Source organism: Grampus griseus (assembly GCF_964374135.1).
Source record: "Grampus griseus genome assembly, chromosome: 12".
NCBI lineage: Eukaryota > Metazoa > Chordata > Mammalia > Artiodactyla > Delphinidae > Grampus > Grampus griseus.
This window is the reverse complement of record NC_139006.1, coordinates 1-128,529: the sequence shown is the minus strand read 5'-3', so window position 1 is coordinate 128,529 and position 128,529 is coordinate 1. Positions and strand designations below refer to the sequence as shown.

General features: G+C 41.9%; 3 protein-coding genes across 4 annotated transcripts; all 3 read left to right on the top strand.

The window, feature by feature from the left end:
* Positions 1–11,691: 11,691 nt before the first annotated feature.
* ZNF140 (zinc finger protein 140) lies at positions 11,692–25,188 on the top strand. The gene is made up of 5 exons (XM_082667791.1): positions 11,692–11,832; positions 12,131–12,183; positions 13,764–13,890; positions 14,280–14,372; positions 23,277–25,188. The coding sequence occupies exons 2-5, from the start codon at positions 12,175–12,177 to the stop codon at positions 24,461–24,463; spliced, it is 1,416 nt and encodes a 471-aa protein (XP_082523917.1). The 5' UTR covers positions 11,692–11,832; positions 12,131–12,174; the 3' UTR covers positions 24,464–25,188.
* A 28,718-nt stretch (positions 25,189–53,906) lies between these two features.
* On the top strand, positions 53,907–72,986 carry ZNF10 (zinc finger protein 10; the record flags this gene model as incomplete). Its single annotated transcript, XM_082667913.1, has 6 exons — positions 53,907–53,953; positions 55,089–55,239; positions 62,630–62,716; positions 64,226–64,352; positions 64,701–64,796; positions 69,091–72,986. 6 exons carry the CDS (start codon positions 53,907–53,909, stop codon positions 70,551–70,553), a joined length of 1,971 nt encoding a protein of 656 aa, XP_082524039.1. The 3' UTR covers positions 70,554–72,986.
* Positions 72,987–78,662: 5,676 nt separating this feature from the next.
* ZNF268 (zinc finger protein 268) lies at positions 78,663–116,093 on the top strand. Of its 2 annotated transcripts, none has more exons than XM_082667495.1 (5): positions 78,663–78,739; positions 92,585–92,785; positions 104,885–105,011; positions 105,306–105,392; positions 111,786–116,093. In XM_082667495.1, exons 1-5 carry the CDS (start codon positions 78,707–78,709, stop codon positions 114,260–114,262), a joined length of 2,925 nt encoding a protein of 974 aa, XP_082523621.1. In that variant the 5' UTR covers positions 78,663–78,706; the 3' UTR covers positions 114,263–116,093. The 2 variants fall into 2 exon arrangements, with proteins under 2 accessions (XP_082523621.1, XP_082523620.1); XM_082667494.1 differs by lacking the exon at positions 78,663–78,739 and adding an exon at positions 88,345–88,438.
* The last annotated feature ends 12,436 nt before the right edge of the window (positions 116,094–128,529 follow it).

The following is a 128,529-nucleotide window of genomic DNA, read 5'->3' as shown; positions in this document are numbered from 1 at the left end:
TCCTCGAGAATCTGAGGGGCATCTGAGGCCTGGTCACCGTGCCCTTCTCGTATCCCAGCTGCTGAGTTTCTCCAGGTACCTTCACAAGTGGGCAAGGAAGCCCCAAGAAGCCCCTCGGTGGGTCACCCGAGTCCACTCAGACTCCTCTTGGCCCAGCTGTAGCAGCAGCCTGTTCTCCCCATGGTGTGTCACACACCCCTGCAGAGACCACGGCTTCACTCACCTGATGGTCCCTGGGTACAGGCACACAGTCCCCAGGTCGGTCATGGGCTTCTTATAATTAAGTGGAAGATGCTCTGTCCCTGCGAAAAGTGTGTCCCTTTTGGGGTTCAAGACCTCTAACTCTGCAGAGCCCGGAGTGGACGGTACTGGGAGCACAAAGGCCCTGGAGGGTCGTTGGTAGCGGTGGTAGGTGAGGCCTACGCTCACTTCAGCACCCAGACCCCTGGGTTCTTCTACTTTGAGGACACAGCACCGTATAAAGGGCTTTTGTCCAGTTCATAGGCTGCACTTTGAATGGTGGCAGCCTGTCCTGACAGAATATTGCTTCTGAGCTGGGGCTTCAGCTGTGCTTTCACTAGGCTCTTCCAAAGCTCTCTTGCACAAGCAGCTACAGGTGCACCCAGTGGGTCCTTTTGTGCTGGGCATAGTCTTGCACGCCCTTTGGCTGCAAAGTGGGTCCTCTGGTCTGGTGCAGCGTATGTGGGATCCCATACTGGCTGATCAGACATTTCCTAAGCCTCTGGATAGTGGTGCTGGCTGAGGCCCTGTGGGCAGGAAAGAAACCACATACCTGGAATATGTGTCTCTCCTATGAGCAACACACCAGCCTTTTGAGGGTCAGCATAGTCAAGTGCCAGTTGGTCTCCCCAAGGAATGGTGCTGTACTGGGGCTCAGTCTTGGTCTCTTATTTTAGACACTCTGTAGTGGCCAAATCAGCCATGGTGAGAGAGGCTCTGTGCTGTTGGACGGGGTGGACATTCTTGGCAATTAGAGTAACCCTTGCATTGGATCCCTGGACTTTGGTTAAGGGCCACCATGGTGGGGAAGGCCAGATGGATGGCTCTGAAACTTACTCCCCAGATAAGATAGTAAATAAAAACAATACTGGGACTTCCCTGGTGGTGCAGTGGTTAAGAATCCTCCTGCCGACGCAGGGGATACGGGTTTGAGCCCTGGTCCAGGAAGATCCCACATGCCGTATAGCAACTAAGCCCGTGCTCCACAACTACTGAGCCTGCGCTGTAAAGCCCGCGAGCCACAACTACTGAGCCTGTGCTCTAGAGTCCGCAAGCCACAAGTACTGAGCACGCGTGTCACAACTACTGAAGCCCACGTGCCTAGAGCCCGTGCTCCACAACAAGATAAGCCACCACAATGAGAAGCCCGCGTACCGCAACGAAGAGTAGCCCCCACTCACAGCAACTAGAGAAAGCCCACGTGCAGCAACGAAGACCTAACTCAGCCAAAATAAATAAATTTATTATTTTTTTAAAAAAAAACACTACTGCCTTCCAGGTAGGGGCTGAGAGAGAGGGTGGCAGAGATTAGTGCTGTTCTTAAAGACCTGAAGGGTGCCTGGGGGGGTGTCCCTATCATGTCCCTGTTTGGTTCGGTAGCATAGCCCGGGTAGAAGCCCGATGTATCCTAGAGAATGGCTATAGGCTAAACACTAAGCTAGACCATAGCCAAGTCGTGGTCCAACTTGCACACATGGCCTTGTTTCTATAGCAGATTTACGTGCCCTTGGGTACATGGCATGCAGCCTTTGATTTGACAAGAGCACTCTTTTTATCCTGCTCAGGAAAAAGGATCAGAAAATGTTTGCATTACCATGGAGCAGACAGCATTACACATTCACAGTTTTATCCCAGGGCTGTCATAGTATAGTCTGAAGAGATCCAGACTATCTGGACGTGCATAGAACATCGGCGTGCTCCACTGAGGCAGTGAAATCACTCCAGTCAAGCAGGATGCACATGAGGTGGCCAGCAGCCTGGGAACCTGATGCACTACACGCATCCCAGAGGCTGTGCGACGCCCTGTGAGCGGTTAGCAACTTACCACAAAGGTAGCATAGGACTCACTTTGCTACACACTACTTTATAGATTATTCAGGAAGTTTGGGGAGGCTGGTTTTCTAGTCATTTACACATTTATTGACATCAAGTTACAGGTATTTTCTTACTAATTTTGGAATCTTTGTATCTAGTTATGTTGATTTTTCTTTTTGAAAAATTCCTCTTTTTTTTTTTTTTTGGCTGCGTTGGGTCTTTGTTGCTGCACACAGACTTTCTCTAGTTGCGGTGAGCAGGGGCTACTGTTCATTGCGGTGTGTGAAGTTCTCACTGTGGTGGCTTCTTTTGTTGCGGAGCATGAGCTCTAGGCGTGTGGGCTTCAGTAGTTGCGGCACGCGGGCTCAGTAGTTGTGGCTCATGGGCTCTAGAGCACAGGCTCAGTAGTTGTGGCGCACGGGCTTAGTTGCTCTGCGGCATGTGGAATCTTCCTGGACCAGAGATTGAACCTGTGTCCCCTACACTGGCAGGCGGATTCTCAACCACTGCGCCACCAGGGAAGTCCTGAATTTTTCATTAACAATATTTGTGAATTCCCTTTTATTCTTGTTCCATCTTGGCAGAAGTTTATTTATTAGCTTTTACAATGAACAAGATTTTGATGTCGTTGATCTGTCAGTACCTTTGTTTCTGTTCAGTTAATTAGCTGAAAGCTGGACATGGTAGAGGCCAATCCTAAGGCAGCAGAAATTCCTTGCATAAGTATTTAAAGAAATATGATTGTTGATCTAGATTTATCACGAATAATTCACTCACCAATTCCTCCAATTTTGACCCCCAAGAGGGACCAGAAGACACTTCTTTTACCCGGACACTGAGACACTACGGGGAGATGGGAGTCCCAGCATCCTGTAACAATGTGCTTGTTTTCCAAGCCGCCCCCATACCAGCCCTAACCACGCATCTGCTTGCTTTAACGTTATGCCAGGTCTAGAATTTTTGATAAATTGAATCTTATAAAAGAAAATGTGCTTATCGGCTAAGGGTGAAGAGGGAAGATGCTGCCGCTGAAGTGAGACCCCTGCTATCAGAGGGGAGTGTAGGATTCTGCGAGGGAGCAGTCCTGGTAGCAGAATTTAGTTTTGAGAAGCCAGGTGGGCATGGTTACTGTGTCACCAAACATAAGTCAATGTACCCGACAGCACAGTGAGGCCAAACAATAACAAAACGTCAGAATTTGGAGCAGAGGAAGGTTTATTGCAGGGCCAAGCAAGGCGACGGGTGGCTCATGCCTTAAAAACCCTGAACTCCTGGAAAGCTCTCCCCAAAGCCCTTTTACAGGAAAGGTGAGGGAGGGGCCTGGGTAGCTGTTGCAGACTTCTTGGTGTCAGACCCTTTGTTCTTGAGGTCAGGTCACCGTCAGGTCATGATGTTCCGGTAAACTTCTAACAAAACAGAAGCTAGCTAGTCTCTGTTCTGTTTCTAAGCCTCCTGGCGGCTTTTAACCCTTAACAAATCCCATGAGCAAAGCAACATCATTATCCCTCGTTTACTTGTTCGAAGTCCCAAGGCTTGACTTTCGCCCCCAAGGCCCAGGTCCTGCCTGTGAGCAAAGGGTCCCTGCACGGGCTGGTCACCCTGCCCTGGTGTGCTCGTCCAGCACCCGGTCTGGGTCCTCCCGCCGGTACCCAGGCCCGGCTGAAGAGGCAGATCTCAGCTGGTGGCGCCCTCAGGGCCAGGTCCCCAGACCCTGCCCAGCCATCATCACCGAGGGAGCCAGGCTCCCAGGACCCAGCTGGCCCTCAGCTCACCCACCAGCCCCAAGGCTGGAGGACCCGGAGAGCCCTGGGGAGAAGGCTGCGATCCACTTCTCACCGCACTCTCTGACCCATGACCCCTGCGCGTCTGACTGTTGGCCCAGTGGGACCTCGAGCCGCCAGGCTGACGGTCCCGAGCTAAGGGTCTCTCCGTTACGGTCATTCACTAATGGCTGCTCCCCCACCCCGCCCCTCTTATAACTGCAGTGGGTTCAGGCCATGATGGTAGTCAGAATTGCTGGACCTATAGAGACCTTTGGAAGTGGTTAACTGATCATGGGATCTTAAGGTCCAAAATAAAGGGACAGCTTATGAAGGTCTTATCTTTGTAATAAAAAGTGTAGAAGCTGGATATCCTTGAGGATAGACCCTGTCATTGGGTCACAAGTACATACTGTAAAACTTAGGAACTGTCCACAGGCCATTTTACTGACTTTCTGTGTAAGCAGATAAATGTTAATACTGGTGGACTTACCCGTGATCACCATCCCATTATTACACTATCTTTGCTTAAAATGGGCCATTGGATCTGCACAAGATGAGTCACCCTGTCCCATTTTCTTTCTCTGCCTCTTCTCGGCATCAGTGTGAAACACAAAACCGCACATGCTTGATGTCCACGAGCAAAGTGCCGAGCTCAACCACATGGCCTTTCCCTCATATTTCCTTGTCCCTGCTGTCCCAGTTTTGTTCCTGTTGGGATTCTAACAACCAGCTGAGTCAGTTACTTCTACCAAGCAATTGGTCCATATCCACGTTCCCAGCCACCCCTCCTCCTCCATGAAGCACGGTTCCAAGAGTCCTGCTCACAGCTTTGACCACTGGGAAGTTTTCCCTTAAAACTGTCCTTTAGGGTCTTCACAGAATGGGGGCTGCACATCAGTGGTCCCTTCAGATGGTGCTGATGCATCTGTGAGCCAGGCCTGAGTTGTCTCCTCCTCGGCCAGTGGCCATAGGGAGCCCCCCCACGAGGGACACAGGGATCTGGACTCCCCATTTAAACCTTTTACTTTTGGACTTTCCAGGGCCCGGTCCCAAATAAATCATTTCCACAAAACGATGAATTGCAGCAGCAGTCCACGAACCCGATAATCCACCTGAGGATGGCCGTCACTGGTCAATGACTGCACAGCAGTGAGGCTTGGTGTCATTAGAGCATGCCGGCGTGGCATGCCGGAATCTGTTTCTCCAAGGCAGAGTCGTTCTCTGCCACAGAAGTCATGGCCTTGCTACTGAATCCGAGGGTTTTGTAGCTCTATTGGAGACTGAAGAAGACTCCTCACAGCATCCCATCTGCCTCGGGTCCTAACACAGCAAGAGCTGCGGCATCATGTGGCTTCATCTGGAGGATGAGGCCCTGGGCCTTGCTGCCGAGCTCTTGCTCTGGGCTCCGCTCAAAACTGGAAGCATTCCAAGATACCCACAAATTATTCACATAGAATTTCCAAGCGTGTCCCCAACTGCCTTCCACATTCAAAGTGTTGTGGTGTGGGGTGTGAGTTTTAGTACCTCATCCCTTACTTTAGAGGGCTGTCCCAGCATTGCTGGTTCACTAAACTTCTAAAAACGTCACTGATATCAGGCTCCTAAGTCTTTGGGGGCTTTACCTCCCACCTTTTGGGGCATGTGTGCATTATCAGGGCATCTTGGGTACTTGCTACCTCTTATAAAACACGATAGATCTGTCCTCCACAGGGCCCAGGCTCTGATCAATTGCTGCTTTCTACGGGGTTAGACCTGCTATTTTAAAGATTGTCCCTTTAACAAATTTTAGTGTATCCATCTTCATTCTTTCTTCAGAACCACATTTTTAAAATAAATTTTATTGATAAAGTGTACCTATTTTAATGTAGAGTTCAAGTTCCATGCTTTTTTGTTCTTTTTTTGCTGCACCACGCGGCATGCAGGATCTTAGTTCCCCGACCAGGGATCAAACCCGGACCCCTTGCAGTGGGAGTGCAGAGTTCTAACCACTTGACCACCAGGGAAGTCCCAAGTTCCATGCATTTTGATAAATATCTGTGCCTGTATAACCACCACTCCCACCAAGATGTAGAACATTTCCATCACTCAAAACGTTCCCTTACGCCTCTTCCCAGTCAGATCTCACTCCCACCGCTGACCCCAACGATTGATCTCTCATCCAACGCTGTAGATTACTTCTGTCTTTTCTAGAATTTCATATGAATGGAACTATACAATAAGTAAGCCTTTGTGTCATCCTGATGTTTTTGAAATTTGTGTATGGTGCTGTGTGTGTTGGTAGTCTGTTTTTGTTTGTTTGTTTGTTTGTTTTTTGTTTTTTGCGGTACGCGGGCCTCTCACTGTTGTGGCCTCTCCCGTTGCGGAGCACAGGTTCCAGACACGCAGGCTCAGAGACCATGGCTCACGGGCCCAGCCGCTCCGCGGCATGTGGGATCTTCCCCGACCGGGGCACGAACCCGCGTCCCCTGCATCGGCAGGCGGACTCTCAACCACTGCGCCACCAGGGAAGCCCCGGTAGTCTGTTTTTTAATTGCTGAGTAGTCCACTGTATGGTTATGCCAGTTTGTCCATCCATTCACCTATTGATGGACATTTGGATTGTCTCATGTTTTTAGAAGAAACAATTAAGCTGAGAATGGCCAGACATAAAAGACTCCAGTACAGAGTGTTGGCAGTGATGTGAGGAACCAGAACGCTCATACATCGCTGGTGGGAACGTAAAACAATGTACAACCACTGTGGAAAAGAGTTGGGCAGTTTCTTAAAAAGTTTAATGTGTACTGACCACAGGATTCAGCAGTATATGCCCAAGGAAAATGAAAACATGCGTCCATAAAAACGTGTACACCGTGCTCATAAGGTTTGGTTTGTCTCTTGCTTCTGATCCCTGCTGCTGAAACTATGGCCATAGAACAGGAAAAAGTTAGTCAATAAAAGGAGAAACCTGAGGGGGATATATTTATATTCTTATTCTTAAAAAATATGTTCAAAAGTTAGCTTCATGTGACAGAGTCTGGGAGCCCGTTTGAACAGAAGACTTCTGGTTTGTCCCTATGTGATCTCTGGGCCACTGAAGAAATTTGATTTAAAAATTAAGAGCAGGATGTTTTATTCAATACATGTTTTGGGGACCTACAACCAAACATTTTGGACAAAACAATAACACAGCATCCCTACATCACACTAAAAAATAGAAATTCCAAAAGGGATAATTTTATAATTGCAATATAAGAAACAATAAAAGCATCATATACAATTATATGAATACTTTTAATATCATGGATGAAAAAGATTCTTCAAACATATATTGAGATCAACTATAAAGCATAGATTTCACCTCATAAATTTAATGTTATAGATTATAAAATTGTCTTGTTACTTGCCTATAGTTTTATTTTTAACATTTAAGTCTTTTATCTATTTGACTAACCTATGATAAATTGATACAATGCAAGCATGCACATTTACAAAGATACTTACTGAATATATTCAGTTATGCAAAAAATATTTTATGAGCCTATACATACCATGTGCTACCTATCATGTACCACAGTTGTAGGCAATGAGGTAAAGGTCCAAATAGGTTTCTGTTCTCAGGAGCTTATATTCTAATGAGGGGAGGTAGACAATAATCATTAAAAAATTTTTAAAAGAAGAAGATATCTAGTAAAGATAAACACTATGATAAAAACAAAACAGGCCAATATGATGTAGAATAACTTGAGTGTGAGAGAAGCTGCAATTGGATGGAGTAGTTCTGAAAGGACTTTGTGAGAAGATAATTTGAGTGGAGACCCTACAGAGTGCTGTAGGCAGAGGAAAGAGTAATCAGTGAGAATTTTTAGTACGTTTGTGAAAGAGAAGGAAAAACAGCAAAAAATATATAGTATAATCACATCTAAATAGGTGTGTGTACTGTTTCTGTACATGAACATACGTTGGGACTTTTTACAATTTTTGTTTCCTGTTTCTCATACCTCTTCCATTTTCTTGCTTTTCTTTGGGTTACTTGAACATTTTTTAGAATTCTATTTTTAATCATTCAAAGTATTTTTGAGTGTGTCTCTATGTATTGTGTGTGTGTGTGTGTGTGTGTGTGTGTGTGTGTGTGGTTTCACTAGGTATTACAATATACACACCCTACTTAACACAATCTACGGGTATTGACATTTTACCATTTTGACTGACGTGCAGAAACCTTACCTCCATTTAAGTCCCTTTACCCTCCCCATGCATTAATATAACTGTCTTAAGTTCCACATCAGATGGTATTATAATTTTTTGTTTCAACCATCAAATGTGATTTTGAAAACTCATGAGAAGGACAGTCCATTATGTTTACCCTTATTTCCACTGTTGTTTTTTCTTTTGTTACCAGTTCCTTTATAATTGTAGAACCTCTTTAGCCAGTCTTTTACAGTTAGGCCTTCTGGTGACAAATTCCTAGCTTTCCTTCATCTGAAAGTCTTCATCATCTGGACGTCTATATTTTCCCTTCATTTCTGAAGAGCATTTTTGCTAGATAGAGAATTAGGGGTTTACAGTTTTTTTTTTTTTCTTCAGCATTTGAAAAATGTTGTGCCATCTCTTTCTGGCCACCATGGTTTCAGATGAGAAATCCACCGTCATTCAGTTGTCCCCTTATATGGAATGCATTGTTTCTGTCTTCAGATTGAATAGTCACAACTGAATTTCTAGTGAATTTGCATAGGGAATTAGGCAAGATGATTCTAAAATTTACCCAGAGAGGCAAACTCATAACACTAACCTAGAAAAATTAGAAAAGAGAAAAAGAGGGTACATGCCCTCCCAGAAAGCTATAGTAATTAAAACCATATGATATGTACAGGAATAGAAGAACAGATCAGTGGAACAAAACAGAGGAAAGAGACCCAGATATAAGGGGATTTAGTATTAGAAGAGTATAGGGTGTATTTTAAAATTTGGTATGTGGATACCCTTTCTAAATAAGAGAAATTCAAAAGTCAGAAGGGAAAAGACTGATAGATTTGACTGCATAAAAATTTCAAATTACTGCATGTACACACACACACACACACACACACAACCCCAAAGGGAATATACAAGTAATGACTTTTGAGAATATGCTGTATCTGAAACATACATATGAAAGTTATAAAATCCCACCACACTAAGAACTCCTACAAATCAATAATAAAAACACAGGGATCCTAATGGAAAAACAGGCAAAGGACATGAACAGGTATTTCACACAAGATAAATAAGACCTAGTCAATAAACAGTTGTTTAGTATCGCAAAAAGTACATTAAAGCAAGATATTTTCACTCACCATGCAACAATATTAAATTTTGGTGCTGTCCATTTGTCATTCATTGAGCCCTCTGTGGCAAGCAATGTGCTAGCTATGGGTGTATCTCATAGTGCTTATAAGCTAGTGAGGAAGATAATTACTAACAAATAATCATAAATACACATAAATAATTACAAATACAATTGCAAATTATTGTAAATGATAAAGAGAATAAGTATAGGATTCAAGGAGAGTTTACAGTCAAAGGAACCTTATTCGGAGCTCACACTGGGATCAGAGAACACTTCTCTGAGTAAGAGTTGCGTGAGCTGAAATATGAAGGATAAACTGAAATGCACTAATTATGTTATTGTATGAAGGGATAGATAACCTTTTCAGGGTTAGAGAAAATTAGCATGCTCAAAGGTCCTGCGACGCATGGTATATAGGGAAAGAAGGGTAGCACAGAGAGGAGGGAAATACCATAAGAAGAGCTTGACAAGACAGGGGTAAGATCATGCTGAGTACTGAGGACCATGTTAGGGACTTTTTCCTTTACTTCAGACCAATCAAAAGCCATCGTATTATATTAAGCAGAGGAATATATTTGGAATTGCTTTTATAAACATGAGGCTGACTTCTGTATAAAGAAAAGATTTGGAGGAATTTGATGTGAAGTTATAGCAAGATTGCAGGTGAGAAATAATATTTTGGACAAGATTAGTAGTTAAGATTAAACACGGACACGCTGATCTCAACATGTCCCGAATGAATCCATTTCTTCTATCCTAAACTTGTCTTATCCTGTGTTTTATCGTCATAGTGAAATACGATGATTAACCAAAATATCTGGGCAAGTTGTATAAGTGGAAGTTGAAGTCATGAGAGTGGACAACAGTGGTAGAAGCGGTTTTAAAGAATGTACTTCTGGAAGCATTTCACCCAAGCAAGAAACCTAGTTCCTCCATGTATCCAATTCATTACCAGGTCCTTTACAGTCTTCTTTTCAATTGTTTCCTGAATCAGTCTTCCGTAGCCCCAGTTCCCGGGCCCCAGGATACAGAAGCACTGCCTCCAGTGGCCTTCCTGGCTCAAGTCCTTCTTCCTGTTGGTTCACCCTTACCACTCTGCACCACACTGCACATGAGACGTCACAGCCTCTTTAAAACTCTTCATTGTCTTGTCACTTCACAGCATGAACATTCCTTCACAAGGATGCTTACTTTTTCAGTCTCTTCCTTTCAAGCCACCTCTCCTTTGACCTTTTTTCACCAGGCCAGTGAATTTCTTTCTTCCTTTTTTCTCTTCCAGCTTTTATACTGGACTGTAACCAAGCAGGACCCCATGGGGCCTTCCCAGGACAGACTCTCCCCGCCCCACCTCATTCTCCACCTGCCTCTTATTTGTAGAAAAACTTTAGCCTCCTAGGCCTTCCCCAAGTTCCAAAGAACAAATTTAATCAGAGAAGTGAGAAAATGCAGAAAGAAAGGAAAATAGTCAAGCAAGACAAAATAATAATAGTTTAGCTATTCAACAAAGTCAAGGAACTTTAGTTCCTCCTCAAGGGCTGTAGATACTATTCTGAGCCGTGTCCTTTGAGCTGTTTTGCAGCTCTGAAACCCCTACCAGCTGGGAGAAGTAAACTGTAGGCTGCCCACCGTAGACCGAAGAACAGATGGAACCAGAAGGTCAATGATGTTGACTCCTGATGACCTCCCCACCAACCAATCAGAAGAAGGTCCAAGAGCCGATCACACACCCCACAACCCCCCCTCCCTCATCCCGTCTTTAAAAACCTTTCCCTGAAAGCCTTCTGGGAGTTCAGGCCTTTTAAGCACTAGTTCCCTGGACTCCTTCTTGGCGCCTGCAATAAACGCTGCACTTTCCTTCATCACAACCCAGTGTCAGTAGATCGGCTTTACTGCGGGCAGGTGAGTGGACACAAGGTTTGTTTGATAACACATTTTCCTTTGTTGTCTCTAATCTTTTTTTCATAAACTCATAAACTGTTGGCTCCACTTAGAACAATATTCCATGATTCAGCGGGCCCAGTCTCTCTCCTAACCCTTCCATTTCAATACAAAGCTTGCACCCGGCCTCCCATCCCTTGGGCTTGGAGCTCTGTAGGTGCTTAGTCCCCAGACCTCCCCCGTGCTCGGGACCGAGCCACCAGCGCAGGGAGAAGGAAGCCCCCAGGAATCGCGGACTCCCACGGCAGGGCTGCAAGGGGAGCCCGGCTGCCTCCTCTGCTCATGCGGACAGGTCGCCAGTCTGGCCTCAGCGTGCGGGCGGTCGCCGTCCAGGCCGCCATGGCTGGGCCGCCCCGCGGGGCTCCAGGCTCTGAGAGTAGTGACTCCTCAGGGCTGCGGGGGCTGCTACTGCCGTGGCCAGGGCTGGAGGTCCTGAATGGAACGGCTGGGGCCGCAGTCGGTTCTGGGAGTTGTAGTCCGAGCGTGGACGGCTAGGCCTCAGTTTGAGGCCGCAGTGGACCCTGGGAAGTGTAGTTGTCTGAGACCCCCGTTCTCCCTGTTACGGGCGCGGGGTGTCCTGGGAGTTGTAGGGAGTGGGGCGGGCACTCTGCCCGCGACGCGCCGAGGCCGCGGTGGGTCCTGGGAAGGAGAGCTGTCTGAGGCCCGCGGCCTGGTCGCGGTCGGTCTCTGAGGCTCCGGAAGGCGCAGTTTGCGGGACGCTGGTTCGGGGTCCCCGTCGCAGAGCCGAGAGCCTTGCTTGCGCGGGCCGAGGTAGGGGAAGGGCCCGCCCTGCCCGAGCCTGTCCCCGCCGGGGCCCGGGGGGCCGGGGGCGGTGGTCCTGCCCCGAGCTTGGGAAGCCTTGGTTGCCCGGCCAGCAGCGCGGAGGAGACGCCCCAGCTGCGGCTCCGTTAAAGGCAGCGGCGCTGGGGGCGCGGGTCGGGCCCAGGCTCGGAGCCCCCGCCGCGGCGGGGAGGGAGCTGTCGCGGGCGTCCCTGACCCTCGTGACGAGGGCGGTGGATGCGGAGCCCGGGCGCCGGCCCGCGCGTCAGCTTGTCGCTCTCCCCGCCAGCTCCGCCTTCCACGCTCGGTTCTCCGCGGGCCCTGCCGTGAGCCATGTCTCAGGTGAGCTGGTGTTTCCTTTCTTCCTCAGCGCGACTGTGTTTTCCGGACAGGGAACACAGGCTTTCCTCCCCCTGCCGCCCTTCTGGCGCCTAAGAGGACGTGGGAGGGCAGGCGGGGCCGGTCGCGGGGCGGGCGCTGACCGGGCGGCCGGGTCTTAGAGCGGGCTGTCCTGCGCCTCCTTTCCCCGGAATTGGAACGTGGAGGGCTTCACTCTCTGCCCTCGCCCCCGCTGCCGTTCATTCGCTGACTCCTGCTTCCGTTGGGCGTCTCCTTTCACGCCTGCATCAGCGGTCTCAGTGCGTGATCCTGGATCAGCTCTGTCGGCATCACCTGGTAACTTGCTGGACTTGGGTATTCTCGAGCCTCACCCCAGCCTTGTGAACCCGAACCTGTGCGTGTGCGGGTTGGCAGTCTGCACGTTAACAGTCCCTCCACGTGATTCTCCTGCACGGCGCTTCCTAGGTCCTGGGGATCAGCGGGGAGCAAAACAAAATCTCCGAACTCACCGAGCTCATTTTTTAGGCAAGACGTGAAGTTTCTCTAGCAAGGAACCCTGATTATTGTTGTTTTGGTGGAGGCTAAATGCGTGGCTGGCAATTGTGCTTCACAGAGGTCGGGGATAAGAAGACCAGCCCTTCCAAATTAGTCCATCTGGTTTTAGTGTCACTCCTCTGTCCTACTTTCTGTCATACTTGTCTCCAAAGCCAGAGGCTCTTCAACTTTTGCTGGAAGTCCAGTTTCCTTCCGTTCTGGAGAGCCTCCTGTTTACATTAGGAAACAGCTTCTTTTATTAGTCAGTAATCTATAACAGATTATAGGCACTTAAAATGTTTTTAAACTGTAAAATATAACTGTCACACCTCTGGGGCTGTTACTAGTTTGGGACTTTTAAAAATCCCTGTTCGTGCCTAACAGCTACGTGGCTCACTCAGGTGCTGCAAAACCAGGCTGCAAACAGGGGCTTATTACTCATCCTGAACCCAAGGGAGGAAGCTGCAGGTTCCACCCCGGGAGGCCCTTGTACTGTAGCCTTCAGCGTCTTGTTCGGCGACATTGCTAAGTATCACAGCTATTTCTTCAGAAACGGGGTTAGCTGTGGTAAACTTGAATGTGTACCCCTTAATCGGGAGCTGCTGCTGTCTGCTACAGCCAGTTGTGCCTACGAAGAAATTCTTGCCAGATCATATTAAAATAGGCTGGTATTAAGGAAAATATACTCTCCCTATTACACGTAAAGGGATTGTCTTCATTATTCATAAAGCGTGGTGAGATCTTAAGAATTTTTGCAACCAAAGCCAGAAATTCATGTTGTTCACATGTATAGTCCTTTATCTTCCACAAAATTGTAAATTATCTCAGGACAAAGCATGTATATTTTTTCGTCTTTTCTCCAATTATACAGTAAAACAAAACAACTAGTCTCTTCCTTATACTCTTAATAATTACTCAGAATCTTGAAAACTGTCATTGCGCTACTTGTATACACTGTCCACCATACACAGTGGGACTCATTTCATTCCTTGATCAGAGCCTTTGGGAGCATGGGTGCTGGTTGTGCAGATGTCTGTGTGTCATTTCAGGGGTCAGTGACATTCAGAGATGTGGCCGTAGACTTCTCCCGGGAGGAGTGGGAATGGCTCCAGCCTGCTCAAAGAGATTTGTACAGACATGTAATGTTGGAGAACTATGGCCACCTGGTCTCACTGGGTAGGTATTTCTTCTCATCTCCCCTCAGTCAGAATTTGACCTTTAGGATGGCTGTTGCGAATCTTGATTACCTGGCTGAACATTCCCAAGGGAGGTAAGTTTTTTTTGTTTGTTTGTTTGTTTTAGCTTTTCTTTTTTTTTTTTGGCTGCACTGCATGGCATGGGAACTTCCCTGACAAGGGGATCGAACCTGAGCCCCCTGCAGTGGAAGTGTAGAGTCTTAACCACTGGACAGCCAGGGAAGTCCTTTATTAGCTTTTAAGAGGGGAATTAGAACTTCACCTAATCTTTAGAAATCTTTCATACTTACATCTGGCATTTCTAATAACGGCCCCTCTTTCGTAAGGATTCAGGGACTAATTGTGAATTTATTTCATTTCCGCAAGCAGGTCTTAACATTTCTAAGCCACATGTGGTTTCCTTACTGGAGCAAGGGAAAGAGCCGTGGCTGGGGAAAGATGCGAGCAGAGGTCTGTTTTCAGGTGAGTGAGTTAGAAGCTGGTGGGGAAGTTTTTAAAATAACAACCCACCCAGTCAATGAGAAAGCAGTACTTTGTTATATGCTGGATGGAAAGTTTTCCTTTAAAGGTACCGGAGATACAGGGACTGTAAAGTCTTGCCCACAGCAAGGGGACCACTCACACCCACTTACCTGTCTGCCTTCAGTTCTCATCCTTTCCTCACTTTCTCACAGATAGATGTGTCCCTTCTTTTCATTATTAGCTCTGTCTGGACTCTGAATTTTATTTCTCTTTGGTTTCTCTTCCCTTTCTTTTTAAAAATTGACTTATATGTTTCCATTGTCTAAATTAAAAGGTATATATATTTTTCTTTATACTGCTGTTCTAACCCTCTTGAAAAAGTGATTCATTACACTTTGGTTAATTGATGGGTTTATTCTTTCAGTCATGTGTTATTTTAACAATTTTTTAAAAAGGTTTATTTATTTTTGGCTGTGTTGGGTCTTAATTTTGGCATGCGGGATCTTCGTTGAGGCATGTGGGATCTTTCGTTGCAGCACCTGGGCTCATCATTGTGGTGCGCGGGTTCCAGAGTGCGTGGGCTCTGTAGTTTGCGGCAGGTGGGCTCTAGTTGAGGCGCGTGAGCTCAGTAGCTGTGGCGCGCAGGCTTAGTTGCCCCGCGGCATGTGGGATTTTAGTTCCCTGACCAGGGATCGAACCTCACGTCCCCTGCATTGTAAGGCGGATTCTTTACCACTGGATCACCAGGGAGGTCCCTATTTTAATGATATTTATTGAAGTTTTAATATTGTTAAGACTTTCTCTTAGGTGGTATGCCTCAGAGAGTAGAAGGCATGGCATAGTGAGATAAATTGGGTCTGTAAATAACTTTGTTAGAGGTCCTCAAGTTCGCAGTTCAACGATGAGAAGAAAGGAATTTCCAGTTGGTGTTATAGACCTGGGTAATTTGGATAGGGATAGTAGTAATAGAAATATAAAAGACAGGAAAAGGGTCAGTTTAAAACAAAACGTGGTGAATTAGTTTGAGATATGCATGGTGTGAGTAGAGGATGGTATTTCCAAGTGAAGAGGTGCAACAAACCATTGGAATATATCTTAGAAAAAAATTCCAAGTAGGGATGTGGGAATCTTATATTAAGAAAGAAAAACAGAAGCAATGAGGTTGATTGAGAAGGGCTCTGAAAGCCTTCTTCACCTTAGGTCGAAATAAAATTGCTGGTGAAGCTCTTTAAAAATAAATACGGCCATGCACCGTGCTTGAAGATTCTGACATAGAAGGTCTTTGGAGCCTAAATTATATGTGTTTATGACAATTTCCATAAGTTCTATAGTTGATTCTGAAGCAAACCTCTAATGGAAGTATACTGGCCTTTAGGGAGTGGTCCTCTCGAGATAACAGGGGAATACTTATGTTTATGGAGAAGCAACTAATGGTAGGACTAGTGAGGGAGCAGAGGATGCCTTGAAAACCAAGCTCTGGCTGTGAGAGCGAGACCTTCAGGAGGAAGGATGTGGAAAGAGCCCTGTGTGAGCTGAAGTCACGAGGTGGGACATGTGCCCAGAGACTTCCTCGTGAAAGGATGAGTTGAAGAAAAATGTTCTTTTCTAAATGTTTTGAAAGTAATAAAACCCATAAAACTATGTACAAGGGAAGTGAGGTAAAGGGGAAACATGGAAAAATTGCCTCTAATTCTACTACTTTAATACAGCTCTTAGAATTTTTGTGTGTTTCTTCCAGTACCTTTTTGGAAAAGGGAAATAGCTCACAGACAATGCATAAAACGTAAATGTGCAGCTTAAATTATTATAAGGCACCCATGTAACCACCACTCAGGTCAGTCGACACAGCACTGCCAGGTCCCTAAGAGCTCTTCGGGTGCTTGTCCCAGTCACCCACCCCCCCACCTCGCCCCCTGCAAAGGTAATCTTTAATGGTAGTAGCTTCCTTGGTTTTCTTTATAGCTTTATCAACTGTTGGTGTTTCTAGTCACTAGTTTAGGTTTGTATGTTTATGAACTTTATATAGAGGGGATCATAATGTATATATTAATTTGCTTCTCTCAAAATTATTTTTAATATTCATGCATTTTGCATACTCATCTAGTAGTTTGTATCCATTCTGTTATTGATGGCTTCTTGGGTTGTTTGCAGTTTAAGGCTATTGTAAGCAATGTTGCTCTTGTCCTTGGGTCCTGGTACCTCCTGGCACAGGGTTCCTGTGGTTTATGTCTAGGACTGGAATTGCTGAGTCAGAGGATAATGTATCTCTTTCACACATTAGATGATGCCAGAATGTTTTCCAAAGTGCTTTTACTGACTTACACTTCCACAGACACAGTAAGGGGGTTCCTCTTGCTGCTCCCCATGTTTACCAAACGCCCTGTACTGCCAGACATCATGCTCTTCACCCATCAGGAGAGTGTGCAGTGGTAGCTTATTCTGGTTTAAACGTGCATTTCTCCAGTTACTAATGAGGTTGAGCACCTTTTCATATGTTTATTATTTAGATACCCTCATTTATGAAGTGCTTCTTGAAGGTTTTTGCTCATTTATCTATTGGATTCTCCATCTTTTTCTTGTTTTGTAGGAGTTGTATGTTTTGGATACAAATCATTGTAATTATATTCACTACAAACACCTCCTCTTACCTGTGGCTGGCTTTTCTCCTTAAAACCTCTTTTAATGAACAGAGACTCTTAATTCTAGTATAGTCAGATTTGTCAGTCTTTTCCTTTATGATTAGTATTCTTTTTTTTCGGCTGTGCTGTGCCGTGCAGCATGCGGTATCTTGGTTCTCTGATCAGGGAATCACACCCTTGCCCACTGCAGTGGAAGTGCGGAGTCTTAACCACTGGACCGCCAGGGAAGTGCCAATATATATATATATTTTTTTGATCTGTTTAAGAAATCTTTCCCTACCATGAGGTCATGATGACATTTTCCTAGATTTTCTCTTTAAAACGTCACTTTGCATTCACATTTAGATCCATGGTCAACTTTGGATTTATTTTTGTGTGTCATGTGACTTAGTGGTCAGTTTTGGTCTCTTCTGCATGGACATCCAGTTCTCGAGACACCATTTATTGACATGTCTGTCCTTTCCTTCACTGGTTTGTCATAAGTTAAGTGTCAGTTTTTGCGCATGTTTCTGGGTTCTCTAGTTTTTGTTTTTCTATTTTTCTATCTTTGCATAAATCTATACAGTCTTAGTTATGGGTTTAATAATGGATAACATTTTACTGTATTTGCCTCACCTCATCCCTTTTTTTGCTGAATAATGTAATTTACAGATACCTTGATATTTCACTACACAGTACTTCACTATCATGTATAAAGTATAGGGATGTTTTCTACATCACTGAAATATTTTCTCATCAAAATTAAGTTTTGCTTAATTTCATTTTAATGCACTGTCCATATATAAATACTCCATAAATTTGTTTTATAATTGGATTGTCTTTCCCCTGTGGGATGATGAAATTCTTGTTTCTCTCTATGTCCTATAACTTTGACTTGTAACTTTTTTTTTTAAGTATGAAGACTTTGGGTCTTATTTAAATCCTGTTGAGATGTTAACTTTAAGCAGGCTGTCGATATGCATAAGTTGAAGCCACAGTTCTAACCTGTCTTCTGTGAATGTGGTTCCAATGACAGTCCGGTTTTCAAAGCCTTCTCAGGTCTCTCTTATTTGTCCCCATATGCACCTCCTAGTGGTGTTGGGCACTGGGTTCCCCTTAGGCAGCGGGTTCCCCTTTGTTTCAGTTCTCACAGCTTTAGGTGTGCTGTTTAGGGTCAGATCCATGCATGCACAGCTCAGGGAGGAGCCCAGAATTTCATACACAACTTTATGGGATCATCTTCTTGCGCTCCCTTTTTCACCATGTCCCCTTTCCTTTTTGGCTCCCAGGCCCCCTCTTTCAGGCCTTCTGGATAGAAAGGCAGGCCTGTAGGTTCCCCTCTGCACTTCCTGCAAGTTTGTCTGCCTCTGCAGCCATGCAGCGAGGGGATGGAGAGAAAAAGAAAAAAGGGGGGGTATTACCTCTCTGCTCTTGGGACCATTGATCTTTCTGCTGAGGGAGGAAGGTTACCCTGCCTTAGAGGTTTAATTGCCTGTATGGCCACAGCTGCTGCAACATGCTTTGGGTTTGGGCAGAAGAGAATCAGAAATGAACAAACAATAAGATTTCTCTAACCAGTATGGACTCCCCTTTCCCATTCCTAAGAACAGAAATAGAGGCTTCTCATGGAGCTCTTTCTTCTCACACCTGCTGCCCAGTTCCTGCTTTCAGGCTGCATTTGAGTTTAGGCCTGGAGAGACTGGAGGGGGGGAAAAAACCCAAGAAACTCATCACCATTTCAGTGTTACTTTGTGTTCTGGCTTCCTTCTGCAAGCAGCTTGCTACCGTTTACTTTTTTTAAAATAGATTTTTAAAATTTTTTAATTTTATTTATTTATTGTTGGCTGCATTGAGTCTTCACTGCTGTGCATGGGCTTTCTCTAGTTGTGGCGAGAGGGGGCTACTCTTCAATGTGGTGCGCAGGCTTCTCATTGCAATGGCTTTTGTTGCGGAGCACGGGCTCTAGGCATGCAGGCTCAGTAGTTTTGGCACCCGGGCTCAGTAGTTGTGGCAGATGGGCCCTAGAGTGCGCTGGCTTCAGTAGTTGCAGTGCGCGGGCTCAGTAGTTGCGGTGCACGGGCTTAGTTGCTCCGCGGCATGTGGGATCTTCCCGGACCAGGGCTCAAACTTGTGTCCCTGCATTGGCAGGCAGATTCTTAACCACTGCGCCACCAGGGAAGTTCCCCGTTTACTTTTTAGAGTTCTCAGCTAGCTGCTTTATGCATTCTGTTCATGGTTTTCACTTGTATTCAGTGGGAGAGCCAGGTTGGAGTGTACTTACTCCATCTTTACAGGACTGGAGCCATTCATATTTTATAACTGAAACAAAACCGCAAAGTTACAGCATGTATAAAGATCATACTAATAAAATGAGAGTATGAAGTTCAGTCTAGATTGAGCAAAAGTATAAAGTGTAAGGAGGAAAATGGTGGGAATTAAGGATGGTTAGGGAAAGCACTGGTCAGATCATGCAGGTGTTTTATAGGTCCTATTAATGAACTTAGAGTTCATCCGTAGGCTAATAAGGAGTCATCAAAAGATTTTAGGCAGGCAGGCGAGCATTTTAGTAAGGTCATTCTAGCTGCAGTTTGGAAAACAGATTTATTGGAAGTGAGACTAGGAAACAGCACAGCCATTTAAGAGTTGTTGCCATAACCTAGGCTAGATGTAATCATCACCTGAACCTTGGAGGTGTCCAGGGAATGGAAGAAGGTATACAGACGGTAACAACGTAAGGAAGTGGACTCAGAAAGACCTGGTGATTGACTAGATAAAAGACATTAAGAAGATTGAGGAATTGTGGTTGACACCACTCTTTTTGCTGGTATTATTAGCTCCTTAAAAAAAAAAAGAAGGATGAACAAGTTTGAAGGGGAGGGAAAGATTATATCAATTTGTGACTTACTGAGTTTTGGGTCTCTGGGATAGTCGAGTAGCAATTGAGTATCATATTCTGGTGCTTAAGAGAGATATCACAGTTCTTCTCAACGTTTAGTCCTTTGGATCATTTTAAAATACATATCCCCAGGCCCCACTCCAGAAATTCTAAGTTATTAGGTTTGGGGTGGAACTCAAGAATTTACATTTTAACAAGCTCCCAGGTGATGCTGAGCTAAAGTAGGATTTAGGAGTTATCTGCACAGCTTCTTAAGACTTTGAATTTTTTTTGTAAAATCCCTGTACACCTGTTGTTGAATTAATTCTTAAGCAACTTTCTTCAGTTTCTTTTCTAAGAAGTTACATTGTTTTTCTATAGGGATGCTAGTGAATTTGTATATTTATATCTCTCAGTCTTTACTGTAGCAATTAAAATACTCTAAACCTTCCCTGAAAATACTGTAATGATTTTTTTAAATTAATAAACTTTATTTTCTTTCAAGCAGTTTTGGGTTCACAGCAAAATTGAATGGAAAGTACAGAGGGTTCCTATATATCCCCCTGCCCAGTCTTCCCCACTGTCAACATCCCACACCACAGTGGTACATTTTTCACAATTGATGAACCTGCCTTGACACATCATTATCACCCAAAGTCCATAGTTGACCTTAAGTTTCATTCTTAGTGTCGTACATTCTATGGGTTTTGACAAATGTGCAATGACATGTATCCATATGTTAGTATGATACAGGATAGTTTTACTGCCCTAAAAATTCTCTGTGCTCTGCCTATTCATCCCCCTCTCCCCACTAACCCCTGGTAACCACTGATCTTTTTACTGTTTCCATAGTTTTTCCTTTTCCAGAATGTCATATAGTTGAATTCATAGGATATTTGCCTTTTTCAGATTGGCTTCTTTCACTTCATATTATGCATTTGAGGCTCATTCCTTTATATCTTTTCATGGCTTGATAACTCTTTTTTTTTTTTTTTTTTTTTAGTGCTGCGTAATAGCCCATGGTCTGGATGTACCACAGTTTACTTTTCCATTCTCCTACTTAAGGACATCTTGTTGCTTCTAAGTTTTGGCAGTTATAAATAAAGCTGCTATAAACTTCCACATTCAGGTTTTTGTGTGGATGTTAGTTTTAATTCACTTGGGTAAATATCAAGGAATGTGATTGCTGAATTGTATGGTAAGAGGATGTTCAGTTTTATAAGAAACTGACACACTGTCTTCCAAAGTGGCTGCACCATTCTGTGTCCCCACCAGCAGTGATGAGAGTTCCTGTTGCTCCACATCCTCACTAGCATGTGTTGTTGTCGGTGAATTGGAGTTTGGCCATTTTGATAGGTGTGAAGTGGTGTCTTATTTTAATTTACAGTTCCCTAATGACATGATGTTGAATGTCTTTTCATATTCTTACTTGGATCTGTAAATCTTCTTTGGTGAGGTTTCTGTTCATGTCTTTTGCCTGTTTTTAAATTGAATTGTTCATTTTCTTATTGTTGAGTTTTAACAGTTCTTTGTGTATTTTGGGTAATAACTTGTCAGATGTGTATTTTGCAACTATTTTTTCTCAGTCTTCTCATCCTGTCTTCTCATTCTCTTGACATTGGCTTTTTTTAAAAAAACTTAATGAATGAATGAATTTTATTTATTTTTGGTTGTGTTGGGTCTTTGTTGCTGCACGTGGGCTTTCTCTAGTTGTGGCGAGCAGGGGCTACTCTTCGTTGCGGTATGTAGGCCTCTCGCCGCAGCGGCCTCTCCTGTTGCGGAGCATGGGCTCCAGGCACTCAGGCTTCAGTAGTTGTGGCACACAGGCTTAGTTGCTCCACGGCATGTGGGATCTTCCCTGACCAGGGCTTGAACCTGTGTGCCCTGCATTGGCAGGCGGATTCTCAACTACTGTGCCACCAGGGAAGCCCTTGACATTGGCTTTTGCAGAGCAGAGGTTTTTAATTTTAATGAAGTCCAGCTTATCAATTATCTCTTTCATGGATTGTGCCTTTGGTGTTATCCCAAAAAGTCATCACTCTCTAACATCATCTAGGTTCTCTCCTTTGTTAACTTCTAGGAGTTTTATAGTTTTGTGTTTTACATTTTTGTCTGTGATCCATTTTGAGTTAATTTTTGTTAAGAGTGTAAATCTGTATCTAGATTCACTTTTACGCACGTGGATATCTAGTTGTTCCAGTACCATTTGTTGAGAAGACTGTATTTGCTCCCTTGTGATGTCCTTGCTCCTTTGTCAAAGATGAGTTGACCATAATTATGCAGGTCTGTTCTGAGCTCTGTACTCTGTTCCACTGATCTACTTGTCTAGTCTTTCACCAGGGCTGCACTGTCTTGATTACTGTAGTGCTACAGAAGTCTTGAAGTCAAGTGTCAGTCCTCTGACTGTTCTTCTCCTTCAGTGCTGTGTTAGGTATTCTAGGTCATTTGCTGTTTTGTATAAACTTTAGAATCAGTTTGTTGGAGATCTGTGAAATAACTTGCCGGGATTTTGATTGGGATTTTGTTGAATTTATATACCAAGTTGGAAATAATTTTAAACTTCCAGAAAAGTTGCAAGAATAGTGCAAAAATACCCATATGCCCTTTACTCACATTCACCCATGGCTAATATTTTGCCCTGTTTGTTTTGTCATTTGGTATATGATTTTTTTTTCCTGAAACATTTGGGAATAAATTGTATACATCATAGCCGTTAACTCCACATATTTCCTAAGAATAAAGATATGTTTTTTAAACTTTTGTATATTATAAAACTCTGTTCTCCCAAAATGACAAAATCCTTTACTAAAATTTAGCCTGGAGAAAATCCTGTGTTTATCTGTCAAAAGCATCTGATGGAAAGACACTGTTATCCCTAAATTGAGCTTCACATGTCTGTTTAGAAGTTAGAGGTAGAGTGAGGATGCTAGAAGATATTCAGAGAAACCTTTTTATTCATTCATTCAGAATAAGTTACTGTAAGATGTTCCAAAGGCACTAAGTGAACACAATCTCATTTCTTTGTGGGACCTGAGGAACGCTTGTAGTCTATTAGCATCATTATGAAATTGTCATTTTCAAGTCATTCTGGCAGCAAATAAAGTTTACCTGGAGGTGAGGAAGATTAACCACCTATCCTTTACAATTACTTATCTTCCTGATAGTTCTGTTTTTCCCTCACCTTCAGTTTCTTATTCTTAATCTTCTCCTTATTCACCTACAGCTCTCCTCTGTTTGATGTCTTCTGAATTTCTGGATCCACTGCTCAGATTTCAGAGTCATATATGATAACTGTAAAAGCAATGCAATGCTAAGATTTTTTTTTCCAATGTAATTCTCATTTAAAAATGGAGGAGTGGCTTTTATTTTACTCAACACAGAAAATAAGAAACATTTGCTTTGTTTTTTCAGCTTCAGAGTCAAATGGTGAGATCAAAGAGTTTTCTCCAAAAAATGTCATATACGAAGATGATTCATCCCAGTATTTGATAAGATCTTCAAATCTTTCATTTGAAAGATTTCTAAGCCAAGGCCTTGAGTATTCCAATATTAAAGAAGGCTGGAAATGTGAGGGTGATACTGAGATGCTGCAGGGAAATCAGGGATATATCAGGCAAGTGACAGTTTCCCATCAAGAAGCCCTGTCTCAACATATGAATGTTAGTACTGTGGAGAGACCCTATGGATGCCATGAATGTGGAAAAACTTTCAGTCGGCGCTTTTCCCTTGTGTTACATCAGAGAACTCATACTGGAGAGAAACCATATGTGTGTAAGGAATGTGGGAAAACCTTTAGCCAGATCTCAAACCTCGTAAAACATCAGATGATACATACGGGAAAGAAACCCCATGAGTGTAAAGACTGTAACAAAACATTCAGTTACCTATCATTCCTCATTGAACATCAGAGAACACATACTGGGGAGAAACCCTATGAATGTACCGAATGTGGAAAGGCCTTTAGCCGTGCCTCAAACCTCACTCGACATCAGAGAATTCACATAGGAAAGAAACAGTATGTATGTAGGAGATGTGGGAAGGCCTTTAGCAGTGGCTCTGAACTCATTCGCCATCAGATTACACACACTGGAGAGAAACCTTATGAATGCATTGAGTGTGGGAAGGCATTTCGCCGTTCTTCACACCTTTCCCGGCATCAGAGTGTCCATACCTCCAAAACCCCCTATGAATGTAATGAATGCAGTAAAGCCTTCCGTTGCCACTCATTCCTTATTAAACATCAGAGAATTCATGCTGGAGAAAAGCTCTATGAATGTGATGAATGTGGTAAAGTTTTCACGTGGCATGCATCCCTTGTACAACATACGAGAATTCATACTGGAGAAAAGCCCTATGCATGTACTGAATGTGACAAAACCTTTAGTCGGAGCTTTTCCCTCATTCTACATCAGATAACTCATACTGGGGAGAAGCCCTATGTATGTAAGGTATGCAATAAATCCTTCAGCTGGAGCTCAAACCTTACTAAACATCAGAGAACACACACACTAGAGAACCCCTATGAATATGAAAATTCATTTAACTACCACTCATTCCTTGCTGAACACCAGGGAATTCACACTGTAGAGAAAACCTAAGAATGTATGGATTAAAAAAAAAAAAAAAGCAGCTAATGCCTTACTTTGACTTCAGAGAACTCTTGGAAAGAAGCCTTATGTGAATGTGCTTATTGTGATGAAATGTGGTCTCTGCTTTATTCAGTATTCTAGAGAAAAACCCAAGGAATGTATGGGAAAGCCATTAATAGCTGCTCATTCTTTTTGTAAAACCAGAAGATGGAATCAAACAATACTAAGAAGACTCTTCATCTGGTAGGATTCCCTTAATCTACATTTGTAAATTCCTATCAGGAAAGGATACATGTCCAATAAATGTGAGAAAACTTTTAGAGATTAGGTCTCATTCTGCATCTGTCAGCTCAGGACAGGACAGAACACATGGGTAAGGGTGTACTTTTTCCTGGACATCAGAAAATTCATAATGAAGGAAAGTCATACAAACAATGATTTGGGAATGCCTTCATGTACCATGCAATATTTATTAAATTCTTAAATACTCTTCTAAGGAGAAAAAGCAACCCTATAAATGAACTTAACATAGAGTGACTTTCTGCAGTATTTCAAACCTACAGAATTATCCTGGGGAAAAACTACCATTGTAATGAGCGTGGCAAAGTCATAAGAGTTCTGAGAAGTTATACTGGAGAGAATCGGTGTGGGAGGATTTTTTACAGGGGGATGTTTGTTTGGGTTTTGTTTTTTTGTTTCAAAGCAAATTCAGAAAAGCTACGAATAAATCTTGATTCATGGTAAATTAATGTAGTATTGGCTGAATTTTTTTCCTACAGCATGTGTGATTCTGAATATGCAACTATCACAATATTGACATCAACAATGAGGAGTAGCATGCTTTTTTAAAAACATACAGACATTATAGAAACATCTTTAGATATATTATGGTTTTAATTTTGAGACAGAGTTTGGACTTAAGGTTATGCTAACTCATGTTTACCCTTGAATCTGACTAGATGTCTTAGTCTGAAATAAATGTAAATAAGGTACATCACAGGAAAATGTCAAGGTTGTTTACCTCTTTTGTTCCATTTTCAGTAAGAACATTTCTTCTGTAAGCACATATTTGTCCAAATAAATCAGATTGTTTTCATCTCCACATACACCTGCCCAAACTTTATTTTCCCATTGTAAAGGTTATCTTACCTTTAAAGCATCTGATTGCCTCCTTTCAAGAACTTCTCTTGCGTTTAGTACATGAAATATGTAATTGAGAACTTGAATGAGTGCCTTATTTAAGCATATTTTTTCACGCATATATAATTGTTCTTTTACAAAGTGAGAGGCTGGCATATTTCTTTTCCATTCAATGTAACAACAAAACACACAGCTGTTGCCTAATATTTACTTTTCTAGAGCCATTCAAAGCCTCAAACTATCAGAACAACTCCACTGTATAAATCCCCTCTTTCCTATAGTGGTGGCCAGTATTAATAATTTCCCTCACACCCTGTGGCAGTCTTTGGTGAACAAGAATGTATTTGTCATCTCAGAGGTGTGTAACATTCAGAGGTGTGGCCATAGACTTCTCCCAGGAGGAATGGGACTGATTAGACCCTGCCCCCAGTTTTTTATATAGGAATGTAATGATGGAGAACTATGGGACTCTGGCCTAAGGAGTTTACCAATCCTCCAAATTCAGAATCTGAATTTAGGTATCTGCCTTCTCCATAGGAAGTATCAGGGGGTGGGCTGTAAGTTGCCTGGCTGAATTTGTACTCCATGTTCTTGAGGGAATGTTTTAAAATTGGCCCAAGTAGGAAATGGCATGCATTCTTCTGTTTTTGTTCTTCGTGTAATAGCGTCTCTTCCCTAGGGTCTAGGAAAACCATAATATTTTGAATTATCTATTTTCTCCTAGTAAGCAGGACTTTTATTTCGAAAGCAAATGTGACCTCCTTAATGGAGCAGGGGAGAGTGAAGTATGATGGAGAAAAAAGTGGGAAGAGGCCTATGATCAGGTGAGTGAGGGGCACTCAGGAAAGGGAGTGCCTTTGCAGGTAGCTCACCAAATATGTTGCTTGAATCATTTTTATCAAAAATAAGAAATTTCCCCTAAAATTTACTTCATGCAACATCATTCTGAACTATGTAACTCACCAAAAAAGTCCTCTTGTTCATTTGTGGTAAAATATTTCACAAAATAACTATGCTATTATTTTTAATTTAATTAAAATACAGATAATGTATTAAATACACTAAATCAAAATACAGTTAATTCCTAGGCTATACAGTAAAAGATATGTCAAAACACTGTTGCCACTGAAAAAACAAAGTGAATAGTTTGTGGATATTTTCATTTATACAGTATGCTTTCTTTGTCATAGCAAGTCAGTGCTGGCAAGGTTCATAGTTGCTTTCAGTCAATTTCAGCACACAAGTCTGTGTTATATCTTTCCGTATTTAACATTTATAAGCTGTGGCACTTTTCAGAGGTAGCAGAAGACCAAAAGTAAAGCTTCCTGTTTTTCAAGATGAAATTCAGTAGCAATAGCCAGCCAGACACATTAAGGTATAAAAGCAAACAGAATAAAGCATATGATGTACTTTAAATTACTTGTATAATACATTATTTCAGTTCCAATTGGTTTGACAAAGAGATAATGGTGATACATAGTGTGACCATCTCAATACGTGTGAAGGGCTAAACATCCAATTTGAACATTTTGATCTAGGAGTTTATAATATAAACTTACAACAAACTTATAAGGAGTTTGTATTACAGACACACAATTGTCTTAGGTTTGCATATTCAAGTTGTGAAAACTTTGTGTGAAACATAGGAAGGAAACCATGATAGCTCTGAAACAGTTATAATATTTTTATTACTCTGTTGTCATGATTATCTAATTATCCATACTAAACAGAAGGGAGAAGGGGAAAAAAGATGAGTGTAAGACATAGACATTTAGGACAAACTCAAAAGTTCTAATGTGTTTAGTTAGTCTTTTAAGAAGAGGATGACAGAACAAATATTTGAGGAGTTAGTGAAGAACCTTGCAAAGAGATGCAAGATATCAGCCCTCAGGTTCAGGAAGCTCAGCAAGTTCCAAGCAGGCTAAAGTGGGACATCACCACAACTACGCACATTGTAACAAAAGATAAAGCCTGGTTATCAGAAGCTGGTACAGAGTAGGGGAGAGACTACTTTCACAGCAGCAACAGGAAGACTGCAAGTTTCCATCTTAAATGAAACGATGGAAGAAGATAATGAAACAACACCTTTAAAGTGCTGACAAGGAAAAAAAATATTCGACCAATCTAGATGTCTATACCAAGCTAAAAGTCCTTTAGAGATAAAGCAGAAATAAAGATGTTTCAGATAAACAAAAATGGAGGGAACTTGTGTAGCATGCCTGTGCTAAAAGAAACATTAAAGATGAGTTCTTCAGACAGTATGAACTGGTCCTAGATGGAAACCTTGCAGTGCAGGCAGTAAAGAACACAAGGGGTAAATATAAGTCAAGTATTGGGAAACTAAGGCCCATGGGCTATGTCGGGGCCTGTAAGCTAAGAAAGGTTTTCACATTTTAAATGGCTGTTAAAAAGATGACTCCGCAAGAAATACAAATGAATATTGTCAACACAACAATTATAATATCAGCTGGAGTTTAAAATATACATGAAACTAAAGAAGCATGACAGTAACACTTGATAGGAGGGGATGAATGGAGTTGAGTGTAAGATTCTAGTAGCATCAGTGAAAGTACTCATTTCGTTTTCTCGATCTAGGGGCCGACTAAATAGGTGTATTCTATTTGGGGAAATTCATTAAGCTGTACACATTTCTCTATGTATTATGCTTCAATAAAATTTTTACAAGTTTCCCAAAAGATTATTACACTTCAACATTAAAACAAGAAGTTACTATAAATGCAGAAGGATAAGGAGATGGAGCAACAGGTACATTCAGTACTAGTGATGTAAATATTAGTTGTTGCAAGAACAATCAGAATTCTATATTTTCTTAGAAAGCAACAACCGGTGCTTCAGGGGACTTAAAATAAGATACCCACATAGAATTCAGGCTGGGTCAAGTTTTGTTACTGAGAAATGACCCCAAAGAATTTTCTGTTGAATATTATACAATGCGTCTCAGGACAGGAAACTGTTAAATCCTTCTGAAGAGATGGAAGAAATTTCAAAGCAGAGAGGCAGCAAACCTTGCAGATTGGGTGTGAATGACTTGGAAGAAAGAGGTAACACTTTCAAAAAGTCTGCCTTTAAAGCCTGGGAGAGAGAAAAGGTAGTAAAGAAAAGGGTAAACAAATTAGTTACCTGATATTTTAAAAAAATTTTTAAGAAATGAATTTTAAGAAAAGTATTTAAGTTTTAAGAAATTCTGCATCACCAATACTCTCAATATCACAGAGAACAATATTATGTAGAAAAATGGAAATTGATCAGAAAATAGAAATTTCAGATTCAATGTGAAACTTTGCTGATGGGTGAAAAATATAATTTTATCTGTTTGCTATGCCTTAAATTACAGGTGAGTTTATGTCGTGACATTTATTAATCTGTGAATTTCCTGTTCATGTTAAGTAAATATCTCATTTTATTTGTTGTCTTAAAAGAACTCTGTATGCTAAGGAAATGACAGTTTTCTGTAATCCAAATTTCATACATGAACTGCTACAGTAGCCTCCTAAACTGGTCTCCCAAGATTTTTCTATACAATAGTCAGTGTAATTTTCAAAAAATAATCTCTTATGAAAGACTCTTAAAGAGCTTCTGATGGCTCTTCAAATAAAATATAAACTCGTGCTGGAGCTGGTAAGGTGTTTTCTAAATCCGGCCTACTCTCCAGCCTGGTTTCATATATGCTTCTCTTTACCACCTTGCCTGCCCACGTTCCAGCCACTGGCCTAGGACTTTTTTTTTAAACAAACATGTCAAGATCTCAATGAGGACTTTTGTTCTTGCTGTTGTACTTACAAAGCTCTGTGTCCCTCCACCTCTCCAATCCTCTGTGGATGACTCCTTTCCTTCAGATTTCAGCTTGTATGTCACCTTCTCATGGAGGCCCTCCCTGACTGCCTTATCGAACATATGTTCCTCTAATCATAGCACCTTATTTGTTTCCCTCATATTTTGAATTTTGCCTAGAGGTCAGTTTAGATGGAGTCTAAAAAGAGCCCAGGCCCTTTAGCAACATTTTCAAAAAGTGCCTTTAAAAAGCTGTAGATAGAAAAATGGGCTTAAAAAGTGTAAAAAAAAATTATCTGAGTTTTAAAAATGGCTAGAATTTATATATCTAACAATAGCCTGAGCAAATCTATATACAACTTTGAAGATATTAAAATCATGCTTTTGAAAATTATTTAAGTAGTTCACGATGGAATTGTTTACTATTTAAAAAAATAGACAACTTAGCTCTATTTACTATGTAAACTAGAAAATTTAGCAACAAGTAAAAAAATTACGACTCAGAAATGACCACTGATAACGTTTTGGTATATAATCTTCCAGGATATTTCAATGCACACACATACACACATATTTACAATATACATTTTAATAAAAACATGGTTATACTCTGATATTTTATAATTGTATTTAAAAATCACAGTACAGTAAGTCCCCTACATACAAATGAGTTCCATTCTGAGTCCAATTTGTTCGTTAAGTCCAACAAAGTTAGCCTAGGTACCCAACTAACAAAATTGTCCATATAGTACTGTACTGTAATACTTTTCACACAAATACGTAAAAAACAAACACAAAAAGTAGAAGTTTTTAATATTATAGTACAGTACCTTGAAAAATACAGTAGTACAAGCTACATCACTGCTGCTTTTATGCTTGCTTCCGGACATCCTGGGCTTGAAGTAAAGACACTGTTACTGTATTCTATACAGTACTGTAAAGTACACAAAAGCACAACCACTTGTAGAGGATGCATGCACGTGACAATGTACACTAGATACATGAACTAACGTGATTGGATATGCGAACATAGGTTCGTATCTTTGAAGGTTCGTATGTAGGGGACTTACTGTATATTAGATACATCCCCATTTGTCAATAAATACATAATAACATTTTAATGACCACATTACATTCCATTTTATGGTCATACATAATTTTTAAAAACCAATTAGCTATTATTGGGAATTTAGGAATTTTAGTTCTTCACTAGAGTATGAAACTCAGATGACTATTGTTACTTATACATGTTTGAATGAAGGGTTCTTTTATAAAAGCTAAGAAAAAAATTGCTAGGTTAAAGGTTTAGAATATTCTCGCTTTGGACACATACTGCTTACCTGTCCCCCAGAAAGATTGTGTGAATTTATGTTTCCATCAGTAGCCTAAAGAACATGGCACCCTCACCAGTACTGGGTCATTTCACTCCTTTTAATGTAATACACACTGTAGCAGCATATGAACAGTGGCCAAACAAGGTATATGAACTTGAGGGTGGTAGAGGCAGGGCAGGGTATATGAATAATTAAACCTCACTTCTCTTAACAGTCTTAGTTTCTGCATGCCTGTCAATTGTTAGAATATCTTGCTATGCTGAGTGTGACTCCAGCGCTTGGAAAAAATTTTTGATTTTATGCAATTTTTGCCTTATACAATCACTTGAAACCCAATTCTTATTTTAAGTTCAGCCTCCACTGAAATACTAAGTAAACAAATAAAAGGCACAAAAGTTTGGGAAAAACCATACATGTTTAAATAAGTACCTATTATGGGACAAGTACTAGGAATAAGATAATGAACAATTTAGAGTTCCTACCTTACCAAAGCTTAAAGTTTAGAGGGCAAGACACATAATTAACCAGGCAATACTGTGAAGGTGTGAAAAGCATGTTAAAGCAGATGTAGGATACGATACCTAAAGGATGAACAGGCCAGGTTAAGGTCCAGAGAGAGTGAAGAGATGGAGCAGCAAGGGCTGTGGCCTGAAAAGACAGGTAAGAGTTTAGCATGAAGGGTCTTGTAGAACATTTAAGGTAAAAGGAGGGAAGTCCGCTTGAGGATTTAGAAGTGAGATGTAATATAACCTGATTAGTACTTGAGACGAATCACCCTGGGAGCAGTATGGAGAACAGATGAAAGGAAAGCAAAATATATTAACAATATTGCTCATGCAGTGTTCGTTGTTATTATGAAACATCTGGAGGGGAAAATGGATTAAATGTACATTATAGTCCATCCACATAATCAAATACTAAACTATTTCAATGAAAGAATGAAACAGAACGACATATACTGACATAGAAAGATATGATTAAAAAAAGATGGAGGGCTTCCCTGGTGGCGCAGTGGTGGGGAGTCCGCCTGCCGATGCAGGGGACACGGGTTCGTGCCCCGGTCCGGGAAGATCCCACGTGCCGTGGAGCGGCTGGGCCCGTGGGCCATGGCCGCTGAGCCTGCGCGTGTGGAGCCTGTGCTCCGCAACGGGAGAGGACACAACAATAAGAGGCCTGTGTACCGCAAAAAAAAAAAAAGATGGAATGAAAGTTATGACTCAATTTCTGTACAAAGAAATCTATATTTGTATGTACATGGAATGTACATAAAGTGCACTCATCCACAATATTAAATTTCTAAGGCAGGAGGATGACTTTCTCTTGTGTAGGGCTGATGTTGTTTACATTTTTTCTCATATGCATGTATTACTTTTATAAGAAAAAAACACCAAGAGTAATAAAAAGTAATAGAAGGATACTGGGCTAGCTGCACAGGAAACATACTGGAAGAAAGTAAGGTCTGAGTCAGAGAAACCCATCACAAGGCTGCTGCAGTAAAATCCAGGTGAGACACCGGGTGAGACTGCTTGAGCCCACAGCTGCTGGTGTGCCAAGTCACTGGTGAGCCAAAACTAGTGCATAAATGCCAGCGCCCAACCAAGCAGAGCACGCCCCCTTCCTGAATGCCACTCAAGATGATCTCCTCGCACAAACGCCACATGCATTTGGGATTCTTCTCTAACTGCTGCCTGCTACTGCTGTACCCTGGAGGGCCGCAAACACCTAATGAACAATGGGAATATTTGGTGCCATAGCATGACTGCAGGTGCTCCTTTCCAAGCTACGTGTGAATCTTACTAGACTAGGAATCTATCATCTTAGAACCTGCTGGGATTTAATCTAGGCTCCCTCTAAATTTTGTTTTCACTGGTCACAGCCTAGTGTCAGCCCACCCTCAGCTCTGATCTTACATTCTCTGTCAGTACTGCCATCATAAAAATGTTCTGTATTCCTCATATCCCAGCCACAAACCCCAAATTCCTACCCTTGTGGAAACTGTTTCCATGGTGCCCTCTGAGATTTCCCTGAGTGACAAACTCCTTTATGTCTTCAACAACTTCCCTAAAAATTCCCATCATTTCTTTGCACTAACTTAAACTTGGCTACCCCTGGGAAAAAACCTACTCGACAGCAGTCACATCAAAGAAGGGCTGTCTATTCGCATGCACTCCATATCTATAGGTTGGCGTGTAGGATCAATGTCCCCCTTGCTCACCAATATTATTTCTAACCAATTGCAGCCCCTTGTAAAAAGAAACAGAGACTTTCTTTGAGGCTCATACCAGCTAGTTTCGACTTTCCAACTCTCTTCTTCGTTGCTATCTTATATTCAACTGGACTCTCCTTCTTATTCACTTAGACTTTGCTATTTGCTTTGCTGTCTTCACAGGAGGCCCTACCGGTAACCTGGGGGGACTTTCACATGCATAGAGTCTTCCCCAGTAAAACCTCTGACCAGTCTTTTATCCATCTTACTCTTGGCAGATAATCTTAGCATGAAACCTACAGTCTCATGTCTATATTCTGTTGGCCAAGAACAGGGGGGATGACTAATCTTGGCCATGGAGGCTGCCTGGGATAAAGAGTTTTGTAACTGGACACACTGCTACTCTAAGCAAAACTGAGGTACTATTAGTAAAGGAGAAGTAGGAAACATGTATTAGGTTAGCAACTAGCAGTATCTGCCACACTGGGCCAGAAAGTTGCTCTTAAGAAACCAAACAGGGACTTCCCTAGTGGCGCAGCGGTTAAGAATCCGCCTGCCAATGCAGGGGACATGGGTTCGAACCCTGGTCCAGGAAGATCCCACATGTCGTGGAGCAGCTAAGCCCGTGCACCACAACTACTGAGCCTGCACTCTAGAGCCTGTGAGCCACAACTACTGAAGCCTGCACACCTAGAGCCTGTGCTCCGCAACAAGAGAAGCCACTGCAATGAGAAGACCACACACTGCAACGAAGAGTGGCCCCTGCTTGCCGCAACTAGAGAAAGCCCGCGCGCAGCAACAAAAGACCCAACGCAGCCAAAAATAAATAAATAAATAATTTATATTTAAAAAAAAAAAGAGAAACCAAACAAGCAGTATTGTATAGCTCAGATACTCTTAGCTCAAGTAACTTAGATATAAGTAAATAAAGAGGTAATTAAAACCAACCCACACAGTCCTCCTTTCCTTCTGAGAGAATGGTGGAAGTATTCCTTCTTGCAGCAAACATCAGTCCTTCTATTTGTGCTCCAGATACCTCCATCCCCTTCTCAGGAACTTTATGGTACTGACTGTCCCTCTTCTTATGCCTGCACATTTAATCTCTCCATACTGGATACATCACATTAGGATTTAAACATTTTCTAGTTTTTCATTATTTAAAACATATTTTCCCTTGACCAAATCTCTCTCCAGCTACTTCCCCATCTTTCTCCTACTATTCAAGCTTGTCTATATTTACTCTTTACTTCCTCGTCCTTTATTATGAAACTCATCCTAACCTACCACCAATCCTCAACATACCATTATCTCCACCTAAGTTCAGCAATAACCTTCACGTTGCCATACGTCTGCTTTTGAAGACTTCATCTAATTTGACCTCATAGCATTTAAAACAACCGGTTTTACCTTCCTTCTTCAAACACTAGTTTGTCTTGGTTTAGTGAAACTCCATTTTCACTTACTTTAAATACAGGAGGTCTCCATGGTCAGTGGTAGACATTCTCTTTTCACACCATCCATTTTCCCTATACAATCTTACTCACCTCCACACAACCCAGTACAGTCTATCTCCTGATGTTGCTAAAATTATATCTCTGTCCTAGACACCTCTTCAGGTTCAGAACTACACATCAGCCCGTTCATCTAGATATCTCACAACTCTATATAAACAGGACTAAAACTGTGACTATTGCCTTTTTCTTCCATCATAGTTTCTTCCTTCCATATTTTGTTTCTTAATAAATTAGAGCTAATCTCATCAGTATCTGTAAAACCAAGTAGCAAAATCTCAAGGGCTTCATTCAGCATTTAAAATTGGTAATTCCCCTCTACTTGAAGACTCTTTGGTTTTCTCATGCTGAAATGTTGGGATTTTCCTCCTGCTTCTCTGACACCTGCTTTCAATGACCTCAGCTCCATCCTCTCTAGTCTAAGCACAAAAGTTCTATCAATATTCCTCTTCCATTCCTCTCTTTTCTATGTTCTTATCCAAATTTGTACACCCAACGTAAAATATTTAAGTCTACATATCTTGTGATCTTTTTCTTTTTTAAAACGAGGTTACTGTATTGACTGTATTTACATACTGTTTTTAAAAAATCAATAAGCTTATTTTTCTCACATAAAAAGATGCACAGATATAAGCAGCGCAGTGCTGGTACAGTTATTTGAAGATATCTTTGGGAAACCAGGATCTCTTTGACACCATCCTTGTCATCCTCATGGTCACAAGATGGCTCATTCAGCTCCATGAATGCAAAATCCAAAGGGAGAAGACTGGGGAAGGCTGAAAGACAAAGTGCAAAAGGCAAAGAGAAAACACTAGATAGGTCTGTCCCCAGTGATACTATCCACTCCCTACGGGGAGGGATGAACTGGATGCTTGATTGGCTACTAACAATACCTGTCACACCAGACCAGAAAGCGACTCTCAAGAAAATAACAATGAAGTAGTATCATATTGTCCAGACACCTTGAAGATAATGCAATTAACTTAGAAATCCATAAGGTAACTGAAAACATATTTAAAATAACTCTAAACAGCTATGGATCTGAAAGTCATAAAGTCATAATAAATATTAGACAACAGAGTTAAAACAAAATAAATTATCATACACCAAATGTGTTATATAACTAAAGGGGTGTTTATAGGACTATTTATAGCCTTAAATGCTTATTTTAGAGAACAAAGACTGAAATAGTGAGCTTGGAATCCACCTTAAGACACTGAAAAATGCAACTCCATGTTCTTAATAGTTACAAGGTTTCTCTCCCAGTATGAATTCTCTTGTGTATAGTAAGTGAAGAATTCTGACTGAAGGTTTTTCCACATTGAATACAGCCATAGGGTTTCTCTCCAGTGTGAGTTCTCACATGTCTCCTAAGGGAAGAGGAAACACTGAAGGTTTTCCTGCATTCCTTACATTCATAGGGTTTCTCCCCAGTATGAGTTCTCACATGCATTCTAAGAGATGAGAGACCACTAAAAACCTTCCCACAGTCAGTGCATTCATAAAGGTTCTCTCCAGTGTGTGTTTTCTTGTGAACTTTAAGGTGAGAGCTTGTGTTGAAGGCTTTTCCACAGTCATTGCATTCATAGAGTTTCTCCCCACTGTGTATTCTCTTGTGCACTATAAGGTAAGAACTTGTGCCAAAGGATTTTCCACAATGATTACACTCATAAGGTTTCTCTCCAGTGTGAGTTCTCACATGAACCTTAAGAGATGTTTTTTGACTGAAAGCTTTTCCACATTGATTACATTCATAGGGTTTCTCACCAGTGTGAGTTCTTATATGTCTTCTTAGGGTTGAGGAATCATTGAAGACTCTCCTACATTCTTTACATTCATATTGTTTCTCACCCATGTGACTTCTCTTGTGCAAAATAAGATTAGAAATCCTTTTGAAAGCTTTCCCATGCTGATTATGTTCATGATTCTCTTCAGTAGGAGTTTGCTCCTGTTGCTTATGGGATGAATGATGACAAAAGGTTTTGTTTTTATTACACTCATAGGAATTCTCCCCCATATGACAATTGTTGCATATAGGAAGCATATTATTATGTTTAAAGTGTATGCCATGTTCGGAGCATGTGTACTCTTTTTGTGCTGTTTGAGTTCTTTCAAGATGCCACAGAGCTCTGTCATAGTCATGACTTTCACAGACCCTCTCACTTACAGAGTTTTTTTCATAACTGTTTAGGATTGAATTATGCTTCCAACACTCAATATCTAAGTAACACTTATGGCAATGTTTACTGATGGAAACTCTCTTTGAAAAAACAAGTTTTGATCTGAGTTTAGAGTCCTTCTTTAATTCATGATAGTCATACAATCCCTCCTGAGATGCTGCCTTCTTTTGAGTAAATGTCACTTGCCTCAAAATCCCCTCTGGGATCTTGTGCTGTTTTCTGATTTTACGGCATTCCCAGTCTGCTCTTAATGTGGGAGACCAATCATCCGTTGTGAATCTTATCATTTTCTTGCCACTAGATGATTTTCCCCCAAAAATATTCTGGTTAGAAGTTGATTCTTTGGTTTTCAGTTGAATCTCCCAGTCTAGACAGGTGCCTTGGGGAATTCTCCTTTTCACAGTTCTTATGTCTTCTTGACCCGACAGGGAGATCACAGGCTTGCATAACTGATATTCCACTAAGGTGAGATTCATATAGTTTTCCAACATTACATCTCTGTACATACTTCTCTGAGCAGAGTCCAGCATCACCCACTCCTCCTGGGTGAACTCCACAGTCACATCCTCAAAGGACACTGGTCCCTGTAACCAGGTTGCTGGGAATCCAGGCACTATCCTTTCCCCCTCAGTACTTCTCACATAGAAACAGGCAGAGTCCTGTGTAGGTAGAGCCCATATCGGGCATAGGTCAATGGCTGCCATCTTGAGAGCCTGAATGTGACATCCGCCTGCACAATAGGGCTGAGAGAGCTGGATACTTCTTTTCTTGTTTTTCTGATCCAATCAAGTCAGGGATGCATTTCACTGGGTGTCCTTCCTGTAGCCAAAGAGGCAGGTTCAGGTAAAAGAAGAAAGGTGAAAATAGGGCCCCATTGGAGGCAAGGTTAAAAAAAAATTGTAGACCCTCTCTTTTACCTTCCAGCAAGGTCTCACCTGCTTAAAATATTTATTGGGATTTGTACTGACATGCAATATAGTCATCCTTGGCCCTCTACTGTTATCTTGGTTATTCATACTGGCTTCTCCTGTAGACTACTACTCAGCTCTGGGTAGAAAAAGCATGCATTATTTTAAAATACTAAAGTCAAAGAACCAGTTTAAAAAGACAGAGTTGTTTGAATTTCATGCATACTTTGCTACTTTTTCGTTTAGTTTTTAGAATAAAGAATTTTTTTCTAATTACAACTGTTTTAGGTAAATTTATTTGTTGTATATGTAACTTGGTATTTACCCAAATAACCTCACATATAATTAATAGGACTGATGATTTGGCTGCTGCCCTACTTAGAAATTTTATTGGAGTTGTTAAAAGTAAATATGTGACTTTGAAACAAACGTTCATTTGATTACCTGCAATTTAAACTCTATCCTCAAAGTCTGTATTTCCTTATGATGATTCATTCTATCTAAAACTTGAATGGGATCAACAAAGAGGCATGAGCTATGTTCTAAGCTTTGAGACTGAGGCCTTTACAATTTTAGATGGTGTAATACTTTCCTGAATAATTTTCATAATGGCCTTAATATAAATATCAAAACAATTGACACAGTGTGAAAGAAAAGAGGTATGCTTGGAGACTTTAAGGACCACAACAAATCACGCAATAATGTATTACACTAATATTTTTACAGATCTCAATTTTTTAAGATTAGTTGATACCTTCAAATATAAGACTTCTATCTCAGTATTATACTTCAGTAGAGTTCAGGTTTAGTGGACAAAATTAGAGAAATGGCATTACTATTTAGACAAAGATCTTCAACAGGTAGATTTTATGCCCCTAATCCAGAAATGTATATAAGCCTGCCACTTTAGTGTAAATCAGATGGAAATATTTGTCTGATTTGTCCACTGCTTGTATTCTGAATACCTAGAACACTCCCCAGCACATGGCAGACACCCAAAAAATGTTTGTTGAATAAACTGAATGAATCTATGGCAATTAAGGTTTTGTGGAAGAAGTATTTTTTTCACATCTATACTCTACTTATAGAAAACAAAACCCCACAAAATCAGAAAGTTAGGCTTCCTCTTCAAAAAAGAACATTAGTTTGCCTTCTGGTTAAAATTATTAAGCTGAGAATTGTACTCTGGGTTCATTTCTTCATTCCCCATAGTTTTATTTCTTTCTTAGTTACAGAACTAATAAAAAACTGGACAACTTTACCAAACAACAGGAAAAAATATCTGAATAAATGGAGAGATTCACCATTTTAATACCATTCAGTATTAAAAGATTTCAATTTTTCTCAAACTAGAATTGCATTGGGATTTTCATTAAATTCATTCCTTCATGTTCAATAGGAACTTCTTGAAACATGACAATTTGTTTTATAAGTTTTATAGAAAAATTAAGACATGAATAACAAGGCAGTTATTAAAGTAATGCTTTGCTCTACTATATTACTTCAAAATGCATTATAAATCTCTATTAATTTAAACAGAATGATAATAGGGCAAAAAGAGAAAATAAAACAGAATAACTTCATGTACTTCCCTGGTGGCACAGTGGTTAAGACTCCACATTCCCAGTGCAGGAGGCCTTGATTTGATCCCTGGTCAGGGAGCCAGATCCCACATGCATGCTGCAACTAAGAGTTCACATGCCACAACTAAAGAGCCCACATGCCACAACAAAGGAGTCAGCAAGCCACAACTAAGACCCAGTGCAAACAAACAAAAAAACCAGAATAACTTCAGAAACAGATTCATGTGTAGCTAGACATTTAGCGCATGATAAAGGCAGCACTATTAATCAGTGGGGGAAAGGATAAACTAGTCATTAAATGGCATCAGGACAAATGGCTGTCAGGGAAAAGCATAAATCCTACTTCACACACTCACATTCCCAGGTGGATGAAAGACATAAATATGTACCTGATAGGAATTCTAGAAGAGGAAGATAGAGAGAATACAAAAAAAAAAAAAAAAAATTAGAGAAAATGGTTGTTTTTATCCAAAGCTGAAAGATAGAAGTCCTTGATCTGCAAGTGTATACACCACATGTCACACTGAATAAATGTTTTAAATCCACCAGATACACGAGCAAAAGCTGCAGAATACCAGGGATAATGAGTAAATATTTAAAGTTACTGGAAAGAAAAGGCAAATTACCTACAAAGGAATACCAATTATACTGACTACAGACTTCTAAGCTACAACGATACAGGCCAGAAGACCACACAGTAATATATTCAAAGTACTAAAGGAAAACAATATAAACCCAGAATTCAATAGTGTGCTAAAGAGAGCAATAAAAAGACACTGACATATTTCAAAGTAACAATAGCATCCTCAAAAGATGGTCATAATAAGAGAAATGCAAACTGAAACACTGAGACATAATCTAAGGCACACCTTAAATTAAAAGAGGCCTAAACTTGCATAAGCCTTATTTGGACCATGATGTAAAGAAATTGTTTTAAAAAAATAGCCTTGTTGAAATAATAGAAAAATTTGAACACTGTCTATATATTTGATATTAAGGAATTAATCCTAATTTTGTAGGTGTGATAATGATATCCTGGTTATGACTTTTAAAGGAGTACTTATCATTCAGAAATAAATTCTGAAATATTTACAAATAATGAATCATGTCCTAGATTTACTTCAACATACAGTGACAGGTACAAATGAGGTCATTATACTATTCTGATTTTCTATGTTTTGAAACTTTCATAATATAAATTTTAAAATCACCAGAGAGGTATTTCATTTGTAAAACATGATGTTTTAGGATGTTACAGTTTTTTAAATCACAAAATGAGAGTTCTTAGGAAATTTTAGAAAATTTTAAAAATTAGTTATTTATTTTTTTGGCTGTGTTGGGTCTCCGTTGCTGCGTGCAGGCTTTCTCTAGTTGCGGTGAGCGGGGGCTACTCTTCATTGCAGTGCGCGGGCTTCTATTACGGTGGCTTTTCTTGTTGTGGAGCACGGGCTCTAGGTGCGTGGGCTCCAGTCGTTGTGACACACGGGCTTAGTTGCTCCACGGTACGTGGGATTTTCCCGGACTAGGGATCGAACCCATGCCCCCTGCATTGGCAGGAGGATTCTTAACTACTATGCCACCAGGGAAGTCCCAGAAATTTAAAATTTTAATAACAAAACCCAAAAAATGTTGAAGGTTTAAGGATAAAGAACTTTTCCAGAAAGCTGACCTTCCCTCCCCCAAAAAAGATAAGCAATGAGACAGAAAGGATAAGAAAACTATATGAACAATTTCAAAGGTTCAACACCAGATTATTCAGAGCTCAAGAAAGAAAAGAGAAAATGGGAAGAAGACAGAATCAAACACAGAGAAAATTCTTAAAAATAACACTATCCAGGTACTGATCCATCAAATGGGTAATTTCTTAAAAAGACTGGGAATAAACATAACATCATGAAAAATTTGAATACCAAAGATAAACTGATGAATGTAAAGGTTTCAATGATGATAAACAGGTTACATACAAAAGAACAATGGAATAGGATTTCTCAACAGTAACACTGCTCCATTTTCTACCTAGCTCTGCCAGCTTTCAAAGTTCTGAGGGAAAATAATTTCCTATCCAGGAAATTATACTAGTCCACAGTACCATGCAAATATGAGGACAAAGTAAAATAATTTCTAGTCATACACAACCTTAACATACACCCCTTGTCGGAAAGATAATAAGGTTATCATCCATTAAAAAGGGAAAATAGAAGTTTCCAGGAAACAGGAGGTCCAACACAGAGATGAGATGAGGGAATTGGTGAGGAGAAAGGGAAGTCCCAGCATGCCAGTGTGCTGCAGCCTAGAGAATAACTGATCAGTCTACACTGCAGCATGATGGAGGGCTCCTGGGGATGTGTGTTCAGGAAAAGAGAAAAATGATTAGATTGTGTGACAGGTTTGATCTTGAGGAAAATGGAATTGAGAGACATTTTACATAGGTTTAGGGAAAACAAAGCAAATAAATAAAAAGGCAATTATTCAAAACAGGAAGAGTAAAATGTATACAAGAAAGGAACTTATTACGGCTCAGCAATAGAGAATACTTATATAGTCATCACAATGGAAACACTGAACATGAATTTAGCCAAAATTTTTGAGAGGAACTACATTACAATACTTGCAACATAATCACATTGATTTAAGGATGTAGGAAGGCAGGCAGGTATAATAGTCAAGATTCTTATTTAACACCTAAGAAACTAAAAAACGTCTCAAATTGATTAACTGCTTAAAAATTTTAAACTGGTTGCCACCATGAAATTAATAAACAGAAACATGAATTAAATAGAGTTGGGAGACCAGAATGGGGAGCTCTCACGTCCTGTGATCATAGAAGAGCCCAACAGGAAGAAGACAGACTCCTCTTCTTTCCTGGCGAGGACTCAGCCAATGAAAAGCCACAGACTGATTATTTACTATCACCCTCCCAACTTCCTTTTTCCTCTCTATAAAAGCGCTATTCTTCCCTTGCTGTGGGGGATTTCCATGGTAGCTGACCTTGAATTGCAATTCTCTGCTGATTCCCAAAAAGCCATTTTTGCTGGAGAAATACATGGCAGTCTATTTATTTCAGGTCAACACTACGGAGAAGAAACACTCCTGTTTTTATTATGAGGCTTTTAATATCTAAGACTTTTTTAAAATGTATGTACACATTTTTCAAAAAGTAAATAAGTTACAGAGAAAGTAAATAAAGCAATCAAATCAAGTAGAAAAATAGCAAAAAGGAAAGGAAAATTTAAAAATAGAGAGCAGGGCTTCCCTGGTGGCGCAGTGGCTGAGAGTTCGCCTGCCGATGCAGGGGACACGGGTTCGTGCCCCGGACCGGGAAGATCCCACATGCGGCAGAGCGGCTGGGCCTGTGAGCCATGGCCGCTGAGCCTGCGCGTGTGGAGCCTGTGCTCCGCAACGGGATAGGCCACAACAGTGAGAGGCCCGCGTACCGCAAAAAAAAAAAAAAAAGAGAGCAAATGTTACTCTAATTGAAAACCAAAAACAAGGAACATAAGACAAAACCAAAACACAGCACAGATTACCATAACAACCCAAATCTGCTTCTTTGAAAAGATTAATGTAGATGTATATCTTGCAGAGCCAATCAAGAAAAAAGATGGCCCTAATAAATATTAAACTCAAAAAAGAAAAGAATATCTACAATTTGAGCAGTGATTTTAAAATATCACTAACAAACAGCAATTTAAAGAATCACCAGAAGGGAATTCCCTGGTGGTCCAGTGGTTACGATTCTGCGCTTCCACTGCAGGGGGCATGGGTTCAATCCCTGGTCAGGGAACTAAGTTCCCACATGCTGCACAGTGAGGCCAAAAAAAGCAAAAAAAAAAAAAAAAAAAAAAAAAACCAAAAAAAAAATCACTAAAAAAGAATAGTATGAACAACTTTATGTCAACAAACTTGAAAACTTAGATGAGATGAACAATTTTCTAGAAAAAAATGTGCCCCAAATTGACTCAATTAAGAACTACAAACTGAAATTAATCACTACCATTTAAAATGGAATCAGAAGTCAAATATCCACCCCAAAAGATTTTGAGCCCAAAACTTTCAAGGGAAAAATTATTTTACCAGGTAGAAGAAAAACAGTTATGCTTCCCGAATTACTCATGAGACTTGTAAAATCTTGCAAGGATAGTACAAAGAAAGATTAAGATGCAATCTTAAGTCTGAACACTGAAAAAGTCCTAAGTAAAATATTAGTAAATTGAGTATGGCAGCGTATTAAAGTAATAATACAATGTCATATTCAAGCAAGGTTTAACCAGGAACGCAGGATGGTTAAAAAGCAGAAAAACTATTACTGTTATTATAATGTCATGGTATAATGAACACTCTTGTATCCATCACTCTATTTTGAAACAGATCTGGGAATGATGTATTAAGGTTAGCCTTAGAGAAATGATATCTCATTACTGTGATGCAATCCATTAACAGATTAAGGGGTGCAGACCAAGAATGTCGCCTGCCATATCAGTAAAGGATGTTGTGGCCTTCAAGCCACCAGCCACTGCAGCCACTCCGGACTGTGCACCCTGAGGGGATTCAGGATGCAGAAAAGCAGAATATGGCCCTAGATAGTTAAGATGTGTATCAAAGGAATGATTTCAATGAGCCCAGACTCTTGCATTTTCCCACACATAGAAAAGTGCTAAACTCATTAATCTGAGATGCCTGGTTCTCTTTAATGAACAGTCATCTCTTGATGTTCTGACCACCAGGTCTTTGCTGCAAAAACTCCTGTATATCCTGGCTCCCCCATTATGGTTTCAGAGCCGTCCCTCAGAGCTATTCAGAAAGTCCACTGAATAAAACACAATTCTCAACTTTCAGGTTGTGTATTTTTTTTCAGTCGACAGTTTTGGCAAACAACGAAGGGACCCAGAGCTGACTTCGCTCCTTCGCATGAAATCTACAATGAACCAGAGCCTTGGTAGAGGCCTCCTGCATCCGTCTGCCTCCTCAGACAGTTCAGATGAATTTGGGTGAGTCTCTCCTGGATCTTGGATCTCCCAACTATTGATGGATGATCCTGTGTTTTATTTGGTGGTGTATAACAGGTGCTTGGCTCCCCAGGTGACAGATTCTGGGAAAAAGAACCCCCTCACAACAGTTGAAAGACACTGAGCGGTCTGGGCTGAGTGGTTAGGTAGGAGGCTGACCTGGCATTCTTCTTCAAATGGCTATCTTAACAAGAATTTGTCGGGATAAAAGTGAAAATATTACATGAGAGCTTTCAGCACTGAAGAAGGGAATCTCATGGCCAGCAACGGCTTTTTTCTCAAGTTTCTCAGAAACTTGCAGGAGTGGTAAAGGCAAGTCCTCATAACATGCAGCCATCCCTATAAGGAATCCCACTCAATTTAACTTAAAAAAACTTGCTCTGCTTGGGACACAAATAAGAACTGGCCACTCTGTGATCCAAGCACCCACGATGGTCTTATACTACCAGAGGGAGAACCTAGACACATAAGACGAGCTGAAAAGACTCTAGGGTAAAAACCTAGAGAAGTCAAGCTCACAAGCAGCACACTAGGCCACCATGCAATTTCACTAGTAAATTTTATCCCCAACGAATTCAACTTTAAAATCGGAAATAGATTCTCTCAGATAAACTAGGGGCATCAGAAAGCCAACCTCCGACGAACACCCCAGCCAGATGCATGTACGTATAGAGCTCATACTTGCAAGGATCTACTTAATTGGGAATTAAAGGAAATCTCACCCTGAAAATGACTAGGATGGGGCTCTTTTACTGCATACACAGTTAAGTTAGAGAACACTAGCTTGATAAAACATCTTTTCAGAATTCTGATCTTAAAGAAACAAAAGCCCTTCTGGGGGAACTTGCATTTCTCTTCCTGTGCCTTTGAAATGTAAATGTTCTACCTGATCTCCTTGGGTATTTTGTGTGTGTGTGTGTGTGTGTGTGTGTGTGTGTGTGTGTGTGTGGTTTGAGAACTTGGTCTCTGCCATCCAAAAGGTACACATATTGTGTACATTTGGATGCAATCGAATAGACTGGGATTCTGAGCAGTCATTTGTCTGACTATACCAATTCGCAGGGGCTTTTTGCCACCTTAACCTTCATTGTGTCAGCCTGTACAAACGAAGGCCTTTACTTTCTTAAACTATTTTTGGGAGTAAACTTTCTGGGTCTTGTTTAGGTGGCATCCTTTGCACTGTCTTGTGGGGAAGCCTCTTGCATCTTATTGGTTTGAGTCACTAGTATGATGTATCTCATTAATGGCCAGATGATGGATCCTTCAAATGGGAGAAACTTCTAAATTGGTAAATTTTTAGAGAGCATTCATTATAAACAGCTGTTTTGTTGGTACCTATGGGGGGGAAAACACATTAAACAGTGGAAAAAATATATATGTATAATGGTTAATCTAAGAACTCCTTTAATTTAAAACAAACAAAAAACTGGCTTGGGAAGTCTTATTTGTGGTCTATGCTTCCCCTCAATGGGTCTTACAGATGATAATAAAAACATTAGAATAATTAATGTTAATTAGGTTGATTAGCAGGGAAATTAAAAAAAAAACTGAAGGGAAAGTCTAGAGATTTTTTCCCAACCAGGTGGAAATTTTAAAGTGACTCATCCCCAAAAGATAAAGAAATCTCTAGATGGTTATTAAGAAATGGGATAAATAAAACAGATGTTAATAGGATTAAAACAAAAGGTTTTGGTACAATACTACCTAAGGTTGGATGGGCCAAAGGGACCCATACAAGTCCACCCTATTTACCCGAGTTAAAATATATATGTTTAAAGGGCTAAGCCATCCCTGGTGGCGCAGTGGTTAAGAATCTGCTTGACAGTGCAGGAGACATGGGTTTGAACCCTGGTCCAGGAAGATCCCACATGCCATGGAGCAACTAAGCCCATGTGCCACAACTACTGAGCTTGTGCTCTAGAACCCGGAAGCCACAACTACTGAGCCCGTGTGCGACAACTACTGAAGCCTGTGTGCCTAGAGCCCATGTTCTGCAACAAGAGAAGCCACCGCAGTGAGAAGCCCGTGCACCTCAACGAAGAGTAGCCCCCACTTGCCGCGACTAGAGAAAAGCTTGTGCACAGCAACGAAGACCCAATGCAGCCAAAAACAAATAAATTAATTAAAAAATTTTTGTTTAAAAAAATAAAATAAAGGGGTGGAAGAAAATTACACTGAGATAGCTGACCAACAATTACTTGGGGCAACAGTTAGGCCAATTAATCAAGTTAAAAGACTGACAAAAGGGCCTGAGTCCCTTGGTTCAACCCCTCACTGGGGACCCCAGAGCATTTTATACAAAATAGATAAAATGGTTGAGGGATAAATGAAAGGAAACTTTCTAGGACTCCTTATAAGACCAAGACTTGTTGATAGGAGTCCTTTAATGTTGGTAACCAATGAGTAATGCTTCCCCTGCTTGGTATTGGTATTATAAGACAAAGCATGTAGATGTGCCCCTCAGGAAATATTAATTAAACATACAAAAGGAGGGCTTCCCTAGTGGCGCAGTGGTTAAGAATCCACCTGCCAATGCAGGGGACACAGCTTCAAGCTCTGGTCCAGGAAGATGCCAAATGCTGCAGAGCAACTAAGCCTGTGTGCCACAACTACTGAGCTCATGTGCCACAATTATTGAAGCCCATGCGCCTAGAGCCCGTGCTCCGCAGCAAGAGAAGCCACCATGATGGGAAGCCCGCGCACCGCAACGAAGAGTAGCCCTCACTCACCGCAACTGGAGAAAGCCTGCACACAGCAATGAAGACCCAACGTAGCCAAAAATAAGTAAAATTAAATCTTAAAAAAAAAAAAAAATACAAAAGGAAACCAATAGAGCCGTACAATATAAAGTAAAATCTGGGAACAATATTCAGGGGCTAATAAAACTAATAACCGAGATTTTGCTCTGGGTCTAATCTGTGCAATCAGAAAAAGGGCCTTTGTTGAATGCCTTATACAAGCCTTTGAAGATATGATAAACTGAACCCTAAACTTCTGGTACATAGAACTCTTAATTTTCAGTTTAGTTGGAAATCTTCTCTGATATAAAAAAGCAAATTAAAGAAAATATAGTTGGGCAAATCAATCTTTTAATATCGTTTAACTGACAAACCAGTTTTTTTGAGAATTAAAAGCAGCTGTCTTTGTCTTGCAAATCTCTACAAATCAGAAATATAAATACAGCCCACAGTGACCTGAGACTGAGCCCAATTAACTCACTCAGGTAAAACCTGAAACAAGTGAATAAACAAAACAGAGGAATGGCCTTTTTAAACTCAAACCACTGGAAAGGCTCCCTCACCCAAAATCTAATTCATAACCTACTTAAGGACAAATAGAAATTTTTTTTAAAAAATAAATTTATTTATTTATTTATTTTTGGCTGCATTGGGTCTTCATTGCTGCACGCAGGCTTTCTCTAGTTGCAGCGAGCAGGGGCTACTGTTCGTTGTGGTGCGCGGGCTTCTCATTGCGGTGGCTTCTCTTGTTGTGGAGCATGGGCTCTACGCATGCAGCCTTCAGTAGTTGTGGCGTATGGGCTCAGTAGCTGCGGTGTGTGGGCTCTAGGGCACACGGGCTTCAGTAGTTGTGGCACACGGGCTCAGTGGTTGTGGTGCACGGGCTCAGTGGTTGTGGTGCACGGGCTTAGTTGCTCTGCGGTATGTGGGATCTTCCCGGATCAGGGATTGAACCTGTGTCCCCTTCATTGGCAGGCAGATTCTTAACCACTACGCCACCAGGGAAGTCCCAGACGTCGTAGTTTTATTGTACTTGCTTTACCGAAGGTCAGTGTGTTCACGTTATTTCTGTTGCAGTTTGTCAGCAAAAAATTAACTTGGTATGATGATATTTTCATAACTTATAAAATAAAGGTAAATGAGATAAGAGTTTTCAGGTGAACTCTTTAGGAATAATTATGTGTTGGGTACGTCTATCTAAAATAGGTTCTCCAGGGACTTCCCTGGTGGTCCAGTGGTTAAGACTTCACCTTCCAATGCAGGGGGTGTGGGTTCGATCCCTGGTCAGGGAGCTAAGATCCCACATGCCTCATGGCCAAAAAAACCAAGACATAAATCAGAAGCAATATTGTAACAAATTCAATAAAGATTTTTAAAATGGTCTACATCAAAAAAAAATTCTTTAAAAAATATAGGTTCTCTAGATTTTTGGTAACTTGAGTTTTGCTAAGTTAAGTTAAATTATGGGAATTCATTGAACATCCAGGTTATTTCAAATAAGATAAAATACTGGACCATTAACTGCTAAACAGGTCTAAATTTATCTCCTTTTGTCCCCTTACAAGAGGGAAACTAAAGATGTGTGGGTTTATTAGACACACGTCTTGCACCACAATGAAGAAAGAAGTCAGAAGGTGTATGTTACTAGGGGTTATGGAATATTCCTAAGTTTGCCAACCAGGAAATGCTGGTATGACAAACAGTTCACAACTACTTGCTGCTTGTCAGTTTTCACTAGAGATTAAGGTTTTAAGGGTTAAGACTGTAATATGTAATTAAAGCTACTAAAAATATTAAGGGAAATATTTTAATGTGCAAGGAAGGTAGGATGCATGTTTTCAGTAAAAGAAGGTATGCAGAATAGAAGTGAATTTGTTGGGAAAATAAGGGTGATTTTTGTCCTAGAGCTGGCTATTTCCAGATTAAAAATAAGGGACAAACTAATATGGATACAGAAAGTTTTGTAAGTTTTTTGAAAGGGAGCCCTGAAAAAGTAGTTTTGTACATGGTTAGGATTGGATTAAATTTAATTAGGTAAATGGATTTTGTTATTAAAAATAGGCTGGTGCAAGACTTGATTTGGTTCCTCTCTGTTAAGAGAACAAAGTTTTCTTGGAATAGTGCTTTTGGTAACACATTGCGTGAATTTCTTTGCCTTTAAGTGATCTTTATTTGTTTTTGTAATCTTTTGTCACTTTGGTTAAGTGAATAAGTATTGTTTCACAGTGTCCTATGATCCTATTTGACCAAGTGCTTTGAAACCTTTTTGATATTTTTGACAAACTTCCCAAATATCAAATTCTAACTAAAGTTCTTTTGACCTTCAGCCAACTCTGGGATGCTTCAAAGGAGCCCTGAGACAACTCAGAGAGGAATATTAAACTAATTAGTCTTATTTGGTATGTTAAATTACTTGAGAAACATTGTCAAGTGTTTGGAGATAAACCTTAGGTTACATTGTATGGATAAATGTCATTAATATAGATATTCCAAAATTTATACGGAATTCCTAAAAAATGTGATCTGTCCTTGTATAATGTTATCAGTCACAATTCTAGTTATTATCTTAAAATGTTGTATGTCACAGAAATATCCAAGTTTCTTGTCAACTGCCTTGGAATCAGATCTTTGACCATGTCATTTTAAGTCTTTTGTCATTTATAGACAATCATTATTTTATACTGATGCTTTCATAAAATGAAGATCTTCAAGAAGATTCATAAGAAGGATTTTTGACAAATGCAAGTATAACTTTTAAATCATACCACTGAAATGGGTAAGAAATTACAAAACTCTAATGGAAAACCTGATGACTTCATCCAGAATAACAGGAATTAATTACATGGCTGAATGAACTGATAAATATGATTCATAATTTTATGACATTTTAATGAAATATACTGGCTTTTAATCTTCGTTTTCCAGAAAAAACTTTCCTTCTATGCTATGCCCTACAAGTTGATAAGTATGCCTTTGTAAACAAAGATGAAACATTTATCTTTTTCTTTCTACCTGATCCTTCCAGATTTTGGCTTCTCCAGCTGGCTGCACTGTGGACTTGATGGCCTGTGACCAGATTACAACTAGTTATACTAATCATTATTTTAATTTGCTCTCTCTCATTTTCAAATTATTTATGCCTCGTTTCTCTCTCCGCTACACTATAACTTTATTAATGTTACCAGCTGTCATATTCTGTCTGTTTTCTAAGATTGTTGGCTCTTGAATTACCCAATGTGTTAGCAGGCCTCCAACAAAATTAATGATGTCCCAAGAAGTTAACCATATACTTAACTCTACATAGAATAATTGTAATAGTACAACTCTAAATGCGGTTAGAAGCAACAAGGAAAAACATCTACTGGATCATATAAACTAGTAAGACAAGCGATCCAGAGAATTTCAGATTCTCAACAGGGCCTAATCCAACAAACAAACAAAAAACAAACATAAAAAACCCAGCGCATCGAATGGCCTATCAACAGAAACTTTGCCTGATCTAGGAACGAGCCTTCCTAGTGCCATGGGACAAAACTGGTCATGGGCACTTCCCTGGTGGTCCAGTGGTTAAGACTCCGCGCTTCCACTGCATAGGGCACGGGTTCAATCCCTGGTTGGGGAACTAAGATCCCGTATGCTGCAGCGCAGCCAAAAAAAACCCCCAAACCAAAAACTTGTTATGAAATGCCTCCCAAATATTAGCCAAATTTATGACCAAGAGGAGGCACTGTGGAACAAGAATGTCACCTGCCACATCAGCAAACAAAGGATGTTTGCAGCCTTCAAGTCATCAGCCACCGCAGCCTTCCTGACTACACCCTGAGGGGATTCAGGGTGGAGACAGGCAGGATACTGGCCCAGGAGAGTTAAGATCCTTATCAAAGGAATGACTTCAATGAGCCCAGACTCTTGCATCTTCCCACACACAGAAAAGTGCTAAGGTCATTAACTTGAGGTGTTTGGTTCTCTTTAATTGACAGAAATCTTCCGAGGTTCTGATTACCTGGCTTCTGTTGCAAGCCTCCTGTATACCCTGCTCCCCCTTTACCTCTGGGGAGCGGTCCCTCAGAGCTCTGGGAGAGGCTGAGCCCGGGCTACGGCCTCAGAAAGTACGCACAACGTAATGGAATCGTCAACTTCTGGCTTCTGCTTTTTTTTTTTTCAGTTGACCGGGGTTAAGACAGATGCAAGAACAGGTCCTGGATAAAGTAAGACGTACAAGCAGGGCATCCCTCCTCCTCTCACTCACGGGGTAGAGTCAGATTCCCTACCTGCTCCTGGCCTGCTCACCCCCCGGCGCCCGCTCCGCCCCAGGGAACCCACGGCCCCAGGAACACAGCTTCCCGCCCCCGCCCCCGCCCGCTAACACCCACCCCCAGTTGGGGAGAACTCCGAGGAGGACCCACCGCTCGGGTGCACGCTCCCCTCGCCCTCCCCCTCCCGCGTCTCCTCAACGTCCGCGCGCCTGCGCGCTCACCTGTCCTCAGGGTGCCTGCCTCTCGCGTGGGAACGACCGGGCTGCAGCGGGAAGGGAGGCGAGAGCGCGCGGAGCAGGCGGCGGCGCCGAGGGCCCTCAGCTGGGAGGCGAAGAGCAGAGCCGCGCGCTCCCCAGGCCCGCGGAGCCAGGGCCGGGACTCCACTTCCCAGGAGCCTCCGCGCCGCCCCGCGGAGCGATTCTGGGCTTTGCGTCCGGCTGCGCTTCTCGGCGGGTCGTGAGTGGACGTGGAGCGCGTGCGCGTGCGCGAGGGCCCGGGGCGCGGCGTGGGCTGTGGGGACCGGGTGGGCGCAGGAGGCCGGGCGGGGACCGAGCTGTCGCCGCCCGCCCTGCGGACCCGCGCGGGACGCGGAGGCCCGGATGTGGGCGCGCTCGCCGAGCCGCTGCCTTTGTGACGGTGCCGCCCCGTCGGCGACGCTCCCGGTGCTGCGCCTGCAGGTGCCGATCGCAGGTACACGCGAGAGGGCTGGATGTGGTTTCTTCCTAGCGGGAGGCGGCGGCGCCGCCGTTTCCTCGTCTCCTCGCCGAGGCGGACGGTTTTCACCAACAAATGGTTTTTCTTCCCTGCGGTCTCCCGGCCTGAGTGATCCCCACTGCCACTTGGATTCGCTCGCCTTCGCGTTGGTGGGACGGGACCCTGACGCCCGTACGCGCCGGGCGGTGGTGGGGAGTTTGAACCACATATTCTCAGCGATGCAAAATAAGATTTCTTCTGTTCCTGTTTTTTTTTTTTTTTTTCCTTCCCAACTGGGGCCAGATGTTTAAAACTTTGCATATGGCCTTTCCAGCATCTGCTAAACGTGATCATGCTCTTTTTCGTTAGAGTAGGAAATTTCTTTACAGTAAATGTCCTAACGTTCCTAAAAGACATCCAACGTGGTTATACTGGTTTTAAAAAATATATACTTCTGGATTCTATTCCTGGATATTATAGAAGTTATATGCTGCAGACATTGATGAAGTGGGTATACTTTTAAGAAGTTTGGTGGCAGAAAGGGCTGGATTGATTTCTATTTCTGGCTCCAGTCTAAAAATATTCATTAAAAAAACTTCTTACTTATTGAGACTTATTTTGGCAGTTATTTTCCTCAGAATTGCCTGTCTTATCAATATTTTCAGTGTTTAAGATCCAGCAGGTTCGGCATCTCTAGCTCCTGGCTTCCTGATCTTCAGTTGTTGGGTTTTCTTTTTTAATCAAATAGATTAATTGAGGGTGTGTGTGTGTTTAACCAGTTTGACTTTTCAGAGATAGCTCATAATTATTATATTTTTATTTTCTCTTGACAGTTAAATGAATCAAATTTGTACATAATCTAACACCTGGTATGAATGTGAAAGATGAGGTTGACATCAAAATTACCTAGATCCCACCCAAAGTATATGGAGAAGCAGAAGAATTTAAGTTCTATCTTTACTTCATATACAGAATATACTGTTAAAGAAAAAAATAAGAAGTAAAAGGGAAGACAGGTTGTCATCCACAGTGCTAGCTAAAAAATATTAGTCACCTTACCAGTGTTGACTAAAGTTAACCTGGGACATAAGTAGCACAACCCCTTCCTGCCCCTTTTTAAACTACCTCAATACTGCAGTAATTTTCTTCGGCGACCTAACTAATCTCCTCTTCTCTTGTTTCATTAAAATTGTCCCTCTGTCTTGCAAAGCCTCCTGGACAAGTGGATGGCACACATTCCTGCCCTTCTTGAAAATTGTTCATTTGTTCTTTCATTCCCTCTCTCAACACATATTTCTTGAGCTCTTAGCATGTGCCAGTCACAGGGCCAGTATTTGAGATATATATCATAAGTTAAATGATTAAGTCTGCTTATCAGTATTTTATATAAACATCGCAAACTTTTGTTTAGGACAAGATATTAATAGTATTTACATAGATACAAGGTGTACCTTCTGGAAAAGAGATGACAAAGTATCTTATTAATTAACTGCATCGCCAGCATGTACAAGAGATTTAGTTAATATCAATGAGTTTAGTAAAGGGACTGGAAAGAGCATATATATTAACAGATTGCTTAACTGTCCTCAGTAACAAATTTGCAAATACCTTTGTAGAAGAAAGTCTGTTCACAACAGGAAGAAGATACCTAGTAATTTTAACTAGAAATGTATCTGAATAATAAGAGAAAACTTTAATATAATCCTAGAGTCATAAATAAGAATAAAGGATGAGTAGGAATGAGAGCAGTTCTGTTTATGGATTAAATGCACTTGTCAAGAAAATATTATTGGGATTGTTTTTTTAAAGAACCCCATGCAATTTGTTCTTTCTTTTATGTCTCCATCTTCTTAAAAATGTTATGAAAGTGACTCCTTTTCCTTTTAATTAGATGAGAAAATGTTTCTGTTAAAGGAAAAATACTCCTAGAAATGATGAGTTCTCTTGGTTTTCATCACATAATTCAAGCACTGAAAGCTTAGTAGCATATAGTTTAAAAAACATTTTAGCTTTAAAAAATTTTTGTTTTAAGGAAAAAGACGTTTCATTGTGTGATATCTCCGTTTTGCTTACAATAGACTTTCACCTGTAGTTTTCCTTATAGCATGACTCAGATCAGCCAGGGTCTTAAATCTTCTGGCTCTGAAGCAAGGTCAGGACTGGTGTGTCACCGGCTGTATATGCATCTCTGGCTTAGAACCGACACCAGGAGCATAATTTTTGCCTCTTTCCACACAATACCTTTCTGCTGTCTCATCCTTACCTTTTCTGGTCAATATTTTATTATGAAAAAGTTTGAACATACAGCTAAACTGAAAGAAGTTTACAGTGAATACTTGTAACCTCCCCTCCTAGACTCTACCATTAACATTTTACTATACTAATTTGAACATATATCTGTCTGCCCCTTTCTTCATCAGTCCCTCTTTTTTGGGATGCATTTCAAAGTAAATTGCAGCCATCAGTATGCTTTCCTGAAATACTTCTGAATGCATGTGCATTGTTAACCAGAATTTAATGTTTGTTTCGCTTATGCTTTTGATGTGAAATTTACATAAAATGAAATGCACAACCTGAGAGTGTCCGTTTGTTGAGTTTTCACAGATGCACAATCTTTGCGGAGTATGGCTTTGCTGTCTCTGCTGCTGGGTCCTTTTGCTGATGATCCCTTGTCCTTCACAGATGCCAAATACCAGTGAACTTATTCAGAACCTTAAGAGATCTGTTCTCTTTTATTAAGAATTACACACTCCATATGCCCAAGCAAAACGCTATCCCCTAGAAGGTCTCGCCGGTCCCTGGGCTCTGGTCCTCAAGCACTGGGTCTTCCAGTCTCCACTGCTTGCCCTGAGGGCAGACATCTGTACAAACCACAGGTTATCGCCAAGTGTTTGACAAGTGCCGGAGTGAACAAATACAAAGCACTGTGCTGGCCTCTTTCCAGGTTTTGGAGTGAGGTTATCCCAGTTCTCAAGAAGTTCTTCATCTTACAGGGAGGTGGGCAAGTGAGCCGGGCGTTGGAGTGCTAGGAGCGTGGGCAAAAGGCTCCAGGGATTTCCTCTGGGACGATGGGAAGGCTTTTGGAAAAGGTGGCATGCGAATGAGGCTTAGAGAACATGGGGCAAGTGCAGTAGGATTGAAGGTTGAAAGGTTGTCAGGGCCCAGAATGTGGATGGTTGTGATCAGAGCTGTGCCTGGAACCTCTGTGCCTCATATGGTAACTTCCATAGCCTTCTTGCTGGTGCTGGAAGCTTCTTTCAGGCCATCTCTGCCCTGGTGGTTTGCAGAATAGCAGCTCTCAAAAGACATCTGAGTCCTAACTGCCAGAAGCTGTGGCTGTATCAGCTTATTGGCAACAGGAACCGTGTAGATGTGATTCAGCTGAGCACCTTGGAACGCCCTGCCCTGGGTTATGTGGGTGGGACAGGGGGGCAGAGGGTGAGGGTCGGAGGACTTGTGACATCGGAGGCAGCAGGGCACAGGGGGCAGTGACCTTGCTGCTGCGGGCTTCCTGCCTGCAAGTCTGGTCCCTCCCTCCGAGCTGTTGAGCCCACCCCTGCCCTGCTTCACGCCTACAGACACGCCCAGGTCCGCATTTGATCCTACGGCCTCTTCTAGCTCCGCCCTTTCGCTGCTGTTCTCGCCTCCAAACTTTTCAGCCCTATTGTGGAATTTGTCTGCTGTTCCCGCTTTAGCGAACCTTCATCTAGCCAGTCAGGGCACTAGAATCCCTAATTCATCTGAACTCTGTTAATCCTCCCTTCCTTGAAGTTCTCCCTTCTGGCTTCTGATATACATCTCTACAGCTCTTCTACAGATCTGTCTGTAGATCTTCTCATTCTCTGGTGGATCTTTCTCTGCTTCCTTTTTGGGCTTCCTTTTCTCCTCTGTTTTCTTCCTAGATACTAATTTATCCCACAATTTTTTTCCCTTTTAGATCCCCATGATTTTTTAAGATTAATTAATTTATTTTTGGCTGCGCCAGGTCTCTGTTGCTGCGCGCGGGCTTTCTCTAGTTGCGGCGAGCAGGTGCTGCTCTTCCTTGTGGTGTGCAGGCTTCTCATTGTAGTGTCTTCTCTTGTTGCGGAGCATGGGCTCTAGGCGCACGGGCTTCAGGAGTTGTGGCACGCGGGCTTCAGTAGTTGTGGCTCGCAGGCTCTAGAGCGCAGGCTCAGCAGTTGTGGCACACGGGCTTAGCTGCTCCGCGGCATGTGGGATCTTCCTGGACCAGGGCTCGAACCCATGTCCCCTGCATTGGCAGGAGGATTCTTAACCACTGCGTCACCAGGGAAGTCCTATCCCACAATTTTCTGGTCCTACAGTTTATTTTACTCTCCATGGTATCTTTGGTTGATTTTATACACTGCCATGGTGTCATCTGATAATGCTGTTACCCAGCTTTACCAGATGTTCTGTCTCCTGGTGAGCTTTATGGGAATCGTGGCGCAGGGATGTATAATCTCCCTTAGACCCCATCTGTCTCCTTCACCTGCATCAGAGTAGATGAATACGTCACCCCCAAATCTGTGACTAAAGATGCACCCCCACTCCCCGCAAGAAGTTGTTCTGTTTGAGAATATAGCTGTGCAGCTTGAGTAGATCCAGGTAGAGCAGAAATGTGGATGGCGGCTGATACAGCTGGATAACCCTCACAGCTAAACGTGTCCTTCTCCCTCTCCCTTCTCTGGCTCACGCACCGTGTGCACAGCCAATCCTACCCCCAGACATTATTGTCCATTCTGTCACCCAGAAACCTGGGGTCACCTTGAACCCTTAACCTGTATTCCCATTCACATCTAATCAATTCCATTGCTGCGCTCCTTTGTGCTCCTGTATTCTGGATCACAGTTTCCCTGCTGCCTGGTTTCTTTGCAGGTGTTTCATCCCCCTCTAGTCCATCACACAACTACCTCAAAGGCAGACACATCTGTTGTCATTGCCCAGCTGACAGCATGTGGGCAAGAGCCTGTTTCTGAGGACGGCACTTTGGGCCTCTGTGACCTCGACCTGGCCTGTTTCTGGCTGCTCCCTGCCCTGCACCACATTCGACGGCCACACTGAGCTTCTCCCCCTACATCACCGTCGAAGGCCCTGCTTTTGTTCATGATTCCCCACCCTCGCTTATCTGCCTGAACTCAGACGCGTTCTGGACTCAGCCTTAGACCCCCAGCTCCTGCTGGCTGCTGTCTGTGTTCCATGGAGGTTGGTTTCTTCAGCTTGCCTTAGCTGCTGAGGGCAGGGATAAATGCTTCGCTCACATTTTATCCCCTGGGCGTGGGACACAGCCGGGATCATAGTAAAGTGTTCAGCAATGATTTAGAAAAATGACAGAAGATCACAATAGTTATCAGCTTACCTGCTGTTTCCCTAAATACAAATGAAAACCCATCCTGGTGTCCCTCCCCTGGCAATATCTGTTGTTACGTTAGAGAAGTCAGTTTTGTTCAGTTGCATAAGAATATCCTTTGTAAATCTGGTGTCTGATGGAAGGATCTGATTACCCCCAAGAAATGGTAGAAACTGAGAATTAAATAGACTCCATGACAGCTGGGGTCAGTGGCTGCCAACCGTGGTGCGCGTCGCACGTCAGAAGCACCTGCAGTGCTCCCTCCCCAGGGAGTTAAATGAGAAGCTCTTGGTGGGGGAGGGTGGCGTGGGACCCAGATATTAATAACTTATTAATATGGGGGGAAAGGCCAGTGTGCAATCAGAGCTATAAACTGTCAGTTTAGATAAAGTTTTAAGTAAATTATCTAGAAGTGGGCGTTAAGGGAAATTAGGGTGACATAAGACTATTTGCTTTAAATCATAAAACAGGAGAGTCACTGGAATGAACCTTAGATGTCCATGTAAACTGGAGGCTGTATATAGTTGTTTTTTTTTTCTTTTTAAATAAGATCCTATTCAAAGTTTATCAGTGACCAGAAATTTCCTGCCTCTTTCCGTGACCTGATCTGTTACCAGGTGTTGTTTGATTAATGGTGTCTTATTATTGTTGACTTGTAATTGACTTCCTTGTGACTCCACACATTTCTCCTAATTCTGCCCTCTGGAACAACTCAGAATAAATATTATCCCTGTGGACTTCCCTGGTGGTGCAGTGGTTAGGAATCTGCCTGCCAATGCAGGGAACACGAGTTCGATCCTTGGTCTGGGAACATCCCACATGCTGCAGAGCAACTAAGCCCATGCACCACAACTACTGAGCCTGAGCTCTAGAGCCCGCGAGCCACAACTACTGAGCCTGCAAACCACAACTACTGAGCCTGTGCTCTAGAGCCCACGAGCCACAACTACTGAGCCCGTGTGTCACAACTACTGAAGCCCGCGCGCCTAGAGCCCGTGCTCCGCAACAAGAGAAGCCACCGCAGTGAGAAGCCTGTGCACCGCAACGAAGAGTAGCCCCTGCTCACCACAACTAGAGAAAGCCCACACACAGCAACAAAGACCCAACGTAGCCAAAAAAAGAAAACATAAAATGTTTAAAAATATATATATTATCCCTGTTCCACAGGACCTGTAAATGTGTGAAGACCATTCTCTTGCTTCACCCAAGTAATTTCTTATGCAGGCTGGACGTCCGTGGTTATTTCAGCCTTTACTCACCTGAGCTCAGTGAGGGAGGGGCCTGTCTGAACAGCTGTTGCTCTGGGCTCAGCCCCTGGAATAGTACTTGGCATGTGGTTCGTGAGCCCTTGGTTAACATCTGGATCAAGAAGGTGTGAACAAGGAACACACGCGTTCATCCCACCTTTCCATCCTGCTGACTGGATTCTGACTCCTGGAAATGAGCCTGTGCTCCTCTGATGATACCCCACAGAGAACACGTGTCTGCTTCTGTGTCTTAACTCCCACAGCTGGTGTGTTCAGCTAAAATCACTCAAGTTTCTGGGGAAGGGTTAAAAGAAGTAAGGACGGACCTGTGCCTGGCATCAGAGACCTCACCCCAAGCAGACATGACCTTGGGCAGGTAGCTGTGCTCTCTGGCTGTACTTTTGTTCAGTTCATGTTGCTTCCTGTCCTAGGGACTGTGGGAGCACAGAGGTGAAAGAACTAAACCTTCCTGGAGAAGTTAGGGAATGACACAGGAAAGGGTGATGTTTGATCTTGCAGGATGGGTAGGATTTTACCAAGCGGCACGAAAGGGCAGAGCCTTCCTGGCCTAGGACTAGGGCGTGTGAAGAGGTTGGGCAGTTCAGGTGGTGCAGCATGGATGGGTGGGTGGGGGGGTTGCAGTTTGATGGGACATTTAGGGCTAGTGAGGGAGAAAAGGGCCCGCCACAAAGAACCCTAAATCCATGCTGAGGACTTGGTCCATTTTCCTGTGAGTACTGGGAGATCAGCAGAGAATTCTAATCAAGAAGCGCAGCTTACGTGTTTTACAGAGATGATGCTGATGTGGACACTCATCGGAGTGAGAAAGTCCGGAGGCGGAGAAGCCAAGCCCGAGCCAAGGCCGTGGGATCTGGAGGGGTGGGAGCTAGAGAAACGTCTAGGAGGGGATTTACAGGCTGTAGTAACTGATTGGATGTTAAGAGGACAGGGTCTAGAAAGATACTTGTGTTACTTGTCCCTAGATATCGTGTATGTTTTTAATTAACAAGCAGATAATCCTTACCGTGTGTCAGGCGCTGTTTTCTGTGTTTCACAAATATGAACTCATTTAAGTCTCGTAATAACCTATGGTAGGCACTGTTTAGTCCCCACTGTACAGATGAAGAGACCGAGATACTGAAAGGTTAAGAAGCCACCTGTGAGCAGTGGAGCGGGGTCTGAACCTAGGCAGTCTGGCTGCAGAAGCCATGCTGTTAACCACAGTTGGGAATATTCAGTTGAGGTTGGGGAAGACGTAGGGGCAGAGGACAGAGTGATCTGTTCATTCCAGCCCAGCACTGAGCCTGTCGTGAGCCAACAATGGGATGGACCATGGGGTAAAACGAGTAGGTGTGCTCTGTGCTCTGTAAGTGCCCAGGGGGCCATTGAAAGGGCAGAGACTGGGAAAGACAGAGAAGCAACAAAGGGTGACCTACATTTAAGCTAATCATAATTTTAAATTTTTATTAGTATTTTTAATTTTTAAAAGTGGATGTATAGTTGATTTACAGTGTTGTGTTAATTACTGCTGAACAGGGAATTCCCTGCTGGTCCAGTGGTTAGGACTCTGTGCTTTCATTGCTGAAGATGTGGGTTCAATCCCTGGTCGGGGAACTAAGATCCCACAAGCCATGCGACGTGGCTAAAAGACAAAAAAAAGTTACTGCTGTACAGCAAAGTGATTCAGTTATGTATGTGTGTGTGTACATTCTCTCTTTTCATATTCTTTTCCATTATGGTTTATCATAGGCTATTGAGTATAATTCCCTGTGCTCTACAGTAGGACCTTGTTGTCTGTCCATTCTATATATAACAGTTTGCATCTGCTGACCCCAGACTCCCAATCCTCCCCTCCCCCTCGGCCACTGAAAGTCTGTTTTCTATGTCTGTGGGTCTTTTTCTGTTTCATAGCTAAGTTCATTTGTGTCATATTTTAGATTCCACACATAAGTGATATCGTATGGTATTTGTCTTTCTTTTTCTGACTTACTTCACTTAGTATGATAATCTCTAGTTGTATCTAATCATAATTTTTTAAGTCATTAGAGAAGACTAAGAAGTACCAAGCTGTATAGAGGAAAACTAGGTGAGGGGCTACCAAAGTCAGTAAAGAGGTTCAAGAACAATTGAGAGGCCAGCAGTGCCTCTATAACAGGTGTCATTGGTGAAAACCAGTTTAGCACTGGTGAGGGGGTCAGAAACCGTAGTGCTTTTATTCATGTGCAATAAGTATGGGTAGAATTGAAATGGAAATCCTTAAGATCTCCAGAAGACAAAGGGGGCAAACAGTGTAAAAGAAAGCAAATACAAAAGAGCCATCAACATGAACATATGGAAAATATTCAGACCTAGTATTCAAAGGGTGGAAATTAAAGATACAATCTAAATTTAAAACAAGTTAAAAGTGCAGTGTTTATAGACGTCTACTTCTGTCCAAGATGGAGTAACAGGGAGGGGATTTACCTATCCTCTTGCCCGAACAAACAGCAACAACAACAAAAAGACAAAATACATGAAACAAACGTTTAAAAACATTCGATATCAGACCACAAAGGACAGTTATCCCTGAGAGATGGAAAACCAAGCAGGTTAGCCCTCTGACTGCCCCGGTTTATTGCCTTGAGAGGGTTTCCAGGTTACAGCAGAGGTAGGGGAAGCTGAGAGGGGCTGAGCAGACCCTGAGTCCAGAATGCAGAGCTGAGGCTGGGGAGGGCAGGGCAGCAGCCTTCACAGAGTGCAGAGGGTGCCCTCGAGTGATCACACAAAGCACACACGGGGGAGGAAGCTGCAGGGAACAGCATGTGGTGTTCACATGGGGGTTATGGCCATTACTGCTGGCCAGGCTGGAAAGCTCTTCTGATTCCTGGAGCATTGGGAGTGGAGCTCTATGAAGCACTGAAAAGAAAAATACCTGTCTGCGTAGTATCCTATATTTGGCAAAAGTATATTTCAACAACAAAGGCAAGACAACCTCCAGAATGGGAGAAAATATTTGGAAGTTATATTATCTGATAAGTGTTTACTATCCAGAATAGATAAGGAACTACAGTTCAACAACTAAAAGACAAATGTCCCGGGCTTCCCTGGTGGTGCAGTGATTGAGAGTCCGCCTGCCAATGCAGGGGACACAGGTTCGAGCCCCGGTCCGGGAAGATCCCACATGCCGCGGAGCGGCTGGGCCCGTGAGCCATGGCCGCTGAGCCTGCGCCTCCGGAGCCTGTGCTCCGCAACGGGAGAGGCCACAACAGCGAGAGGACCGCGTACCACAAAAAAAAAAAAAAAGACAATGACCCAATTTAAAAATAGGTAAGGTACTTGAACATACATTTCTCCAAAGAAGATACACAAATGGCCAGTAAGCACATGAAAATAATGCAAATGAAAAGCACAGTGAGATACCACTTCACCCCTACTAAGATGGCTATATAATTTAAAAGATGGCACAAGTGTTGGCAAGCATGGGGGGAAGTTGGAACCCTTGTACATTACTTGTGTGAAAGTAAAATGACGCAGCCACTATGGAAAACAGTTTGGTGGGTCCTCAAAAAGCTAAACATAAAATTACCGTATGAGCCAGCAATTCTACTCCTAGGTATACCCGTCAGCAGATGAGTGGATAAAAAAAATGTGGTGGGTCCATACAGCGGATTATTATTCAGCCATTAGAGTGAACTACTGATACAGGCTACAACATGCATGAATCTTGAAAACATGATGCTGAGTGAAATAAGCCTGACACGAAAGGGCAAATATCGTATGATTTCCTTTTAACCTATAAGGGAAAAGAATCTGAAAAAGAATATATATATATATATATATATATATATATATATATATATATATATATATATATATATATATATATATATATGTAAAACTGAGTCACTTTGCTGTACACCTGGAACTACCACAACATTGTAAATCAGCCATACTTCGGTAATAAAAGGGATTTTTAAAAACTAAGAGGATTTGATGTAGTATTAGAAACATTCAGTTCCAAATGAAATTTAGCACGGAACTCTAGAGGCTGCAGGGTGTGGGAGAGGCAGTCTTCGGAGCTCTTTTCTTCCTACTCTCGGGGGTTTCGGGCACTATAGGTGTATTTCTGGAACAGTCAGATGTCGTCTGGTTGTGTGGATATATAGGTACAGCAGTTGGTCTGAGGGAATCTAGACTCGCGATTAATGAGAACCAGGTCACAGCATCTCTCCTCAAGTTTCTGCCTTTTCCGCAGCTTCACCTGCTTGGGATCTCCTGTTACTCAGGAAGCGTCAGGAACGAGGAGGGCATGGAGGCCGAGTTGCTAACTGCCCGGTCCCACGTAAGTTGGGCTGCCTTCATTCTTTTTTGTTTTCCGACTGAGAATCCCTTTTTAGTTAAGGGTTCTTAAGGGATCCGTATCTCAGACACTTCCTCCAATAGACTAGCACTGTTTGTTTGCTTTATTTATAGCTGTAGTTTTATTTCCTTTCATATCAAAGAAACACAACTTGAACAGAAATGTGTGAAATATTGAGGACTCTGATGAGATGCTCTTTCGTCTACAATGAGGAATGACTGAGCACACAGCAAGCTTTCTCCCTTCAAGATGATGACAGAACTAGGATGTTGGTGCCTTTCTGAGGGATTCTCTGGTCCCTGGTGGTCTTGGGTGTGGGGCTGGTGTGTTAATTCCTCCCTGGGGACTGCCTGTGGAGGAGCTTGGGGACAAGTTAGGTAATTATCCAGGAGTAACTGCAACCAAGACAGGAAGAGCCCCGGGAGAGGGTGGGTCCTCTGGGGACAGAGAGGTGGGTGGGGGACCCTCCTTCAGCCTCACTCAGCTTCGCCCCTAGGTGATCCCTCATACTTTACTTCTACGTATTCAAAACCCCACCAGAAAGCACAGTCTTTGCTTTTGGCTGTCCTACATATTTTGAAGGATTTACGGGAAGAAAAGTAGTCTATTGTATTTACCCAGATATTTACCCTTTTTCTTTCTCATCCATCATTCCTGAGATTTAAAGTTTCTCTCTTGTGTCATTTCCCTTCTGCCTGACGAATTACCTTTAGCATACTTTTAGAGCAGGTCTGCTGGTAACAAATCCTGTTTGTTTAACTTTCTTTGAGAATGTATTTTTCATCATTCCTGAAAGATATTTTCACCCAATAATTGAAATTCTGGCATGACAGTTCTTTTCTTTCGGCATTAAAAAATCCCCACTATTCCACTGTCGTTTTACCTTCACAGTCTTTGATGAGAAACGCTCAGTTATTCAAATGGGTTTTTTTCTGTGTCATCTATAGATCCCTTTGATGTGTCTAATAAAGGCCTTGCTTCTGTATCTATTGTTTTATTACTATTAAAATATAATCTCTTCTCTATTTTTTAAATGCCTACCAATATTTAGGAAAAATGTTTTGGAAATTTATTTTAGGTCATAAAACATGGCTAGGTTGGTCTCTTAAGCATAAAGTTGCACTTGAGCTCAAGACTGTTTTTCCCTTCTTCTCCTGCCTTGTATTAGGTTCTAATTATTTTACATAAGTGTAGATTAACTGATTCTCCTTGCTTTAGCTGTTTACAACATACTTGATTTAAATGAAGTGTTTCTGACAGTTTCTAAACTGAAAGCATAACATGGAACAGGTTTCTAGACAGTACGTACTTAATACCATTCCTTTTAGGACTTGTCCAGAATTCAACGTAAATACTACTCACTCCTAGAATGAGTTCTATTGTGTCCTGTTTCCCTACCCAAGTGCTATCTGCCTAATCTCTCTTTCTGTCAATATTCGGGAAAGGGAGGGCAGAGATATACATCAGGCTCAAATTTGCTTTGTGTTGTAGACACTGGTGACCTTCAAGGACATACTTGTGAACTTCACGAGGGAGGAGTGGAAGCTGCTGGACCCTGCTCAGCAGCTCATGTACAAAGATGTGATGTTGGAGAACTACAGAAACCTGGTGTCCTTGGGTGAGATGGACCTCTGTTTGGGGGTTTTGGGTTCCTCATTGATCAAAAGGTATGGAGAGCCTGAAGCATACATTGGAGTGTGAGCTTGGGGCCAGGGACCTAATTTCTTTGGGGCATGGAACAGGGTTTTCGTACTCCTTCTGCTTTTATGAAAAAAAAAATTGTTTTCGTTTGTTGAATTTTAAGAAATGTGTATTTTGCTGCCTCTGTAGCCCTACCTTGTCTACTCTTCAGAGCCCCCCAGGACTATTGAAGGGGCCCGGGGTTGGGGGTGAACTGGGATGCTTCTTTGTGTCCAGCCCAGAGCTCCCAACCCTCGCCCAGTTCTTTATCTTTCACTGGGAACAGGGCATCAGCTTCCCAAGCCAGAGGTGATCCTGCAGTTGGAGAAGGGGGAGGAGCCATGGCTGTTGGAGAGAGGGATTCACCAAGAGACCTATCCAGGTGAGAACCAGACCACCCGTTTGGGGGAGGAGTCCCTGGCGAGAGTGGTCACTAGTTCTCTGCATTTCGAAGGTGAGGACTGGGTTTATTTAGCTTCGGTTTCCCCACTGCTAGTCTGCTTTCTAGTCTTGTCACACTTCCATTTGCATTCATTAAAATTATCTTTCTGATGTTTCCATCTCCGGGCTATTGTATAAAGAAGATGTGGCACATATATACAATGGAATATTACTCAGCCATAAAAAGAAACGAAATTGAGCTATTTGTAATGAGGTGGATAGACCTAGAGTCTGTCATACAGAGTGAAGTAAGTCAGAAAGAAAAAGACAAATACCGTATGCTAACACATATATATGGAATTTAAGAAGAAAAAAAAATGTCATGAAGAACCTAGGGGTAAGAGAGGAATAAAGACACAGACCTACTGGAGAACGGACTTGAGGGTATGGGGAGGGGGAAGGGTGAGCTGTGACAGGGCGAGAGAGAGTCATGGATATATACACACTAACAAACGTAAGGTAGATAGCTAACGGGAAGCAGCCGCATGGCACAGGGATATCGGCTCGGTGCTTTGTGACCGCCTGGATGGGTGGGATAGAGAGGGTGGGAGGGAGGGAGACGCAAGAGGGAAGAGATATGGGAACATATGTATATGTATAACTGATTCACTTTGTTATAAAGCAGAAACTAACACACCATTTTAAAACAATTATACCGCAATAAAGATGTTAAAAAAAATTATCTTTCTGTTTCAGTGCTTGGTTCCAGCCCTGTTCATTTTGCTTTCCTGATTATTACTACTAACTCAAGCATCTGTGTCCTCTTATCTTTCATAGAATTATTCTATTATCTTTGCCTGTCTTTTCCCTGTCCTGTGTCCCTTCCCACAGCCTTTGATCTGCTGCTCTGTGTAAGCTCTGCCATGGGACCCCATCGCCTGCCCCTGCTCTGAGTTTGTTTTTTGCCGGTTAGCAAATTGCAGCAGAGGCATCACCAATCCCTGTTGACTTAACCCTCCTTCCTTTCCAGAATTGCTGCTCTCAAAAACACCTGTTTTCTCATAATCTAGCTCTTTATTTAATTTTTTTTTCATTTTAATCTTAATATCTGTAAAATGCAGACCACTGTGTGGATTTCTAGCATCAGTCCTTTCCCCAGCTCCCCTGTGTAGAGAAGATCAGCCTTCTGGGTTAAGAAATGAAGGCAGTGCTTCATCTTCCTCCTGTTCTGTTCTCTCTGAGCAATGCTGTCTCTGACCCCTGTCTCTAAGCTCAGTGCTCTGATGTCTTTCTCCTTAGCCCAGCCATCTGGGGCGTTGCTGTCTGGACCTTGCTGCTGATGGCCAACTCCATGTGCTAGTGACCCACGTTGACTCCTGGGGACACATGGCCTCCCAGGCCCGGTGCAGTCTAGGCACCTCGTAATCCTCTGGCACTCACGTCCACTCATGTCAGGCATTTCCCTGAACCTCAGGCTGTGAGTGTGATGTGAATGAAGTCGTTAGCGTCTCAGTCGTCCTCTATGTTTCGCCTCCAGTCCTTTTTTGTGAAACCTTTTGGCTTATTAAGTACAGGTTCCTTCTTTTTCTGAGCTTCCACTTTGTTTCTACTTTTAAATGTCATAAATTTTGTTTTTGACTTTTTTTACATTGGGCCTCGTAGGTGACTGTAGCCAGTACCTGTCTCAGGGCAGGTCCCTCAGACACTGGGAAGTACTTGATCAGTCAGCTGCTTTGGGGCCATGGCAGGAAAGACTGTTCTCTGTTTCCTTTCATTTCCCTATTTCTTCCTGTCCTTATTTTTTCCATTCATGTGTTCAGTTTAGCAGGCTTTCCTGGATGTCTGTTGACAAGTATCCAAAAATAACTGACTATAACCAGCAGTTTAAATTTTTAGTGGGAAATTTGTTGTCAAAAGAAATACTGAAATTCCATGTATGTGCTTAATCGACTGGAATTTAAGGGAATCTACAAGCTCTGGGAACTTCATTATCAAAATGAAAAGTATAATGGGTGATGGCTTTAAAAACTCAGTTGATGAATTGATTAATGGATGCTGCAGATTTTGAAGATAACGCACCTGAGTTATCTTCCACATTACAGAACACATGGAAGATTTTTAGGACTTTAATGCGTCTGTGTTTTCTGTCGCTTTCTCCAGACTTGTCTTTCCATACCCAGCCCTACCCCTCATCACACATGTTCATTCTAGAATTTTCCAGTTGGCATTAGTAGTTTGAAAAACTTCTCCATGGGATTCTGATGCACTGGGTGGAGGAGAGGGAAAAGATGGCATATGTCCTGTCAAAACTCATCAAGGTAGAGGTGTGTGTATATGTAATGGAGTATTATTTATCCTTAAAAAGGAAGGAAATACTGCAGTCTGCTACAACGTGGATGAACTTTGAGGACATTATGCTGGGTGAAATAAGCCAGTCTCAGAAGGACAAATAGTGTGTGATTCCACGTATGTAAGGTACTTGAAGTAGCCAAAATTATAAAGACACAAAGTATAATGGTGATTGCTGGGAGCTGGGTTGAGAGGAGATTGGGTCCTTATTGTTTAATAGGTATGGAGTTTCAGTTTTATAAGACGAAAATGGATGGTGGTGATGGCTGTACAACAATGTGAATACACTTAATACTTGAATTGTGCACTTAAAAATGGTTCAGATGGTGCATTTTATGTTATATGTATTGTTTTAATCACAATTTTTTAAAAAAGAAATCAGGGTGGGGAAGAAACTAGCAACTAACAGAGCTGGGAATGAAAATGAGGACTGGGAAAGGGGTTTGGGTTGTACAAAGGAGGCAGTTAGGAGCCTGGCCCAGGGATTGTTTACCAGGGATTGTTTCCTGTGGCAGCCAAAACAAAGTTCCACAAACTGGGTGGCTTAAATCAACACATTTATTGTCTCACAGTTCTAGAGGTCAGAAGTCTCTAGAACAGTGTGGGCAGGCCGTGTGCCCTCTGGGGCTCCAGGGGAGGGTCCTTCCCGCCTCTTCCAGCTCTGGTGCCCCAGGTGCCCGTTGGCTTGTAGACACATCACCTCACCCAGCCTCCATCTTCACATGGCTGCCTCCCCTGTGTGTCTGCCTCTGTATCTTCTCTCCTTTTCTTGTAAGGACACCAGTCAGACTGGATTAGGGCCCTCCTACACCAGTACTACTGCATCTTAACTAATTACATCTGCAATGATCCTATTTCCAAATAAGGTTATAACCTGTGATATTGGGGGTTAAGACTTCAGCATATCTCCTCTGGGGAACACAATTCACCCCATACACCAAGTAAGAGTAGAGTATTGCCCCACTTATGTAGGAAGAGGTGGTATTGGGTAAATAGTGGATTTTTTTCTAGATTTCAGAACCAAACATTTTAGCTGAAAGGCATTGAGAAACAAACGCAGGCTCTGAACCAGGGAAAATAATTTGCAGTAATACGCATGCATATAAACAGAAGGGCGAAAAGTCCAGGAGAATGTGAGTTAGGGTTCAGGTTCTGAGTTAGTGTCCTGCATTAGTCCTGTCAATTTTAATTAAGTCTTGGTGTCTCAGAGCAAAGGAATCAAAGTAGAAGATGGGGATGATGATACCAGTGAGCATTACAAACCGTACTGCTTCGGTGATGAGCTCCCACCTTATATGATACTTAGGATAACCTTATAGGTCCTTAAACGACATAGAAGCAATATGATTTTTGAAAACTTTAGCAACTTGTCTAAATTCACCACTAGTAGTAGCAAAGTGTAGGTTAGAACCTGTATCTGGGTCCCTTCTGTGCAGTCACCCTGCCAGCCGACCCCATGGCCTTTCTGAGAGGTTTGCTCTGTCAGTCACATGTAATCATTCTGTACCGCTTTGGTGGCATAGATAGAAGCCATTTCCTGCCACGTGGCTGCTTTCATGGTTTAGGAATGTGAAGAGATCATGTCGGGGAAGGGCCTGGCAGCAAGGAGACACGTCAGGTTCTTTTATCATTAATAGGTTAGATCGTGGCAGTGCAGCGCTTTCTGGGTTTCCTTAATTGCCACCCCAGCACTGAATATCCTGATCCCATGTGTCGTAGCCAGTCCTGTGGCTTCTCTTACCCTCTTTGCTCCTTTTATGTGCATATTATAGCCCGGCCCATTTCCTGTTAATGGGCCTTCCTTCCCTTTCTCACTCTCTGTCAAGGTTACAAAACCATATTTAAAAGCAACTCTGCATGACTTACATACTTTTTTCTACATATATCCTACCATTCTGACCTTAATACTTTTTTTTAGTTATGTAAAGCTTTTCCATTTCTTTCAGATTTGGAGACTGCAGTTGAAGTTAAATCATCAGCTTCCAGTAAGAGCATTTCTAAAGATAAACACTCCTGTGATGTTAAAATGAAAAGAATGGCAAAGAGTGATCTCTGGTATTTGTCACTGGAAGAAGTCTGGACACGTGAAGGTCAGTTGGACAGGCCCCAGGGCAGCCAGGAGAGACATCTGAGGCAAGTGGCATTCACCCAAAAGAAAGCACTTCCTCAGGAGAGAGTCTGTGAAAATGGGAAATACAGGGGAAACTGTCTTCTTCCTGCTCAGCTAGTACTGCGAGAGTATTTCCATAAACATGACTCACATCCTAAAAGTTTGAAACATGATTTGGTTTTCAGTGGTCATCAGGAAAGTTATGCAAGCAACAGTAATGACTCTGGTCAAACCTTCTGTCAAAACATTCACCTTCTTCAATTTGCAAGAACTCAAGCAGGAGATAAATCATACAGATGCCCTGATAACAACTCTCTTACTCATGGTACATCCCTTGGTATATCAAAGGGTACACATAGAGAGAAACCCTATGAATGTAAGGAATGTGGAAAATTCTTCAGCTGGCGCTCTAATCTTACCAGGCACCGGCTTATTCATACTGGAGAAAAACCCTATGAGTGTAAAGAATGTGGAAAATCTTTCAGCCGGAGTTCTCACCTTATTGGACATCAAAAGACTCATACTGGTGAGGAACCCTATGAATGTAAAGAATGTGGGAAGTCCTTCAGCTGGTTCTCTCACCTTGTTACCCATCAGAGGACTCACACAGGAGACAAACTGTACACGTGTAATCAGTGTGGAAAGTCTTTTGTTCATAGCTCCAGGCTTATTCGGCACCAGAGAACTCATACTGGAGAGAAACCTTATGAGTGTGCCGAATGTGGGAAGTCTTTCAGACAGAGCACGCATCTCATTCTGCACCAGAGAACCCATGTTAGGGTGCGGCCCTACGAATGCAGTGACTGCGGGAAGTCTTACAGCCAGAGGTCTCACCTTGTTGTCCATCATAGAACTCACACTGGGCTGAAGCCCTTTGAGTGCAAAGATTGCGGAAAATGCTTTAGTCGAAGCTCTCACCTTTTCTCACATCAGAGAACCCATACGGGGGAGAAACCATATGCATGCCATGACTGTGGAAAATCCTTCAGCCAGAGTTCTGCCCTCATTGTGCACCAGAGAATTCATACTGGAGAGAAACCATATGAATGCTGTCAGTGTGGGAAAGCCTTCATTCGGAAGAATGACCTTATTAAGCACCAGAGGGTTCACATTGGAGAAGAGACCTATAAATGTAATCAGTGTGGGATCATCTTCAGCCAGAACTCTCCACGTATAGTATATCAAATAGCTCACACCGGAGAGCAGTTCCTAACATGTAATCAGTGTGGGACAGCACTTGTTAATAGCCCTAATCTTATTAGATACCAGACAAATCATATTAGAGAAAATGCATATTAATGTAATAAATATGGAATTCTTCACAAAGAGCAATAACTTTATTTAGCATTGGAGAACTCCTTCTGGAGAGGAGCTGCTTTCAGTCTTGTTACTACCCTTTCGTGCACTAGAGAATTGGTCCTGGAGTGGGAAAAACACACAAATTTCACTTTAGTATATCAGATTGTCTTCTTTTCCCAAATTCCCACAAAAGTAGTTGGACTGGGAGCATTCTTCCCCCAGCATTAAATGCTAAAATCTGAGAAGGAACGATTAAGTAAGTGAGTTACTGATAGATGATCCAGCTTTGTTTCCTTCAAAAAAATAAATGAGAGTGCTACCTCAAAAAGGCAAATAAATGAGAGTTGCTGCTGAGGGGAATAAAAAATGGGTATAGTTATTGTAACAAACAATGGAAAATGATATTCCAGTGAATTAAGATGCCATTTTTTACTTGATTGTCCCTCTCTCCTGGGACACTTCGTAGTGTTTAGTCTGTTTTATGTGTCTGATATAAACCACATTTTGGCTAGCAGCAGGGAAAATCTTACCATGTGAGGCAGAGAAGGAAGAACACATTTACTACTATTAGTATCCAGTTTAAATATATTTGCATGTGGGTAACAATTGAAAATGTATCTATGGATAAATGAACAGAATTGACTTGTTAGATAAGGGAATTATGAGTGAGTTTTATAGTCTATTAGGTGTCACTGTAATAATTATTTGAAGACGCTTTTAAATATTAAAAAAGGATATACGGTTTCTCCTATTCTACTATGAAGGAATTTTGAGAACCTCCTGCTAGCAAACTTTCCCATTAATTCTAAGTTGTTTGGGGTCATAGAGTTGTGGTCCTTGGGACAGGCTGCCAAAGACTCTTGGGAGGTTAAACACAATGATCCTCTGGATGTTGGGACCTAAAGGAGCATTGGATACTTGAACATGCCAGGGAGAGGCTCCATTTGAGTGGGAGCATGTACCCGGGCAATACTTGGAGCAAGTATGCTCCTAAAATAGACACAGCACTGCTTGTATCTTTATGAAGAAAACAGTGGTTAAGAGTATGCGTCTGAGCTGGGGTCCCCAAGTTGAACTCCCACCTCTGTCCTTCCCTTGCTGGGTGAAATTGGGCATGTTGCCTAGCTGCTCTGTACCTAACTAACAGATGTCCTCCTCTGCAAATTAGGGATAACATTACTTACCTCATGGGATCGTGGTGAGGAGCAAACAAGTAAACATATAAAGAGCTTAGAACATGCCTCATGTGTATGAAGTGCTTTATTACATTAGGTGTGATTGTTAACATTACATTATTGCCCCACTCTAGTGTCTGTCATTCACTTTAAACTGCTTGATTGCCAGTAAGAACTGATGGAGTTCTCACTTCGCTTCCAGTCACACATGTTTTCCCCTTTACCTGCATCAGAACTTACCAACCAAGGAAATCACTGACCCATAGTGGGTATATGGATGCATTTCTGAGGATCAGTAAACAGCTTTTAATATTGCATTCAAAAGCATTCTCTTTGTACGGAGGTTTTCCCTTTAAGAGAGAGGAACCTAATCTTCAGATTCTCTGGTAAGTCCATGACCCAAAAAAGATTTAGAAAGAGAATCTGTTTTAATCCTCTGTTTCATTCTGTAAATGGATCTTGTGTGTGTAGGAACTGACCATTATTTGCCACTTTCCAGCAAACAATGTGTATATGTTAGATGCTCACTGATTGTTGAACGATATAAAGATTGTTGAGAATAACAGGACGACGACCTTGCTGTCTCTCCCAGGACTAATCTAGAAATGCTTGTTAGACTCAAGAGACCTGAGAACTGCAGGAGCAAGAGGCCACAGCTCACTCTTCTGGCACAGTTGGGATGAAGGCCTCACGTTTTGAGAACCTCCTGGCGCCTCAGTTATGGCTGAGTAACTCCTCAGTGATTACACACCATTCACGTATGTAACATACTCCTACCAGAAGTGGTTTTCATTAAAAGCAGTGGTTCTCTCTGGGCGTAAAAGACGAGCCCCGTAGCTGGGCCTCTTAGAATTTCCGATAACGTATGGCTCAGTTTTCCTGAACTGTGTAGTGGAGATACTACTGCTGGTACCTATGTCCGAGGATAGTTGTGTGGATTAAGTGAGATACTGTGTAAAGTACTTGAAACAGTGCCTGGCACATAGGAAGTGCTGTATGTCTTAGGTATTAATAATAATAATGTTACTATTATTCACACTCTAAGGAATGTATTTCTGTGGATGATCACTGAAACAGTACTTATAATACTGCAAAATTTGTAATATTAAAAATGTATAATAGAAAAATTTTTATTTATAGACATTAAGGTTACACAAACAGAAAGCTTGGTAACATAAAAAATGTCCTTGTGATGTACAAAAAATGCATGATAAATAATTGTCAATACCAAGTAAGCTCAGATATGTAAAAATAAATGAATTTCAAAAAACGGAAATGAATCTTGCTCAAAACTCTAAGGAGATTTGTCAAAAGATTAATAGCAATTAACCTACATATTGGGAGAATTGGTGTTTGCTTTTCTTTCTTTCTTTCTTTCTTTTTTTTTTTTTTTTGTACTTTTCAAAGTCTCTTCAGAGAATATATATTACTTTTAGGATCAGGAAGACAATCTTTTCAGTGATGGAATGTTTTCTCTTCAAAAATTCTTTTCTACAAATAAGCTACTGGAACTTTAATAAGGGAATTTGGCAAGGTTGCAGGATACAAGATCAATATACAAAAATTGATATGTACAAGCAGTGAACAATTTGTAAATGAAATCAGAAATACAATCTCACAATGATACAAAAATATGAAATACTTAGATATGTTTAATGAATTGAACAAGATCTGTACAGCGAAGGTATAAAACATTGCTGAAAGAAATTCAAGAACACATAATAGAGAGCATGTAATAAATATTATAAGTGAAGAAATACACCATGGTCAAGGATGGACAAACTCAATATAGTAGGAGTGCAATTCTCCGCAAACTAATCTTTAAGTTCAGGGGCATTTGTGTGGAAACTGACAAGCTAATCAGGAAGTTATATGGAAATGCAAATGACCTAGAATAACCAAAGAAATTTTTTTAAAAGGATAAGGTTGTAGGGCTTACAATACCTAATTTCAAAGTTTACTATAGAACTATACTAATAAAATGATGGCATGAGGGTGGATATAGATCAATAAAACAGGACAGATAGTTCAGAAATTGACCTACACATATATTGTCAATTAAATTTTGACATGAGAGCCAAAATAACTCAATGTGGAAAAGACATTCTTTTAAATGAGGGGTGGTGTGACAACTGGATATTTGTATGGAAAAAACCCTCCCCTTATCTCACATCACATCCAGAAATAACTCAAAATGCATTGCAAACCTAAATGCAAAAGCTAGAAATTTTCAATATCTGGAAGAAAACATAGGAGAAAATGTTTATGTGTATAAGAAAAGATAGAACAAAATGCATGAATCATAAAAGAAAAATGATAAATTGGACTTAATAAAAATTTTAAAACTTCTGCTCTTCTGAAAAGAACATGAAAAGGCAATCCATAGGCTGGTATATTAACAATATGTATATCTGACAAGGGCTTGTATCCAGAATACAAAGGATGCTCATAACTAACTCATAAATTATACAGTAAGAAGGTGAACAAAAAAATGTGCAAAATGATTTGCCAGATGCTTCACAAAAGAATGTGTATAGATGGCCAGTAAACCCTTGTAAAAATGCTCGACAGCATCAGTCATTAGGGAAATGCAAGTCAAAACCAGGAGGATATAGAACTTCATATCTAGTAGCATGACTAAGATAAAAAAGATAAGGCTAGTTATTGAAGATTGGAACCCTCACACGTTGCTGGTGGGATTATAGAATAGTACAGCCACTTTGGAGGACAGTTTGGCATGTCTTCAAAAGGCTAAACATACAGTTACCACGTGACCCATCAATTCCATTCCTAGGTAAATAACCAAGAGAAGTGAAAATATGTTCATGCAAAAATGTGTGCCTGAATGTTAAGCATTGTGATCGCCTAAAACCAGAACAAACACAAATACAGTAAACTCAACAGATGTCATGTATAATAATTCACAGCATGTGAGTAGATAAAACACATTGTAGTCTAGCCCTGCAAGGCTAAATGGTTAAATCTTAAAAGCATTCTAAGAATTCAGACACAAAGGAGTACATACTATATGACTCCCATGTATAAAGTTCTAGAAAGCGTAATAGATAAAGGAGAGAGGTCGGGGGTCACCTGTGGCCCGGGTGGGAGAGCAATTGACTGCAAACAGGACCATAAGGGGACCACTGGGGGTGACCTGTGTCTTGGTTGTGGTAGTGGTTCCATGACTGTCTTCATTTGTTAAACTCATTGAACTGGACACTTTAGCTGGATCCAGGTTGTTGTGTGTAACTTTTAACCTCAATAAAGTTGTTTTTAAAAAATCGGAAAACCAAGGATTTCTGCGAAACAAGAAAATCTGCATCTCGAAGCGAACGCTAATAACGAATGTATGGTGGTTTTTATTTTTGTAACGCATCTTCATCATAGACAGCTTGATATGAGATAGCCAATCTGCGAAGCCCCTTAATGCATTAGGTTTTTCTCTGTCTATAGCCCTATGAGGAGCATAATATTATTCCCCTACAGTTAAGGGCACTAGAGTTTGGAAATTTTAAGTAATTTGCCCCAAATCATGTAGCTAGTAAACGGTAGAGCTTCATTTGAAAAACAGCCAGCAGGGACTTCCCTGGCGGCTCAGTGGCTAAGAATCCACCTGCCAATGCAGGGAACACAGGTTCGAGCCCTGGTCCAGGAAGATCCCACATGCCATGGAGCAACTAAGCCCGTGCGCCACAACTACTGAGCCTGCGCTCTAGAGCCCACGAGCCACAACTACTGAGCCTGTGCTCTAGAGCCCGCATGCCACAACTACTGAGCCCGTGTGCCACAACTACTGAAGCCCACGTGCCTAGAGCCCGTGCTCTGCAACAAGAGAAGCCACTGCAATGAGAAGCCCGCGCACTGCAACAAAGAGTAGACCCTGCTCACCACAGCTAGTGAAAGCCCGCGTGCAGCAACAACGGCCCAATGCAGCCAAACAACAAAAAAAGAAAGAAAAACAACCGGCAGATCTTAAAATAGAAAGATTATCCTGGATTGTTGTGTGGGCCTAATGTCATCACACAAGTCCTTAAAGGTGGAAGAGGGAGACAGAAAAGGAGACCAGAGCGACGCAGCGCGAGGAGGACTCAGCCCTCTGTTGCTGGTTCTGAAGGTGGAAGACGGGGGCCTGAGCCAAGAAATGCTCTTGGCCTCTAAAGTCTGGAAAAGGCAAGGAGAGGGTTTTCCCCAGCAGCCTCCAGAAGGGCATGAAGCCCTGCCAACGCTTTGCTTTAGCCCGGGAAGACCTGTGTCGGACCTTCGACGTTCAGAACTGTAAGATAATAAATGTGTGTGGTTTTAAGCCACCAAGTTTGTTTTGTTACAGCAGCACAGAAAACTAACACAACATGAGAACTTAGCAGATAACAGGGATTGGTTAACAAATCAGTGGGCAAAGGATGCTAACTCTACATTTCAACCTAAAACCTGTAGAGCCTTCCTTTCCACGTTTAATATTTAATCTATTTTTTAAAAATAAATTTATTTATTTTTATTTTTGGCTGCGTTGGGTCTTTGTTGGTGTATGCGGGCTTTCTCTAGCTGCGGGGAGCTGGGGCTATTCTCTGTTGTGGTGTGCGGACTTCTCATTGCGGTGGCTTCTCTTGTTGTGGAGCATGGGCTCTAGGTGCTCAGGCTTCAGTAGTTGTGGCACACGGGCTCAGTAGTTGTGGCTCACGGGCTTAGTTGCTCCATCGTGTGTGGGATCTTCCTAGACCAGGGCTCGAACCCATGTCCCCTGCATTGGCAGGAGGATTCTTAACCACTGCACCACCAGGGAAGTCCCATATTTAATCTATTTAGAATTTATTTTAAATATATTGTGAGACAGCAGTTTTTTTTCTATTCTTGTATAGCTATCTCATTGTTCCTGCACAATTTTTATTTATTTATTTATTTATTTTTGGCTTGCACAATTTATTGAAAAGTTTGTCTCTTCCACAATATTTTCCTCCAATATTTTATTATGAAAATTTTCAAACATACAGAAAAGTTGAAAGAGGTTTGCAGCGAGTACTGATATTCCAAACTCAAGATGTTGCCTACTGTGTTGAACTTGCTCTGATGGTGCAAAAGCCACAGGGGTACCACTATGGGCACTCCCCATGCATCCAGGAAGTGGCATCAAAGACATTTATTAGTCGTCATTATGTTCTTCATCATCACATTCACAGTTAAAAAAAGAAGAGAAAAAGACCAATTTTGCTTCTGGATGTCCTTGATGGAGCAGTGAAAACTAACTTTATTAAATCTTAACTCTTGAGTCCATATCTTTTTAGTATCTATGCAACAAATATTCTGTGCTGCATCCTGAAGTTTCGTATCTGTCTCCAGAAAATGCACTTCTGTGATTATGTGAGTTGGGAGCTGAACTTTGCGTGAAAGCAGGACTGAAATATGAGGCAGACGTGGGTGAGGCAGACACATTCTCAACTGCCAACCAAGTAAGCTGTCACACAAGGGGAACAAGTGCCAGCCAGCATTGTCTGCCAATACAAAGCTAGAGTTTTCAAGTGCAAACAGAATTCTGGAATCTTGTATCTGCCACTGTGAACTTCACAGATTCCCAGTACTTAAGATCAATAATGATATTGATGAATACGAGCTTTCATGTTGTATAAGGAGAGGTGTCAGTGTTTGGAAGATCTGCATTAGTCAGTGAACAAATATTTTCCAAATGACCAATGCATGTTGTTACAAAATCATGCCTGATAAAACTATGCATTCAAAGTGCAAGACAGACCAATGGGTTTTAATATAATAGAGTAGAAAAAGCTCACATCTCTGGTTTCAGATCATACACTGAAACTGACCTATTCCTTGTTCAGCTTTTACTGCAAAGAATATGCAGTTATCTAAGTACATTAAAATACCCTGTCCTTTTCCAACTATTGATACATACCTATGTGAGGCCAGATTTTTTCATATATTGATACTTACACATAAGAAACACATGCAACAGAGTGAATGCAGAAGCACATATGAGACTGCAGCTGTTTTATATTAAGCCAGACATTTAAAGGATTCCCCCACCCCCATCCCCAAAGGAAGACAATGCCACTCCTAATTTTCCTGGAAAATAAATGTCACTTATACAACGGAACGAATCTTTGCGTTATTAAATTATAAATTAGGACTTTTACCATTTGGAAAAGCAGGAACCTTAGAACACTTTTAACTGAATTTATATGCCTCCAGCCTTTGCGCTATTGCTGTCAATTATTTTAATCCTCTGTATCACTGAAAGCCTGCGCGTCCTCCCCGCGCCCAGAGGTGGGGCGGGAAGGGCCTGCGCTTCGCGGCCGCAGCGCTCCCTCCCGGCGGCCCTCGGCTGGAGCCGCCCCGCGCAGGAGGAACGCCCGCAGAGGCTTCCGGGAGTTGTAGTTCGTCCTGCCCTCGGGTTGCCCTGACGCATTTCCTGTGCGTCCCTAGCGGCCGCCGTCGGCTCGGCACCAGCCGGGAGAGTCGTGGTGGGTGGTTTGCGTCCCCTGCCCGTAGTGGGGACCTGAGCTGGAGCGTGCCGACCTCGTCTGCCCGAGGGCCGTCGCCGAAGCACCCAGAGCGGGCGCCGCACAGTCGAGAGCGAGGATTGAGCGGCTCTGGCTGCAGATCCGGGAGGTCGGCTGCGGAGCCGGTCTCCCCCGCATCTCCCGCTGCCGATTCAGGGCTTGGGGGAGCCGCGCGCGCCGAGTCCCTCCCGTGTCAGGGCGGCGGGACCGTGCAGACTAGTCTGGCCTCCCCCGCGCCTGCCCTGAGCCGATCGCGTGTGTGTAGGTGGGGGCGGAGCTGGGGAGCCCCGCCGCTGCGTGAGGGAAGGAGGCCCGGCCGTGGGAAGGGAGGGGCGGGTCCTCCGGGGGTGGCAGGAGGGTCCCGCGTGGGCGTGGGAGTGGCGGGGAGACTGGTTCCCTCACGGTTCTCTTCTCGCGCAGCCGTCGGGTCGTGCCACCCCCCTCAGGGCGCACAAAACTGGCCGTGAGGATGGCCACCAGGGTCCGGACGGCTGCCGTCTGGGTGAGTCGGGGGGTTTTCTCTCGTTTATGAAAAGCGCCCTGAACACCGACGTGTGCTCATCCATCTTTTCCAGGGTTGGAGCTTGCGTGGGGCTTCCAAGCCACTGCGCCTCCTTTAAGATGACGTTGAGCCGTCCGGAAGTGCTTCTAGTCGTCAGACTGTTACTTTACTCCTTCTTTCAGTCTCTTTTCTGCCAATTCTGTACCTTGAGCCTTGAGTTAAACGAGGGGTCATGATGCATTTTCCAATTTCTTCGACACATTTTCTTAGTTTTTTCTTTCCGTGTCTTAAGATTTTGGGGCCTCATTTGGGAAGTTATGCATTTGTCCCTTCGGTTATTCAACAGTTTTGTTTATTGTCTTTTGTTGAGCACCCTGGGGCAGGTGCTAAAGGTGCGAAGGTAGGTCGTTCCTGCTTTGGAAGAGCCATGGTCTGGTGGGAATTGTGGGCAAGAAAATGTATGAGCACAATGGCACGTTAGGGGTCCTCCGAGAGTCGGCCGTGGAAGTGTATGGAGACACACAGCACAGGGCCAGTTTTGGAAGTAACGACACCCCAAGAAATGCTTTAGGGATTAATAAGGGAGTCTTAAACTGAGATTTGAAAGGTGAATGAGGTGAACAAGGGACTGAAGGTCAGCCTAGGAAAAGGAAGCAATGTGCAAATTTGAGAGGCTTAAAGTGATGTAGTATGTTGGTGACCTTGGAACACTTTACAGTTGCTGAAATGTAGAGTTTATGGTTTTGTAGGTGACGGTGGTGGTGGAGTGTGTATTAAAAAATGAGGCCAGAGCCATAGGCAGAGATTGGATCGTAGAGGGCTTTGAGGATCACATGAAAAACTTGGATTTGGGGACTTCCCTGGTTGTCCAGTGGTTAGGACTCGGTGCTTTCACTGCCATGGCCCCGGGTTCAATCCCTGGTCGGGGAACTTAAATCCCGCAAGCTGCACGGCACGGCCAAAAAAAAAAAAAACACTTGGATTTTATCCTCTAGGGAGAATAAAGGGTCAGAAGCAATTGGACTTGGTAACTAGTTGGGTGCTGGTGGTGAGCAAGCCAGCAGAGCCAGGCATAAGTGCTGGAGGTCTGCCCTGTGGGCCTGGGTTGGGAGTGGTACCATTACCTGAGTTAGGGAAGACCGTCAGAGTTGTTACGGAGGGCTGGGTGGACATTTCCTTTAGATACGGTGGGACCCTGCGGGTGCTGGTGGGCACATGGGTAGGCATCTGTCTCGAGAGAATGGTCTGGACAGGTATCACTGAGTGGGTATAGCCAGATTAGCTCAAGGAGCACATGTGCCCTGGGAAGAGCACCGAGGGCAGTGCTCGGGGGTGGGCAAGGGAAGGTGGCGGAGGAGGGGCTGGAGGTTGGGCAGCCCCATAGGAATGAGAGAAATGGAGAGACTTGTGTGTCAGAGTCAAAGAAAAAGAAACCTCAAAAATGGTTGCCATGTGAGATGCCCCAGGGAGGTCAAGTACTGTTGCGTCACAGAAGTCCAAATCGGACTTGGTGGTGATGGTAGTGGTGGGTTTTGCTGTGATGTTTCCAGAGCAGAGTGTGAGTAGGTGTTTGCTGGGCAGGAGAGGAAGGAGTGGGGTAGAGGGAGCAGCGGTCCGTCGCAGATATGGGAGTGAGGCAGGAAGCCAGCCATGTGGGCTGAGTCAGTGTGCCCTGTGGTTGCGGGAAGAGAGTGGTAGCCTGAGGAGAATCCAGGAAGATTCCTTGGTACAAAATCAGTCTAAAAGTCGGTGCGTTTCCTGTTTATAAATTGTATCTGTTTAGAAGTTATAATGAGGGAAATTAGCCTATTTACAAATGGCAGTAAAGCAGGTGAAAGTACTAAAAACCTGAGCAATGCAGAGGACTTGTATAAGGAAAACTTTACACCTTCAGTAATACTAGTTAACATTTCTACAGTGTCTCCTCTTCCTAGCCATGGGTCTCAGCACTTTACAGATACAAACTGATCCTCACAGCAGCCTCATAGGAAGGTAGGACTCTTAGCCCCATTTAAAGACAAGGAAAGGTGACAAAGAGAGGCAGGCTGTCTGCCAGGATCATTCAGCAGAAGACAGAATTCAAACCCAGAATGGCTGCGTTGGGTCTTTGTTGCTGCACATGGGCTTTCTCTAGTTGTGGTGAGGGGGGGCTACTCTTCGTGGCGGTGCACGGGCTCTAGGCGTGCGGGCTTCAATAGTTGTGGTACGTGGGCTCAGTAGTTGTGCCTCATGGGCTCTAGAGCTCTGGCTCAGTACTTGTGGCACACGGGCTCAGTAGTTGTGGCTTGAGGGCTCTAGAGCGCAGGCTCAGTAGTTGTGGCACACGGGCTTAGTTGCTCCTCGGCACGTGGGATCTTCCTGGCCCAGGGCTGGAACCCGTGTCCCCTGCATTGGCAGGCAGATTCTTAACCACTGCGCCACCAGGGAAGCCCTCCCTGCTCTGAGTTCTTAACAGGGCAACATGTACCGTCTCGGGCGAAAGAGTGAACTGATAGATACAAATCCCAGGCTTGGTCTTTGAAGTGTTCATCATGTTTCCAGTCTCCAGGTATTTATTGAGCACCCACTCTGTGCCAGGCCCCCTTCCAGGTCCAGGCATGTGGTGGTGAACGAGATTGACAGGATCCATGCTTTGGGGAGTTTGCACTCTGGTGGAGGAAGGCAGATGCCATGTAAATGATGGAGAAACTACTTACAGGTGAACAGGAAACGTCGTTGTCGTGTTGTACATGGAATTAACATTGGTTGATGTGAAAGATTGGGTGTTTGGGGAAGGTCCCATGGAGGAGGTGACGTTTGCAGGTGTGAGTTACCAGAGTAGCCAGACTTGGGAAGAGCAGGTGCATGAACATGCAGGGTGGGAACAGCCATCGCCAAGGACCCGAGGTGGGGGAGGGTCCGTGCCTTTGTAGCAGGGAAGGAAGGCCTGTGTGGCCCGGGTTGGCGGGGAGGGGAGGGGAGCAGACAGACACGGAGGGGACCAGAGGCCCGATCAGGCTGGGAAGTGTTGTGTTAGGAAAGGGGGTTGGGCTTTCCAGAGCCCCTCTGGCTGCTCAGTGGAGAATGGTCGACTGCAGGGGTGCAGACGAGAGGCGGAGGAGGTGTTGCCTGGAGCAGTGGAAACGGAGATGTTTGAAACATGAGTCCTCTTTTCTGACAACCAGCTTATGCTTTTCACCTAGTCCGTTGTCACTTTTTAGAGTGGTTTATCTTGTGTAAGTAGTCGTGTATTTCTTACCATTCCAGCCCAGTGTGAATGCTCAGCGCTCACTGTGCGTGGGGTTCTGTGCTGCATCTGGTGCAGGCATTCATCAGTACCTCTTCTTGGGACCAGGTTACACTGCTGGTTTGTGTAGAGCCAGGATTTGAACCTGCGTGGGATGGCCCTACACCCATTTCCCTGGCCAGTGTACTCTACTGCCTCAGGGTATAGCCTGAGAATTTCTCAAGAGACAGAGATTCTAGCCTCCTGGGCCCTAGGAGTAGTTATTGTTTACCCACAATGGGTCACTGATCAGCTGCTCCTTGGACTCAAGAGTAGTTAAGTCCCTTGCCGTGCCCTGGTCGCAGTGGGGGTGTGTGTGTGTGTGTGTGTGTGTGTGTGTGTGGCCCAGTCCCTGGGGAATGAGAGATGTGGATGACCCCACTCAGGGATGCGCTGAAAGCGGAAAGGATATCATATGCAAGACATTTTAAAACTGTGCAACATAGGGGTCCCTTTCCTGTGGCCGGTGACATCCTCGACCCATATTCTGGGTGTCCCCTCCTGGGTATCCAGGGTGATACCTAGTAATTAGAAGGCTGTAGACGAGTGTGAATTCAGAGCAGAGGGAGGTGGTCCTCGGCGGTGACGTACGTTGCACTGAGGCCTGTGAGCCCCTAAGTCTCTGTTTCTTTCCTCGGAGGATGCTGGGCACTTACTGGCAGGTTTTCTTGTTTCATTTTGGCTACTTTCTGCTGTTGACACTTCCCTCCCTTAAATGTGTCATTACAAATTCACTTCAGGGAGTCTCCATTCCTAGGGGCTTGGAAAGATTTTCTGTGTCCTCCTCTCCTGTAGGAGTTGACTTATTTTATTTATTTATTTATTTATAATTTATTTATTTATGGCTGTGTTGGGTCTTCGTTTCTGTGCGTGGGCTTTCCCTAGTTGTGGCAAGCGGGGGCCACTCTTCATCGCGGTGCGCGGGCCTCTCACTGTCGCGGCCTCTCTTGTTGCAGAGCACAGACGCGCAGGCTCAGTAGTTGTGGCTCACGGGCCCAGTTGCTCCGCAGCATGTGGGATCTTCCCAGACCAGGGCTCGAACCCGTGTCCCCTGCATTGGCAGGCAGATTCTCAACCACTGCGCCACCAGGGAAGCCCTAGTTGACTTATTTTAAACCAGGGAACCTTGTTTCCCTTTTTCTCCAGCGTTGGGCAGGGCCTCTGCTCCCATGGACCACTGCCAAACACCGTCACCACGGTCACCACCACGACATGCTAATAGCATAGTTTGCAGTGCAGTGAGTTGGGGCTTCAAGACTGATGCAAGGGGGTGTGGGAGAGAGAAGGGAATTCTGCCTGACGGGGCCTTTCTGAGGAAGGTTGGCCCGTGCTCCCGTGCATACCAGGCTGGGTGTCTTCAGCTGCGCCCAGACTGACCCTCTTGGCGAATTAAAGGTTAAAATGATAATTCCCTGTTTTTTTTATATAAAGTTTTATTTATTTTATTTATTTATTTTTGGCTGTGTTGGGTCTTCGTTGCTGCGCGCGGGCTTTCTCTAGTTGTGGCGAGCGGGGGCTACTCTTCGTTGAGGTGTGCGGGCTTCTCACTGCGGTGGCTTCTCGTTGCAGAGCATGGGCTCTAGGCTGCGGGCTTCAGTAATTGTGGCTCGTGGGCTCAGTAGTTGTGGCGCACGGGCTTAGTTGCTCCGCGGCATGTGGGATACTCCCAGACCAGGGATTGAACCCGTGTCCCCTGCACTGGCAGGCAGATTCTTAACCACGGCACTACCAAGGAAGCCCCGATAATTTCCTGTTAAAATGTGGCAGTGTTCATGAATTAGTCTTTCAAAACTAACAACCCTCGCGCACCCTTGTTTATATATTCCAGGTACCGGTTAGGCACGGAGGATACACGGGTCAAAGGCAGCCCTGGGAGTTGAGAGAGGGCACAGAGGGCAGGCCGGGTGGCCACGGGATTCGCGCTGGGGCAGAGGGAAGCCCAGGAAGTGACCTTGGCAGCTGCTCTCAAAGGACCTGTGGAATCAGCCGTGTGAAGGCGAGGGAGAAGGAGGCTGCGGGCAGAGGGAGCCCCTGTGTGCTGCCAGCAGTGGGCCGGGAGTGGCCGGCCGCCATCAGCCCTCTGGAGCTGGCTCAGCACTCAGCTCTAGGGTCTGGGGGGGAGGGGTGTCAGGTAACGTGGCGGCCTGTCACCCGCTTGGCTGACTTGGAGCAGGCTGCTCACCCCTTCCAGACAAGCTGAAAACTACCTTGTCCTTGTGACTCGAGCCTTTGATGATTGTGGAGTCACCTTATGTCCAGGAATCCTTTTTTTGTCTCAAAGTCTGTTTTGTATTCTTATAGCTGTAGGAGCCTCCTTTTGGTTAATTGCTTGTCGTATATTTTTCTTTAACTTTTGACTTTTTTGTGTCTTTATCTTTTAGATGTGTTTTTTTAAATAGCATCATTTTTAAAAATCAGTCTGTCAGTCTTTGTACTTAACTCAGACACTTGGTCTGTTATGATTGACGTAATTACTGTTATATTTGAGTTTATATCTACCATCTTACTGTGTTTTTCTATACTGTGTTTGCTGTACCTGATCTGTTTTTTTTTTTTTTTTCTCCTCTCTTGGCTTTTTTTGGACTGATAATTTTTATTCTTTTTCTTTCTGTAAAGATGTTTGGGCATTATACACATTATTTATGCTGTAAATTTTTTAAATTTCACTTATTTTGACATAATTTTAGATCTTAAAAAAGTTGCAGGAATAATACAAAAGTTCTTCTATACCTTCATCCAGATTCCTCAAATAGTAATATTTTGCTGCACTTGCTTTATCAGTTTCTCTCTCACTCTCTGTTCTCAGCTCCTCTCCTCTTTCTCTCTCCATACACATTTTTTTTTTTCCTTAACTGAAACCAATTTGCAGACATGATGTTCCTTTACCCCTAAATACTGCAATACATCTCACAAACAAGAACAGTTTTTTACATAACCACTGAATCAGGAAATTGACATCAATACAATGCTGTTATTTCATTTACAGGTCTTATTGTGATTTTGCCAATTGTTCCTTTATAGAAAGTTTGGAAATACCGTCCTTTATGCGAGAAGAGTAACTTGAATCATGTGTTGCGATGGGCTATGCTGGCTCTTTCATCTAACCCGGAACAGTTCCTCAGTCTTCTTTGTCATGACGTGGTGTTTTCGGAGCCCAGGGCGTTCTGTGGAATATTCCTCAGTTTCCGGTTGTTTGCTCCTCCTCCTGATTCGTTTCAGAAGTGCTGCATTCTTCCCTGCATCACATCCGGGGCACTCGTGGCTGCTGATGTGAACTTGCCTCACTTGGTGAAGGTGGTGTCTGTGTTCTCTCCCCTGTAGTCACTCTCTCTTCCCTTTGTAAGTCAGTATCTGTTGGGAGATACTGAGATGAAATAAATACCTTTTAGTCCTCAAACTTTCACCCACTCATTTAGCCTGCATGGGTGATTCTTGTGTGCGTTTTTATTATGCTAGTTGACAAATGAGTTTTATCTAATTTCATTATTCTTTCTATGTTCATTAGATACCTGCCTGCTGTCGGAAAGCTGTGCCCCACCCCCCATTTTTAAATGTGCTCTGTTGTTTCCTTTTAGACTCTAGTGCAGCTTATGATAGACCTTCTCAGTCTGTGTGTCACTGCTCTCCTCTCTTGCCCATCTGTCTCTCCATACTACTTTCTAGATAATTTCTTCCGGTTTGTCCTTTCGTTTACTAATTCTTCCTAACCTGCTGTTAAAGAGACTTCAGTTGATGTGTTTTTATCATTCCTATAAATTCTTTCTAGTTCTTTTTCAAATATGCTTGCTAAGTTATTTGTCCAAGTCCTTGGCAAGTCATAAGGCTTGCCTTTCTCTCCTTGAATATAATATTTGATTTATAATGAGTGTCCATCAATTGCACTGTCTGTTGGCTACAAGGTTTTCTTTCTGTTGTTTTTCATTGGTTCTTGTTCATGTTGTCTTGTTTTCTGAAAGCTTTATTTTCTTGTGTGGTGGTCACTGTTCTTGAAAAATTCTTCAAAGGAAAAATTTAAGGCGTAGGATAAAGGTACCTTACTCCAAAATACTCTGAAGTATTTTGAAGCAGATTCAGTTCTCATGTTATTTCATCCGTACATCACTAGGCATTAAAAACATACATTTTCTAATATAATTATAATACCACTATTACACCTAACAGAATAATTCTTTGGTATCATGGAATTATTCCATGTTCAGATTTCATTTTCCTTTTTAACATTGGCAAGTTAAAATCAAAATCCAAACAAGGTACACATTTCTTACTGTTACATACTTTAAGTCTCTTTTAATCCAGAGTAACCCATCCTTCTTTCTTTTTTTTCCCCCATTGACTTTTTAAAGATGTGGAGCCATTTGTCCTTTAGAATGTGCTTCATTTTAGATTTATCTCTGTTTCCTTGTGGTCACATTTAACATGTTTTCTGTCACCAGTATTTCTGGTAAACTGAAATTTACCTTTAGAGACTTTAGATTGATTTATTAATGTTTTTGGCAAGAATACTTGATCGTGCTTTGTCTTGTCACCTCAGGAGGCACGTATGTCTCATTGACTCGCTCTAGGTGATGCAAAGATCGATTGGTGGGGTCAGGGGTGGCAGTGTGGTATTGTTGTGAAGTTTCCCATCAGTCCTTCTAATGGTTTCATCAATTATGACCTTCCCCTCGGCCAGTTATTTCACAGCATCTACAAAGTGGTGACTTTCTAACCCTATCATTCTTTCCATTTTTGTAGCAGGAATTCTCTGAAAGAATTTACAGAATCCTTCTCTAAAAAAGAACATTTCTTCATCAACAGAACCATTTGGTTACCCAGAGACACAATTTGTTTAGGGATGGCAGGTCCATGCTTAACTCTTTCTCTTTAATTGCCAGTTTTCACTAAGGAGATGATGCCCTAGTTACATCCATTGGTGACAGCAGTGAGTTTTCATTTGATTTTTTTTCTTTTTGCTAATTTGAGTATGATTAAAAAACTCGTAAATCTTAATACTGTTTACAGTTAGTTTCAATCATTTGCAGTCAGTATTCTTTTAGAGGGTTTCATTGTCCCAGCCTTAGCCAAAGGGAGCCTTTCAGCTTGGCTCTGAGGCTTTTTGGAAAGACTCTGTTAGTCTTAGCTGGCTTCCTGGCTTCCTTGCTTCAGGGCCCAAGAAGATAGTCTCTGCTCATTTGAGTATTTCCCGTCCCAGATCTGGAATCAACCTTTTCTCCAGGAGCCTGTATCTTTTCGTAGGGAGTGTGCTCAGGGACCACAGTTGATACTGGGATGTCATTACTTCTGGGCTGTTTCAGCAGGCAGACCTAGGGATCTTCGGAAAGGAAAAAAGTTTATTATTCATGTTGATATTTCCAATTCAAATTACAGAGTTTAAAAGATTTATTTTTTTGAAATTACTCTTTTTTGGGTGGAAGTAACCCAGTTGTTCACTAAGAGATGAATGGATAAACAAAATGGGGTGTGGGTGTGTATGTATATATTCAGTCTTAAAAAGAAATGAATTCTGACACATGCTACAACATGGGTGAACCTTGAGGACATTATCTTCAGTGAAATAAGCCAGTCACAAAAGGAAAAATACTGTAAGATTCTACTTACGTGAGGTTCTGTTACTGAACCAGGTTTGTTCACCCAACACGCAGCAAGCCAAATGCTGAGACGCTGCAGTTTGTAGCAGAGAAAGGGTTTATTCACGAGACAGCCAAGTGAGGAGATGGGAGAACAAATGTCGGATCTGTCTCCTCGCAGGTGAGGGACTTGAGATATTCACGGGATAAAGAAGCAGGGAGGTCTTAGGTGTGGGGAAGTGATTGGAAGTAGGGAAAAGGTGAGGTAATCAGTTTTCTGTGCAGGCGTATCAGGGTACATGCTTCTTCGTGGGATATGTGTTCAAAAATGGAGACACTTAGCATGATCCGAGGGTGGAGGTTTTGGCCCTCTGACATCAGGCGGTCATTCATCAGACACGTGTGCAGGCCCAGTTTTTAGGGTCAGCGGTCCCAACCGGTCTTGGCTGCCTTGAACTGGACAAGAGCTGACTCTAGGTTTCTGGAAAACAGCTTAAGTGCCCATTGATATAGTGACCCATACGTCCGAGGTGTAACCTATAGGGGACAGTTAGTAACTCAGGCGAAGCTTGGTCACTGAGGGCGGGTTCAGGCGGGGGTTTACCAGGCTGTCCCTGGGCTGCTGCTCTGTAAGACGAGCTCGAGAATTCCTGTTAGTCAACACTGTCTGCCAACCCTATGGAACATGGTTTCCGTTCCTAGAGTAGTCAAGATCATAGAAAGTGTGGTCCATGCTGGTTGTCAGGGAGTCGTGGTAGGAGGAGGATGGGAAGTTACTGCTCAGAGGATATAGAGTTTCAGTTCTGCAAGATGAAGAGTTCTGGAGATGAATGTGACTGCTGGGAATGGTTACACAGCACTGCGAAGGTACTGAATTCCAATGAACTGTAAACTTTAAAATGGTTAAGATACTAAGTTTATGTTACGTATTTTATGTTATCACAAGGAAAAATTTTCTAAGATAAGCTGTGACTCTTACCTCACCCAATACCAAAAGATTACCTCAAAATGGAACATAGACTTTAAGAGCAAAAGCTATAAAATTTCTGGAAGAAATCATAGAGGAAAATATTCATGACCTTCTCTTAGGCTAAAGTTCTTAGAAAGCTCTTTCATAGGTTGTGCTTTTTGAGATAGAAATTGGGCCACATCAAGATTAAAACTTTTGAACTTCGAAGTCACCATTCAGAAAATGAAAACACAGTCCCAGACCGGGACTTCAAGTATTTAAAGTCCGGGAGATAGTATTTGCAAATCATGTACCTGATAACAGGGATATATTCAGAATATATGAAGAATGCTTACAACTCAGTAAGAAGACAGACAACCCAATTTAAAACATGGGCAAAGGATTTGAACAGACACTTCACCAAAGAAGATGTATAGATGGCAAGTAAGCACCGGAAAAGATGTTTAACATCATGAGTCACTAGGGAAATAAAATTCATATCATAACGAAGTCCCACTTTATACCCAATGGCTATAACCAAAAAGGCAGACAGTAAGTGTTGACAAGGATGTAGAGAAATTGGAACCACTGTAGACTGCTGGTGGGAGTATAAAGTACAGTCACCTTGTAAAGGTTTCGGCAGTTTCTTTAAAGGGTTAGATGTAAACTTACTGTACAGAGCAGCAGTTTTACTTCTAGGAATTTACCCAAGATAAAGGAAGACATGTTCACACAAAGACTTGTATAGTAGCTCAAAACTAAAAAGAATCTAAATGTGGATTAAGTGGTGAACGTATAGACGAAATGGAACACTATTCAGCAATTAAGGGGCAAACCGCTGGTGTGTGCTGTAACAAGAATAAACCTCCAAAGTGTTGTGCTGAGCGGAAGAAGCCAGACGCAGTACCTAGTGTGGTCCCAGTCGTGTGAAATGTCTGGAACAGGCAGATCTGTGCACAGGAGCAGAGCAGTGGTTGTCTGGGGGTCGGGGGTGAGCGTGGGCCTCAGCTCCAGAGGAATCTGTCTGAGGCAGTAGGAACGCTGTAAACCTGGATGTGTGGACTGTTGCAGAACTTTCAATTTATTAAAAATCATTGAAGTTAAAAAAATTACTCTATATAGAAGCATTATTGAGGTATAATTTATATACCATAAAATTTACCCTTTTAAGGTGTACCTTCAGTCATTTTTAGTATTCACAGTGTTGCCTAAATATCACCGTATCCAATTTCGGAACATTATCATTACTTCCAGAAGAAACCCTGTCCCCATTCACAAGCCACTCTCCATCCCCTCCTTCCCCTATCCCCTGACAGCCATTTAATCTACTTGGGGTGTTCAAGAATTTCCCTATCCTAGACATTTATATAAACAGAATCATGTCAGAGGTGGCCCTGTGTATCTGGCTTTTTCCATTTAGCGTAGTGTTTTCAAGGTAGTTTTGTGTTGGTCTCAGCCTGGCAGGAATGATGCTGTGACACAGAGCGCCTGGGGTGGGGCTCGCCGGGACCTGTGCTGCTTGTGGCAGCCCCACAGACATTTCCCTGACTGGAGCCAGCGTCACGGCTGGACCAGCCCTTGTGGTTCTTACTGTGACTGCAAGGCGCCTCTCATCAGCAACCATCGGGGAACTCTGAAAACATAAGGTTTACTACTCACAGACCCTGCGGGGTACGTGGCACACCGGGGGCCACACAGCAGAGAGAAGGAGAGGACGAGAATGCGGACCTGGGGTTCTGCCTTTACTGGGGTCAAGGGGGGGTGAGGTTCTGCCTTTATTATTGGGGTCAAGGGGGGGTTGCAGGTTCATTATTTATTGGTGAATTTAAAATAAGGCTGAGAATTCAGGCACTGGAAGGGAAGAGCGGGGTCACTCAAGTGAGCAGTTATCTAGGTCACCCAGGGCTTTCTGGGAGGAGAACGTCAGGTGGGGCGGCCTGTCTCCTTATCTAGCTGTGTGGCTGGCAGTGCATTTATCTAAGACGGATGACTTTGAAGTGGTGCCTCAGAAATCAGAAGCTTTCAGTACGATCAGGCACTTGCATTACAGTCAACAAAAGCTAATTGTCAGGTACCTATAGTACAAAAGTTCATCATGTAGCATTTTTCGGTGCTTCATTCTTTCTTATGGCTAAATAACGTGCCTTTGTATGTATAGATCACATATGATTTATCCCTTCATCCACTGATGGGTATTTGGCTATTAGGAATCAGGCTGTTAGAGCCATTTGTGTGCAAGCGTTTCTGTGGATGTAGGCTTTTAATTCTGTTGAGCGGATAGATAAGAATGGGATCGCCGGCTAATACAGTAATTCTGGGTTTAACACTGAGGAGCTGCCAAGCTGGGTCCCAAGTGGCTGCTCCACTTTACATTCCCACCAGCTCTGCATGAGGGTTAAAAGCTTTACTCTTGCAACTTTTTGTCACGTGCTAGATATCTTTGTTCTTAAAAAGAGTGATATAACTGTCATGTCCTATAGCATACATAAGACGGTTTTAAAATAACAATTTGTTACCATTAACAAGGGTGCTAAATGAGGTTCAGTCTGTCTTTGTAGCCCATTTTATCCAAAGAATGCACAGTTAAATATCGCATGTTAAGTCAGTTGGTAAAATGATTGTCTGTTGTAGTTTTGTTTCCAATTGTATAAATAAATGTATCTGTTGACATTTATTTTCAATGTTAGGGATTGCCCTCCCTCCTCTTTTAGATCATGTGAAATATTTACGTGATTCAAAGTAGAAAGTGTGTAGCGTCATTCAGACAAGCCTCCGTCCCTCCTGCTCTGTCCCTTCCCGCCCCCGGAGGGAACCATTTTACAGTTCCTAGTTCATCCTCTCAGTGATTCTTTTGGAAATACAAGCAAACACACACACACACATACCTGACCCGACTCAACGCTAAGCCTTGTCAGGAAGCCTTTCTTCTGCCTCTAGCCCTGTGTTTCCTAGAGCTCAGCATGCCTGTATCCTAACATGTTTCTCTCAGTTTTACCCCTTGTATTTTGTTGTTATAATAGCTTCTGGAATGAGCATCCTCTGGACCCTTCCCCCTGACTGCCGAGTGCCTTTCTCTCTTCCCTTTTCTCTCCTTCCCCTCTCATTCTCAGAATCTCTTTCCTCTTGTCCCTCTCTTTGCCTGAATCTTTGTTTGCTCACTTCTTGTGCTGATCAATTTGGGCTCCATTTCCAGCAGCTTCCCCTCGCAGTGAAGACCCGTCCTTGTAGAAGGGGCGGTTTGCCCGTTATTTCTCAGACCCTCGTGTTCCTAGGTGACCACAGTGCTGTTAGGTCACTTAGCGACTTTGGGAATGTCTTTTTTAGTCACCTGCAACTCTGAGCCTGAGAGGCTCAGATTCCCCTCGGGAGGTGCTCTCCTGTTGGGGGTGACTTTGGAGATCGGCAGCATGTGGCCCCCGGTCCCCCGTCCCAGTTCTGCAGTTAGGTCACATCTGCCTGGATCCTGGGTTTGTGAGGAACCCTGTCACCTGGGTCCCTTTGTCTGTCTGTGGACATCTCTGGGCTTCTTCTTTTGCTATTCTGGTAGGCCACTTTTGTTTTTATTTGGAGATTAAAAGACTACACTGTTCCCCTGATCTCATCCTACTCTCAATGTTTAACAACAAAAGTAAGACTCAGCGAGAGAGATGAAGTGAATTGTTCACGGACATCCAGATATTGAGAGAAGAAGCTCTACTGAGACAGACTGTTTTGTCCACAGCCCATTTCTCGTGTATGTCGCCTCCAGCAGGGTCGTTCCCTCCTTACCATCTGGCGTCATGTTCTTCTTGAGTGTCTGCCCGGAGTTGTTTAAATCTCTGGGTGGTTACCGCACTTTCGGGGATCCTGGGGGCCTGTGCAGAGTCTGGGCGGGGCGGGGGGCTGTGGTTGTGTGCTGGGTTCCCCACTTTGTTTCCTCTCACTTGTGCCCCCCAAGCCGCCCTGACCACAGTCCGCAGAGCCCCCAGTCCAGCCTGGGTGAGCACGTTCACCAGCAAAGGAGACCGAGGTTGGGGCCCAGAGGAAAAGTGCTCGCAAAGGTGAGCTTGCTCTTGTGTCTGCAGGTCCCACCTCTCCAGGAGCAAGAGAGCACATGCGATGGCACCAGAAAGCTCCAGGGGGAGAAATCCATCCTGGGTCAAGAAACCCCTGACCAGAGGCCTCTCCCTGGAGGACCCCGGCAGAGGCACAAGAGTCCCGGGACAGAGCAGGTCCTAGAGTGGCTGTTTATTTCCCAGGAGCAGCCGAAAGCGAAGAAGACCTGGGTGAGTTACTGGTTTGTTCATTTCCACTTCTTTTCTTTATTTCTTTTTCATTTTTTTGGTGGGGAGAGGGATGGAGGTCCTCAGGTGGGAGGTCGTGTAAGGTCCCTGAGGTCCCTGTTTCCTGGTTTCCCCAGACTCAATTTTCAGCTCCTTTTCCACACACCCCCCCCCCAATTTTTTTTAATGGATATTTTTCTGTTTAAATGTGTTTACAAACTGTGTATTGTTTCTGGTATGAATGCATTTTTAATTTATGTTGGTGGCGTATACGCATGTGTATCCTGCTGTATTGCTTATATTTTTCGTTAAGCACCATCCTCTTGTATGGCCGTCAGCAGTGTCTTGGTGTCCACTTGCCTCACGTTCTCTGCCAGCTCTTAATTACTGTTGTTCTTTTTATTTGAGCCATTCAGGTATGGTGGTGTCTCTGTATGGGCTTACTTTGCATTTCCTGCTAGCATGCTTTTTGGACATTTTGTTACCTTTTGTGGGTGTTTTCTGTCTGTTTCTTATTGACAGAAAGGAGTTATTTATTTTCTGGAAGCGTGCCAGAAATGCTGTTTCAGGCCGCACCTCAGTCCTGTTATATCAAGACTTTTCATCTTAACAAAATTCAGTGATTCATGCACATTGAAGTTTAAAGCAAACTTGATACCAAATCCATATTTACCTGGGGTGCTTCTCTCACCTCCAATATTTTGTTATGACAGTTTTCAAACGCAGGGCAAAATCGAAAGGATTTTGCAGTGAACATCTGTATACTCATCACCTTGAATTTACCTTTAACATTTTACTGTACTTGCTTTATCACATTATCCATCTTTCCATCCCTCTGCATCTCTTACCCCATCTTATTTTTGCTGTATTTCTTAATATATTTTAGACATCAGCATGCTTCCCTCTAAATACTTCAGTATGCACAGCATTAACTGTTGTTCAGTGTTTGTTTACAAGCTGGGTTTTTTTCCCCTGTCTTGCCTTTTCATTCTGTTAATTAATGCTGCCTTTTGATGAACAGCTACTTCTAATTTTTACTTAATTTAGTTTCTAAATTTTTTCTTTTATTACTGGTGTTTTTTGTGTCCAATCTAAGAACGTTTTTTGTTATCCAGAGCTCATGAAGACAGTTTTCTTTGTTCACATTTACCTTTCACATGTAGATTCACAATACATCTAGAATTAATATTTATGTTTAGTGTTAGTAGGAGTCAAGCTTTATTTTTTTCATCAAGTTGCCTAATTGCCCCAGTGCCACTGAAGTGATTGACCTCTACCTATGGCTCTGCGGTGCCACCTTGTCATATATCAGGCGTCCATAAATATAGTTTGGTTTCACAACTCTTTATTCTGTTCCATTGGCCTACTTTTCCATCCTTATGCCAGTTTCACACTGTCTTGATTTATAATAAGTCTTGATATCTGGATGCTTCCAGTTTTTGGTGATTATGAATGTTGTCAACACTCACATGTGTGTTTTTGTGTGGACATGAGTTTTCATATCAGTTGGGTAAATACCTAGGAGCATGATTGCTGGATTGTATGGCGATTCTATGTTTAGCTTTGTAAGAGACTGTCTTCCAGAGTGCCTTGCAGTTTTGCATTCCCACTTGCAGTGAATGAGCGTCTCTGTTCCTCATCCTGACCAGTTGTTGGTATTGTCAAGTTGTTAAAAATTTTGCCATTCTGATAGATGTGAGGTGATATTTCACTGTAGTTTTAAGTTGCATTTCCCTAATGGCTAGGTAGTGGTATTGAGTATATTTCTATATGTGTTTTATTCTTTCTATATCTTTGGTGAAGTATCTGTTTTCTTGTCATTGATTTTTTAAAAATTTAATATTAAACAAAAATTTTATTGGCGTATAGTTGATTTACAATGTTGTGTTAGTTTCAGGTGTACAGCAAAGTGAATCAGTTATACATATATCTACTCTTTTTAATTTAATTTTTTTTTAAGATTTTTTTTTTGATGTGGACCATTTTTTTTTTAAGTCTGTTGAATTGGTTACAATATTGCTTCTGTTTTAGGTTTTGGTTTTTTTTTTTTTTTTTTTTTTTTTTTTGGCCCTAGGCATGTGGGATCTTAGCTCCCCAACCGGGGATTGAATCCGCACCCCCTGCATTAGAAGGTGAAGTCTTAACTACTGGACCCCCAGGGAAGTCCCTCCATTCTTTTTTAGATTCTTTTCACATATGGGCCACTACAGAGTATTAAGTAGAGTTCCCTGTGCAGTAGGTTCTTATTAGTTATCTATTTTATATATACTAGTGCGTATATGTCAATCCCAATCTCCCAGTTTATCCTTCCTCCCATCCCCTGGTACCATAACTTTGTTTTCTACATCTGTGACTCTGTCTCTGTTTTGTAGATAAGTTCATTAGTACCATTTTTTTAGATTCCACGTATAAGCAATATCATATGATATTTGTCTTTCTTACTTCACTGAGTATGACAATCTCTGGGTCCATCCGTGTTGCTTCAAATGGCATTATTTTGTTCTTTATGGCTGAGTAATATTCCATTGTATATATGTACCGTATCATTAAAAAAATATTTTTAAAAATTCTTTATCTTGTTTATTTTGTCTTGAGAGGGCAGAAGCCAAACTTACTGAGTTTGATGGGCATGACATTAAGATATTACATACGGCTCTTCAGGATTTGGGGCTACAAAATCATGCTTTCTTATTCTTTTTTTTAAAAAAATATCATTATTGAAGTATAATTGCTTTACAATGTGGTGTTAGTTTCTGCTGTATAACAAAGTGAATCAGCTATATGTTTACATATATCCCCATATCCCCTCCCTCTTGAGCCTCCCTCCCACCCTCCCTATCCCACCCATCTAGGTCGTCACAAAACATCGAGCTGATCTCCCTGTGCTATGTAGCAGCTTCCCACTAGCCATCCATTTTACATTTGATAGTGTATATATGTCAGTGCTACTCTCTCACTTCATCCCAGCTTCCCCTTACCCCCGCTGTGTCCTCAAGTCCATTCTCTGTCTGCGTCTTTATTCCTGCCCTGCCACTAGTTTCATCGATACCATTTTTTGAGATTCCATATATGTGCGTTAGCATGCGGTATTTGTTTTTCTCTTTCTGACTTACTTCACTCTGTATAACAGTGTCTAGGTCCATCCACCTCACTGCAAATAACACAATGTGTTCCTTTTTATGGCCAAGTAATATTCCATTGTATATATGTGCCACATCTTCTTTATCCATTCATCTGTCAGTAGATATTTAGGTTGCTTCCATGTCCTGGCTCTTGTAAGTAGTGCTGTAGTGAACATTGTGGTACATGTGTCTTTTTGAATTATGGTTTTCTCAGGGTATATGCCCAGTAGTGGGATTGCTGGGTCATATGGTAGTTCTGTTTTCAGTTTTTTAAGGAACCTCCATAGTGTTCTCCATAGTGGCTGTATCAATTTACATTCCCACCAACAGTGCAGGAGGGTTCCCTTTTCTCCACACCCTCTCGAGCATTTATTGTTTGTAGATTTTTTGATGATGGCCATTCTGACCAGTGTGAGGTGATACATCACTGTGGTTTTGATTTGCATTTCTCTAATGATTAGTGATGTTGAGCATCTTTTTATGTGTTTGATGGCAAGCTGTATGTCTTCTTTGGAGAAATGTCTATTTAGGTCTTCTGCCCATTTTTGGATTGCGTTGTTTGTTTTTTTGATATTGAGCTGCATGAGCTGCTTGTATATTTTGGAGACTAATCCTTTGTCAGTTGCTTTGTTTGCAGATATTTTCTCCCACTCTGAGGGTTGTCTTTTCGTCTTGTTTATGGTTTCCTTTGCTGTGCAAAAGCTTTTAAGTTTCATTAGGTCCCATTTGTTTATTTTCGTTCTTATTTCCATTACTCTAGGGGGTGGGTCAAAAAGGATATTGCTGTGATTTATGTCATAGAGATACCACATCTTCTTTATCCATTCCTCTGTTGATGGACACATAGGTTGCTTCCACATCCTGGCTATTGTAAATAGTGCTGCAGTGAACATTAGGGTGCATGTATCTTTTCAAATTGTGGTTTTCTGTGGGTATATGCCTAGGAGTGGGATTGCTGGGTCATATGGTAGTTCTATTTTTAGTTTTTTAAGGAATCTCCATACTGTTCTCCATAGTGGTTGTACCAATTTCCATTCCCACCAACAGTGTAGGAGGGTTTCCTTTTCTCTACATCTTCTCCAGCATTTATTGTTTATAGATTTTGTTGTTGTTGTTGTTTGTTTATAGATTTTTTGATGATGGCCATTCTGTGACTGGTGGGAGGTGATACCTCATTGCAGTTTTGATTTGTATTCTCTAGTAATTAGTGATGTTGAGCATCTTTTCATGTGCTTTTTGGCCATCTGTTGTCATGGATTTTTAAGAATTCTTTGTTATTCTAGATTTAAATCCTTTATAAGAAAAGTGATTTGAAAGTATTTTCTCCCAGTCTCTGGTTTGTGTTTTCATTTCCATGACACCAACTTTCACAGAGCAAAATGTTTTAATTTTGATAAAGTTTATTTTCTGAATTTTAATTTTTTAAAATGAGTTTTGCTTTTGGTGTCATATCTAAAATTTCATTGCCCAAACAAAAGTGCACAAATTAAAAAAAATTTTTCTCTGGAATTTGTAAAGTTTTAGTTTTCACATTTAAGTCTGTGATCCATTTTTAGTTAATTTTTGTATAGAGTGTGGGGTATGTGTTGAGGTTCATTTTTTATGTGTATGGATGTGCAAGGGTTCCAGCACCCTTTGTTGAAAAAGGTGATCCTTTCTCCATTGAATTGCTTTTGTGTTTTTATGAAAAAAAAATTTTTTTTTCAAGAGACAGTGTTTATATGGGTCTATTTCTAGGCTCTCTTTTCTGTTCCATTGATTTTTATGTCTAATCTTTTACCAGTATCATGCTTTCTTGCTTTTATAGGAAGTCTTAAAGTGGGCTAGTGGGAGTGCTGCACCTTTGTTCTTCAGAATTGTTTTGGCTGTTCTAGTTTTTTGCCTTTCTGTATTAATTATAGAAGAGCTTGAGGATAGCTACAAAAAAGCTTGTTAGGATTTTGATTGGAATTACAGTGAATCTATGAGTCAAATTAGGGAAAACTTACATCTTAACAATACTGAGTTTTCCAATCCATGAACACACTATAGCTTTCCATGTTTTAGATCTTTGATTTTTTAAACCACTGTTTGTATTTTGGAGCATACGTATTTCTGCACACATATTTTCTTTTATCATCTTAACCATTTTAAGTGACAATTCAGTGGTATTAAATACATTCATAACATTGGCAGTCATAACCACCATATCCGTCTCCACAGCACTCTTCCTCTTGAAAAACTGAAGCTCTATACCATTAAACAATAACTCCCAATTCCCCCCTCCCCATAACCCCTGGCAAGCGCCACTCTACTTTCTGTCTCTGATTTTGACTACGCTAGTTACCTCATATAAGTGGAATCATACAGTAATTGTCTTTTTGTGACTGGCTTATCTCCCTTGACATAATGTTCACAAGGTTCATCCTTGTTATAGCATACTGCAAACTTTCTTCCTTTTTAAAGCTGAATAATAATTTGTTGTATGTATATACCTCATTTTGCTTATCCATTCATCCATCCATGGACACTTGGATTGCTTTCATGTTTTAGCTACTGTGAATATTAATGTTGCTATGAACATGGATGTAGAAATATCTCTTTAAGACCCTGCTTTCACTTCCTTTGGGGATATACGCAGAGATGAAATTGCTGGACCATATGGTAATAATAATTTTTAATTTTTTGAGGAGCCACCAAACTGTTTTCCACAGCAGCTACACCATGTTGTATCCCCAACCAGCAGTGTACAAGTGTTCCCATTATTCCACATCCTCGCCAACCTTTGTTATTTTTATGGTTTTTGATAGCCATCCTAATGAGTGTGAGCAGAAACTCATTATAGTTTTTCTTTTTTATTAATTTATTTGGCTGTGTTGGGTCTTTGCTGCTGCATGGGCTTTCTCTAGTTGTGATGAGCGGGGGTCACTCCTCGTTGCAGTGCACGGGCTTCTCACTGCAGTGGCCTCTCTCTTTCAGAGAGTGGGCTCTAGGTGCGCGGGCTTCAGTAATTGTGGCACGTGGGCTCAGTAGTTGTGATTCCTGGGCTCTAGAACACAGGCTCAGTAGTTGTGGTGCACAGGCTTAGTTGCTCCGTGCCATGTGGGATCTTCCTGGCCCAGGGCTTGAACCTGTGTCCCCTGTATTGGCAGGCAGATTCTTAACCACTGCGCTGCCAGGGAAGTCCCTCATTGTAGTTTTGATTTGCATTTTTGTTATGATTAGTGATGTTCAGCATCTTCATGTGCTTATTGGCCATTTGTATATCTTCTTTGGGGAAATGTCTATTCAAGTCCTTTGATTACTTTTGAATAGGTTGTTTTTTGTTGAGTTTTAGTTCTTTATATATTCTAGATATTAATCCCTTATAAGATATATGACTTGCAGATATTTTCTCCCATTTTGGGAGTTGCCTTTTTACTATGTTGATGTTGTGTTTTGATGCAAAATTTTTTTTAATTTTCATGAAGTTCAATTGGTTGGTTTTTCTTTTGTTGCTTGTACCTTTTGTGTCATTTTCAAGAAATCATTGCCAAATCTAACATTGTGAAGCTTTTGCCCTATGTTTTCTTCTTATATAGTTTTAGGTCTTACATTTAGGTCTTTGATCCATTCTGAGTTAATTTTTATATAGTGTTAGGTGAGGGTCCAACTTCATTTTTTTTAATGTGGATATCCAGTTTTCCCAGTAGTATTTGTTGGAAAGACTTTCCCCGTAAATGGTCTTGGAACCATTGCCAAAAATCATTTGACCATATATGCAGGGGGTTATTTCTGGGCTCTGTTCTATTCCATTGTCACCTTTATGTCAGTACCACATTGTTTTGATTACTGTAGCTTTGTAGTAAGTTTTTTTTAATGTTATTTATTTATTTGGCTGCATTGGATCTTAGTTGTGGCATGCAGGATCTTCATTGTGACATGCAGGATCTTTTTGTTGCGGCATGCAGTCTTCTCCAGTTGCAGTGTACAGGCTTCTCTCTAGTTGTGGTGCGCAGGCTCCAGAGTGTGCGGGCTCAGTAGATGTGGTGTGCTGGCCTTGTTGCCCCACAGCATGTTGGATCTTAGTTCCCTGACCAGGGATCGAACCCTCATCCCCTGCATTGGAAGAAGGATTCTTAACCACTGCACCAGCAGGGAAGTCCTGTGTAGTAAGTTTTAAAATCAGGAAGTATGAGTCCTCCAGCTTTGTTCTTTTTCAAGATTGTTTTGGCTATTCAGGGTCCCTTGAGCTTCCATATGCATTTTAGGGTGGGTTTTTCTATTTTTGCAAAAAACATCGTCGGAATTTTATTAGGGATTGCATTGAATATGTAGATCACTTTGGGTAGTGTTAACATTTTAATATTAAGGAACATAGGGGATGTTTCTGTTTATTTGTGTGTTCTTTAATTTCTTTCAGTAAGGTTTTCAGTTTTCATTCTACAAGTCATTTACGTCCTAGGTTCAGTTATTACTTTTTGATGATGCTATAAATGGAATCATTTTCATAATTTGCTTTTCAGATTGGTCATTGTTAGTGTATAGAAATGCACCTGATTTTGGTGTGTGACTTTGTATCCTGTTATTTGCTGAATTCATTTGTTCTAACTAGGTTGTGTGTGTGTGTGTGTGTAATCTTTAAGATTTTCTATATATAGGAAGACATTGTCCATGAACAGAGATAATTTTACTCCTTTTTTAATTTAGATGCCTTTTATTTCTTTTTCTTGCCCAATGGCTCTGGCAAGAACTTGAAGCACTATGTTGAATAGAAGTGGAGAAAGAAAGCATTCCTTTTTTAAAAAAAAAATATTTATTTGGCTGCATCGGGTCTTAGTTGCAGCACGTGGGATCTTTCATTGTGGCGTGCAGCCTTCTCTCTAGCTGTGGTGCATGGACTCTAGAGTGTGTGGGCTTAGTTACCCTGCAGCATGCAGGATCTTAGTTCCCTGAACAGGGATTGAACCCACGTCCCCTTCATTGGAAGGCAGATTCTTAACCACTGGACCATGAGGGAAGTCTTGAAAGCAGGCATTCTTGCCTCATTCCTGATCTTAGAAGAAAAGCTTTTAGTCTTTCATCATTGAGTATGATGTTCACTGTGTGTTTTTAAGATGTGGATTTTATTATGTTGAAGTACTTTCCTTCTATTTCTACTTTGTTGAGTGTTTTGATCATGAAAGAGTGTTGAATTTTGTCAGATCCTTCAATTGAGGTAATCTGCATCGAGATAATCATTTTTTTAACTTCATTCTGTTAGTGTGATGTATTGCATTGAGCAATTTTCAAATGTTGAACCATCCTTGCATTCCGAAAATAAATCCCATTGGTCATGGTGTATGATCTTTTTAATAAGCTGTTGAATTTGATTTGCTATTATTTTGAAGATTTTTGCATCTATGTTCATGAGGAATATTAGTTTGTAGTTTTCTTACAGTGGCTTTGTCTGGATTTGGTATCAGAGCCTTAGGAAGTGTTCCCTCCTCTAGGTTTTGGAAAAGCTTGAGAAAGATTGATGTTATTACTTCTTTAAATATTCGTTAAAATTCACCAGTGAAGCCTGGGCTTTTCTTTTTTGGGGGAAGATTTTTGATTACAGACCCAATCTCCTTACTAGTTATAGATCTGTTCAGATTTCCTATTTCTTTGTGATTTGATCTTAATAGAAACACAAATGGAATTCATTCCTTTCAACTAAGTTATCCAATTTGTTGAAATACAATTGTTCATAGTACTTTCCAATAATCATTTTTATTTTTGTAGAATCAGTACTAATTTCCCCACTTTCATTCTTGATTTTAGTAATTCTAGTCTTCTCTCTTTTTTTTTTTTTCCTCAGTCTAGCTACCTGAAGCTTTATCAAAATTTGTTTATCTTTTCAAAGAACTAAGCTCTGGTTTCATTGATTTTTTTCCTATTTTTTTTCTAGTTTCTATTTTGTTTGTATTCTAATCTTATTTCCTTCTTTTTGCTACCTTTGTGTTTAATTTGTTCTTTTTCTGTTTCCTTAAGTTGTAAAGTTAGATTATTGATTTGAGATGTTTCTTGTTTTAAATATGTTTGGTTTTTTTTTTTTTGAAGATGTTGGGGGTAGGAGTTTATTAATTTATTTATTTTTGCTGTGTTGGGTCTTCATTTCTGTGCGAGGGCTTTCTCTAGTTGTGGCAAGCAGGGGTCACTCTTCATCGCGGTGCATGGGCCTCTCACTATCGCGGTCTCTCTTGTTGCGGAGCACAGGCTCCAGACGCGCAGGCTCAGTAGTTGTGGCTCACGGGCCTAGTTGCTCCGCGGCATGTGGGATCCTCCCAGACCAGGGCTCGAGCCCGTGTTCCCTGCATTAGCAGGCAGATTCTCAACCACTGCACCACCAGGGAAGCCCCTAAATATGTGTTTTTAACTGTAAAATTTTCCCTTAACACTGCTTTTGCTGCATCCCAACAACTTTATGTTGTGTTTTGTTTTCATTCATGTCTAAGTATTTACTAATTTCTCTTTTGATTTGTTTGATCCATTGGTTGTTTAAGACCATGTTGTTTAATTCCCACAAATTTGAATTTTCCCTTTTTTTCTGCTGCTTTTAGTGATTTTTAACTTCATCCTATGTGGTCAGAGAAGATACTTTGTATGATATTTATCTTTTAAATCTATTGAGATTTAATTTGTGGCCTAACATATGGTCTGTCCTGGAAAATGTCTCATGTGTACTTGAGAAGAATGTATATTTTGTTTTTGGGTAGAATATTTCTGTATATGTCTGTTAGAGGTAGTTTATTTAAATTCTGTTTCCTTACTTATTTTCTTTCTGATTGTTCTATGCATTATCGGGAGTGGGATATTGAAGTTTCCAACTATTATTATAAAACTATTTCTCCCTTCAATTATGTCAGTTTTTGTTTCATGTATTTTGATGATTTGTTATTAAGTGTAACTGTTTATAATTTTCTATCTTCTAGCTGTGCTGAAACTTTAATAATATGTAATTTCCTTCTTTGTCTCTTACAACCTTTTTGATTTGTCTGATGTTAGTATAGCCACCCCTGCTCTACTTCGGTTACTACTTGCATGGAATATCTTTATCCATTTTTTCACTTTTGATCTGTTTGTGTCTTTGGATCTAAAGCGAGTTTCTCATAGACAGCATATTTGAATCATGTTTCTTAATCCATTTTGCCAAACTCTGTCTTTTCACTGGAGAGTTTTATTGATTTACACTTACAGTAATTACTCATAAGGAGGGATTTATTTCTGTCATTTTGCTGTTTTCTTTATACCTTATAGCTTTTTGGTCCTTCAGTTCCTGCAATCACTGTCTTTTGTGATTAGTTGAATTTTTATAGTGAAATGTCTAAATTCCTTTCTCATTTGCTTTTTGTGTAAGTTTTATAACTATTTTCTTTGTGGTGGCCATGGGATTACATTTAACTTCCTAAAGTTATAGCATTCTGATTTGAATTTATACCAGCTTAACTTCAATAACATACAAACACTATGCTCTTTTACAGCTCTGTCCCACCCCTTTTGATTGCTGATGTCTCAGAGTTACATCTTTATACATTGTGTGCCCCGAAATGTAAACTAATAATTATTTCAAATGCATTTGTCTCTTATAATTATGTAGAGAATGAAATGTAGAGGCACAAATATACTACCATTATAATTACCCAGATATTTACCTTTATTCAGATCTTTATTTCTTCAAACAGCTTCAAAATATTGTCTAGTGTTCTTTTATTTCACATACATGACTCCCTTGAGCATCTCTTGACAAGCAGGTCTAGTGGTAGCAAACTACCTTTTGTTCTTCTGGGAATGTCTTCATTTCTACCTCACTTTTTACTTAATTAATTTATTTATTTTTGGCTGCATTGGGTCTTCATTGATACATGTGGGCTTTCTCTAGTTCCGGCGAGTAGGATCTACTCTTCATTGCAGTGCACATGCTTCTCATTACTGTGGCTTCTCTTGTTGCAGAGCATGGGTTCTAGAGTGCAGGCTCAGTAGTTGGGGCCCACAGGCTTAGTTGCTCCATGGCATGTGGGATCTTCCTGGGCCAGGGCTCAATCCCGTGCCCCCTGCATTGGCAGGTGGATTCTTAACCACGGCACCACCAGGGAAGCCCTCTACCTCACTTTTGAAGCACAGTTTTGTCAGATACAGGATTCTTGGCTGGTAGTTTATTTTTCTTTTAGATCTTTGAATATATGGGTTTATTGCCTTTTGGTCTCCAAAGGTTCTGATGAGAAGTCTATTTATAATCTTACTGAGGAGCCCTTGTAGGAAACAAGTCATTGCTTTCTTGATGCTTTCAGGGTTCTCTCTTTGTCTATTGAAAATTTGAGCATGTGTGTTTCTTTGAGTTCATTGTTTTTGGAGTTTAGATTCTTGGATGTTTATATTCATGTCTTCATCAAATTTGGAATTTCATTTTCAAATTTGGTGTCCATTTTTGAAAATCTTAGCCATTCTAGATGTGTAATGGTGTCTCACTGTTTTAATTTGCAATTCCCTAATGATATATGATGTTGAGCATCTTCTCATATGCTGATTTACCATCGGTGTATCTTCATGTTCAGATCTGTCGCCCCACACCGTGGTTGCTACTTACAGCTGTTGCCTTTTTTATTTCACGAAATTTTAACGTCTTCTCTTCAGTGGTACCTCCTGGTGCATTCAAGCAGCATTGCTTGCTTCCCCCTTTGTGCCCATGTTCTTTTCTCATAGCATCTTTGACTGCCTGTTACATTTTTATGGGTTTAATCTTTGCTGTTCTCTGCAATGCTGAACACTTCTGTCTTTCATCCATTTTATATTACCTGCTCCTAGTTGAATACCTGGCACATGGTATTCTTATATGCTGAAAGACAGGTTAACTGATTTAATGCATATTGATGGGATATTTTCAGTAAACGTTTGCTTTTCTCCCAAAGTACAATGTAAATAATGGACACCCTTAGCAGCCTTTTGTTTACTACAGACTCAGTAAAATGATTTGCAATTGAATGGAGATATGCTGTTTCAGGGACCATTGTCATTCATGGATGTGTTTGTGGACTTTACCTGGGAGGAGTGGCAGCTGCTGGACCCAGCTCAGAAACACCTGTACAGGAGTGTGATGTTGGAGAACTACAGCAACCTGGTGTCCCTGGGTAAGTACCACTTCCCTGAAAGGAGTGTGTGTCATCTCCAGGCTTCCCCTTCTTGGGTGCTGAAAGCTGGGGCACTTTCGTAAAATGCTTGGTGATTTGCGGCTTATATTTAGAGGCCAGATTTTCTTATTCTCCCTTTGGCATCAAAATCTGCTGGTTGAATGATGTTCATTTTGCCAAAGTGCAAAAGGGCAGCTTGATCACGCCGCCTCTAAACCGAGTCTTCCCCATTCTGCTGAATCCCATGGTCCTAGGCAGTTTTGGGCCAGGTTGTCTGTAATTTTCTATTCACAGGGTATCAACACACCAAACCGAATATCATTTTCCAGTTGGAACAAGAAGAGCTGTGGATGATGCAAATTCCAAGTGAGGGCCATATGGGTGAGTCGTCAGAACATTTAGATCTTTTCCTCCTTAGAATTGGTGAGTTCTGACGTGATGTTCCCTTTGTGTTTGTACTTTTGGGTCATTTGTAACCATTGTCTCTTAGTTAATCTCCTCTGTGGCATTCTCAGCTTCCTTCTTACTTTCCCGTGGTGATAGATGCATTTCATTACGCATTTAAGCAAGCTTTTCCTCTTTACCTCTTTTCACGTGACTTTCACACCCCTTCTACTTTTTTTCTATTTTTCTAAAATTACTTACATTCATATTCAACACAGTTCCAATTTCCTTCTCCTTGAAACCTACGTGTTAGGAGATTCTACCCTTTCTGCTTCTCCTTCCTAATGGCTTTGTCATCACTGTTCTTTCTGAGTGTATTCCTGCATCATTTGATAATATCATTTCTCCCGCCTGAAGCCTTTCCCCCACGCCTTACCCAAGTGAACCCCATGGAACCCACTCTCACACTGCACGACACAGTGCTTATTCTCCTCATGCTTTACTGCCCTCGCATGCTCTTTCCTCTGAGTCCAAAGGGGTCTTTCTCATATTCCCCACTTTCCTCGTATATTGTAAGTTTTAAAAGACTTCCACTCTGAAGATTTACGCTTTTTCTTTCTGTATTGGTGACTGACAGCCCCATCCCTCTTTCATGTGCCCTTTGGTACTGGGTTTGATTGTTCCACCGGGCATCTTCCCTGCATGGGCCACTCCCTTGTCTCATTTTTCAGAAACTGGAATTGGAATGTCTCTTCTGCTGCCCCATAGCTGTATGATAACTTCTTCTCACCTTCCTGGTTGTTAGTTCTGCCGTGCTCCTGGTTCTTCCTGGCACTGGGGCGTGAGCCTAAATATCCTTTTTATGCAGTTCTCATCACTAGTCTTGCTATAATCTGTTACTATTTTGGTCCTTCAAAAATAAGTCTTTTAAGGCCTCCATCTTCTCAATTCCCACCTCCTTCTCATTGGGAATGAGATCATTCCCAATATTATCTTGTTTTTTCTTTTCTTTTCTTTTCTTTTTTTTTTTTTTGGCTACACCACACGGCTATGGAATCTTAGTTCCTGACCAGATATTGAACCCGGGCCCTTGGCAGTAAAAGCATGGAGTCCTAACTACTGAACCGCCAGGGAATTCCATTATTTCATTTCTTGCTTATTCTACTTATTAGCAAAATTTATACCTTTTACTCTTTTTATACTGTGAGTTCATCCTGATGTTACTGTCAGATATATTTCCCTAAGCAACTATGTATTCCATCATAAGTGTGGCAGGATAAATCAACAGTTAATCTTTGTATTATTAGGATGGTTTCAGCTGCAATTTTTGATTAGTCCTAAATCAAACTATTTAGGCAGAAGTGATTTATTACCACACATCACAAAATGTCCTGATGTGGGACTGCTTGACTTACTAAATCCCCAAACGTCTATCTCTGCCTCGCCATTCTAACTATGTCAGTATTTCTCAGATTTCCTCCCCTCATGGTCACCAGATGCCTCTTACAGTTCCAGCCAACACCTGCAGATATACCAGTGGGCAGTGGAATAAGAAAGACTGTTTCTTCCCACATGGCCCTTTTAATCAGGCATTAAAATCTATTTCAGGAAGCCCCAGCAGACTTACCATGTTGAGCAGGCTAGATTTTTATCACATATCCCTGTGTAAAGAAGACTCTGGTGAGGGAAACGGGGCCATCACTGTCGGCTCAGCTATATCATGCTTCACTCTCGGCAGGGGTATGGAAGTGGGTCCCATTTTCCTAACTGCAGCACATGGCCTTACAAATGGAAGTAGGAAATAAGATCAGGTTTCTGCCAGCCAGGAAAAGGGCAGCAGAACGGCTGGGTAGGCAGCACTGTCCACCGCCATCTACCTCTCTGGTTAGGCATCATCCAGTCACACCTTTCTTTCCATCCATTCATCTTCAAAAATATTCTGTTACCCCTCTTGTCATTCTTCTAGTATATTAATGGAAGTCTAGGATCCTTGTTTCTAATCAGACGTGGTGGTTCTTCATGGTCTGGTGATCTATAATTAAAGATAAGTTATCCACGTACAACCAGCCAGACAGGTAGAGTGGCAGAGAGAAGTACAGGGTGGGTACAACAGGAACCTCGTTCTGGGAGAGCAGCAGGAGTGGCACAACAGAGAAGCATTGGAACCCGGGCTGGGCAGGCTGTGCCGGGGCTTCCTGCTGTGGCCGTGGCCTGGTGAGCCCGGGTTCTGCTGGCTTAGCATGATTTCCTCTTCCATTGTCTTCTGTGGCTAAACTCAAGATGGGCCACAGCCAGTAATCATGTTTAATACAGTCTTGAATCATATTTAAATAATCTTTAATCTTGTGAATTCCTCTCTTCTACTCACTGGCTCTGGTATTCTGTCCTTATTTCTTGAATTCTTTGTGCTCTTCCTTGAGATACCAGCAATGATTAATTTCCCGCAATTATTGTTGTAAAGAAAATGCTCAACAGCAAATTCATTAGATTTCCTGGGAAATCAAATGAAGGAAGCCAGAGATGTGGGAACCAAGGGAAAATCAGCAGGAGTGTGGTGCCAGCAACAGAAGGATTGGAAGGGTGAAGTACAGAAACTGACAGATTCAGTATCCATGAACTTTCAGAGTCTACAGGGACAACACTGACAGCCAAACATGAGCAAATATGATTTGAGGGCAAAGGTTAATTACTCACTGGCCTGTTTTCTTCTTGATGGAAACACTTCTGACTTTAAGACCATGTATTGGGTTGGCCAAAGGTTCATTCAGTTTTTTCCATAAGATGGCTCTAGTAGCACTTAGTTGTCTTTAACTTCATTCAAAACAGTTTTGTTAGATTGTATTGTGACAGCTGTTGTATCGGTGTGCATTAAAAAAAAATTATCAAAATTGGTGAATATTTCTGTAGCCCTTTTAATATTGAAGATGGAAGAAAGCAACACTTTTGGCCTATTATACTGTATTATTTCAAGAAAGGCAAAACTGCAACTGAAATGCAGAAAGGGATTTGTGCAGTATATGGAGAAGGGGCTGTGACTGATCTAACATGTCAGAAGTGGCTTGTGAAGTTTCATGCTGAAGATTTCTCTCTGGATGATGCTCCACGGTCAGGTAGACCAGTTGAAGTTGATAGCAATCGAATTGAGACCTTAATTGAGGACAATTAACGTTATATCACAAGGGAGATAGCCGATATATGCAAAATCCAGATCCAAGTCAAGGGTTGAAAATCATTTGCACAAGCTTGATTATGTTAATTGCTTTGACGTTTGGGTTCCATTAAGTTAAGCGAAGAAAACCTTCTTGACTATATTTTCAAATGCGATTCTCTACTTAAATGTAATGAAAACTTTCAGTTTTTAAGACGAATTGTGATGGGCAAATGAAAAGTGGATACTGTACAATAATGTGGAACGGAAGAGATCGTGGGGCAAGTGAAATGAACCACCACCAACCACACCAAAGGCTGGTCTTCATCCAAAGAAGATGATGTTGTGTATAAGGTGGGATTGGAAGGGAGTCCTCTATTATGAGCTTCTTCTGGAAAACCAAATGATTACTTCCAACAAGTACTGCTCCCAATTAGACCAACTCTAAGCAGCACTCGAGAAAAAACATCCAGAATTACTCAACGGAAAACACATAATCTTCCATCAGGATAATGCAAGACCACATGTTTTTTTGATGACCAGGCAAAAACCGTTACAGCTTGGCTGGGAAGTTCTGATTCATCTGCCATATTCACGAGACAATGCACCTTTGGATTTCCATTTATTTCAGTCTTTACAAAATTCTCTTAATGGAAAAAATTTTAATTCCCTGGAAGACTGTAAAAGGCACCTGGAACAGTTCTTTGCTCAAAAAGATAAAACCTTTTGGTAGGATGGAATTATGAAGTTGCCTGAAATATGGCAGAAGGTAGTGGAACAAAATGGTGAGGGCTTCCCAGGTGTTGCAGTGGTTGAGAGTCTGCCTGCTGATGCAGGGGACATGGGTTCGTGCCCCAGTCCGGGAAGGTCCCACATGCCACGGAGTGGCTGGGCCCATGAGCCATGGCCGCTGGGCCTGCGCGTCTGGAGCCTGTGCTCCGTAACGGGAGAGGCCACGACAGTGAGAGGCCCGCGTACCGCAAACAAAAAAGCCCAAAATGGCTAATATGTTGTTCAGTAAAGTTCTTGGTGAAAATGGAAAATGTATCTTTTATGTTTACTTAAAAACCAAAGGAACTTTTTGGCCAACCCAGTAATAGCCAGTAATATTCCCTCCAAAGCCACTGTAACAGTCAAACATGCTCCTGTTCATTTCTCACTGCATGGGGGTGGGTACTGTCCCAGTTGGGAATTGATGTTTGGGAAAATATAATTTGGAGGTTGTGTACAAAATGAATAAGAGGGTTCAGATTTAAGATGTAGGGAAACCTGAAATGGGGTGTTAAGATCCTGTGATATTGCTGTCTTCAAACCTGACCTGCTTCTGTGTTCTCTTAATACCCTTTTCTGTCCATTGCCTTGGTCAGCAATAACTTTGGGACATCTAGGTCAACTCTACCCATTCTCTCTTCTGTTCAACCTCCAGATATTTCTGATTATGACTGAGGACTTAGTCTTGTGTCTAGTTCCCTATCCACTTTGTATTTTTGGAATTTGGTTGGGGGGTGGGAGTTTGGGTTGGGTTTATGTTTAAAAGCATTCTGGCCACCCTGCCCCGTCTGTTTTTCATTCCCCTCAGAGAAAACCAATTTCATCTCTTTAGCTCTTTCTTATGGTATTTACGTCCATGTTTTTCTAAATAACCAACTTATTCCCTTGCACCTTGATTTCCTCCTAATTACTTAGTGTGAAGGGTAAAGATTTAATTCTCTTTCATCCTCCTTCCCTCATACTCCCCATGATATACACACTGTCTCTTTCCATACCTCCATCATCCTAATCAAGCTGTTTCATACTTAGATCAGTCTTCAGTTTTTGTATCTTTACGACCATGTAATTTCTGTTCACAGGTAAATCATGCAAGTGTACAATGGCTAGTTTTCGTTCATAAATCATTTTTTCTCTTGAGTTGTTTTACTTCCGTGCCCAGTTTTCTGTGTTATCATTAATGTATTTATAATTAATTTAACCCCAGACTCTTCTTCACATGTCTAAATATTCTTTTGGTACATTCAGCTAAATTAGTGATTCTGTCAATTTCATCTTCCTGGTGACATCACTCCCATGTCTTTTGACTTGCTCCAGTGTAAGCTGATTTTTCTCAAGACCTGGTTGTACAGTTTTTAACCTGGAATCTCCTTTCAGATTTCCTTTCTATTTTTTTGTGTCATCTTTTTTCTTGGTTTGTTTTCATAGTAGTTTCCTGTGAAAGGAACACCTTTCATAGTAGCTTCCTGTGAAAGGGTGCATTTGATATAAAATTTGAGACATGTGCCGCTGAAAATGTTTATACTTTACTCCTGAATGCTCTGTTTTTTCTCTCCTAGCGATGCTAATGAGTAGTCAGATCCATTCTAAATTTTGACCCATTATATGAAACTTTTTTGGTTTTTCTGGAAGCTTTATTAGCTGCTGATTGTCAGCGTTCTGAAACATCTCGATGATGTTTCTTGTGAGTTTATTTTCATCTATTTGGGTATTCAGTGGAACTTTATTCCCAAGAAGACTGTAAACCAATCTGCAGTGGTTCTGCTCTTTCTCCTGAGCTTAGCACAGTGTTTGGCACATAATAGATATTTAACGATTATTCGTCAACTGAAGCTAATGCTCAGAGATCCTTTCCCACCTTTTAAATAAATAAATAAATAAATTTATTTATTTTTGGCTGCATTGCATCTTCATTTCTGCACACGGGCTTTCTCTAGTTGTGGCGAGCGGGGGCTACTCTTCCTTATGGTGCGCAGGCTTCTCATTGCAGTAGCCTCTCCTTTTGTGGAGCATGGGCTCTAGGTGCACGGGCTTCAGTAGTTGTGGCACATGGGCTTCAGTAGTTGTGGCTCGTGGGCTTAGTTGCTCCGCAGCATGTGGGATCTTCTTGGACCAGGGCTTGAACCCATGTCCCCTGCATTGGCAGGTGGATTCTTATCCACTGTGCCACCAGGGAAGACCCCACCTCTTTCTGTTTTGCTCATTTCTCTTTTGCTTTCTAAAGAAGGCATTTTGCAAAATTTTGTAACTCAAGACTACCTTTATTGTCAGTTCCCTTTGCCTCATACGTGTTTTGATTTGCTTTGTTTTCCCGAGTGCCCAGGAGTTTGGGTACATTTACACTTGAGATTTTATTTACATTCAGAACTGATATCTGAAACTAAGAAAAACCTCATGATATGGCATTTTTAAGGCAATTTTATGCTATACTAGGATCATGTTACTATTTATAACATGAGTATTTTCATTTCTAGACGAAGTCTGGGAAATTGATGGTCATATGGAATGGCATAAGGAAAATCAAGGCAAGCTAAGAAGTATGTCAAAAGGCTATCAGTGTACTGCATTTGGAAAACTATGTCTTCTTAGTACAGATTATGTTTCTTCAAGACAAAAACTTCATAAATGTGTCACAAATGGAAAGAGTTTGAAATATAGTACAGATTTCGGTAATAATTTTTCCAGAAAGAATCCTAATGGGTTTCATGCACATAGGGAATCGTCCTTCCATTCTAAACATGAGCAAGCTGTTATTGGGATAAAATACTGTGAAAGTAATAAATCTGGAAAAACTGCCAACAGAAAGTCACAGCTCATATGCCAGCAAATACGTATGGGAGGAAAGCCCTTTGAATGCAGTTACTGTGGGAAGGCCTTCAGTAGCAAGTCATACCTTGTGGTGCATCAGCGAACTCACGCAAAAGAAAAACCCTACAAATGTAATGGATGTGGGAAAGACTTTAGCAGCAAGTCCTACCTCATTGTTCATCAGAGAACTCACACAGGAGAGAAACTACATGAATGCAGTGTTTGTCAGAAAACTTTCAGTTTCAATTCACAACTTGTTATACATCAGAGAATTCACACGCGGGAGAATCCCTATGAATGCTGTGAATGTGGGAAAGTCTTCAGTAGGAAAGACCAGCTTGTTTCACACCAGAGAACTCATTCAGGACAGAAACCCTATGGGTGTCATGACTGTGGGAAAGCTTTTGGTTTGAAATCACAACTCATTATACATCAAAGAATTCACACAGGGGAGAAACCCTATGAATGCAGTGATTGTCAGAAAGCTTTTAATACAAAGTCTAACCTCATGGTACATCAGAGAACCCACACGGGGGAGAAACCCTATGGTTGTAGTGAATGTGGGAAAGCCTTTACTTTCAAGTCACAGCTCATTGTACATCAGGGAGCACACACTGGGGTAAAACCCTATGCATGTAATCAGTGTGGAAAAGCGTTCAGTTTGAAGTCACAACTCATTGTACATCAGAGAAGTCACACAGGAGTGAAACCCTATGGATGCATTGAATGTGGGAAAGCTTTTAGGAGCAAGTCCTACCTCATCATACATATGAGGACTCACACAGGAGAGAAACCACATGAGTGCAGTGAATGCAGAAAATCCTTCAGTTTCAATTCACAACTTATTGTACATCAGAGAATTCACACGGGGGAGAATCCGTATGAATGCAGTGAATGTGGAAAAGCCTTCAGTCGGAAATACCAGCTCATTTCACACCAGAGAACTCATGCAGGGGAGAAGCCCTATGAATGCAGTGACTGTGGGAAAACTTTTGGTTTGAAGTCACAGCTCGTGATACATCAGAGAACTCATACAGGAGAGAAACCCTTTGAATGCAGTGAATGTCAGAAAGCCTTTAACACAAAGTCGAATCTTATTGTTCATCAGAGAACCCACACAGGAGAGAAACCCTATGGTTGTAGTGAATGTGGGAAATCCTTTACTTTCAAGTCACAGCTTATTGTACATCAGGGAGCACACAGTGGGGTGAAACCCTATGGGTGTAATCAGTGTGGAAAAGCCTTCAGTTTGAAGTCACAGCTCATTGTACATCAGAGAAGTCACACAGGGTTGAAACCCTATGGATGCATTGAATGTGGGAAAGCTTTTAGGAGCAAGTCCTACCTCATCATACATATGAGGACTCACACAGGAGAGAAACCACATGAATGCAGTGAATGCGGGAAATCCTTCAGTTTCAATTCACAACTTATTGTACATCAGAGAATTCACACGGGGGAGAATCCGTATGAATGCAGTGAATGTGGGAAAGCCTTTAATAGAAAAGATCAGCTCATCTCACATCAGCGAACTCATGCTGGGGAAAAACCTTATGGGTGCAGTGAGTGTGGGAAAGCCTTTAGTAGCAAGTCATACCTCATTATACACATGAGAACTCATTCTGGAGAGAAACCATATGAATGCCACAAATGCGGGAAAACCTTCATTTGGAAGTCGCTACTCATTGTACACGAGCGCACTCATACAGGGGAAAACCCTTATAAATGCAGTCAATGTGAGAAGTCCTTCAGTGGAAAATTACGGCTCATTGTACATCAGAGAATGCACACAAGAGAGAAGCCCTATGAATGCAACGAATGTGAAAAAGCCTTCATTAGGAAGTCTCAGCTCATTGTACATCAGAGGACTCATTCAGGGGAGAAACCCTATGGATGCAGTGAATGTGGAAAAACCTTCTCTCAGAAATCAATTCTCAGTGCACATCAGAGGACTCATACAGGAGAGAAACCCTGTAAGTGCAGTGAATGTGGGAAGGCCTTTTGTTGGAAGTCACAGCTCATTATGCATCAGAGAACTCACACAGATGAGAAACATACTGGTGAAGTAAATGTAAGAAACTTTCTCTCAAAATTCAAGTCACAGGAATTCCCAGAAAATTTGTACAGGAGAGAAACTCTGTAAATGGAATCATCTCATTGTACACCATGTATATGTGGCATGTGGAACGCTGTTTTTTATACACACAAAAAATATCAGTACATGTGCACAAGGGACTCTATGAATTCAGTGAACCCTGTGAAAGTTCTTAGCAGGAAGTCTTGTAAGTTTGTGCAGGTGAGGAACATTATGAATGAAATGAATGTCAGAAAGCCATTTTTTGATATGCTAACATCCACAAAGAGGAAATTCCATAATGCAAATGAATATAGAATACAGTCCTTTGAAATTCATAGTTTATTAAGAATTAGGATTTTAATGAGAGAAAACATAAATGAATGAATTGCAGGTATCATAAGCTCATACCTTGGAGAAACCATGCTATAAGTTAGGGAAATTCTTCATCTAGAAGGACAAACTTCTAGTAAAAAAAAAAAAAAAGAAAAAAATATTTGAATGAATGAAGATCTATGAATATTTCAGATGGGGTAAAGCCTCAGCAGGAAGGTTTACTTATTATTATTTTGATTCATTTGGAAAAAAATAATTTCTTTTACAAATTAAGGGAAATTATGTTCCAAATGTTCCAAACTTTTAGGAAACGATTGGAGAAAGTATTCAACTATCAATGATAGGTATGTTCATAGTAGAACATAAAGATTTTTTAATCTGTGTAAATAAATGTAATAATCAGGATAAGAATAAGGATGACATCATAAGACCTGCAGGGATATTTAGGTGTTATCTTCGTTTCTGTACTATAAAATATGTTTTGTGTAGCTTTGCATATTCTTGTGAATGCCACATTTGGTAGATAAATTAGCTAGATGACAATACCATTTTCTAGGGGTTTCTACTCTGCATAGAGGCATTCTTATTTAAAAATATGACTTCTTACTAGAATAATATGGCATTAAAATGCATTTCCATACTTTAAACCTTTTATTTTGTACCCTTTGTAAATGGTCCTGAAAGCTACCTCTTTAGTTACATAATCAATATAGTGCAATATAGTTTCATGTGATTGTGTATCTGCAATCTGTTCTACCTTCTCTGGTTAGAACACCTTGATTTCCTTTAAGAGAATTCACAGTGTATGCAGTCATGATGGGATCATCATTCAAGGTGCCCTGCCAGGAGTTGGCTGAGATAGTTCAGAATATAAATTTTTAATGGACTCCTTAGTACAGAAAATCAAACTTAGCTTTTGTTCTCAGGTAGCATCTTACTGCTAGTATTAATTAGTTCCTTCTATATAGATTACACAGAATAGCTTTAGTTATAGTCCCTTTTTAATCCTAGTTCACTTCTCTGTTAATTTGAACTATCTTGTATCCTCTCAGTACATTTAAGTGATACCTTTAAGTGATGCTGCTGAAATGTGTATGTATAGCTATAGATTCAGGATGGTGAAAAGTCATTCTACCAGCTGCTTACTTACAAAGTCAGTTTTTTTCACAGCCTCACCAATTACCTTATGTGAATGAGCATTAATCTGAAAATTAGGTTACGCTATCTTGGAGGAATATGAGGATTCAAAACTGCAAATATTTCTGAAACACCCACTACTTTGTGCTCTTTACTTCAGTGGGGAATCCCATCTCTTACCCAAAGAAACTGCATCTTCCTTGAAGGACGCAGTCAATGATTTCTGAATCCCAAGTCCTTATGTGTTCAGCTCATTATTATTATCCAATGTCAATAGACCTGGGGTGAAGAATGATGATTTACAGAAGGGAAGAGAAGGCTTGCATAAGGAAAGAATTTCAGATATCTGCTACAGTCTATCCCATAAACCTGGAAAATATAAATATGTATTTTGTCATTGATGTTCCAAGGAAGATATATACACAAAATAAAGAATAAACACATATTCTGTTTCCTACTATCCAGGGTCAATTAGATTTCAAAGGTTCTGTATTGTGTGATGCAAATGCACATTCAGCCTCTCCCAGTAGAAGCCAGAGATGTCAGCATAATGTTGAAGGTATAAATCAAACACTGTGTGAAAGGATAATGATGGATTGGGTCTGATTTTAAATGAAATGGAAAATTTTCCAGATAAATGAAACTTAACAAAAATCAGTAGATGAGCAACCAGTAAAAAACAATAGGAAAGTTAAAAATTGAATTTCTGGCTTGAAAATCTACCTAGTTCCTCTAACTCTGCCCCAGCCCCAGAAAAGAAAGAGGTTCCAGAGACTTTCAGTAATAGTTGATAATTTTCAGGAAAGTTAAAGGAAAGATAATTCTAACATTTTACAATATTTCACAGGAAGTAGACATTTTGGGGGGAAATGACAAAGTCATTTGTGAACATAGATTTAAAAATTCTAAATGGAATTATAGCAAAAATGCATCTAGTAATGTAGAATTTTTATTTTTTTAAGTCATGACATTATTAAGTGTAGCAGACTGTTAGTAGTGAATCCAATATTTCTTTATTACCAGCAGTATCATTGTATTTTTCATAATGGTGATGTGCTCAGCTAAAAAGCTGCATTTTTCCATTCTTTTTGTAGCTAAGTGTGATCCTGCTGCTAATTCTGAGTAATGAAATGGACATAGAAGCTACCGAGAGGGATAATGGGAAGGTTTTTCAAAAGGAAAACAAGTGGGGAAAGCCCCCTAGTGTGCTTTCATCTTTTCTTTTTAATATGCAACATGCTGGATGTTTGCAGACTCAGCAGCCATCTTAGAGCCTGAATTCCTCTTGAGGGTGGAAGCTGTCTGCTTGAGTGCAGTAGAGAGATAAGAGTGATGTGGCTCTCTGGTAATGATGGAGCTGCTGTGCCAGCCCTAGACCACCACGTCTGGGCATATTTTTACACAAAAGAGAGATGAACTGTCTTGTTCATGGCATCTTTTCTTTTTTCGTTGGGAGGAGAGTTGGTTCTGTTATGTGCACCTGAACCTGATCCTAATTAAAACTCATTAGGGTGTTTGGAAGATTTAATATTAAAAATTCTTTTTGTAAAATTAATCACACTACCAGAAAGAAGCCATATGAGTATCTCAGTATGTGTAGATAAATCATTTGATGGGCTATAATACCCATAGATTATTTTAAAATGTTATTAAATTAGAGATAGAAATTAACTCCTTTAACTTTGCAAGGAGTATGTTCCAAAAACTGACAAATGTCATATTTAATGATAAAACAGTAAATGTATACCTTTAAATTAAGAAAAAGAATGCCCATCAATTTTATTGAGCAATATAATGACAGTTCTAGCCAATATGTGAGAACAGAAAGTTGTAAGGAATTGGGGTTTGGGGCAGAAACAAAAATCGTATTGTTTGCACATGTGATTGTCTATTTAGAAAAACCAAAATAAACTACAGGCAAATATTTAAACTACAGGCTGTAAGGCAAGGAGTTGTTTCGCATAGCTCTGAGAGCTGGCAGCTTGGCTGTGAGCACAAGCAAATCTCTACAATGTCTCCATGCTCAGATTCCAGGCCCTGCTGAGGGAAACATTCTGATTTGCCCTCAAAATATCTGAAGGCAGTTTTGCACTAACTCAACCAAAAGCTTCAACAAAGCTCAGTCAGTTGAAATACAGATCAGATTGATTCAGCCCCACCTTATCTCCCAGCCTAAGAGCTGTCATTAGAAAATATGTACCCTTTTCTGGAAGTAAATATATATTCAAAGAGCAAAGAAAATTATCAGGAATATATAGGTACCTTATATAATGAAAAGCATCATTTTGCCAAAAAGACAATCCTAAATGTGCATGCACTTAACAAGAAAGCTTCAAAATCATGCAAAAACAGAGGTGAAATGAGAAATATACTCTACCATTTTAGTTGGACACTTCAACAGTTACTTCTCAGTAACATAAGTTGGAGACCAAAAATCAGCAAGGCTATAGAAGCACTGAATAATGCCATCAATAAACTAGACCTGGTAGACATGTCTAGAATATCCAACAGCAGAGTATGTATTCTTTTCAATTACATGTGAAGCATTCATCAATACAGGTCATGTACTAAGTCATTAATCTTAACATTTTTAAAATAATTGAAACCTTTCAAAATTTCTTCCATCTATAGTGCAGTTTAACAAGAAACCAATTGCAACAAGAACAGAAAAATCGACAAACACTTGGAAATTAAGCAGCACAATTCTAAGTAATTCATGGCTCCAAGAAATTTCAAGAAAAATATGGGAAATATTTTGAATTATTATATACAACATGTATAAATTAAAATACAACATATCAAATTTTTTGAGATGCAGAAAAAGCAGTGTATAGAGGGAAATTAATGGCACTAAATACTTACATTAGAAAAGAATAAAGGTCTCACATCAATAATCTAAAGTCCTACCTTAAGGAACTAGGAAAAGAAGAGTAAAGCCCAGTGTAAATAGGAATGAAATAGTAAGGATAAGATCAGAAACCAGTGAAACTAAAACAGTGGAAGGGGTAAGCAACACAAAACAAATTGACAACTTTGATGGACTAAATTCTTGAAAGACACAAACCACCAAAGCTTAATATGAAATGGATAACCTGAATAGTGCTACATTTATTAAAGAAATTAAATTCATAGTTAAAATTCTCCCAAGAAAGAAAAATCCAGGCTCAGATCATTTCACTGGTGATTTCTATCAAACATTTAAGAAAGAAGTAATAGCCATTCTATACTAACTCTTCAAGAAAATAGATGACAAATACTTCTTAACCGATTTTATGAAATCAGTGTCACACTGATTAAAAGAAAAAACTACAATTTCTTAAAAAACTACAAATGTTCTTCATGAACATAGATGTAAAAAGCCTCAATATTAGTTAATTAAATCCAGTAATATATAAAAGGGTAATACATGAAGGCAAATTTGAGTTTATCTTGGGAATACAAAGCTGAGGCTGACTCAATATTCAAAATCCAATCACTAATTCATACCTGACCAACTAAAAAATAAAAATCATATGGTCACATCAACAGGTGTAGTAAAAGCATTTGTTCAAATTCCACAGCACTCATGATAAAAAAAAACCTGAGAAAACTGGGAATAGGAAGTAGCTTCCTCAAACTAATAAAGCACATCTGAAAAATGTCTACAGCAGGGATCCCCAACCCCCAGGGGGCACCACAGTACTAGTACTGGTCTGCGGCATGTTAGGAACTGGGTCACACAACAAGAGGTGAGTAGCAGGCGAGTGAGCGTGGCTTCATCTGCTGCTCCCCATCACTCCCCATCAATCGCATTACCTCCTGAAGCATCCCCCCCGCCCCCGGGTCCATGGAAAAATTGTCATGCGTGGAACTGGTCCCTGTTGCCAAAAAGGTTGGGGACCGCTGGTCTACAATTAATGTCATAATGGTGAAAGAGTGAATAGCTTCCCTTAAGACTGAGGACAAGTCAATTATATCCACTCTCACCACTCTATTTCAGCATTGTACTGGAAGACTTAGCTGACTGCATAAGGCAAGAAAAAGAAATTAAAAAGATACAGATTGGAAAGGAAGAATGACAACTATTCAGAGACAGCATGACTGCCTTCACTCAAACTCCATTTAAAACTTTACACACACACTAAAAAAGCCACCATAACAAGTCAATTTAGCAAGACAGCAAAATATAAAATCAATATTCAAAAATCAGTTCTATTTTTACATACTTGCAATATAAAATGGAAAATTAGGGTTAAAATGCACAGCTATTTATGATAGCACCAAAAACCATGGAATAGTTAAATGTGAGTGACATGAAATGTATGCTGAGAACAACAATGAAGAAGGGAATAATAATGACCTGGACAATGGGAGGAGGTGCCCTGTTAATGGATTGGAAGATTCAATGTCGTTAAAGTGTCAGTGTTCTCCACACGGATTTTTAGACTCAATCCCATTCCAATAAAATTCCCAGGAAGATTTTCTGTGAAAACTGACAAACTGATTCTAAAATTTATGTGGAATAGCAAAGGAACTAGAATACTCACAATTTTGAAAAGGAAAAACAAAGTTGCAAGACATATACTCTTTGATTTCTAGGCCTGTCATTAAGCTACAACAGCTATGACAGTGTGGTATTATGAAAGGACAGACATACAGATTAGTGAAACAGAAGAGACTCCTGACTAAAACTACACACTACATAGTGAACCGATTTTTGTCAAAATTACAAAATCAATTCATTGGAAAGAGAATAGTCTTTACAAAGAAAATGGTGCTGAAACACTTGCACATCTGTTTGAGAAAAATATGGGTCTTGGTCTATACTTACACCATATACCAAAATTAATTTTTTGAGGAATATACTAGAGGTTGAGCTTCCAGCTAAAGCGTTGATGGTGAGCATTTAATATATTTAATTTTACATCTAAGACTAAAATGAGGGTTGAGCGAAGATGAAGAATACTATATAAAGATATTTTCTGGTAAAGTAAGAATATGAAGTGAGCATAAGAAGAAAGAGGGTTGGGGGAAGTAAGATACTGCCATTGATATTAGGAGGAAAGCAAAGGATACCACTTTAACTCTTAGGCTGATAATAACAGATGGAGAAAAGTGGGATTCAGGGCACTATAAGAAGATATAAAAGTAACAACTGGAACAATATGAAGCCTAAATTACAAAAGAAATTATTTGAAAGAACAAAGAAACACACAGAAGAAAAAAGTAAATATAAATAGGTTACACTGAAATGATGGGAGGGGGCCGGAGAAAAACCATTTATGGCAGGTGAATTCCAACTGATAAATGTAGAAGAAATGATGAAATTAGAAAATTGTCATTAGACAGCCACTATAGTAAAGATTGTTTCAGGCAGGAATTAATACTAAAACTTGTAAGCAAAAGTATTATGAGGAACAAATATTAGTCTCAAAGCTCAGATACTTCTTAATTACAAAAACAGTAATGTTAGATTGAGAAATTTCAGAAATGAGGAGATATTTTTACATAAATGATGGTAAAATACAATGGTAAAAAGTGAAGGAAAATGTATAGTTTTAATGTAATAAGAAAAAGGTTGAAAACCAATTATCTAGCCTTCTATTTCAGGAAGCCACAAAAGAAAAGCAAATTAAACTCAGAGAAAGTAGCAGGAAGGCAATAATGGAGAGCAGAAATTGATTAAATAGGAACCAAATGTACAAAAGAGAAATTGCCACTGAAAGTTGATTCTTTGATTAATAAAATTCACTTCTGATCAAGACAAAGCAAGACAGGGAAGCAGCCGCATAGCACAGGGAGATCAGCTCGGTGCTTTGTGACCACCTAGAGGGGTGGGATAGGGAGGATGGGAGGGAGATGCAAGAGGGCAATATGGGGATATATGTATATGTATAGCTGATGCACTTTGATATAAAGCAGAAGCTAACACACCATTGTAAAGCAATTTTACTCCAATAAAGATGTTAAAATAAAATACTGGGAAAAAAAAAGAAAAAGCAAGAAAGAGGAAAAAAAATACATTGCCAGTATCCAATATGAAATGGGATATCACAACAGATTTTACATGAAAGTAAATAAAGTAAACGTAAAAGAAGGTTATGTAATAGGCAAACACATTTGACAGTTTAGATAGTAAGGACAAATTCCTTAGAAATCACAACTTAAATTCGATAAAAGAAGAAATAAAAAAACAAATCAGTCCTAAATCTATTGAAGAAATTGAATCCAAAATTAAAAACCTTTCCACAAAGAAAGCTTGAAGTCTAGATGTCTTCCCTAGTGAATTCTTCCGAAATGTAAAGAAGAAATAATTCCAATTCTATAAAATTTTCCAGGGAATAGAAAAAGTGAGAGAATGCTTCCCAATACTTTTTTTGAGACCTGCATAACTTTGGTGCCAAAATTCAACAAACACACTAGAAAAAAAGAAAATGTAGACATTTATTTCTCATGAACAGAGATGCAAAAATCCTAAACAATGAATTAACAGATGGAATCTAGTGATATATAAAAATTATATCATGATCAAGTATGGTTTATTGTATCCATGCAAGGATGGTTTAATGTTACAAAAACAAACAAACCCAAAAAACAGGGGATTTCCCTGGTGGTCCAGTGGTTAAGACTCCATGCTTCCAGTGCAGGGGGCACGGGTTTGATCCCTGGTCAGGGAACTAAGATCCCACATGCCGCGTGGTGCAGCTAAAACAAACAAACAAACAAACAACCCACACACACTGAGATCCATCACAGTTACAGAATAAGGGAGAAAAACCAACCCGAGACGCAGAATAAAAGTAAGTGATGAAATTAAACAGGTATTTATAGCAAAAGCTCTTAAATCTAGTAATAGAGAGGAACTTCCTTAATCTGATAAAGCATATTTACAAAAGAAATCTATCACAGACACTTCATGTTGCAGACACATCATGATTTCATTTCAGGTGAAATAATGCTCTCTCCTTGCATATAAGAATAGAAAAAATTACACTATTACTTCTTTAATTCACCATTGGAAAGAAAGAAAGAAAACTTATCCATTCCTATACAATATGTTTATGTACTTAGAAAACCAAAAAAAAAAAAAACCCCTGAAGATAAACTGTTAGAATTAAGTAAATTTAGCAGAGTTGCTAGGTAGAATGTCAGTATACAAAAGTCAACTGTATTTCTGTATATTACAAAACAATTAGATAATTGAACTAAAAGTACCATTGACAATAGCATCAAAAATATTGAATGATTAGAAATAAGTCTAAAGAAAGGTGTGAAAAGCCTCTATACAGAAAACTGCAAAATATTGCTTGAAATTTCATAAATGAGATCTATTTTGTATTTGTGGATTGGGAGACTCAATATTGTTCTCAAACATTTCCCAGGGACTTCCCAGTGCAGTGGTTGAGAATCTGCCTGCCAATGCAGGGGACACGGTTTGAGCCCTGATCTGGGGAAATCCCACATGCTGCAGAGCAACTAAGCCCATGCACAACAACTACTGAGCCTGTGCTCTACAGCCCACGAGCCACAACTACTGAGCATGCGTGCCACAACTACTGAAGCCCGCGTGCCTAGAACCCGTGTTCCACAAGAGAAACACCACAATGAGAAGCCCGCAGAGCACAACGAAGAGTAGCTCACGCTCGCTGCAACTAGAGAAAGCCCGTGCGCAACAACGAAGAACCAAGGCAGCCAAAACTAACTAACTAAATTTATATTTAAAAAAATTCCCAAATTGACCTATAAATTCAGTGCCATCTCAAAGTCCTAGTATATGCATTTTTGTCAAAATTAACGAGCCAATTCTGAAATTCCTGTGAAGATGCAAAGGGTGAAGCATAGCAAAGACAAAGAGGAGGAAAATTGAAGGATACACACTGAATATCGACTTATCCCATGATTAAAATAGTATGGTTTTATGTAAAGCAAGACAAACAGAACAATGGAACAACAGATCAGAGAGCCCAGAAGCAGACCCACACATGTACCATCATCTGATTTAAGACAAAAAGTGCCACTGCAATGCAATGGTGAAGACTCTTCAATAAATCAGGTGAATTGGATGTCCTATGGGGCGTGTGGGGGGTTGGCACACCCATGCCTCGTACCATAAGTTAAAATTATTTCCAGATTAATTGTACACCTAAATGTAAAGGGGGAAAAAATAGACCTTCTAGGGTTACATGGGGGAAATTTGGTAGCATTTGAGAAGGCAGATCAAGTGCAAAAAAGGCAAAGCTAACATTTGGTGACTTAAGTCCAGGGTGGTCACCGTGGGGGGATAGTGACTGGAAACCAGCATGAGAGAGCCTTGAAGCATGCTGGAAATGGTGAGGACACAGTATCTGCATGTATGGGAAAATCAGAGGTAAACCCTAAAGATCTGTGCACTTTATGTAACTTACAAGGACAGAAAATAAAATTCATCAAGAACTTTCACAATGTGCTTTCATTTTCTTGGACTTGTATGTTTGTTCAAGTTTTCACATGTAATATTATGTTAATTTAAAATGCTCTTGGTTAAGTATCTATTTAGGCTTGTTTCAACGACAAAATAGATTGATTTTTTCCAGCTCTTCACAGAGTAGGCAATCAACAGGTCCTGAGAGGATGGATTCCTCAAACGGAGGGACACTCACTCATCTGTGATGTCAGCGTCCAGCCTGGGCCTGGAGTGTAACAAGCATGCTTACTGAGTAACGAGAATGTAGTGCGCAGCGAGACCTCCCTCCTCTCCCACCCTCCGAGTCAGTGTGCTGCTGGGTGACGTGAAAACCAACACTTGGGGGCCAGATGGGAGCGGGCTAACCTCAAACCCACCCTCTACCAGTTCTGTGACTAGACCAGTGACTTAACCTCTCTGACGGGCATCTTGTCATATGGGAATGATGGCAAAATACCCACCTCACAGAGTGCCGCATGCTCAGTAAATAGACCCTGGGCTCTGAGTCCCTGTCCCCCTCCCTGCACCTGACCTACCACCAGAGGGAACGAAGGTTTGTAGCAGGTGAAGTGAGTCTTGTTTGGGCACAGCACCACTGCCCAGCCACCTTTGAGCCTGAAGCAGAAGGAAAAATCGATAATACTCATCTCATCTTTAAAAAATTTTTTTGAACATTTTCTCTAGCAAAAAAAAAACAAAAAAGCATTCCTAGTGCCTCTGGGTCAGTATGTTGGGAGGGTTTTCCTGTGCCCTGCCCCACCTGCATCTGCCATCTTCCAAGAAAGGAAGGACAGCTGAGCCACTCTTTCCAGCTCTTGTTTACGTTCCCTCTGTCCTTCTCATCACTCTACCCAAGACGTCACACATCCCCTCTCTTTTTCTGTCAGGCATCGGTTTCCCAAGGGTGTTCCCCAGACGGCCTGCTCCCCGTAGTTCTGTGAACCCACGAACGGCCCAAAGGACTGGTCTCCCATGGCTACAAGCACCCCAATATACAGACAGATTGGGCTTCGAGAAGGCTTCCTGGGGCAGTGCAGGTGGGCAAGCAGCTCCCTCAGGGGGACCTCTGGGAACGAAGGTAATTCCCTGGAGGGAAGAGGGGTTCAGGGTGAAGTAGAGGTTCTTAGCAGGCTGTATCTAGATGGGCTTGCAGCCTTCCGTGGATCAGGGATTTTTAAAAATGTGTTCAGCTACTCATTATGGGGGAAAGTACATGAGTGGCCAGGACATTTCTGAAAAGGAGAAGTCCTAAGGGGGAAGTTCCCTTAGGACTAAGGGGGAAGTTCCCAGATTTTGAACGTGTTAAAAGTGAACAACGCCGGTAAGAAACAAAATGGTAAAGAAGATAGCGCGTGCAGAGTACTGACTCATTTAATGATCTCAAACCAAAGAGGAAAGAGGGCCTGTTATTATTACAAATCATAAACTTTACCAAGAGGACAGAAGGTACAGGATCAGTACCTTGTCCAAAGTCACACAGCTATTAAGCAATTAAACTGGGAGTCTGCCCCAGGTAGCCTGGGTCCAGAGAGAATAGAAAATCCGGAAATAGCAGGTAAGTATGCCTTAGGGTGCTTTATGTGGTAATGATTGCATTTCAGACTAGTGAGCATGGAAGAGAGAGGCAGCCTCTATTTACAGTGGGTGTTGGATAATTACCTTTTGGCCTACCTTTTGTTGGAAGATCAGACCTCTATTAAAAATGAAGCTTATGGGGCTTACCTGGTGGCGCAGTGGTTGAGAGTCTGCCTGCCGATTCAGGGGACACGGGTTCCTGCCCAGGTCTGGGAAGATCCCACATGCCGCGGAGCTTCTGGGCCCGTGGGCCATGGCTGCTGGGCCTGCGTGTTCGGAGCCTGTGCTCCACAACGGGAGGGGCCATGGCGGTGAGAGGCCCGCATACTGCAAAAAAAAAAATGAAGCTTATGAAGAGTTTCCCGATTTAGAATACTTGAAATTATCATGTGCTTACGTTAAGAACGTATGCTTTTGAGTCTGACAGTTCAAGGAGGCCACTTATTGGTTGGAAGTGTTTTAAATGCACTTGGACCTATTTCCTTTTTAGTAACAAGGGAACATAACTCGCTCAGAGGTGGCTTGGGAGGCTCAAATAAGACAATGTGTGTAAACAGTGACTTCTCACCTGGCAGCCAAAAAAAGTAACTGATTTTATAACAATGAACTAGAATCATAAAATTTGTTGAATTACATTTATATTTAATAACGTAGGTACTTGGACATTTTGGTTTCCATTGAGGTTTTAACTTCATTGATGCTTCATGGGTGGAGCGCAACTAGGAATATTCTCACTGAGCACCAGCCGGTCCTGGAGAAAGGGCCTGTGATCACCTTCCCACAACAGGAGGGTTTCCTGCAGCAAATCTCCAATTTCCTCTCTGTTCACCCATATCCGCCTTAGTATACTTGGACGGTGGGGATTGCTTCCCCCAACCCTGTTGTCAATGTTTTTTCTCCCATTTCTTGAAAAGAACCTTAAAACGAGAAAAACAGAAGATTGTCTTTTTATAAAAATTAGGAAACATGGATAAGCAAAAGAAGAAAATTTTAAAGCCAAATAAAAGTAATACAACAATAATTTTGTCACCCGGTGGCAACCAGGGTTTAACGATGTGGCATACATCATTTTGTGTCTGTACTTTTCAAACGGGCTCGTCTCACTCACATTGCTTTGTAACAGCCGTTTTTATTGTACAATGTATCACTAGTCCGGTCAGGAAGCATTCTTTCTCCCGGCAACTACTAATTACCCTCCAGGAGCCCATCCTGTTTCTGAAGTGTGATGTGTTTAGCAATATTCCACCGGACTCTTGGGTCGTTTCCAGATTTCCAAGTGAACAAACGCTGAAATGTTTCTCTTTCTGCCTAAGTCTTTTGCATACGTTCAGGCATGAGCTTTGACGTCAGAGAATTTTTGCCCTGACCACCCTTTCAAAAGCAACTCGAAACCCTCCTGGTCTCCTCTCTAGAGCGCCTTCAGGCTCGCTGTGTGCAACATCTCCCCAAACTAAACTGCACAGGGGAGAGGCCAGACCGTGTCCGAGCCAGGACGGCGGCACTTCAGAGGCTTCCCCCGCGTGGCTGACCAGGGTCACCGAGAACTCGGGTCCCCAGGCCTCCACCGTCGCGAAGGCCTCTCCGCCGCGCGCAGCTGCGCCCCAGGGTCAGGCGGGGGTGGGATCACCGGGGGCCTCCGGCTGGGGCTGCGGGGGCACGGGAGGGGCGGGGGTGTCTGCCCCCTGGGCTACGACCCCAGCCGGGCTTTGTCTCCGCAGAGCTCCAGGGCGGTGGCGTGGGGTTAATCCAGGGTCACAGCTTCCTCCTGCTGCAGGGGCGGGGGTCGTGGCGCCCTCTCCTCCACCCCAGCCCAGGACCCCCAGGACCCCGGCTCTGCTCCTTCTGGGGCCTGAGGACGCGCAGAACCAGGCTGCATGGCGCCTCTGACGCCCCGCCCTCGCCCCCCAACCTGTCGGCTCCCGTGCAGCCCCCCGAATGCCACGGACCCCCGAGAACCTCTCGGCTCCCCAAGAACCACCGGAATGCCCCGAACCCAGGTGGGCGGAACCGCAGGCCCCGGGACTTAGGGGGCGCAGGGCACGGGCGGGGGTCATCGGGCGGGGCCCTTGCAGGGATTGGCGGAGGCCTGGATACTCTGTATCAACCGCGCCTTCCCGCCGCCTCCCCGGACGTGCGGGCGGAGCACGTGCGCGCCGAGCGCGGAAGCGGCCCCGGGCGTCTGGCTGGGGTGTGTTGGTGGCGTGCGGATGAAGGTGAGTGAACGAGGGGGTCGTCCGGGCGACGGTGACTGAGTCCGGCGTCCGGGGCCGGCCGCCGGGGAGGCTTCTCGGGCCCCGCGGGGAGAAGGGCGCCGGGAGAGGTCCGGCGGCGCAGGGCCACGGCCAGACGGAGGTGTCCGGGCAGGACGCAGGGCATAGCCGCCTGCCCCCCGCCCCCTCTGTCCCCGCCGGGCCGGGTCCCCTCAGTGTTCGGGGTGCCCCCCGAACCCACTTCCTTCCCGAACTCCAGGACCCTCTCCATGAGCTCGGCCCTTGGCCTCCTTCCCGTCCTTCCTGGAGCAGCGTGGGGCGGGGCTGTCGGCGCTGGGGGACACCCCGGTCGCTCGAAGGGTGCGGGGTCGCGGGCCTCCTGCCAGTCGCGACGGGAAGAAACGTGGGGCCCCGAGGCAGGAGCCCGTGACGAGGCTCTGAGGCTCGGAAGCGGCGGCGAGAGCGCGTCCCCTGGCGGGCGCCCTGGAAGCCCTGCCGGGAGGAAAGAGCTAGAAGCGGGCCAGATCCTCCGCCGGGCGCGCGGCAGTTCTCTGCAGGTTGTCTCAACCCTTGCGGACGGCGGTTTGGCAGCATCGACTGAAAACGCGCCCTAACCCTCGCCTCCAGGATCCTGTTCCACAGAAGTGAGGTAGTTG

What these genes read in the sequence shown, in the direction of transcription:
- ZNF140 (XM_082667791.1), top strand. An exon ending in TGGCCACCTGGTCTCACTGG is followed by an intron (nt 13,891 to 14,279) that starts GTAGGTATTTCT and finishes TTCCGCAAGCAG; the next exon opens with GTCTTAACATTTCTAAGCCA. An exon ending in GAGCAGAGGTCTGTTTTCAG is followed by an intron (nt 14,373 to 23,276) that starts GTGAGTGAGTTA and finishes TTGTTTTTTCAG; the next exon opens with CTTCAGAGTCAAATGGTGAG.
- ZNF268 (XM_082667494.1), top strand. Translation starts at nt 88,382, where the DNA reads ATGAAGAGTTCTGGAGATGAATGTGACTGCTGGGAATGGTTACACAGC. An exon ending in CGAAAGCGAAGAAGACCTGG is followed by an intron (nt 92,786 to 104,884) that starts GTGAGTTACTGG and finishes ATGCTGTTTCAG; the next exon opens with GGACCATTGTCATTCATGGA. An exon ending in TCCAAGTGAGGGCCATATGG is followed by an intron (nt 105,393 to 111,785) that starts GTGAGTCGTCAG and finishes TTTCATTTCTAG; the next exon opens with ACGAAGTCTGGGAAATTGAT.